General features: G+C 40.3%; 1 protein-coding gene across 1 annotated transcript; it reads left to right on the top strand.

Annotated features, from left to right (window-relative positions):
- Nucleotides 1–33,063: 33,063 nt before the first annotated feature.
- MROH2B (maestro heat like repeat family member 2B) lies at nucleotides 33,064–110,106 on the top strand. Its single transcript, XM_044932730.2, has 42 exons — nucleotides 33,064–33,721; nucleotides 34,905–34,966; nucleotides 36,962–37,072; nucleotides 38,308–38,467; nucleotides 39,557–39,655; nucleotides 43,049–43,203; nucleotides 47,154–47,294; nucleotides 47,659–47,751; nucleotides 47,840–47,909; nucleotides 49,824–49,937; nucleotides 51,084–51,157; nucleotides 53,735–53,857; nucleotides 54,575–54,688; nucleotides 56,807–56,963; nucleotides 57,110–57,150; nucleotides 57,778–57,919; nucleotides 58,466–58,509; nucleotides 62,168–62,275; nucleotides 65,542–65,658; nucleotides 70,322–70,429; nucleotides 70,982–71,134; nucleotides 76,035–76,061; nucleotides 77,603–77,722; nucleotides 77,946–78,025; nucleotides 83,077–83,212; nucleotides 83,314–83,409; nucleotides 86,582–86,671; nucleotides 87,065–87,185; nucleotides 91,529–91,626; nucleotides 94,069–94,221; nucleotides 96,646–96,803; nucleotides 97,639–97,765; nucleotides 98,251–98,438; nucleotides 100,281–100,421; nucleotides 100,942–101,056; nucleotides 101,906–102,052; nucleotides 102,570–102,752; nucleotides 106,177–106,332; nucleotides 106,664–106,798; nucleotides 107,453–107,555; nucleotides 109,455–109,520; nucleotides 109,967–110,106. The coding sequence occupies exons 1-42, from the start codon at nucleotides 33,694–33,696 to the stop codon at nucleotides 110,071–110,073; spliced, it is 4,761 nt and encodes a 1,586-aa protein (XP_044788665.2). The 5' UTR covers nucleotides 33,064–33,693; the 3' UTR covers nucleotides 110,074–110,106.
- Nucleotides 110,107–120,252: the final 10,146 nt, after the last annotated feature.

The raw sequence follows: 120,252 nt of genomic DNA on the forward strand, positions 1-120,252 counted from the left end.
GGGCATCTTCCTGACCCAGGGATCTCCAGCCTTGGCAGGTGGATTCTTTGCCACTGAGCCACCTGGGAAGACCATGCAAGCCACTGCTGCTGCTGCTACTGCTAAGTCCCTTCAGTCGTGTCCGACTCTGTGCGACCCCATAAACGGCAGCCCATCAGGCTCCCCCGTCCCTGGGATTCTCCAGGCAAGAACACTGGAGTGGGTTGCCATTTCCTTCTCCAATGCATGAAAGTGAAAAGTGAAAGTGAAGTCACTCAGTCGTGCCCGACTCTTAGTGACCCCACGGACTGCAGCCCACCAGGATCCTCCGTCCATGGGGTTTTCCAGGCAAGAGTACTGGAGTGGGATGCCATCGCCTTCTCCATGCAAGCCCCTAAAAAGGCTTAAAATTAGATTGAGGTGATGGCTGCACAACTCTGTGCACTAAAAAACTAAAAACTGAAAACACTAAATTCCACTGTACATTTAACATGGGTGAATTTTATAGCTTAAAAAAGCTGTTAAATAAAAACCTGTCAAAATCAGAGTTGAAGTGTCATACCATCAGTTCAGTTCAGTTCAGTCACTCAGTTGTGTCCGACTCTTTGCGACCCCATGAATCACAGCACGCCGGGCCTCCCTGTCCATCACCAACTCCTAGAGTTCACCCAAACTCACATCCATTGAGTCAGTGATGCCATCCAGCCATCTCACCCTCTGTCATCCCCTTCTCCTTCTGCTCCCAATCCCTCCCAGCATCAAGGTCTTTTCCAAAGAGTCAACTCTTCGCATGAGGTGGCCAAAGTATTGGAGTTTCAGCTTCAGCATCAGTCCTTCTAATGAACACCCAGGACTGATCTCCTTTAGAATGTACTGGTTGGATCTCCTTGAAGTCCAAGGGACTCACAAGAGTCTTCTCCAGCACCTCAGTTCATACCATATCTCTCCACTAAGGAGATGCAAGTCCACAAGACTCATTGGAAAAGTCCCAAAGGACCAAGTCCTAAGGACAAGGGTGACCTAGGGGTAAACCACAGTCCAACCTCAATCAAGCTCAGCAATGAGTGAATTAAAGCCATCAGTTCTGCCCTCTATCTCCTTAACAAAGAAAAGAGAGAAATTTCCCTGATGAGTAATAATATCAACTGGAACCTCTAAGTTTTTTAAAATACATATACTGTTTGATACTTAACTAAAAATTACTAGACAGGATCATATAAGGGTTATACAAGGAATAACCAAGAGGAAAAATAGACAGTAAATACAGACTCTCATGTGACCCAGATATTGAAGTAAGGACATGGGCACTTAAATAAGTATGATTATTATATTCAAGAAAATATTTTTAAAATAGACAAATAAGGCCAATGTAACTGGACCATACAAGAGAATGAAATATAAGATTTAAGATATAAGCAGGGGCTGCTCATGCAGGCCCTTTTAGGCTATGGTGGAAAGTCTTAATTCTATTCTGAGTTATAGTTTTAAGTAAGAGAGTGAAATAACTCAATTTGCATTTAAAAAACAAGAATCAAGGAAATCAACTAAGAAGCCATAACTCTAACCCAGCTGAGAGATGATGGAGCTTGGACTGGTATTGTTGTATAAGCTATGAAGAGAAGGAAATAGATTCAAGTTATATTTTGGAGGTAGACGCTACAGGACTTGCTGGTGGTTTGAATGTAATTGGCCAGAGAAAGAAAGATAGTAAAGATCTCTCAGGTTTCTGACTTGAGCAAGATAGGGTAGAATGATAGTAGAATAGGTTAGGGAGCTGAGGGAAGTTGGGAGGCTTTCCTGAGAGTACTAACTCAGTAGCAAAAGAAGGACTAGAATCCAAGTATCCTGATTTTATTCCAGTACTTTCTACCACACTAAGCTAACTTTTCTCTAGGAATTATTTTCAGTAGTATGATGTCTGTCTGTTTTACACAGACGGAGAAAAAACATTTTGTGTTAAGAAATCCAGTTTCCAGGTAGTCAAATATCAGTTTTGAGGCTTTAAACATGGGTGACAAATGCCAATGCTTTCAGGGGCAGGGCATAAGATGGGTAAAGATCAGGGTTTTTGCTAATAGAGAATGGGGTGTGGGATCTTTTGATGAACCTGCAGCATATACACCATCTACTGTCATTCAAATACAATTTTTAAAATATTTTAATTACTCTCCTGCCAATTAAAACATATTTATAAGCAGTTTACTAACTCCTACAAATTAGATGCAAATATGTTTGGAAACACCTTTACTTTTGAACATGAGCAAAAAGATAGAAGAACTCAGTGCAAGGACTCTACTCTCATATAGCCACTTATTGGAAATGGCAATACGCTCCTAGATGCCTGAATGTTTTTATGTAAAATAGAAGTCTAAAGTTTATTCCATAAACAAATAACTAAAAGAATAAACCAATCATGATAATGTATTGTGATCCAGCAATCATGATGCTTCTAATCTTTTACAACAAAAATTCAAATAAATTAACTGGATTATCTTGCCTGATGCACTTATTGTCCCCTTGAGATATGATGCCAGGAAACTTCAACCTCATCACCTAGGAACAGAAAACAGAAAGAGGAGAAAAGCATGTTTATTAAATAGAAGCTGCCAGGGATGTATTAACATATGGGAATTCAATAAAAAAGCAGTGGGGAAAAATTGTGACATAGAAAACCCTAGTTTATGTCTATTTCAAGAAATTTCTTAAAGTTTTAAGAAAATGTTTGATTTTTATGTTTCAATTTAGAAGGCATTCAGCTGAAATGTTTCTTGCCAGTTTTGTAATTTCTAAAGTCATTAATATAGAACCACATTTGGCAGAATATCAGGGGAGTGTGTTTTTTGACAAAATGCCTGAATGTCTTTTACATGCTTATTTTTTGAAAATGTATTCAATGAAAGGACAAAAATTCAATTCATTATATAATACACAAAGCAAAATAATTCAATACCAATGAACTATCTTGAAGATGTAAGACCCGCAGGATTGTCACTATCAAGTTAATATTTTAGAATTTTTATTTCACTTTGCATCTGTTTTTTCATAACATGTTATCTTTTAGGGGAGAGAGGATCTCTCAAGATATCTGTTGTGACTTGATTAATTTATTTCCTTCCACTCCTTAATAAAATTGGGCTATTTGATCTATTTCTTCTGCTATTTTTCTATAAACAAAATAGTTTATATTTTAAATAGCTTTAATATAACTATATAAACATAGCTATTTCCCTTCATTGGCTTCCAAAAATGTATGAATGCACATCAAAAGTAGTGTTGTGCATGTAGAAAATCAAATGCTGTCTTTAGAACAGTTTGTTTTTTTTAAAAAAAGTAGGCTTTTAGGTGATGACAATCTTAATGTGAGCCTACACTGCAATAATTGCTAGCATTATTTCTATTACTGCCGTTGATAGTAACAACAATACTTTATTCTAGTCAATTTGATGAATAATTGTAAGATTATTCATCAAATAAGCAACTTTAATGTAAATATATAACAATGATAAAATATCTGCATATGTTTTAAAACATACATATGTATTTGTGCTTAAAACAGTATTAAACAGATATTCATGAACCAGAAAGAGAATTACATTGAATTAAGACCCAAGACCTATTGAATTTCAGAGTGATACCAGACCAAACATCTACATTAATTTCTAGGTAGCTCGTTAGAAACTATATTGTAACATTGGTTTTTGTTTGTTTATTTAGTTGCTAAGTCATGTATGACTCTTTTGTGACCCCATGGACTGTGGCAGGCCAGGCTCCTCTGTCCATGGGATTTTCCAGGCAAGAATATGGCAGTGGGTTGCCATTTCCTTCTCTAAGGGATCTTCGCAATCCAGAAATCAAACCCATATCTCCTGCATTGACAGGCGAATTCTTTTCCACTGAGCCAACAAGGAAGCTCACATAATGTCACATATGTTTTAGACAACCAGGGTCAGTTTTGTGACATAAATTCAGAGATGGGGCTTCTTGTCTGAACAAAGTCTTTTTTTTTTTTAAGCCCATTCTATATGGAGAAAGTAGTAGCATTTGAGACCACAAACTTGGGTCAAACTATCCTGTTGGCTTACAAAATGTGTTTTTGATATTCTCCCAGCATAATAGACCCTTGATAAAATACCAAAATGAAGTCTGGTTTCACAATGAGAAACCAACATATTGGTTAACTTAAAAATACTAACACAGAGGTATGTATGTGGCAAGGGAAAAAGAAAACACATACAAGGGCACACACACATACATCCTACACAAAATAAACTTGCAAATAAAAATTTTGAAAGCACCTAAGAATAATAAACATCATTAAGCTCAAAAAAACAGAAAAAATTATTCTAAAATAATGGCATATATTAAAACAGTCTTCCAAGGACTTTAAAATCTCCATAAAGAGGAGTGGAGTGATGAGGAGAATAATATTAATACTAAAATCAACAACAAAATAATAGCAGTTAAAATGAATTGAGTACTTCTGCCACTATTCTCAAGTGGACTGATTCATTTACTATAACAAATCAATGAGTAAAATAAAGGAGAAAAATGCAAATTTTTACCTGACTCCTATTCAACAAAATCAGTGCTTAACTTCTCAATCTCTTAACTTGGGAATCAGCAAACACCTCAAGAGAAAACAAATGGTGCCAAATGCTGAACATTTATCAGTGAGCTTCTACTTTCTCCCCTGAATCTTGCTCTCATCTCTAGAATGCAAAATCAATCATTATGAAACAAAACCAAGAAGATAGGAATCAAGAGTAACTAGAGCAAGAGGAAAACAAATCACAAAAATGAAAAATACAATCACTGTAATAGGAAAAGACAAAATAAGGATCTAACTGATGAGATAACTAGTGAATTGGAGGATTATTCATTTGTGCTCAGTCATGTCTGACTCCTTGAGACCCCATGGACTACAGCCCTCCAGGCTCCTCTGTCTATGGAATTTTCCAGGCAAGAATACTGCCTACTCCAAGGGATCTTCCTGACCCAGGGATCAAACCCACATCTCTTGTACATCCTGCATTGGCAGGTGGATTTTTCACCAGTTCACCACCTCGAAAGTCCAAATTGGAGAATAGTGGATAAGAATTTACCTGGAACCAGGGCAGCAATGGAGACACAGACATAATAGAGAACAGACTTATGGACCTGGGGTAGGGGGGGTGGTGGGGAAAGGAGAGGGTGGGATGTATGGAGAGACTGAGATGGAAACTTACATTACCTTACATAAAATAGATAGTCAATGGGAATTTGCTGTATGACTCAGGGAACTCAAACTGGGGCTCTGTAATAGACTAGAGTGGGATGGGCAGGGAGACGGGAGGGAGGTTCAAGAAGGAGGGGACATATACATACCTATGGCTGATTCATATTGATGTTTGGCAGAAAGAAACACAATTCTGTAAAACAATTATCCTTCAATTTAAAAATAAATAAATTTAAAATTAAAAAAGAATTTACCTGGAAGAAAATGTAGAGCATAAGCAAAAATAAAAATGTAGAAGATAAGAGAGAATAGATAAGAAGTTCCAACATATACCTGACCATTGTTCCACAATTTAAGACCAGAGATTTTTAAATTAAAAGACTAATGATTTTCCCAAATTAAAGGAAGTCAGAAATTATCAGAAAGAAAACTCTTGGTGCACAACAGAACAAATCATATCAAGCCTACACCGATGCGTTTGATTACATTAAGAGTGACATTTCCATAGCACTTCACTGAGTGTCTCACATAGGGGTTCGGCTTCTAACGATAGCAATGAGGACATCTGGGAAATCTAGATAACTTGTTAGCAAAATTTATGTGAAAGCATCCGAGAGCTACCACGAAGATGAGAATCTGTGGTAGCAAGATCTAGGCAGAGGGAAGAGGCACAGAAACTAGCTCTTTCATTGAGATAACTGCCAACTCTGAAAATGACAGCTGAGGATTGAGAAACTGAGCAGAACTATAGAGCAATCTGTGGTGTTACTGCAGTTGAGTTCAAGGATCACACAAAAAGACGGGAGCTACTAAATATGCCAGGCTTTTGATTGAGCCTATGAAGAGCTACACTCTAAGAATAATGCTGTATTAGACCACATGTAGGTTAAACTGCTGAAAACTAAAGACAGGAAAAAATCTTTAATATCATTATAAAATGAAAAAAAAAAAAAAACTTCAAAAGAATAGAAACTAACCTTTCAGCTTACTTCTAAACAGAAATAATGGAAGCCAAAGATAATAGAATTGTAAAGGGATGGAAAGAAAACATCTATTAATATACAATAAAAATACCTTTTGAAAATGAAAATGATGTAAATATATTTTCTAAGAAACACAGAGAATTTATCACTAGCAGACCTACACCAAAACAAATGACAAAAGCTGTTCTTTAGATAGAAGAAAAATGAGGGGAAAAGGATAATATGTGGGTAAGTGAATAGAGAGTGTACATAATCAGGATATGTGAGGACTGAACAAAAATGAAGAGAAAAATAAATGGAAACAACATTACATAATTGGAGAAAAGAATAAATAAGGTTTAAATGTTCTAAGATCCTTGCATTGTCTAGAAAGTGATGTGTGTGTGCTTAGTCACTCAGTTGTGTCCAAGTCTTTGGGTCGTGTCCAACTCTTTGGGACCCCAAGGGCTGTAGTCTACCAGGCTTCTCTCTCCATGGGGATTCTCCAGGCAAGAATACTGGAGTGGGTTTCCATGCCCTCCTCCAGGGAACCTTCCCAACCCAGGGATCGAACCTAGGTCTCCCACATTGCAGGAGGATTCTTTACCAGCTGAGCCACCAGGGAAGCCCAAGAATACTGGAGTGGGTAGCATATTCCTTCTCCAGGGGATCTTCCCGAGCCAGGAATCTAACCAGAGTCTCCTGCATTGCAGATGGATTCTTGATCAGCTGAACTACAGGGAAGCCCAAGTAATTGGAGTAAGGATAAATAAGGTTTAATGTTCTAAAGTCCTTGCATTGTCTAGAAAGTGGTAAATGTATTAATTTATATTATACTTTAATAACTTAAGGATACAGATTGTAATCTCTAAACCCACTTTAATAACTTAAGGATACAGATTGTAATCTCTAAACCCACTTTAATAACTTAAGGATACAGATTGTAATCTCTAAACCCACTTTAATAACTTAAGGATACAGATTGTAATCTAGAGATTTGTATCCTTAAGTTATTAAAGTATAACATAAATTAATACATTTACCACTTTCTAGACAATGCAAGGACTTTAGAACATTTAAACAAGATAATAGGAGAAGGCAATGGCAACCCACTCCTGTACTCTTGCCTGGAAAATTCCATGGACGGAGGAGCCTGGTAGGCTGCAGTCCATGGGATCTCTAAGAGTCGGACACGACTGAGCGACTTCACTTTCACTTTTCACTTTCATGCATTGGAGAAGGAAATGGCAACCCACTCCAGTATTCTTGCCTGGAGAATCCCAGGGACGGGGGAGCCTGGTGGGCTGCCATCTATGGGGTCACACAGAGTCGGACACGACTGAAGCGACTTAGGAGCAGCAACAAGGTAATAAGTGATTACAAGTATAATTATGATTATATAAGTATAATATGACTAAAATGTTATGATTTAAAATATAATTTGAAAGAAGTCAAAAGGAGCAAAATAAAATTTTATTTTGTAAATATTACTGTGATGAGCATCTTAGGAGATTACAACTAGGTCACATAAGAATGAACACTGTTGAAGCCCTTGGTATAAGCTGCCTAACCTTGGTGATGCTATTTAAATACAATACGACTTGAAAAGAAACCTGTAAAACATAGGAATCTGGAAAACAAAAAATCTTGAAAATGCAAGACTCCCTAATGAAGGTTTTCATGACATAGGTACAGCACAAATACAGCACTTTAACATTTAAAAAGAATTTTATTATATATTGTTTTATTTGATACTGAAAACAATCCTATAGAAGTGCTATGACTGATATCGCCATTGGTAATGTGTCCCAAACCCATCAGTTAATAATCTATATGAAAGTGAAAGTCGCTCAGTCGTGTCCAGTGCTTTGTGACCCCATGGACTGTACAGTCCATGAACTCTCCAGGCCAGAATACTGGAGTGGATAGCCATTCCCTTCTCCAGGGGATCTTCCCAACCCAGGGATCGATCTCAGGTCTCCCACATTGCAGGCAGACTTTACCAACTGAGCCACCAGGGACACCTTAGAATACTGGAGTGGGTAGCCTATCCCTTCTCCAGCAAATTTTCCTGATCCAGGAATCAAACCAGGGTCTCCTGCATTGTAGGCGGATTCTACACCAGCTGAGCTGCCAGGGAAGTATAATAATCTATATAGCTGAGACCAAAACAGGTCTTGTAAATGCATATGCACTCTCCTTATTCCACAGTATTCAACTTGATATAATACTGTATATTATATCAATACTAACCTTTTAAAATGAGTATTGCTGAAGTTTTACTCTCATCCTTGTGCTTAAGTTTTATATTACAAAAAAAACACAAAAGAACCAGTTCTGGTTTTAACCAGGTAATGGCCATATTATCCTTAAAGTCAGATGGTTTCTCTTCCATATGCATAAATAAGTTCCAAGTGCTGATGAGTTTAGACAAAATGTCATGGGTAATTTTCATCTCTAATATAATAAAAGTGATTGTATTACTCCTACTCAGCACTGGAATAAAAATTGCAGTGCTCCAGGAAAGGAAAATATGATAACATATTTAATGATTCTGGTGGAGAGAATATATGTCCCCAGAGATTTTTTTTTTACTTTGAGCAGAACTTTTACAAGGGCTCATCCTTCCTTTCTGCCTCAACTATACAGACTGGCATCCTTTCACAGCCAAAGCCTATATTCTTTGCACTGAAAACCTTCTTTCCACATATATTTTTGTTTGTTTGTTTCTTTGAAGGGAATTTGATACAGCTCATGACAATTCTGCCATGACAAAAAATTTGTTTCCACCCAGTTCTGTAAGGTCAATTTGGTTTCAAACATACTACCTCATATATTCCCAGCATGCAAAATCTCTGTGTTATTTTAAACTCCAATCTGCTGCAGACTCAGAGAATGCTGTGGTATGCCTGCAATTCATGTTTATTTTTAGAGTTATATGACTTTCTTTAGAAATTACAAATCTGTCTTAAACCCAGTTTAGACTTATGTTCTGACAAAAGAATGTTCTTGCCAGGAGAGTTTCAATGAGTATGCTTTGAAAAATAATCAAAGGAATTATTCCTGGGGAGATATGATGATGGTGGAATATGTTCATTGGTATCCCTCTTATAGGGTTTTTTTTTTAATTTTATTTTATTTTTAAACTTTACATAATTGTATTAGTTTTGCCAAATATCAAAATGAATCTGCCACAGGTATACCATTGGTATCCCTCTTATAGGGTTAAAAGCATCCTTCTAGGTAATTGACTCATACTACCAAAGAATGTCAGGTGAGGGTTTCATTAAAGATAGAGATTATGAGTCTTAAAATAAAAAAAAAAAAAAACATGTCTCCATAAAGGAAGATGAAGAGGTATTTGAAAGAAAGCATGTTTGAGGAGGAACTAGCACTTATAAGTGCTTACCAGGTCCCAAGCACTTTCTGCACCATAACAAATAAGTATTATTAGCAGCTCCATTTTAGAGTTAACAAAACTGAGCAAATCAAGAGCAGAGCCAAGATGTGAATCCAAATCTGTCTAAATTCCAAAAGCATTGCTTTCTCCAGCTTTTTGTACTATTGTGCACATGTTGAATGAGAGTGTGATCTTGCTCATAGTGGTAGTCTGCCTTAATGCTCCCAAATTTTCACCACTTCCTGTACAACCACCCTTTGCCCTGTGGCTCTCAGCTTTTGACTACTTCCTGCATTTTGTCTGCTCTGGGTCTTTGTTGCTTTGCCTGGGCTTTCTCTACTTGTGGCCAGCAGGGGCTACTCTCTAGTCGAGGTGCGTGGGCTTCTCATTGCAATGGCTTCTCTTGTTGTGGAGCACAGGCTCTAGGCACACAAGCTTCAGAAGTGACAGTGTATGGGCTTAGTTGTTCCATTGCACATGGGATATTCCAGGACCAGGGATCTAACTCTCATCCCCTGAATTGGCAGGCAGATTTTTTTTTTTTTTTTTACCACTGGACCATCAGGGAGGTCCCTGACAGATAACTTTATAGGGCCTGGTAGCTCAAATGGTAAAAAAATCTGCCTTCAGTGTAGGAAACCTGGGTTCAATCCCTGGGTCAGGAATATCCCCTGGAGAAGGGGGAAACCCACTCCAGTATTCTTGCCTGGGAAAACCCACAGACAGAGAAATCTGGCGGGTTATAGTCCGTGGGGTCACAAAGAGTCGGACGTGACAGAGTAACTAAGAGACTCACTATAGGTGGAGTCAATGCTTAGTTGCTCAGTCATGTCTGACTCTTTGCAACCCTTTGGACTGTAGCCCTCCAGGCTCCTCTGTCTATGGGGATTCTCCAGGCAAGAACACTGGAGTGGGTTGCCATTTTCTCCTCCAGGGGATCTACCTGAACCCAAGGATCAAACCTGAGTCTTCTGTGTCTCATGCATTGCAGGCAGATTCTTTACCTACTGAACCATAGGTGGAGAGTAAACTTCAGTCAGGGCTCAGCCATGTGACTTGCTTTGTTCCATGGGATATTAATAGACATAATGCAAGCAGGCACTTTAAAGCATTTGCATGGTTGGGTTTGCCCTCTTTTACCTCTGCCAACACCATGAGAAAGACTGGTTCAGAAGGAAGATGAGAAAAACATGAACCAAATATACCCAGCCTGGACCAGCTGAACCCAGCAAACTGCAGACGCGTGAGTGAATGTAGCCAAGATCAGCAGAACCATCCAGTCATACCCCTGCCTAACTCAACCACCCACAGCCAGCCTATAGACCTGTAAAAATAAATTCTATTGCTTTAAAGCATTGAATTTTGGGGTGATTTGTTACATAGCAGTTTTGTGGCTATAGCTGAATAATCTACCCCCCAAACCCTGTCCCCACATGACACACAAATTGGATTGTATTTTTCTGTTTAATCCTTCAGGTTGCAAAACCTACAAAAGATTGAATATTGCTTGTATTCATAGTGAAGGAAAACCTTTCCATCAAACAATTAATCCTAGAAATGTTCCTTAAGAGTTCTTTAAATATTAAAATGCTAGCCACATTACACAGTTAGGCAACTATGAAACAATAAGGCTCAAGATCAGCAGCTTTTGACTTCCCAGAATGTAATTAACATTCTAGGGGGGGAAGGCATGTTTCTAAGAGACACCAGCCAGCTATGACTCTGAAAGCAGGAAGTATGTAAAAATTGCAACCTGTAAAATTCACTCTTTAAAATAACTGATAGGGAAAGTTAATTAGTTTTTATTATTTATTCCTACAGTTTCATGGGGTCTTTCTTGCCCCAAAGAATTTACTGAATTCTCCTTTATGTTAGAGAAAAATAACTATGTAAAGATAAACAGATCAGTTATATCTCTGCTTTTTGCTTAGTATTACCCTTCTACTAACACCCAGAGCATGCTTCTATTTCACACATTCTATAGTGTCTGCAGACCACTTATTAGAACAAGACTTTTTTTGTTATATAGTGAAATTTAGCCATGCTTTGGGACTCTGATCCAATTTTTGCTCTTTAATAAAGAGTTCCATAGACTGTTCTCTCTTTTTAGCCTAATGACTTGCCATCAGCCAAAAATAATCCCTGTCCCAGAGTTCTCCCCTGGCGATTTATTTTAAAGTAGTTTTATGATACTTTCCAGTTGGATTTTGAGGCATTTTTTCTGTGTGTGCATTTTGCCCCATCTGCACTATGACGGGCCATAATTTGAATTGCCTCCAAACACCAGAAGGGTAATGATGAGTAAAGCGAACTGACAAATGGCAATCGTGGGTGGTGGAGTTCCTGGCTAACTGAAAGAGCACATCCTTTCTGAAGGGAAAAAGCTCTACTCAGATCCACCACGTTTTTGCCAATAAAAGAATATAGGCTCAGATGTGACAAAGCTACTAATCTTTAAGATTTGAGAATACAGATTTTTATGTGAGATTGTCCAACTTTATGCACAAGTTTAAATGATTTTAAATGTTGCTGTGATAGAGATTTCCTTGTTGTTCTGAATTACACACCCACTGCCTTGACGTGTGTGACATTCCTGGCCCCTCTGAGGAAGGGCTTGGCCATGTGACTTGCTCCAATGAGTGATCCTCGTACTCCACGTCTAACCAGAGCTGTAAACTCAGTGCCACGGTAGCCACTGATCCTAAAATGGAAGAGATCCCTCACATGCAGTCTAAGGCAGAACCACCCCAGCCGACCTGTGGACTCAGGAGTGATGGATATGGATGTTTGTTGTTGGATGCCCTGACATTTCTGGGTTGTTATTTCACCCAACATTATTGTACTTGAAATAGGACTAAAACATTTGGCCATAATTTTTTTTTTTTTAAATTAAAGCACAAAACAATCTGGTAGCTAAGTTTGGCTCACAGGCCCACAGGTTTCAACCTTCATTACTGGTGGTTTTTTGAAGGGCATTTATAGTGAGAGTATTTCCATTTTGACTCCTTCTCCATCACCGGAAATCTAATATTGTTCATATAGAGTTATACCCGTGGTAGATTCATGTTGATGTATGGCAAAACCAATACAATATTGTAAAGTAATTAACCTCCAATTAAAATAAATAAATTTATATTTTTTTAAAAAGCAGAAAAAAAGTTTTTTTATTTAATAGTAATCTCCCTGGGGACTGTAGCTCTCCCTGGGGACACAGACACTGGTAGCAGATGTATTTGGGAGACACTAGTGTGCCAGGGAGCCATCATGTGAACCTCTGTCCAGGTCATTAGTGGCAAGACCTGGCCCCACCTAACAGCCAGTAGGGCCAGTGCTGGGACATTTCAGGCCAAGAAACTTATTGGTTGTGTTGGCTGTGTCCCTCCCAAAGCAAAGAAACTGCTCGCAGACTTCCTGAGCCCACAGCTGCTTCTAGACACACCTCTACCCATGGCCCTGCCCACCAGAGGCTCACCACCCAATTCTATCAGCCAGTGGGCAGGCACCAGCCTCTCCCTCCAGGAAGCCCGCCCTAACCTTTAGACAAGCCTCACTCATGAAGGGGCAGATACCAGGTGCATGAAAATCACAGTCCCACTGCCTGTGCATCCAGCCCACCCACCACAGGCCAGATTTGTTCAGACCAGCCCTGCCCACATTTTGACAAGTTTTTTTTTTTTTTTTAATTGGAAGATAATTGCCTTACAATGCTGTGTTGGTTTCTTCCCTACAACAAAATTAATCAGCCATAAGTGAAAGTGAAGTCGCTCAGTCGTGTCCGACTCTTTGCCACCCGTAGACTGTAGCCCACCAAGCTCTTCTGTCCATGGGATTCTCCAAGCAAGAATACTGGAGTGGGTTGCCATTTTCTTCTACACATATATTCCCTCCCTCTTGAGCTTCCCTTCTACACCCCACCCCCACCCCACGCCTCTAGGTCATCTCAGAGCACAAGGCTGAGTTTGACAAGTTTTTAAACACTGATTCTGCTCTGGTCCGTGCATGTGAATTTATAAGTAAATCTGTCTCTTTAACAACAAGCAATCAAACTTCTTTAACAAAGACTGCTTTTTCCTCTTACTTCCATGAGTGAACATTGAAGACAGACAAAATTAAAGCAAGACCATAATTTTAGGCTGCCTGAAATGGCCAGAGGATTTAATCTAGTCTTTTGCTTGTTTACCATAGGACTGATATTTGTAAACTTCATTTTGAAATGAGAGTTGGTGAGTTTCACTAATTATATGCAGGCAGATGAGCTGTATTTATTCATTAAGTGGCTATTTATTGAAGGGTTCCTCTTCACTTTCTGCCATTAGAGTGGCAGAAACTAAACTAAAGAGCCTCTTGATGAGGGTTAAAGAGGAGAGTGAAAAAGGTGGCTTGAAATTCAACATTGAAAAAACAAATCACGGCATATGATCCCGTCACTCCTTGGCAAGCAGAAGAGGGGAAAGTGGAAACACTGGCAGGCTTTCTCTTCTTGGGCTCCAAAATCACTGTGGAAGGTTACTGCAGCCATGAAATTAAAAGAGGCTTGCTCCTCAGAAGGAAAGCTATGACAAAACTAGACAGCATACTAAAAAGCAGAGATATCATTTTGCTGACAAAGGTCCGTATAATTGAAGCTATGGTTTTCCAGTCGTCATGTACAAATGTGAGTTGGACCATAAAGAAGGCTGAGTTCTGAAGAATTGATGCTTTTGAAATGTGGTGCTGGAAAAGACTCTTAAGAGTCCCTTGGATGGCAAGGAGATCAAGTCAGTCAATCCTAAAGGAAATCAACCCTGAATACTCATTGGAAGAACTGATGCTGAAGCTGAAGCTCAAATACTTTAGCCACCTGATGCGAAGAGCTCACTCATTGGGAAAGACCCTGATGCTGGGAAAGACTGAAGATAAAAGGAGAAGGGGGAGGTAGAGGATGACATGGTTAGATAGCATCATTGACTCAATGGCCATGAATTTGAGCAAACTCCGGGAGATAGTGGAGGACAGAGAGGCTGGTGTGCTGCAGTCCATTAGGTCACAAAGAGTTGGACATGACTCAGCAACTGAACAGCAACAACATTTGTTGAAGGACAACCATGGCAAGATACTTTGCTCAGCACAGAGGATACAAATGGATCCCAAAGCACACATGATCCTTGTCTTCATGGAGATGAGACAGACATGAATCACACAAGCATGATGACATTGGAAGATTGGGATTGATGCATATATACTATTGATGACATGTATAAATTAATTGTATAGCACAGGGAACCCAACTTAATGCACCATGGTGACCTGAATGGAAAGGAAGTCCAAAAGAGAGGGGATATATGTATGAAGGGTTCATTTTGCTGTATAGTAATAATAGAAGCTGAAAAATACTGTAAAGCAACTATACTCCAATAAAAACTAATTTAAAATAAAACAATTCTAAAAAAAGAAAAGAAGTATGATGACAAGTGGATGTAAGTGCAACTAAAGTTGATACAGAACTCAGGGCAGTGTGTAGGCAAAGGGAATATGAAGATAAGCCCTCATTTCAGTTCAGTCACTCAGTCGTATCTGACTCTTTGTGACCCAATGGACTGCAGCATGCCAGGGTTCCCTGTCCATCACCAACTCCCGGAGCTCACTCAAACTCATGTCCATCGAGTCGGTGATGCCATCAAACCATCTCATCCTCTGTTATCCCCTTCTCCTCCTGCCTTCAGTCTTTCCCAGCATCAGGGTCTTTTCCAAAGAGTCAGTTATTCGTATCAGGTGGCCAAAGTATTGGAGTTTCAGCTTCAGCAGCAGTTCTTCCAATGAACATTTAGGAATGATTTCCTTTAGGATTGACTGCTTGGCTGTCCTTTCAGTCCACAGGACTCTCAAGAGTCTTTTCCAACACCAGAGTTCAAAAGCATTAATTCTTCGGCACTCAGTTTTCCTCATAGTCCAACTCTCACATCCATACATGACCACTGGAAAAAACCATAGCCTTGACTAGAAGGGCATTGTACAGGAGGCAGTGATGTTTGAGGGCACAAACAAAACCTTGTGTGCACCAAGACCCAGGAGAAAGGAGCAGTGACCCCTTAAGAGACTGGCCCAGACTTGCTAGTGAGTGTCCAGGAGTCTCTGGCAGAAGCATGGGTCAGCAGTGGCTGCTGCAGGGTCAGGGGTACTGACTGCAGCACTGTATGCACAGGATCTTCTGAAAAGTGAAGTGAAGTCACTCAGTTGTGCCCAACTCTTTGCGACCCCATAGACTGTAGCCTACCAGGCTCCTCTGTCCGTGGGATTTTCCAAGCAAGAGCACTGGAGTGGATTGCCATTTCCTTCTCCAGGGGATCTTCCCAACCCAGGGCTCAAACCCAGGTCTCCCGCGTTGTAGACAGACGCTTTACCGTCTGAGCCACCAGGGTCACCATTATCTTCATTACCTCCACCATAGTTTGGTCTCAGGTCAAACAACAGGGAGGGAACACAGTCCCTCCCATCAATAGAAAATTGGATTAAAGATTTACTGAGCATGGCCCTGCCCATCAGAAAAAGACCCAGTTTGCCCTTCAGTCTTCCCTGGTGGCTCAGATGGCAAAGCGTCTGCCTACAGTGCAGGAGACCTGGGTTCGATCCCTGGATCAGGAAGATTCTCTGGAGAAGGAAATGGCAACCTACTCCAGTACTCTTGCCTGGAAAATCCCATGGATGGAGGAGCATAGTAGGCTACAGTCCATGGGGTTGCAAAGAGTCGGACACAACTGAGTGACTTCACTTCACTTCCTCTTCAGTCAGTTTCTCCCATCAGGAAGCTTCCATAAACCTCTTATCCTTATCCATCAGAGGACAGACAGAATGAAAACCACAATCACAAAAAACTAATCAAACTGATCACATGGACCACAGCCTTGTCTAACTCAATGAAACTATGAGCCATGCCATGTAGGGCCACCCAAGACAGGCGGGTCATGGTGGAGAGTTCTGATAAAACGTGGTCCACTGGAGAAGGCAATGGCATGCCACTTCAGTATTCTTGCCTTGAGAACCCCATGAACAGTATGAAAACACAAAAAGATAGGACACTGAAAGATGAACTCCCCAGGTCAGTAGGTGCCAAATATGCTACTAGAGAAAAGTGGAGAAATAAACTCCAGAAAGAATGAAGAGATGGAACCAAAGCAAAAACAACATCCAGTTGTGGATGTGACTGGTGATGGAAGTAAAGTCTGATGCTGTAAAGAACAGTATTGCATAGGAACCTGGAATATTAGGTCCATGAATCAAGGCAAATTGGAAGTGGTCAAACAGGCGATGGCAAGAGTGAACACTGACATTTTAGAAATTGGTGAACTAAAATGGACTGGAATAGGTGAATTTAACTCAGATGGCTATTATATCTACTACTGCGGACAAGAATCCCTTAGAAGAAATGGAGTAGCCATCATAGGCAACAAAAGAGTCTGAAATGCAGTACTTGGATGCAATCTCAAAAATGACAGAATGATCTCTGTTCGTTTCTAAGGCAAACCATTCAATTCACGGTAATCCAAGACTATGCTCCAACCAGTAACACTGAAGAAGCTGAAGTTGAACAGTTCTGTGAAGACTTACAAGACCTCTTAGAACTAACACCCAAAAAAGATGTCCTTTTCATTATAGGGGACTGGAATGCAAAAGTAGGAAGTCAGGAAACACCTGGAGTAACAGGCAAATTTGGCCTTGGAGTATAGAATGAAGCCAAGAGAACGCACTGGTCACAGCAAACACCCTCTTCCAATAGCACAAGAGAAGACTCTACACAAGGACATCACCAGATGGTCAACACCGAAATCAGATTGCTTATATTCTTTGCAGCCAAAGGTGGAGAAGCTCTATACAGTCAGCCAAAACAAGACCGGGAGCTGACTGTGGCTCAGATCATGAACTCCTTATTGCAAAATTATGACTTAAATTGAAGAAAGTAGGGAAAACCACTACACTATTCAGGTACAACCTAAATCAAACCCCTTGCGATTATACAGTGGAAGTGACAAATAGATTCAAGGGATTAGATCTGATAGACAGAGTGCCTGAAAAGCTATGGATGGAGGTTTGTGACATTGTATGGAAGACAAGTCCTGCTGGCTGCTGGCTGCTGCTGCTAAGTCACATCAGTCGGGTCCAACCTGTGCGACCCCATAGACAGCAGCCCACCAGGCTCCCCTCTCCCTGGGATTCTCCAGGCAAGAATACTGGAATGGGTTGCCATTTCCTGATCCAATGCATGAAAGTGAAAAGTGAAAGTGAAGTCACTCAGTCGTGTCCGACTCTTCACAACCCCATGGACTGTAGCCTATCAGGCTACTCCGTCCATGGGATTTTCCAGGCAAGAGTACTGGAGTGGGGTGCAATTGCCTTCTCCAAGATAAGTCCTAAGAGAACACAAAAAGCCTTTTCTTAACACTCAAACACCAACACTAGCTCTCCTTATTTATCTTTTGTTTTGAGGGAAAATCTAAGGGATTTGTGAAGAATATGCCACCCAGAAATGTAGTATATTGGCTTCTTGGTACCACAGTTATGCCTTTTATGCATGCTGTATTGATAGAGCAATTAATTTTTACTCCAGTCTAGTTTTCTACGAAGAAAACTGAGTAGTCAGTATGAATAATAGGAAACAGCTTTGAGATATGTTTGTCCCAAGCCATATTCTCTGCTTCTCTCATGAAAATCTTGTTGAGCTGCCAAAATGATAATAGACCTCATTAAAAGCATCCCACCAGTCAGCACTCAGCAGAAATTGAGGAGGAGGATGCTGGGAAATTACCATTGCTGTGCCAAGATGCTGGGTGTAAATTAAAAGGAGTAGGTTTTTCCTGTCAGGAGCATCAGGTCCAAAATAAAGTAGCATTTCTGGATTACACATTATCCAAGATATTTTACAGAACTGTGGTTTCTACTTTAGGTTTCCATTCTGCACACATTTGTGTCCTATTTTATTATTTATCTCTAATGACTATATTTCTACAAAATCCCACTCAGTCCCCTGCCTCCTTGGCTAGTTGTCCTTTTTTCTATGCTGCTGCCTCCTCCACAACACCCAGATGCTCCCAAGAGGATGCTCACTCAACTCTCAGCTCTGCTTGTAAGCCCCTAGAAGTGCCCTGATCCTGTTCTACTCCTCAGTGTTCAGCAAAATAACAAAATTTTTAAACACCCAGAAAGTTGATTTTCCAGCTCATGCTGAGCACCTGCTGGCTTTAGTACAGAACCTATTTGCAGGGCAGGAATAGAAGTGCAGATGTAGAGAGTGGACAGGTAGACACAGTGGGCAAGGTGGAATGAATTGAGGGATTACGCTTGACAGATATACACCACCATGTGCAAAATAGATAGCTTGTGTGAAGCTGCTGTATGGCACAGGGAACTTAGCTGGGTGCTCTGTGATGACCTAGATGGGTGAGATCGTGGGGGGCATGGGAGGGAAGTCCAAGAGGGAGGGGATATATGTACACATATAGCTGATTCACTTCACAGTACAGTAGAAACTAACACAACGTTGTAAAGCAATTATACTTCAATTAAAGAAAAAGAAATTAGGAAAGAAAATTATTCATGAAGTCAGGAGATGTGAACAAGTTGCCATGTCAGTGGAAGCCTTGGTATTCTCAACAGTAATATATAGTTTAAAATAGCAGTGATTCTGTACCCTGTGGAGTTTCAATGAGATGAAGTTTGTGAAAGCATTTTAAAGATGACAACACACACTATATAAGCCAAAGGCATGAGAATCAAGGTATTCCCTGAACACACTGGGTGTGGGATGTTTTAAAGACAATTAAAATCGGGCTGTGTTCATAACTTCACTCCTCCTTCAAATCTCAGAAAAATCCAATTTATAATGATACCTGGAATTCAAACAGTTGCCATTTTCAGGGGTCTCCAGAAATCCCCTAAAATACCCAGATGTACCCAGTACTGATAACAGTTGAAACTTGAGAACAGATGCAGAAAGGGGGTTATCAAATTATTTCATTCTGATCTTGCTAGGTGGATGAAATATCTTAGAGAATGGGATAAAACTTGAGTAAACTTGGGCTGAATTCAGGTGTGAACTACTTATGTGCTTGAGTAAGACACAAGGAGTATAGACATTGGAATCGGCTCCAAAAGGGAAATGTGAAGGCAAGTACTATAGAGAAACTTCCTCTACTTAACCACTTGACTCAATTCTAGATCAGAAGGACAAGATTTGACTTTGAAACTTAATTATCTTTCTTTCAAAGTCCCTTTCATTACAACCTCTGTCAACTTTGGTCTCCTCATTTGTGAAATAAGAATAGCAATACCTAGTACTTTTTTGGGAAGATTAGATATTAAAATAATTAAATGCACCAAGACATCATATTTAGAATCTAGTATGTGCTCAATAACTTTCTTGAACGATGTTTTGATGTTTTTATGTTTAAGGGTGCAGAAGGAAGAATGGGCATAAAGGGAAAAAGAAAAAGTGATACGAGAACTAGGCTCAGAGAGAGTCACTTTCATAGATATGGAAAGTCATAAATAAATGTACAATCTCTATAAAACAGTAGCAAAAACATTATGAGTGCCTAAAAGAGCATAGTTTTATTTCAATTGGACAATTAGCAAAAATTCTCACAACCATATTGTCAAGAGAGAGAACTCTAAAATGGAGACATACAGGAAGAAAAATTTGAAGAATTATTTAGCACAAATCCTCAAATAGCTAGTTCATCATTGTCAATATACCCAGAATAATCTCCAGCCTCAAATTTCAATTCCTGCTAGATTTTCCTTGTTCCATCTGCCCCATTCTAGAAAGTGACTCTCCAAATTCTCCCGTTAGGCAGCCTAGAACCTGTCCCCTTTCCCAAGCCAATCTTCACAGCAGAATATACACCAGCTTCTTGTTATGACCTCACATGACAGAAAAAGTGCTAGGGAGCTCTCTTGGGGTCTCTTTTATAAGGGCACTAATGCCATTCACAAGGGCTCCACCTTTATGACCTAATTACCTTCCAGAGGTTCCACTACTTATTATTATCACATTGAGGGTTAGAATTTCAACATGCAATTTTTAAAATTTATTTTATTAAAGTATAGTTGATTTACAATGTTGTGTTAATTTCTGCTATACAGCCAAATTGATTCATATACACACACACACACACACACACACACATATTATTCTTTTTCATACTCTTTTCCATTATGGTTCATAACAGAATATTGAATACAGTTCTTTGTACTATATAGTAAGATCCTTTGTTTATCCATCCTATTTATACTAGTTAATAGTTTGCATCTTAATCCCAAACTCCCAATCCATCCTCCTTTCCCTTGACAACCACAAGTCTGTTCTCTGTGAGTCTGTTTGTTTCATAAATTAGTTCATTTGGGTCATGTTTTATATTCCACATATAAGTGATATCATATGGTATTTGTCTTTCTCTGACTTATTTCACTTACTATGATAATCTCTAGGTCCATCTCCAACATATGAATTTTGAGGGACCACAAATAATCAGTCCACAACATTGACTCTCCTGTCCCTCAAGGTCTTCTTTAAAGCCAATTATACCCAAATCTCAAGAACTAGGAGTAAATCTTGGGCACCTGGGTAGCAGTCCTCAAATTTCAGTGTTAGCCCTGCTTTCTTCCCCATGAAGCCAAACCTGTATGATCCTAAGCGTTTTCCATTAGTTGTTGTTCTGCTTTGCTCCTCTAGTAGCTGCGTTTTGCCTGTTGGGCTGGGGTTGTGGAGGCCTCCAGGTTCCTACTGTGCTCCTCCCTAGGACAGTCCTTGGCCCTCACAAACTCACTTCTCCTACCTACTAACAAGGATCTCTCTCCTCATGTCATCTGTAGCTATGATTTATTCTCTATTTGTCTGCCACCTGAAATCCCAGGATCCAGAAGTCTGCTCATCTTCGTGAATAAGTATAAGCATATTTTCTTACTTTTCTAAGAATACTTATCCTTCATCTCAATAAACATGTCTCTGGTGCCTTAATATTCTCTCCCTACTGGCTTGCCAGTGTTATCAGTTTCTAATTATTTCTATGGGTGAGATCATCCAATTTATAGGCTCTAAAATATTTTTGAAATGTTTATTTTTAATGTATTCATTCAACAAATACTTTCTGAGAACTTTCCTAGCACTATTCTAGGAACTAGAAACAGATAAATGAATAAACAAGTAAATTTCCCTGCCCTCACTTAAGGTAAGATATATTTAATTTTAAAATTTTCTAAAAACTAGGAGGTATATTCAGTAAGTTAGACAAAATTATCAAAGTAAATTTTATGATAAATCAAAATAAATAAAACTATACTTAGAAAAGTAATACATTTGGTGATAGGCTTTTAAAACTCCTTTGTTTAAATATAAGTTGGGAAGATCTGGTATGCTGGCAGTTCAAGTGAAAAAGGTCTGTGAGTTAATCACAGCACAGAAGCCCAACGACTACCAACAAACCAAAGCAAAAAAAACACTGAAGTAAGAGAAGTTCAATGTCTACATCTGAATGAAATATTGGGATCCATTATAAACAATGAAGAGGGGCTTTTAAACACTAGAAAGTAATCAGAAGGAAATGAGAAAGATGGTAAGAGACATGGAAACCATGTTATCGGGGGTGGGGAGTAGGGAGAACAATTAAAGAGATCCTTTAGAGACGTTTTCCTGGAAAACAGGAAATCTGCAAGGGATAGCAAGGTTCTGGAAACCTTTCCAAATATTTGAAGTGCTATCATATGGAAGTGAGAACAGAATTTTCCAACTGCAAAGGACAGATCTGAAGCAAACATAAGCTTTCAAAACCAAAGAAACTCATCAGCTGGGCTTTCCAATAACTCTAAGTTGTGTCAAAGCAATGTAGTCTAGCTATGTGGAAGCAGTAAAGTCTCTGTCCCTGAAAGGTTTCCAGCAGAGGTCAAGATGCCACCTGCTAGGAACTGAGGAGGAGGGAAGGAGTTCTGCAGTCAGACATATGTGAGCCTGTATGACCATTTAACATCCTCTCCAATTTTAAAGTCCTCTCATCAATACTTGCTACTCTACCATATACCAAAGGAAGGAGAGATATTCCCAGGCACTAGAAAATACTCAAAGAAACCTGATAATCGTCCTGCAGTGGAGAAAGCTATATCTAACAACAGAGCAGTCAGCACAAATTGAGGCAAATTTGTGAGGATTTCTAGTTCAGTCACTTAAATAAAAACTGTCTAAATTTAGATGTGCATATGGTATTCATTTAATAAATTTTAAAAGTGACATTTCTTGACAAGCAAAGGAAATATTTAAGTGCCAACTTCAGAACTATGAATCTGTCTGAATACTATAATTTATGAATGAGATACTTTGCCAATTTTTAATGCAAATTTAAAAAATTTAAAAAATTTTAATGCAAAGGTATATACATACATATACAGGCACAAACATGTAGACACACACATACATGCTTTTAGAAGTATTCCTTCTTATGTTGTATGCTTTATTTTTATAAAGCAAATGCTTATAGCTTTAACTGTACTGTGTTACTGTTTTTAAGATTATTTTCTCTTCTTTTCCTTTTTTTTTTCAGCTACACCAGTGTTTTGTAAATTGGGAAAAAGAATTATTTTGTCATAGCCCACATGTTGTTAAGTAACAGTGAGCAGTAGTAGATTTTGCTTCACGTTGCCCTTAAAACCATAAACAATATTGTTTATGTATTAAAAATATATATTTTTATCATTCAGATGAAGAAAACATATTTATCATATATTTTTGGTTTCTAGCCATTTTTCTGGCTCATGGCTTCCAAAACGTTTGGAATTTCTTAAGTACTGAGAGTAATAAAGAAGTTTTTGTTATCAGTGAGGTGGCTTTCGGAAAGCATCAAAGGATGGGGCAAGTTGCCAATGGAGCCAACTTAAAAGGATTGAAACTTTCAGTCCATGACCTCTGCAGAAGGGAGAGGAGTTGGAGATGGAATTCACTCACCATTGGTCAACAATTTACTCAATTAAGCCCATGCAATGAAGCCTCCATAAAAACCCAACAAGAGAGTGTTCAGAGAGTTTCTGGTTTTGTGCACACTGGAAGATGAGGGCAGAAGTTCCGTGCGCTTCCCCCATACCACTTCCAATGCATCTCTTCCATCTGGCTGTTCCTGAGTTGTAGCTTTTTCTAATGAATTGGTGATCCAGTAAGTAAAACATTTCACTGAGTTCTATGAGCCACTGTAGTAAATCAGTGGAACCTGAAGAAGGGTTCACGGGAATCTCCAATCTATAGCTGGTGGGTCAGAGTGTGCATGCTCAGTCATTTCTAACACTTTGTGACCTCATGGACTGTAGCCAGCCAGGCTCCTCTGTCCATGGAATTTTCCAGGCAAGAATACTAGAGTGGGTTGCCATTTCCTCCTCCAAAGGTTCTTCCTGACCCAGGAATCAAACCCGTGTCTCCTGCACTGGTAGGCAGATTCTTTACCACTAGCACCTCCTGGAGTGGGTCAGCATGGGCGGTAATCTGGGCTGGTGACTGGTATGTAGAAGTCTTGGGACTAAGCCCTTTGCCTATGGAATCTGATACCATCTTTGAGTAGGTAGTGTTACAGATGGGTTGAACTCTTGAAAAGAAACCAGCCAAAGTGGAAAACTTCATAACTCATGGGACCCAGATAGGACTCAGTAGGCATCACTTCAGTAGTGAGACCAAATTAGATCTTTATTAAGGTTGCCTGGTCTCCACACCTTATAAAACTTAAAAGTAAGCTTGAAAAGGATCAAATTGTTTATAGGTGACTTGACTCTGTCACAGAACAAAGCTCAAAAATATTCAGTACACAACAAGAAAAAAAAATAATGTCTACCATCTAATGGGAAAAAAACATTCAAATACGCAGGAAAATATGACCAATAAGAGAAATAACCATAATCAATAAAGAGAAACAGAAATCACATTCTTTAGGATGTAAACAACAAGGAAAGTGATTTGTATATTTGCTTTTATAGAATTAATATACCATCAGGAAGCAATGAGGATTTAAGGAATATTATTTAACAAAATATAAATGAGAAATGCTTAAGAAGTAACCACAATTGGGTAAGGATTACATTCATAAGTATGATTATTTCATTAAATGTCCTGGAAAAGCATGTGTTTTTTTGAAATCAGAAACCATACTCTTAAAACCTCAATAAGCATAATGCTGCTGGATTGATGTGGTCTGACTAGTCTGTTCTTTGGTAACATTACAAATTTGACAAGAACCAGAACAACACAAAATAACAGGAAATGATAACTTAAAGAAAATTTAATCTTCTCACCTAACCATTTTACAGAAGATGTAAGTGAGCCTTGGGTAGATCAAGTAACTTTATTGCTAAACATCTCTATTATTTATTAACGAATATGTCTATTTTCTACTTTAGCCAGCACAAAATGCTGTCATGAGCTCCAGGTTCCTCTTCTGGAATGTGTGTGCTCATCTCTGTGCCCTAGAGAAGCAGAAGAAGACTGACACATTAGCACAAGGACCAGCCATGAAAGTTATGTTTTGTTTCTAAATCCTGGGTCTAGAATAGAGTCTTGTGATCTGCCTTCTTTCTGGCAAAAATCCCTATTCTGTAACCAGAAATTTCATTATTTGAAATTTTACCTAATAGCTGTTGATTAAAATGTTTTGACGGAGAAGGCAATGGCACCCCAGTCCAGTACTCTTGCCTGGAAAATCCCATGGACAGAGGAGCCTGGTAGGCTGCAGTCCATGGGGTCGCACAGAGTCAGACACGACTGACGCGACTTAGCAGCAGCAGCAAAATGTTTTGAATAGTTTTATTTATTGTTGTTTTTACAAAATTCATTGAACATTTGTAGAATTACAAAAGTTTCTAAAATGAAGCTATCCACATTTTCCCCCCTAAGAGGTTAATTTATTTAATTAATTTATTTGTTTTAACTGAAAGATAATTACTTTACTATATTATGATGGTTTTTGCCATACATCAACATGAATTGGCCACAGGTATACATGTGTCCCCCTCATCCTGAACCCCCCTCCCACCTTTCTCCCCACCCTATCCCTCTGGGTGGTCTCAGAGCACAGGTGTTGCGTGCCCTCCATTCATTGAACTTGCACTGGTCATCTATTCTGCATATGGTAATGTACATGTTTCAATGCTATTCTCTCAAATCATCCCATCATCGCCTTCTCCCATTGAGTCCAAAAGTCTGTTCTTTACATCCGAGTCTCCTTTGCTGCCCTGCATGTAAGATCATCATTACCCTCTTTATAAATTGCATATATATGCGTTGCTGCTGCTGCTGCTAAGTCTCTTCAGTCGTGTCTGACTCTGTGCAACCCCATAGATGGCAGCCCACCAGGCAGGCTCCTCTGTCCCTGGGATTCTCCAGGCAAGAATACTGGAGTGGGTTGCCATTTCCTTCTCCAATGCATGCATGCATGCTAAGTCACTTCAGTCGTGTCTGACTCTGTGTGACCCTATGGACAGCAGCCCACCAGACTCCTCTGTCCATGGGATTCTCTAGGCAAGAATACAGGAGTGGGTTGCCATTTCTTTCTCCAATATATATGTGTTAATATACAGTAATTGTCTCTCTCTTTCTGACTTACTTCACTCTGTATAATGGGCTCCAGGTTCATCCACCTCACTAGAACTGACTCAAATGCCTTCCTTTTTGTAGCTGAGTGATATTCCGATGTGTATATGTACAACTTTCTTACCCATTCATCTGCTGATGAACATCTAGGTTGCTTCTATGTCCTAGTTACTGTAAATAGTGCTGCAATGAACACTGGGGTACATGTGTCTCTTTCAATTCTGGTTTCCTCAGGGTATGCCAAGCAGAGGGATTGCTGGGTCATACTGCAGTTTTTTAAGGAGTCTTCACACCGTTCTCCTTAGTGGCTGTACCAGTTTGCATTCCTACCAACAGTGTAAGAAGGTTCCCTTTTCTCCACACCTTCTCCAGCATTTGTTGTTTGTAGACTTGTTGACAATGGCCATTCTGGCCAGAGTGAGATGATACCTCATTGTGGTTTTGATTTGCGTTTCTCTAATAAGGAAGAAAAGTTATGACCAACCTAGATAGCATATTGAAAAGCAGAGACATTACTTTGCCAACAAAGGTCCATCTAGTCAAGGCTATGGTTTTTCCAGTGGTCATGTATGGATGTGAGAGTTGGACTATGAAGAAAACTGAGCCCCGAAGAATTGATGCTTTTGAAGTGTGGTGTTGGAGAAGACTCTTGAGAGTCCCTTGGACTGCAAGGAGATCCAACCAGTCCATTCTAAAGGAGATCATCCCTGGGATTTCTTTGGAAGGAATGATGATAAAGCTGAAACTCCAGTACTGTGGCCACCTCATGCAAAGAGTTGACTCACTGGAAAAGACTCTGATGCTGGGAGGGATTGGGGGCAGGAGGAGAAGGGGACGACAGAGGATGAGATGGCTGGATGGCATCACTGACTCGATGGACGTGAGTCTGAGTGAACTCCAGGAGTTGGTGATGGACAGGGAGGCCTGGCGTGCTGCGATTCATGGGGTCACAAAGAGTCGGACACGACTGAGTGACTAAACTGAACTGAACTGAATAAGGAGTGGAGTTAAATATCTTTTTGTGGGTTTATTAACCATCTGTATGTCTTTGGAGAAATGTCTGTTTAGGTCTTTTGACTACTTTTTGATTGGGTTGTTCATTTTTCTGCTATGATATCCACATTTTTATGGCATATCTACAAAGCATTGGAACTATCAAAATCATGAATTAGAAACATGTTTTTAATCTTACAAAAAGTAGGATTCAGTTCAGTTCAGATGACTAGATGGACCTTTGTTGGCAAAGTAGTGTCTCTAGTTTTGAATATGCTATCTAGGTTGGTCATAGCTTTTCTTCCAAGGAGAGTCTTTTAATTTCATGGCCGCAGTCACCATCTGCAGTGATTTTGGAGTCCAAGAAAATGAAGTCCCTCACTGTTTCCATTGTTTCCGCATCTATTTGCCATGAAGTGATGGGACCAGATGCCATGATCTTAGTTTTTTGAATGTTGAGTTTTAAGCCAGCTTTTTCACTCTCCTCTTTCACTTCCATCAAGAGGCTCTTTAGTTCCTCTTTACTTTCTGCCATAAGTAAGATTACTTATTACAAAAAATAACAGAATCCCATTTGTTTCTTCAGAATCAAAGTAAAGGATTTTCTAAATACAAGATAATCACCCATAGGCAATGGAATTGTCTCTTTTTGATGATACTTTTAATTTATTTTTCTCTAAAGTAAAAAACAGTCAATTACAAAAATTAATACAGCAGAACTTAATTTGAGGACAAAGGTCCATCTAGTCGAAGCTATGGTTTTTCCAATGGTCATGTATGGATGTGAAACTTGGACTATAAAGAAGGCTGAGTGCCAAAGAATTGATGCTTTCCAACTCTGGTGTTGGAGAAGACTCTTGAGAGGCCCTTGGACAGCAAGGAGATCAAACCAGTAAATCCTAAAGAAAATCAGTCCTGCATATTCATTGAAGGGACTGGTGCTGAAGCTGAAACTCCAATACTTTGGCCACCTGATGCAAAGAACTGACTCATTGGAAAAGACCCTGATGCTGGGAAAGATTGAAGGCAGGAGGAGAAGGGGACAACAGAGAATGATATGGTTGGACTCAATGGACATGAGTTTGAGCAAGCTCCAGGAGTTGGTGGCAGGCAGGGAAGCCTGGTGTGCTACAGTCCATGGGGTCTCAAAGAGTCAGACATGACTGAGTGACTGAACTGAACTTAATTAGAAATATTTGTTGGTGATATAAGAGCACAATGAATGAAACAATTGAAAAGAATATCACAGTATATTTTTAGAACTATTTTTCTATCCCTTAAAAATGTACTGATGATTCTTTCTTCTAAGATTTATATACTTGGGCAGTTACAGAACCCAAGTAATCCATTCTGAAACACTGAGGTAATGCAAGAATCTTACTTTGAATTATCTAGCAACTGTTAAAGGTGAATTCCTCAACCAGAAAGATAATGTTGTATTTCTCACTAATGCAACCTGCAGAAGACTCTTGAGAGTCCCTTGGACTGCAAAGAGATCAAATCCATCAATCCTAAAGGAAATCAACCATGAATCTTCACTGGAAGGTCTGAGACTGAGGCTGAAGCTCCAATACTTTGGCCACCTGACACGAAGATCCAACTCATTAGAAAAGACCCCAAAGCTGGGAAAGATTGAAGGCAAAAGGAGAAGGGGGCAGCCAAGGATGAGGTGGTTAGGTAGCATCACTAACTCAATGGACATGAATCTGAGGAAACTCTGAGAGACAGTGGAGAACTGAGGAGCCTGGTGTATTGTAGTCCATGGGGTTGCAAAGATGTGTACATGACTTAGAGAATAAACAAACAACAAACAGCAAAAAAATGCAACCAGAGGGTCCAAGAAGCCACTGACAGTTAAAATTTAGTCCTTCTAAAATCTCTTATGGGCAAACAGGCTCCAGAAAGCAGAAAGCAAACTCTTGTGATGCCAGACCACAAGAGGGGTACAAAGGGCTCCTGTCGTGTCTGTCACTACTCCAAATTACAAAACAGACTGTATTCTTCTCCTGACATCTGTTAGTAATAAAACTATAATAGAAATGCCTACTATGAGAAAGTGAAATTTTCTCTGCCGTGTCTGACTCTTTGCAACCCCATGGACTATACAGTCCATCGAATTCTCCCAGGCCAGAACACTGGAGTGGGTAGCCCTTCCCTTCTCCAGGGGATCTTCCCAACCCAGGGATCAAACCCAGGCCTCCAGCGTTGCAGGCCGATTCTTTACCAGCTGAGCACCAGGGAAGCCCAAGGGGAAAGAATTTGCTAGAAAATTACTTACTCATCTGCAGGAGTTTAAATCACCTGTCACTTGAGAGTGAAGCCATTTTATAAATCCATCTGCAAGTTCCCTTGACAAGACTAAACTCTTAAGCTTCTTCTGAATTTCTGAGAGATAACTTTAAAACCATAGTCTCAATTTTTAAATGCTGCATGCTTAATAACATACAGAAGAGTAACTGCTGTTTATACATGTTTCACATTAGCAATTCATAACTAATGTCTCCTGAGGGTTATTAATCAAGAATCACTAATTGAAGTCAGTCATTTGCAAGAACATGTTCACGTGCCTTCCCTTGTCCATAGCAATGGCTGCCTTGTATTCAATCCCTAGATGCTCCTCCGACTTCCTCTCTCTACAGCAGTGGTCCCCAACTTCCGGGATCTAATGCCTAATGATCTGAGGTGGAGCTGATATAATAACAATAGAAATAAAGTGCGCAATAAATGTAATGTGTTTGAATCATCCTGAAAGCATCTTCCTGACCCAGTCCATGGAAAAATTGTCTTTCAAGAAATCGGTCCCTCGTGCCAAAAAGATTGGGGACCACTGCCCAACATCGCTGCTGCCATCAGGGCAAGGAAGAAGGAAGGTTCCGTGCTGGGTTTATGTGGGGGAGAGGGTGAGACTTCCCTGTCCACAAAAGGGCAGTCTAAACAATTCATTTATACATTTGTTGTTCAGTCGCTCAGTCGTGTCCGACTTTTTGTGACCCCATCGACTGCAGCACTCCAGGCTTCCCTGTACTTCACCATCTCCTGGAGTTTGCTCAAACTCATGTCCATTGAGTCGGTGATGCCATCCAACCATCTTATCCTCTGTCGTTTCCTTATACATTTAGTGTTTGGAAATGCAAAACAACACTGTGCGTGGTTTTGGTTTCACTGAGAAAGTAAAAACAAAGTTGCTTCATACAGGGAAAGATTTTCAGATTAACTAACCAGATCCTTTCATCTTTGCTACTAAAAAACTCAAATTCAGTCCAGAGAGATTGATTTTTCCCTGAGTAAAACAACTAATTTGTAGTAGGATTTGGACATACTCCAAGTTCCTAAACTCCAAGTCTCATACTATTTCTTCATTTCACTTTTGTTTCCTATGTGAATTCCGCTCTGAAGAAAGAAAGAATTTTGAATGTATATTTTATCATAGTATCATGTCTGAATACTTTACATTTGCATTGAAAAGAGTAGCAGTCTAAATCTTGTTACATAAATAAAAAATCAAGAAATGCTATTACTTATGTTTACTATTCATGTTGATGACAAAATAGAGTAGTTAGAAGGCCTGTGGGCTTCTACTTAGAAGAAAGAGGAATTGTGTGCCTCTGTGCGTTATTCAGAGGACTCGTCTGCACTGTCACATAGACTGTCTCAAGCACTACCGCGGGCTCTGGACAGAGCTCACAACCCATCTGGGCTCTTTGCTTATGCCTTTAGTGTAACTGTCGCTGCACTGGGTCACTTGTCAGTCAGCTGTGTCAATGCGATGGCTTCGCCCCTCTGATTGCAAGTTCCTTGAGGTTACAGCATAGCCTCTCCTCATGATACGTTCAAGCACCTCCATCATGGAGCTTCTTGCCCAACAAGGAGACAGTAAATGTGTGTTGAATTGAACCACAGTGAACTATACTGGACATCATTCTTTAGTTGTTATTGCTTCCTACAAGAAGAAAAAGCAAAGAAAGAGGAAGAGAAGCAAGAGACAGAAGAGACACCAGAGAGGAGGAAAGGAGCAAAAAGAGGACAAGAGGGAGAGGAGAGAGGAGGAGAGAGAAGGAAAGAAGGAAGGGAAAATTAAAAAGGGGAAATAAAAAGAGGAAAATGGAAACTAAGGCATATTTAATTTGTCTGTGAAATTACCAACTCATATTTCTTGCCCTTCTGGGTGCTAGAGTACAAGAGATTAGGCTTATATCATGAAACTAACAAAAATTCAGAGCCTAAATTTCATTTTTGATATCTTTTATAAGATTCAATATTTCATTTAAAGAACAAAAGGATTTGTGTTAAGGTTTAAGGAATTGTGCTCTATAATGAAACCATTAAAACCACAAAAATGTAAAATTTGATTTTCATAAAATTTTAATTTCTATAATATTTTTATATTATTTTCACATATCTATTCTCACATAGCCTTATATTTTTCCTTTACTGCCTTATTAATATCCTTGTCCAATAACACTGTATTTGGGAACATAGTGCTCCCATAGTACACATAGGGTTGAGTGGTATCATTTGACAAGTCACACTGAAAGGGGATGGTTACACCATACCCAGAGAGACACCCTAGTTCTTTAGCAAGGTGAACATCAACTCCCCTGCAATCAAACATCTAGAAACAATACATCATTAATTAGCACATGCCATCCCATTAGCTTTGAGAATTAGGGTTTAGGATGCTACTAGGGCTTCAGAGAAATCAAACCCATATTGTGCTAGCTTAGCACAAAAAGTAGGAAATAATAGGATAATGACTTTTTTTAATATATCTGCAACACTACTTCATGAAAAGAGAGATCTATGAGTAAATTGCTCTATTTGAAAGAACATTTAACAAAAAGTTGTTTTGATTGCCCTGATAAATAAATTACAAAGTCGGTATAAATCAATCATCTCCTAACTTCCCTAATCTCTGTGAAATCAATAAAATCTTTATGTACACACACTCAAAAAAATCATTTGCCACCATTCATGAAAAGAATAAGAAATTGATTGTAACAATCAGCTGAATCACTGTCTTAGTATTGATTCTATTTCACAGTGTTCTTTAAGATTCTAAAAGCACATCATTTCTAACATTTTCGTTTTGCTATAAGACATTAAGAGATTCCAGTTTCCTCTCAACACCTCATCACCTCTCTGAGCCACTAATTCTTAGCCTATCCTCCAATGGGTGAGTGAGTCATTGTTCTGAAGATGAGCAGCTGCTATTCTCACCAAAACACAATGAAAAGCCTCCAAGTAAGTGCTAAATTTTCAATTATCCACTAATGGATGATTGCACAAAGATCTTGGCAAGTGCTTCTCAGACTTTAGTGGACCTAAGAATCAGTCAGGGTACTCATTAAAAATACAAATTCCAAGCCCCTTTGTAATTTAGCAGGTATGAGGTGTCCCTGAGGATGAACATTTTTAAATAAGGACAACAGGTGATTCCTGATATAACACACTTATGGACCACACTTTGAGAAACAGTGATGCTGACTTGGGAAGCTGAAAATGCTTCTAATCACCAGCCTACTGAAGACCTCTGTAACAGATCCAGAGTGAAAATACCTATAAGAAGGACAATGAGTCCAAAGGTTTAGGCCAAAGCATCCAGCCTTGGAATCTGAAATATCCTTAATGAGGGGAAGATAGCTGGAGAAGCAGCAGAATTTGAGACTTGTCCTGGGCCCCTCTCCTCAGCCCCTTTCACACCCAGACCTACAGACTGCTGGTACCCCACTCCCACTTCCTCTGACATCTACCACCTTAACATACAATCTGGACATACACTGAAAGTTGTGAATAGATTTAAGTTTGGCGGTGCGTGGAGAACAGAAGTACTAGTAAAGTTGAAAGTATTATAGCCAAGAGATCTGGATAAAGAATGACTTGAAAATAAGAAGAGAGAATGAAGTCAGAGGAAAAAAGCCTGAGCCTGGAGTGAGGGCAGTATCCAGATCAAGTCAGTGACAGAGGGGATGGGGAGGGAGGCTGAGAAGGTCTGGGCTCTTCTGCTGTCAGTTGGACATTCCATTCAACTGCCCGTGGTGGGCATTCCAGTCCACTGACCATGCCTAGTTTGTATGACTGACTTTCACCAGGTAGAACAATCAACAAGGTCACCATAAAATTTTGACCAACACCAGGCCAGTAAAGTGACCACTGAAAACAATTTCCAAATTTGTGATCAATGGACCCACGTTTAAGGAGAAGAACTCCTTTGGTCTACCAAAATGGTTTGAGTTTCAGTCTCTAATTTCTTCCTTCTCAGATACTCTGGTCTCCACCAAAAGGACACTATTTGGTGAGATGAAGCCATTTTGTTGGTCAGCAGTAGCTCAGAAGCAAGACAATGTCCCAGTGGTAGAATACAGCATCATTTTCCTCAGCAGCAGCCCGTCGCTGGAAGTTTCCAGAGCATTGTGCCAATCGAGTGGTGGAGGGACTTTCATTTAGAGACCCTTATGTGAGCCTTATGTGAGAAAATTGCAAACCTGTTTCTTGGACTTGTTAGCCTTACTGTTTCTGATACTTAGGTGCTGTCTCTTAGAGAGCCTGAAACAGCCAAGACATGGCTGAGGACATGGAGGAATCTGCAGGTAAGCATCACTGGACCCTGAGGAGTTAGATATTTTGTGTCTGTGTGACCATATACGTATGGTGGGGAATAGTGAGCATGATTTAGGGAGATCTGTACACCTGAAAGGTTTTATGAAAAATTATATTAAAGTAAGATTGTTTCTCTCCACTCTCCTTTTATTCCAAAATAATAAAAATCACCAGATTATAAATTATAATTATAAAGGACCAATGATGGACTGGGAGCCTAAGAGATGATTGTGTTTTACCTCTTTAAAAATGTATAGTCTATTTGAAGAGAAAGTGGCTACAACACAAAGGCAGTTTCTTGTTTAATCTTCAGTGCTGGCAGAGTCCTTTGCAAATATTCTGCTTTGCCAAAAACGACTGTATGAAAGGGTGATGTTGTTTGATTTGGAGGCTTATGGAAAATCATTACATCCAAAAAGATCCCTCCTACCAACTTGCCGTGTGGTGTGAAATTTCTCAGTTCCCTTGACTCAAATATGTCTTTTCAGTTTTCCAGCGTGCTTTATTCAAATAATGCCTGGAATGTGCAAGTCAAAAATATTTGGATCATTTTCAGAAAAGAACAAGGTTGCATGAGCATGATACCAAAAGAGCTGGCAGGCCCAGAAGGGAAGTCAGAGAAAAAGAGGATGTGAATAAATAGGATAGAGGGGAGCACGGAGGAAGGAGGTAGAAAATAACCAGCTCTATTACACTCCTGCCTTCCCCTACTCAAGTCAGGCATAAGGGGCTCAGTTCATGGAATCTGAGAGCTGAGCCTTGCTGAAGAGGATATAGAGTGATACCTACATGACTGGAGGGATTAATTGGGACATAGCATCTTGTGTCTTCCCCTATGTGTTTAATTTAGGTTTTTAAGAAAAAATACAAAGCATCTTCTATTGTCAAGTATATGAAATATACATGACACTGTTCCTGCCATCAAAGATCTGGCAGTCAAGAGGGAAGAGGAGAAAAGTAGGAGGAAGGGAGAGAGGGAGAGAGAAAAGAAAGAGAGAGAAAAGGAAAGAAAAAGAGAGGAGAGAGACAGAGAAGAGAAAGAGAAAGAGAGAGATGTGAACACTGAAAAGTAATTAACAGGAGGGCATTTCAGCATGTGTTTTTTTTTTTTTTAATGTTTACAATGTTGTATTGGTTTTTGCCATATTTAATTCTTTTCCCATCCATTTTTAGAGATTTTGGGAGATATTAACCTCACTCTTGGTATGCTGAACAAGGAAGATAATATTAGCAAGGTAAGGAAAACAGAGAAAAATCTCTTCCCCATTCACTTTTTCTAGTCCAGTTATTGCAACATTTCATCGGCATCCTTCTTTGCTTCAACTTCTTCTTTTCTTTCTGGCTTCTTAAGTGGTATTCAGTTTTTCAGAAAATGCACTTTTCATGGAAGGCATTTTAATGTTTCCACCATGACACTTGGCATTTGAGGATTCAGAGTATCCGGTTGTAGAAGCTAGCAAAAGAATGTCCCCTTCCATAACCTTATGCAGATAGATGTGGAAAGAGGGGGATGTCAGAGTCACAACCACATGGGTTAGAGCCTACTCCTGTGTACTCTGAGGGTTAGCAGACATTTTTTGGTGCAGACCAAATGTTTTATGAATGTTTTGGACAGGACCAAATGACCTGCAAGGAATTTGAGGGCTCCTATGAGAAAATTCCCAAAGATCAAACCAGTCAATCCTAAAGGAAATCAACCCTGAGTATTCACTGGAAGGAATGAGGCTGAAGCTGAGGCGCCAGCACTTTGGCCACCTGCTGGGAAGAACTGACTCACGGGAAAAAATCCTGATGTTGGGAAAGATTGAAGGCAGGAGAAGGGGGTGACAAAGAATGACCGGTGTGTCCATCATGGACTCAATGGACATGAGTTTGAGCAAACTCCGGGAGACACTGAAGGACAGGTGTGCTGCAGTCCATGGGGTCGCAGAGAGAAGGACAGCGCTTAGCGAACAACAGTGAACGACCCATCTGTATGCTATTCCACAAATAGAGATGAATTTCTCTGAGATTTGAAGGTTTCTCTGGCTTCAATAACCTTTCATAAAATAACAGTGCTATCTTTCATAGAACACTTATCTAGGGCACTTGATTCTTTCCAAACAATAATGCATTGTATTATGCTCACTCCTCACAACTTTGTGATATAGGTATTGTTATTTCCATTTGACAGCTAAGAAAAGTGAGGCCCAGAGAAATAACCTGCTTGAGAACAGTAGACAAGCCCATTTGACTCCAAAATAATGCTCCTAATCATTATTCAGTGTAACCTCCCTGTGAAGGGCAGTGCCTACACCTTTATCTCTTAATCCAGTGGTTCTCAACCCTGACTCCATATTAGAATCCTGTAGGCAAAGTGAGTTATCTCACACCTTAAACACAGGCATAGTACCTCAAGATAACATGCCTGAGGCTCTTGGAGATTTCAGACCAGTCTCTCATCTGCCAAAGGCCTTGTGGCCATCTAAGAGATTGAGAAGAGCCCTTACACACAACATCTGCTCAAGCCACATAGTTCCCAGAGGCTGCAGCTCTGTGGAAAGGAGTTCACAACTTCTCCTCCACAAAGGCATAGATGAAGTAAGGGCTTACAAATCCCCTTTAGGAACAAGTTGCATAACTTTTCAGCCTCTTTGGGAATCACATCATATTCCTTAATGCTATAGGTGCTCTTTGGTAGTAAAAGCAACAATAAGGGTGATGGCATTTCCATTGCCCTGAGGGCCCTACAACAGAGAATTTCAAGAGACTTTAGTATGTCAAGTAGCGCATCCCTGCCTTCAGCTAGATATTGCCTTAGAAATATGATCATATTAAAACAGGTTTTAGAATGAACTTTGCTTTACCTATAAGCCTTTGATTCCTAAAGATGCATGTGTGCTCAGTTATGTTCACTTCTTTGCTACACCATGGACTGTAGCCTGCCAGGCTCCTCTGCCCTTGGAATTTTCCAAGCAAGAATACTGGAATGGGTTGCCATTTCCTACTCCGGGGAATTTTCAGGACCCAGGGACCAAACCCACGTCTCTTGGGTCTCCCGCATTGGCAGGCAGATTCTTTACCACTGTGCCATCTGGGAAGCCTATATTATGTTAAGGAAGCCTCAATTAGGATATATAAAATCTCATAGGGATACATTGCTTAGTTTAATGGTTTTATTCATCTGGACATATTCTGACTCTTTTAGTTTTGCAACTCAAATTTCTGTGTATAACTTTGTATGTTCACAGGAAGACATTTATGGTCATCTCACTTCCGTTATTCAGAATACCGACATCTTGGATGATGCAATTGTCCAAAGGTTGATTTATTATGCTTCTAAGGACATGAGAGATGACAATGTAAGTTTGATCCTTAATGATACATCAGTGTCAGGGCCAGCAACAGGTCTTTATGTGACGCAACTGCACCCATGTAGACATCCATAAACTTTTTTTACATCACTACAAGGACCATAGATCACTTATATTTGTTTTTCATGGAAACTTGGATATTATTTACCACATCACAGATGAGGAAACCAAGGTAGAGCTTCAAAAAGTTTTAGAATATCCCATTCACTTTTAGGTAAGGAAATTGGTGCTTAGCGAGATTGTTTGCAAAGTAACACAGCTATCAGTCAACAGAATGAATAAACTAGAACCCAAATTTCTTGGTTCCCATGTGAATTCCTATCTCTTCATATGCCTAATTGTCCATGTATACTAGGCATTGTGTCTGAAAAATTATTTGTAGAAGTAGTTTGAGTCTTACATTATTTCCTTCCAAAAAGGATTTTCACTTGTTTACCTGCCAAGGCACAAGAAATCTAATTTCAAGGCTTGGGATTTTTCTGGGCAACTTCCGTGACTCAAGGTTGGACTATAGTCTATGGAGAGCCAATTTAACCTTCCATATGAACGCAGCTCTTAAAACATAGGATGACCAGGGTCTCACTATTGGTTGGCCCTGAATTCTGACTATTGTCCCAAAAAGCTGCAAAGCAGTCCCAAAGGCAAAGTTCATATCTCTGGATTTCCAGTCTTGTCCAGATTTCAATTCAGTAATTCATTCCACCTTATATTGTGATTGTCTTTGATGTTTCTACGAGTATATTTTTTAAAATCTTGCCCAGCACTTTTTATTTTCCTCAGCAGGAAAGTGGATCAAATTGACTTCATTCACCATTACCAAAAGCAAAGGCCCCTCCAAATATCTCCAACATTAAGGATAATTAGATCAGGACAATACTAAAACTCAAAGCTCTGGACTCCCAGCCCATTTTTCTTTCTCCATTCCCTTCAGTAATTCATATCACTTAAACATAAATCTTAAGTTCATGGTACCTGATTAATTAGCTAGAAAATATGCATTGCCTCAAGCTTACAAGAACTCTATGAAAACCTGGCTTTGAGGTGCTTTTGAATCACCTCCGCTTCCCAGCTGCTGACATCTACCCTAGAGTCTTCCACACAGGGTTTGTAACAGCCTATTCTCCCTTGATTGAAAAGGTAGAGAACTTATAAATATTATGTCAACTATTTCCCCTCTGCTGATTCATGCTGGTTGTCATTGTTATCTTCCTTTTTTTCTTCAGATCCTCAGAGAAATCAGAATGCTAGCTGGGGAGGTATTGGTGTCTCTTGCTGCACATGACTTCAACTCTGTAATGTATGAAGTACAAAGTAACTTCAGGATTCTGGAGCTACCAAACGAGTTCGTTGTGCTTGCCCTGGCTGAACTGGCAACCAGCTATGGTACAGAGGGAATAGCCTCCACATTTTCCCTGGGAAACCATCATTTTAATTGTCTAAACCCAAATGGGAGCAAACAGCAGAGGGGGAGTGTCTCTCCTACTTCCTTCTGTACTAAAGAAATACTGACCCATCTGGGCTGCTGTTTGCAAGCTTGGATGGGCCTGCCCTCCAGCCATGGGTCCACGCTGCTCTAAATTTGGCTGGACTCTTTCTCCCATCCTCACCTTTCCTTTCATTTGGCTTTATGTTTGCAAAAGCACATTTTCCACAAGCCATATTCTGCAAACCACTCAATTCTTACATGAAGTAAGGGTTTCCTAGGATGCTTTTTTCTTTATTTAACATATTTGTTGAGCACCTATCACCTGTGCTAGGCTCTGGGGATACAGGCAAGTTCTGGTGGGAGGGATGAACATTAACAAAATAATTATCCAAAGTAATTGCCAAGAAGCAACAGGTACAGACAACTAATAGAAAGCACCTTATTTTAAGGTGCTCTAACTACAGTAAGTCTGCCAGATGTGACTGAGTTCCATTCCAAGAGCGTGTTTGTAAGTCCAGTTTGTTCATTCAGTCCAACAAAGTTAGCCTAGCATGGTCGGCTATATAGTACTGCACTGTAATAGGTTTATAATAATTTTCACACAAATAATACATTAAAAATGAACACAAAATATGAAGAAAATATTTTAATCCTACTGTACAGTACCTTGAAAAGTACAGTGATCCCAAGCTACATCACCACAGCTTTTGTGCTTGCTTCCAGACATGATGGGCTTGGAATAAAAACGCTGTACTTCTGTATTGTCTACAGTACTGGATGGTAAAGAACATGTTTACTTGCACATGACATTGTATACCAGACACGTGAACTAACGTATGAGACTGGACAGGCAATTGCACATTCTCATCTTTGAAAGTTTGCAACTTGAAGATTCATATGAAGGAAACTTACTGTACAGGCTGGCATTGGGGGGTGGGCATGGGGCAGAATGGCTTCCCACCACACCTCATCGGCTTTGAAATGCGTGTTAACTGATGATGGTTTGGGGAGCTGTGACAGAACTTCCTCTTGTGCCCTTCCTGCAGTGTCCCAGAGTATTCCCTTCATGATGATGACCCTGCTCACCATGCAAACCATGCTCAGGCTGACCGAGGAGGAGAGGATGAAAAGTGCTTTCTGCATTGGTGGGTATTCCTGTGGTTTCCCCTTTGTTAAGACCAGACTATAAGTGGAGCAAATGTCTTATTTTTCCTTTTACTCTTGTCCTTTCTAGTAGTAGTATCTACTATTTACTGAGGGCCTTCCACATGGAAGGCCATCTGCCCAGAGTTACCCCTATCAATCCTCACTGCAATTCTACAAAGTACTATTAGCCCATTTTACAGATGAGAAACTGAGGGTCAAGGGAGTTAAGCAATTTTCTCTCAAAGTCATGACAGTCAATGTGATGGAGATGTGGCATTCAGATCTATATGACCACACAGTCCATATTCTTTCCACTGTCCTACGTAATCAGTTTCTACTAGTTCCTTTTTCAACTGGACCACACTTTCTCTAGTGATTATGAGATCTTACTAGCTCTTCAGTTCAGTTCAGTTCAGTTCAGTCACTCAGTCGTGTCTGACTCTTTGCAACCCCATGAATCACAGCACGCCAGGCCTCCCTGTCCATCACCATCTCCCGGAGTTCACTCAAACTCACGTCCATTGAGTCGGTGATGCCATCCAGCCATCTCTTCCTCTGTCGTCCCCTTTTCCTCCTGCCACCAATCCCTCCCAGCATCAGAGGCTTTTCCAATGAGTCAACTATTCGCATGAGGTGGCCAAAGTACTGGAGTTTCAGCTTTAGCATCATTCCTTCCAAAGAAATCCCAGGGCTGATCTCCTTTAGAATGGACTGGTTGGATCTCCTTGCAGTCCAAGGGACTCTCAAGAGTCTTCTCCAACATCACAGTTCAAAAGCACCAATTCTTCAGCGTTCAAGCTTTCTTCACAGTCCGACTCTCACATCCATACATGACCATCCATACATGACCAAGGCTACGGAAAAACCATAGCCTCGACTAAACGGACCTTTGTTGGCAAAGTAATGTCTCTGCTTTTCAATATGTTATCTAGGTTGGTCATAACTTTTCTTGCAAGGAGTAAACGTCTTTTAATTTCATGGCTTCAGTCACCATCTGCAGTGATTTTGGAGCCCAAAAAGATGGGCTAAATTTTGGTATCTCTTTGTAATGCAATATTGTGAAAATGATAAGTAAATAATCTAATAAAAGCACAAGCAATCATAAAATCAAGGAAAATGGGTATACAAACTATGGTCACAAGTCCCTTCTACCCCAAAACTGAAAGACATCTATAGTAATCAACAGTCTGCAGAGAATGGCATGCCCTCCAGTTCCTGGAAAAGGCATTCTCTGAACAATAAGAGGCTTCTTGGATGAGTCTGAAGACCTGAACTCTCTCCTCTGATGAGTCACTGAGGCATCAGGTGATTCTGTCCTTCTCTCAACCTCAATTTCACCTCTTAAAACAACAAATGAAGTGACTGCTGAGATTCCTTCCACCACTGACATCTCAGTGACTATTATTTTATAGTATTTTAAGGTCCATGCTGTCAGAAATGTCTTCTTTACTTATCATCCAAGTCTTCTCTGTTCTATTTTGCCTGTTTCTTCTTGTCTGTCCTCAGTGAAGGTAAGATTTGTACCTGATAAATATTGAGAATTTACTATCTACCTGGGTACTGCCTTGGGTATTTTTAGATTATTCTTTCATTTAACCCTCACAGTTAGTACATTGAGCAGATAACAATTTCAGTTCATTTTACAGATGAGAAATTGAGGCTTAGAAAGGTTAAACAGCTTGCCTGCAATCACATAGTCAATACTTGACAGAGACAAGATGTGAAGTATGACAGTCTTAGTTAAGGACTCAAACTACTATACTAGATTAGCAGTTTTCAATATTTTTTTATTTTCCCCACTTATCATCACAGTTAACATTGTGTTCCAGCAAAACAACATTTTGTGCCTCTATGTGCATTTCTACCTCCAGTATTAATAACCAAGAAGGTAAAAGAAAATAAAATCAGAAATCACAATGCAATGAATAAGGGAATTCTTATCTGTGTATTATAAAGTTATCTAAGTGCTCTTTGGTCCTAAAACAACCTTTGTCTGACTGCCAGTTAAGGTTAAATGTCTATAGTATAAAGAAAATATATACAATTTAATAGCCATCTATCTAGCTGTGCAATCAATCAGCAAAGAAACAGATGTTGTGTTTGTTGTTTCAGAATACAAACAAATAAGGTATGTATATATCACACGCACAAAATAGATTTGAGAAAATGTAACATCACTTTTGACTTTCATGCATTGGAGAAGGAAATGGCAACCCACTCCAGTGCTCTTGCCTGGAGAATCCCAGGGACGGGGGAGCCTGATGGGCTGCCGTCTATGGGGTCGCACAGAGTCAGACACGACTAAAGCGACTTAGCAGCAGCAGCAGCAGCAACAACATGAGATTACATGAGAGAGTCTGGAGGGGGAGGAATAAACCAATAAATGACCAGTTCTAAAGCTAAGGTACTCGGCGTCTTTTCCATAGTATTGTGTGACATATCCTTGAGAGAGTAAACTATAATTTTTTGCTATCTAACACAAGGGATAGCATGAGGAGCTGAAGGAAAAAACAATTATGTAATGAAATGAAATGTAAAAAAATATATACGATATTTTGCAGGCTCAAGATTTTTAAGTTTTATTAAAGTAAAATGTACATGGAGAAAAACATAATTACCGTAAGTATACAAAGTGCTGAGTTGTCACAAAGTCAGCCATCCATTTGACCTCCACTCAGGTTAAAACTCTGGATATTACTAGCTCCTTAGAGGCCCCCTTCATCTTTTTTCCCAATCATCACCCTCCCCAAGAGTAACCACAATTGTGGATTCTAACACCACAGGTTAACTTTGCCTGTTTGTGAGATTCATGCATGTTGTTTTGGGTCCATGGAGTCCATTTTCACCTCTGTTTACAGTTACACGTCTATATGATAGTTTTTCCATCCTTCCTGTTGACAAATAATTTGGATTGTTTTTTGTTTGAACCTGTTACCAAAAAGTGAATAGAAACATTCTTGTACAAGTTTTTAGTGCCTATATGTATGCATATCTAAGGGCTGTATACCTCAGAGCAGAATTTCTGAGTCCAAGATAAAGCATGTTCAAGTTTGGTTGATAATGTCAAACCTTTCTCTAAAGGGTTTGCAGCAGTTCATACTCTCACTAGCAAAATGTCAAAATACCAGCTGTACCTTAGTCTTGTCAATACTTGACAATGACTGTCTGAATTAATAGCAATTCCGGATGGTATGTTGCAGTATCTCATTATGGTTTTAATTTACATTTCACTAAAGTGGCTGGAGCACTTTTATATAAATTCATTTGGTACTGTCATAGATTTTATAGAAATTAATACACATTTGTTAATTATCAGTACACTCTTCTCAGATTATATTATGGCCCATCCCCTCTTGATATTTTTCTCAGTCTGTGGTTGTTTTTAAATGCAGCCCTAGAGAAGTTCAGCAGAGCCATTTACAAGTATGTCAACCACTGGAGAGATTTCCCCTATCCCAGATTGGATGCCAACCGCCTCTCTGACAAGATCTTCATGCTGTTCCGGTATATCATGGACAAGTGGGCCCCCACGACCTCGCCCACGCAAGTGAGTGGGGCTCAGTATGACTCCAGCTAGCTCTCCTTGCATCCCGATTGAACTTCCTCTTCTCTTTTTAACATGATAATTCATCTTAGTTCTTTTGGAAAGTGATGGGTTGTATTTTATCTGGTTTATTAAGTCTTTTGGTTTTCCTGTTTCAAATCACTATTTACTCGTTTATTTCAACTAGTATTTGTTGAGTCCCCATGACATGTCAGATATCATTCCACATACTGGAGATACAGCAGAGATTAAACAGACCCAAATCTCCACTCTCATGGAACTGACATGCCTATGTGTGGAGAGAACAATAAATAACTAAAATGAGCAAAATATATGGAATGTTAGCTATATCACAACCCATATTTGGACTGAGTCACTGATTAGGAAAAACACCAGTCCACAGAAATTTGCTGTGTCTATGACTATCACAATGAATTAAAATGACATCTAAAGAATGAGACTGACCATTTCATAATAATGTAATGCCTTATAAAGAATAGATTACAAAGTTCATTCATATATATAATCCCATGCTGCTGCTGCTGCTGCTGCTGCTGCTGCTGCATCGCTTCAGTCGTGTCCAACTCTGTGTGACCCCATAGACGGCTGCCCACCAGGCTTCCCCATCCTTGGGATTCTCCAGGCAAGAACACTGGAGTGGGTTGCCATTTCCTTCTCCAATGCATGAAAGTGAAAAGTGAAAGTGAAGTCGCTCAGTCGTGTCCGACTCTTAGTGACCCCATGGACTGCATCCCATCCTAATCTTGCTTAATTGCTATAATTTTTTAAGTAAGCTAACTTATATTTTATTTCTTTATTGCTATATTATAAAAAATTTAACATTTAGCTACCTTCTCTAGTTTCTTTTTTATATTTTGAGCTATTATTTTTTTTAACATGCTGGGATGGTGAAATCATTAGCGAACATGAAATTTTTAAAATACTCTGTAGAGGTCTTTTATGGAAGCCACTTGAAAAGCAAAATGCAATTCAAATTTGCTCACTACAAGAGTTAGGCAAGTAATAAGAAGGTGCACAAAGTAATAAGAGATCACAGGGAGAGAAACACTTAACACCCGATGAATGCTAGAAAGGCCATGACACTAGAACTGAGCTTGCAGCTTAGAAGTCATTTACTGCTGGGGAGATGCAGTCACTAAAGAGGGGAAACTCACTGAAACATAGGTTGGAGATGGGATAACGTGGCACTTGAGTGAGTTAAGTGGGAGGAGGGGAAGTAGGGTGAGGAAAGTGAATATAAAGAGGCAGAAACAAAAGAAACCCAAATGGTGATCTTGGCCAACAGAATAAAGAGCCTTGAATTCTACACAGGATGTTTTTTAAGAAATAAGAAAACTTGGAAGGACTTAAGAAGAATGAGATCTTAGAAACTAAGGAGTGATTTTCAAAAAGCAAAGGCAGATCTACAGAGGCCATTGTTATGGTGCTCAAATAAGGAAAATCTTGAAACATGTCCTCTGCATGGAAATGTGGTAGAACCACCTCTCAGCTGACATACAGTCTTAAGTGAAATCAATGGTTATTGTTATTAGCCACTAAGCTTTTTAAAATTTATTAATTTTTTAATTGGAGTGTAATTGCTTTACAATGTTGTGTTAGCTTCTGCTGTATAATAACGTGAATCAGATATGTGTATGCATATATCCCCTCCCTCTTGAACCTCTCTCCCACCCCATCCCACCCATGTAGGTCATCCCAGAGCACTGAGCTGAGCTCCCTGTGCTATACAGCAGCTTCTCAAAAGCTATCTGTTTTATGCAAGGCTGTGTCTATATGTCTGTGCTCATCTCTCAATCCATCCAATTCTCTCCTTCCCCCGTTGTGCCCACAAGTCTGTTCTCTACATCTGCATCTCAATTCCTGTCCTGCAAATAGGTCCATTGGCACCATTTTTCTAGATTCCAAGTATATGTGTTAATATACAACATTATTGCATTGTATATTACAATATACAATATGCAAAGAGTTTTCCTCTTTCTGACTTACTTCACTCTGCATGACAGACTGTAGGTTCATCCACATCACTACAAATGACACAATTTTATTCCTTTCTGTGACTGCCACTAACTTTTGAGATGGTTTGCTCTATAGGAAAAAATAGCTAATTGATAAAAATTATATAATATTAGGTAGAGAAAGCAGAATATAGAACTATAAAGAATGATGTCAGTTTTTAAGAAATTAAAATACATAGAGAAAAAGAAAGGAAAAGGTCAAGTAAAGAAAAAACGTACCAAGCAGTGCCTATCCATGAGTACTCTGGGTACTATGTTTTCTGCTTCATCCTAATTTTTGTGATTTTTAAATTTTTATCATCAATATATATTGCATTTATATTTTGTGTGGGTTCACTTTTCATGTCATGTGGAAGCCAGACAGAGTATTGTGGACTGAGAAATTAATGGAAGGTAGGGGGTGGAGATAGCAAAGGCAGACCACTCCTTCAATGAACTTTGATATGCAAGCAAGAAAAGAGAAAGAGAATTGGGTGAGAATAACAGTGGGGTTGAAGTGATATGGAATCAAAGAATATTTCATGTCAGGGAGATTTTTAATTTGTTAGTATATTCTCATTAGTTGTATAGCACAGGGAACTCTACTTAATTCACTGTGGTGACTTGAATGGGAAGGAAGTCCAAAAGAAAGGAGATATACATATGGTTGATCCATCTTCCTGTACAGCAGGAACTAACACAATATTGTAGAGCAACTATACCCCAATAAAAGATCATTTAAAAAGAAAAAATCCATGTTGTTTGTAAAATAAACTTATAAGTAAATGTTCTAGATTATTGACATTTTAAACACCATGATGTTTAATAATATTATTCAGAATAATAATAATAATATTCAGAGGAATACTGAAGAAAATTAAACATTTTTCATGAAAAAAATTTTAATTAAAAAAAAATTTAGTCTGTGGGAACTTGAATAGAATTTGTATCCTACTATTGTGTGAAAATTATTTAAACCTTAATTATGTTGATTGGCTCATGGTGCTTTTCCGATCTACTATATCCTTCTACTTTTCTGTATATTCTATTAGTTTTTGAGAGTTTGATATTGAAACTCCAATTAAAAATCTTAATATGCTTACTTAAAAAAATAATTGTAATATATAGTGGAACTACATGTAACATTCTTCTGTATTTTCCAAGTCTCCTGCAACTGTGCTATTATCATGCTTTCATGATTTAAAAAATAAAGAAAGAGAAAAAGTTTTTAATAAATCTGTTAATGTAGTAAAATAAACTGACCATTAGAATGAGATTAAAGAAATAGAAGAGAGGGGCAAACATTGAAATGAGCATAGATATGGATATGGATGTAGATACAAATATAAATATAACTCTTCATACAATGAATACAGTGATCTTAGCTTCAATATTTTTTGTAAAAACCTTGTTTGGTTGAAAGCAGTGAGAAAAGGTTTTTGGAGGTATCTAAAACTCTTCCTGGTATACTGAGAAATGTACAAAAACATAGTGAAATATTTTATTATGTACTTATGTAAAGTATCAGTTCAGTTCAGTTCAGTTCAGTCGCTCAGTGGTGTCCAGCTCCTTGCAACCCCATGAATCGCAGCATGCCAGGCCTCCCTGTCCATCACCAACTCCCAGAGTTCACCCAAACTCATGTCCATCAAGTTGGTGATGCCGTCCAGCCATCTCATCCTCTGTCGCCCCCTTCTCCTCCTGCCCTCAATCCCTCTCAGCATCAGAGTCTTTTCCAATGAGTAGTTATTATATATCTTATATTATTAATATATAATTATATATTATACTTTACATAAATATACTATACTTCTAAATAATATGTATAATATACATAATATACACAAATATAATATAATATACATAAGTATAGTATACTTATGTAAAGCATAATTAAGTATTATACTTTTTCTAAGTATCTGTTTGCTGCCTCTGCAGATTTTGGCCATCATTAAGGCTCACGGCCCCACAGTAAGCTTGCTGCTCCATCGGGAAGACCTCTGTGAATACGCCCTGGGCCAGGTCCCGTGGCTCCTTAACCAGTACAAAGACAAAGAGATTGACTTTCATGTCACTCAGGTGAGAGCCACATCAGAGAAACTGATTCCCACGGTTGTCCAAAGATCATCCTGAAGGATGTTCATTCTCAGGAGGGGTTAAGGAACTCAGACATGTTTTGGGGCAGCTGAATTACATACCTCCCAGGAAATATGAGGTAGAGAAGCAGTAGGCCTCTAAGGTGGCAGACACTCTGGAAAGGAATTCCTGTTCAAGCTGCAGGAGCACTGAACAAGGTAAGGCAGCCAGAATCACTAAAGAAAACGGGTAACCACTGGAAGGATAGGGGTATGTTCTCCTCACAACCATGATCATTTGCCTTCCACATTCTGGGCTGCCGCTCCGCAGGCAGGCTCCAGCTAACCTTGGAGAGCTTTTATTCCAGAGTCTAAGACAGATACTGACCGCAGCAGTCCTTTACGACGTCAGCCTTCCGAAGGCCTTGAGGAAGGCCATCTTCATCAGTTTACTCCGCCAGGTAAGAAGACCATGCTGTCGAGTCTGTTCCGTTGTCACCAGTTTTCTGTTTCACATCTAGCCCCTTAATGTTTTTTCTTCTCATTCAGGTGTGCAGAGTTCCAGAGCCTCCAGAAAAAGAAAACGAAATCGAAGCTTCAAACTGTTTCCTCATTCTAGGTAAGACTCAGCATCCAGTGGGCTTTTAATTAAAATGTCTCAGAGGGGTGATGACAACAAGGATGAAGTGTGAGCAAACTGCACATTCGTCACTTTCACACATACACACAAAACGTTCCTTTGACTCACGCTATTCTGTTTTTTCATACCCTACCTGTTCTGAGGAGTGCCGTTAGGTGGGGTGACCAATTATCCCGATCTGCCCAGGACTGAAGGATTTCCGGGAAATTAGAACTTTCAGTTTTAAAACCAGAAAAGTCCCAGACATATTTTGGATATAAACTTTTTACTGGATATGTGGTTGGCAATTACTTTTCCCATTTCATAGATTGCCTTTCCATTTTGTTAATGGTTTCCTTTTCTGAGCAGAAGCTTTTTGGTTTGATGGAATCCCACTTGTTTATTTTTGCTTATGTTATCTCTGCTTTTAGAATCAAATGCAAAAAATCATTGCCGAGACCAGTGTCAAGAAGCTTAGTCTCTATATTTTCTTCTAGAAGTTTTACAGTTTCAGGTCTTATGTTCAAGTTTTAAATTTATTTTGATTTAATTTGTGTGCATTTGTATTTTTTGAGGTAACAATCAGATTTCTTTCTTTTCCCAGCACCATTCACTGAAGAGACTAATCTTTCTGCATTGTAGATATTCCCGGGTCTTTTGTTGAAAATTAATTGACCATATATGCTTGGGTTTATTTCCAAGCAAACCAGTGTGAGTTGGTAACCCTAAGGCTAGGAAATACATTTTTTTCTTGGTATTTGTGATTATTAGAAACTCTATCAAACTAATGTTACCCTTTTTTTCTTCCCTGTCACCTTTTGATGTTTATCCCTTATCATTTTCTCCAGCCTTCACTCTCTTTTTGCTGTCACATCACAATCCTGCCCATCACTATGTTAGAATCTACAGCCTGACACAAGTTGCAGAGGAAACACCAAGGTCCCGGGGTCAGGATACAAAACTAGGTTCTAATATAGTTTCTCAGGGCAAGGGCCGAGGACACCCTATACCTCCCACACCTGCACCCTCTCCAAAATGTGTCATCTCCACTACCTCACTGCATACCTTTCTAGCATGGTCTGCTGCTGCTGCTGCTGCTAAGTCGCTTCAGTCGTGTCCGACTCTGTGCGACCCCACAGACGGCAGCCCACCAGGCTCCGCCGTCCCTGGATTCTCCAGGCAAGAACACTGGAGTGGGTTGCCATTGCCTTCTCCATTGTGTGAAAGTGAAAAGTGAAAGTGAAGTCGCTCAGTCGTGTCCGACTCGTAGCGACCCCATGGACTGCAGCCTACCAGGCTCCTCCATCCATGGGATTTTCTAGGCAAGAGTACTGGAGTGGCTTGCCATTGCCTTCGCCGTCTAGCATGGTCTAGTTCTCTCCTAATCAGCCCCTCTGTTTTTGTACTTTCCATTTCTCTATGTGCCAGCCTAATTAACTACTTTGCTTTATCATTTCTAGCCCAAACCCGTCCACTCTATCCAGACCTTTCTTCAGTTTTCCCTGCTTCCTCCCTACCCCCACCAGCTGCACAGCTGGTGAAGCATGGCTTTGATCTCTGCCTCCATGTTCACAAGGCTTCCTTCTGTGTCTCTGTCTGTGTCTTCTATCCATCTCTTATAAAGACGCCAGCTATATTGAATTAATACAACTTCATCTTAACTTGTTTTCTCTACAAAGAACCTAATTTCCAAATAAGGTTACATTCACAGGTATGAACAGAAGTGGGCCTAGCTCTCTTAGGGACCAAACTGTTAAATTCTGTATACTAAAGAAGTATGGGCCTAATAAAATCTGATTACCAACCAAAGGGTGACTTTGACAATTCTCATAGAATGATCGTCTTCCCATTCACAAGAATTTTACCTAAGGTGAAAATGAGTTCTTTTGACTCCAGTATTTCTTAAACCCACAGCCCATTCAAACCCTGCAGATCTGATGGATTTTTTTGATGAACAAATGAGAAATAATAATGAAGCCATTCGAATGGGAATCTTGACTTTGTTAAGATCGGCTATCAATGCTGAGGGTAAGAATAGGGATGACACCAGAGTTGTTTCTTTTGTATTAAGAAGCAGATTGAAATCTGTGCATCGTCTCTGATTCAATACTGTGTCTTTGGGAAGTTTACAGAACATCATATTCAAGTAAAGCTAGGTTTTCTTAGTTGTCTATAATCAATCTACTACTTTTTTTTTTTTAATAATAGCACCCATCTTAGGATAATATGTGATTTTTTTTATTTTTTTATTTTATTTTTAAGCTTTACATAATTGTATTAGTTTTGCCAAATATCAAAATGAATCCGCCACAGGTATACATGTGTTCCCCATCCTGAACCCTGCTCCCTCCTCCCTCCCCATACCATCCCTCTGGGTCGTCCCAGAGCACCAGCCCCAAGCATCCAGTATCGTGCATCGAACCTGGACTGGCAACTCGTTTCAATAGGCATTTCCAGTTACCTCTGTTCTTTCATGACATTTATGGATGCAGTCAGTAAAGGAATAGAATATTTGAGAATTGAATCTGGAATTGAAAGGAGGTATTGGTTAAGTGGCCCAATAAACTGAGGGTGGGTGTAAGAATGCACAGTGTTCTAAAAATTTGTACTTTTAGAAAAGAGAATTTAATAAATTTTCATTTTTTCATTAATTCCAAAAACTGTTTATTTTTGCAATTTCAGAATGCATCTTATAATTGATAGCATCTTTAATTATCATTAGCCACTATAGTTTTTCACTCTTGGTGCAATATAAACTAATGATGCCTCATAAAATTGATACCTTAGGTTCAATAAAATATGATCTTTCATTTTTGTACAACAAAATAATAGTTTATTTTAAAAAATTCAGTTTGCCCTGTGGTTTACTGAAGAATTGGCAGAAGAAACCTGAGGTGGTCTCCAAAATTTAAGGCTAATCCATTAAGTGTGATGTATTCACTGCACTTAAGAATCTTAAACAAGGTTAAACAAAGTGTAACAGAGAACCAAAAAAGCAGTCAACATCTATAAAGAGTTGAAAAAGGAGAAGGTAGGAAGGAAGGGAACAACATAAAATGTTAAGGACAAGAGACTTTGAAATTATGTGCCATAACTCTAATCGGTTTCAACAATTCCAGAACGTACTGTACCCCTACTGAAGCAGGCCTCTCAATTTCTCTCTGTGTCTTTCAGAGCCTGAGCTGAGGGATCATATCACTTCAATTGAAAAAGCAGTCAAAGTCGTCATGGGTGACCTCAGTATTAAAGTAAGAGAATTAATGGGGACTTTTATTTGGATAATGATAGCTTTAGGAGTAAATGAAATGGTTTTGACTCTTTAAGGATGTGCTTATGAGACTGATTTATAAAGAGCTCAGTGAGCAATTCTACTTTTAAAAGAACTCCATCTTTCCCTAATAAGATAAACTCTATCAAAGTAAAGTTCTGAAGCACATTCAGTTCAAGGGCTTCTTAGTAGGAAAAGAAAAAAAAAAAAAATTTTGGCCTAGAGCATGATTCTGCTATGCTAGTTAAATAGTTTACAAATTAATTGTTAATTATAAAGATGATACTTCTCCTTCCAAAAATAATAACCCTGAACCCTATTTTGAGCAGAGATATCCTATTTTCCAGTCAGGGAGCATCTATAGAAAGTCTTACATGCACAATAGATTTCTCAGTATCTCATGATTATCTGATTAAAGTATTCCATGTTGGAAAAGACATAGAACTTTTATGGGAGAAATTTTTAAAATTAGCAATTATAGTATTATTTTGTATGAAAATCATATTTTATTTGGATCAAAGCCCTAAGCAGAAGCCAATGAAGAGGAGAAAATTCCCCCAAGAGGGTTTGGTCCCCAATAACTATGGTTAAGATAATCAAAACTATGCAATAAATAATAATGGAGTGATTATATATAAAAACCTGACCCAGTAATTGAGCAAGCCAATTGAAGCATTGCTAGGATTTAGGGTAGAATAAAAGGGGACAGAAATGTCCAGGAAAGCGCTCACTCCTTGGGCAAATATAGAGAGAAGGTTTACCTCTTTCTCCTCAGTTAGGGAGATTACAGAGTCCGTGTGTGCAACTTTGTGACCCTGCTTCCCTGTGAAAAATTGTTTTCTTCCTACCCTCCATTAAAAGACCCATTCACTAAGGAATTAGATCTGAGGTTTCTATCCTCCAGGGAAACAATCCCATAAATGAATTGAAGCCAAATTATTAAAAAGTTTGTGACACAGGTTCATAACCATTTATTCAAATCCATAGAGCAAGACATATTTCAGAATTTACAATTTTTCAAATTTGAAAAAAGCATTACCATGATAGTAGTCCACAATCAAACCTATTAAGATTTATTCAAGAAAATGTATGCATATTCACACTACATAGAATGGGTAGAGATGTTGGATGACATCACCAACTCAATGGACATGAGTTTGAGCAAGCTCCAGGAGATGGTGAAGGACAGGGAAGCCTGGCATGCTAGAGTCCTTAGGCTCACAAAGAGTCGGACATGACTGAGCGACTGAATAACAACAAATAGCTTTAAAACAGTTCAGTTTGAGTTTCTCCACCAAGTTGGAACCAAATTTAAGAAACAAAATTCCAGTTTTCAGTGTCATTTAGAGTTTGAGTTTGTGGATAAGGAATTGTGGAACTTTATTTCAATGTGCCATCTTTCACTGAGGATTTTTTAAGTGAGGCAGTGTTTTAGACTTTTCATAGGCTAAAACAGAAAAGGAAAAGGCTTTATTTGGGGTGGGGGTGGGGCTCCAAAATCACTGCAGATGGTGATTGCAGCCATGAAATTAAAAGATGCTTGCTCCTTGGAAGAAAAGCTATGACCAACCTAGACAGCATATTAAAAAGAAGAGACATTACTTTGCTGACAAAGGTCCATCTAGTCAAAGCTATGGTTTTTCCAGCAGTCATGTATGAAAGTTGAACTATAAAGAAGTCCGAGCGTCAAAGAACTGATGCTTTTCAACTGTGGTGTTGGAGAAGACTTTTGAGAGTGACTTGGACTGCAAGATCAAACCCATCAATCCTAGAGGAAATCAATCCTGAATATTTATTGGAAGAACTGATGTTGAAGCTGAAACTCCAGTACTTTGCCCACTTGATGTGAAGAACTGACTCCTTGGAAAAGACTGTGATGCTGGGAAAGATTGAAGGCCGGAGGAGAAGGGGATGACAGAGAATGAGATGGTTGGATGACATCCCCGACTCAGTGGTCATGAGTTTGAGTAAGCTCTGGGAGTTGGTGATAGACAGGGAAGCCTGGCGTGCTGCAGTCCATGGAGTTGCAAAGAGTCAGACACAACTGAGTGACTGAACTGAACTGAACTGAGTGTTTTAGCCAGGATATGTTGTGGGAGCTAGAAAAAAAGAGTTTGGTTAAAGAGAGCTTTTCTAGTGACATTTAAATCATAACCTTATAGATTACTTCCTGCTCCAACAGGGCGTAATTGTTGTTGTTGTTTAGTTCGTCAGTCATGTCCAACTCTTTTGCAACCCCAGGAACTGTAGCCCACCAGGTTCTTCCATCTATGGGATTTCCCAGTCAAGAATACTGGAATGGGTTGCCACTTCCTTCTCCAGGGGATCTTCCTGACCCAAGGATCAAACCTGGGGTCTGCTGGTTGGCAAGCAGATTCTTTACCATTGAGCCACCTGGGAAGCCCCATCTATTACAGTAATATCATTCAATTTATAGGGTTTTTTTTTTTTTTAAGATTCCCACTGAACGATCCATAAAGGTTACAGAATAGGAGTATCTAAATTTCCATTCTGCCCAAAGAAATTAAATATTGTGAATGCATTTTCCCTACTCTAGGTGAGGAACTCCACCCTCCTCCTCATCCAAACCATGTGTGAAAAATGCTACATTGAAGCCCGGGAAGGCTGGCCACTGATTGACTACATCTTCACCCAGTTTTCAATGTCCAACAAGAATCTGGTACGAAGAGGGCACCATCTTGAGTGCTGCTCTGCAACAAGTACAGTTGACTCAACGGGACTTTTTAAAAATACCTGCAGTTCAATTTAGTAACTGACATCATATTTAAGCTTTATCACTTTTATTAATAAGTTTTTCAGCATCTAGTGTTCTCAGTTCCCTTCCACTGCTACCATTTCTAACTTATCACAAATGCAAGGTAGGTTAACTCACAGTTTTCCCTAGAGAGGAGGCAACCTGGCCTCCAAGGCTGGGGGCTGGTTTGGAGAGAGGCAGAGAAAGTGAATTGTCTCTAGAAAACAGGAAACATCCACACTTGTTACACTGGTTCCTTTGGATGAAGAGCCTGAAAAACACATGTCTAAGACCTCAGTGATCTTACAACCTGCAAGTGAAATTGCAGTCCACTCCATAGGAAGTAGTGGAAATTTTTGTCCCAGAGAAAAATGGGGAAAGGCCTGAGTGAGAAAGGGGGTAGCTGAAGTTCACAATGTTTGTTTTTCTATGAAAAAAGCCAGAGGCATTTTTGTCTCCCCATTCTTCCAAAGAGCAGTTAAAAGCAGGGGTTAGATACTGGAGATCAAGGTCACTGGGTTCCTCAAGCCCTTTAAGCTGAGTGACTTTATCCTCCACCCCAGAGACTAAGAACACACCCAAGGTCAGAGGAGACCAACAACAGGGATTATTAACAAGCCACCTGCTTCATCTTTCTTAAAGGAGAAACCAATAAAACCTAACTCCCAGGAGACTGAAAAGGGAGAGACATCTATCCGAGAAATAAGCCTGGAGGTCTTAAAAACCCTGGACCCATTGGTCATTGGAATGCCTCAGGTAAGGAGTCTTCTGTCACCCCCTCATAGTTCCTTTGATCACCTTTCTAAAGCTCTGTCCATTTAGGAGTAAAGAAGTTGGTACTCCATCTGTCATAAGCTTTTTGACGCTCTGGCCAGAGAAATTATGTGAGAATATTCAAGGCCAGCATATAATGGTTTCTCAAAAACAGGTGTTAAATTAGCTACATACTCTTTTATATCTGGAGGCAAATGGCAGTTTATAAGCATCTTAATATATTGTTTCTCTTCTTCCCAAGTAGTAATGCAGTGAATGCTAAACTTACCCCCACTTACCTGGGAAGGTGTTAAAAGCACACATTCTCAGACCTCACTTGAGGTCTAATAACCTGAACCTCAGGAACTTTGGGATCTGCATTTTGCTTAAGAAAAACAACCTGGGAAAGGATTTAATGGCCAGAAATACATGGCACAGCCAGAAGACAATCTACAGACCAATTTAAGTGAATCGGAGGCTTTATCTAGGATGGTATTTTAAGGTGTGATTGTAGATTACCTGCAATATTTATTTAAAATGCAGATTTCCAGGTCACATGCCAGACCTAAATGAGTCAGCATATCTGGGCATGGGGCCCATGAATCAGCATGCAAATAAGTTCCAACATTTCTGATGCATATTAAAGTCTGGGGAATTTCTGATCTAGTAGTAAATGATGAAAAAGTAGTCTAGAGCCAGAATCATAAAGGATCTGAAATGCTAAATTCCTACCTTGTCCTTGATGAGCCACTGGAAATTTTAAGCAAGGGCCAAACATTTGAACTGTGGTGTTGGAGAAGACTCTTGAGAGTCCCCTGGACTGCAAGGAGATCCAACCAGTCCATTCTGAAGGAGATCAGCCCTGGGATTTCTTTGGAAGGAATGATGCTAAAGCTGAAACTCCAGTACTTTGGCCACCTCATGCGAAGAGTTGACTCATTGGAAAAGACTCTGATGCTGGGAGGGATTAGGGGCAAGAGGAGAAGGGGACAACAGAGGATGAGATGGCTGGATGGCATTACTGACTCGATGGATGTGAGTCTGAGTGAACTCCAGGAGTTGGTGATGGACAGGGAGGCCTGGCGTGCTGCGATTCAAGGGGTTGCAAGGAGTCGGACACGACTGAGCGACTGAACTGAACTGAAACATTTGATAACTATAGGGAGGCGGTGAATTGACATGAGTAGTCTAAGCACAGAGACTATATATAAGTTGAGATGAGATTCATAGGACTAGATATGGATCATAAAAGTAGGAAGGGAAATACGCAAGGGCATGAAAAATCTTATAATGAAAAATAGGCCTAGGCTTGGTGATTCAATGGGGTTTCCCAGGCGGCACTAGTGGTAAAGAACCCACCTGCCAATCCAAGAGATATAAGAGACTTGAATTCTATCCCTGGGTCAGGAAGGTCCCTTGGAGGAAGGCATGGCAACCCACTCCAGTATTCTTGCCAGGAGAATCCTATGGACAGAGGAGCCTGGCAGGCTACAGTCCATGGGGTCAAAAACAGTCAGACATGACTGAAGCAACTCAGCATGTTGGTGATTGAATACAGATGGCAAGACAAAAGGCAGAGTCCAAGTTGATACCTAGGTTTCCATTAGGACATGAGCCATATTCAAGATTTCCAAGGGATGTGAAACACACAGACTACAGAAGTTAGCACCTGGGGCATTTGCTATCCATTCGCTATCCATTCGCAGTCCATTCGCAGTCCATTCGCTATCCATTCCCAATCAGTCTCACTTTGGAGAGTTCCACTCCAGTCTTGGACTTTGGAGAAATATATGGGGCATTTTTGGTTGTCATATTGACAAGGGGCTTACTGGCACTTGGTGAGCGGAGCCTGGCGCTTCCTGCAATGACCCACAGTGAAGACTTGTCCTGTCCCAGATTCCAGCAGCAACCCCATGGAGAAACACTCATGGCCAGTAGCGCCTGAAAATGAATGTGCTCAGCAGAGACGGATTTCATGATTCATTTTGATTTGACCCAAAGAGCAAAATAATAACAAGCGAGAGGAAGTTTTCTAAACTAGAGGGAAACACGCAGTGAGGACCAGGGAGGAACAATGGAAAAGAACAAGCAGCACTTGCGTCTTGCCTTTGTTTTCCACAGGTGCTATGGCCCAGAATCCTGACTTTCGTGGTACCTGCGGAATATACGGGAACGCTGAAATACCTGTTTAATATCATCAGGATTCTGTTTATGGCAGAGGAAAGAAAGAAGAATAATGCCAAAGAGTCAACAGCACTTGTCATCTCTACAGGAGCTGGTTTGTACATTCTAAAACAAAGCAAAACATTTCTCTTATGAGAGACTCATTTCCTGAAGGGCTACCAGGCTTTGCTCGTACACCCAACCCCAGTCTGAATTTTTCTAGTCCCCATAACAGTAATGAAAATTGCTTTCTCTTTCTAGTGAAACTTCCTTCACCACAACAGCTACTAGCCAGACTTCTGGTGAGTGAGTTATGAAAAACCAAGGCGGGATCAATGTAAACCAATGCAGATATTTCCAGTTCCAAATAAATGATAGTAAAAGCAACAAAGATACTCCAAACCAAAAGAAACACTAAAACGGCATAATAAATGTTCTGCTATATTAATGACAGTCATGAAAATTTATTCCTGGCAAGATCATCTAACTCTGAAATGTTTCTTAAAACTTCATTTATGATTTTTTAATAAGTGTAAACTGAATCTGATCCATAAGAACAATTCAAGCAAATTGCATATCTGTTGTTTAGATTTCTCTCTCTCTCCTTTTGGCCATGTATGTGTCATTTACTCCAGTTGTATCTCCACGTGCCCTTATTTAATTCACAGATAGATCTGTTAGTACATTTCATTTATTTTCAGTTGATGCCTTCCATATACTTTTTCACTTTATCTGTAGAAAAAAATTGGACAGATGGATGTCTAAGTATTAGCTTTGCTCTAGAATAAGTAAGAAGAGTCTGTGATGGTCTGTTAAAAGATTAACTAATGAAGGATTCTAGGGAATCCAGAACAATGACTAAAAGGAAAATGTTGGTGAGCCCTTTAAATACCCCTGAGTTGATCAGTAATTTTTCTTCCATCCTCCAGGTAATATCTATTCTCGCTAGTGTGGGGAAATTGCGTGGGGCTGGTGCTATAGGACTTTTGAAGATATTGCCTGAGATAATTCACCCAAATTTAGTAGAGCTGTGGAAAACACGCATACCTGAACTCCTACAGCCCTTGGAAGGTACAAGTGCATGGGATCAGGTCTTATTCAAGGAGGCAAGAGCACGAAGAACAAGGCACCCCTTCTGTGTCTTAAGCCATGAGTGTTCATGCTAGACAATAAGGACATTGAACCTGATACGCAAGGTGGACAGCTCTGTTTTTCTTAGACTCCTCAGGTTCCATTTCTCTACCAAATACTTATACTGTAAGAAGGCCAGGTGGGTTACATACTTAGCAAGAACTTTTACTTGTGATCTGGCCTTTTTCTTGTATTTAGAGAAGTCTTCTTTTGGTAGTATTCTAAAATGTTACTATTCATCTATGCTAGAATATTAAAATACTATCATTCAGTAAGTACTGTTGAAATTGGCAAAAAGCCTGGATTTTTACCATGAACTAGCAATTTAAGATTGCTAACATAGTAATTTTAATCTGAAATAACCATCCTGTGTAGGGAGAAAACTGAAAATGGAACACTAGCATCCAGTGGGAACCTGGCAAGGGAGAAGTACATCTTGAATTTTTTTTTTTTTTTTGCCCTTATTGCATCCATTTCTGTTTCTAGGAAAGAACAGTAGTATCGTGCTGTGGGAGACCATGCTGCTTCAGGTAAAGATGGCTCCCAGACCAACTGTTGATGATGGGGTGATGAAACCACCTAAAATTACTCACCTTGACCAGAAAGAATTAAATTCCCAAGGGCAGGAAACAGCATTTCTTTTCTTGAGAAAATTGTTAGACTATTAGATGTGATCGTGTCAACATTGTACTCTTTAAATTACCATAATTTGAACAACTATCTTTAGTCTTCAATTTGGTTCAGAATCTAGGACAGTTTTGAAGATTTCACATACTAATATTTTTCTCCCTCTTTCTTAAATCTTCTCTAATTTTCAAGTTTTCTCCTCTCCTTCCAATTGCATTCTTTCATCATTCATATAGAGAAGCAGAAATTAACATAATTTCCACTTCTTTGCTCCTAAATACAACTCCATTTCCTCCTATATCTGCTTCTCATTATCTTTTTCTTGATGTCTAAACACCAAAAGACCACATTGCACCCCTTCTCCAGAAAAGAATCTTACTCTCATCCATAACTTTTTGGGCTTTGACAGCCAACAGTGCCATAATGTCAAATCCCCAAAACTGTAAGATAGGACTTGCAGATAGGACTTGGACATTAGCATTACAAACAGCACATTGGTTTTAGGAGTCCACAGAAGATCAAGGAGCCCACAGCCAGGAAGCTTTTAATCCAACAGAGTTTCAGTGCATAAACTACCTATATAGAAATTAACTATGGCTTCCTTATTTTTTTATTGAATGTATTGATTTACTGCTGTACAGCAAAGTTATTCTGTTATACATACCTATATATATACATATACATTCTTTATCAATATTCTTTTCCATTATGGTTAATCATAGGATATTGAATATAGTTCTCTGTGCTACAGTAGGACCTTGTTGTTTATCCATTCTATATATAAAAACTTACATTTGCTAATCCCAACCTCCCACTCCATCCTTTCCCTCTCCCCGTCCCCCTTGGCAACCACTGGTCTGGTCTCCATGTCCAGGAGACTGTTTCTATTTCATAAATAGGTTCACTTGTGTCATAGTTTAGATTTCACATATAAGTGATACCATATGATATTTGTCTTTTTCTGATTTACTTAGTATGATAATCTCTACTTGCATCCATCTTGCTGTAAATGGCATTATTTTGTTCTTTTTTATGGCTGAGTAGTATTTCATTGTATATATGTCCCACGTCTTCACTATCCATTCATGTATTTATGGACACTTAGATTGTGTCTGTGTCTTGGCTATTGTGAATAGTGCTGCTATGAACATAGAGCTGCATGTATCTTTTGGCATTATAGTTTTGTTCAGGAGCAGGCTTGCTATATCATATAGCAATTCTATTTTTTATTTTCTGAGGACCCTCCATACTGTTTTCCACAGGGGCCATACCAACTTACATTCTCATCAAGAATGTAAGACGTTTCCCTTTACTCCACACCCTCCCTAGCATTTGTTATTTGTAGACTTTTTAAAGATGACCATTCTAATCATACTAATCTAATGAGGTAGTACCTCATTGTAGTTTGTTTTCATTTGGGGGCAGTTTTGAGGGGGTGTATTTATTACTATGTATTACAGAAGAGGTGTATTTTTAAAAGTAAGCTAAGGGTATTTATAATTATTTTTAAATTTATATTTTAAAAAGTACCTGTCAAATAACTTTTTAGGATTTTGATTATAAAATTTGCTAGATTTTTTTAGTATTTTGGTTTTATTGGAGTAAAGCTGATTGACAATATTGTCTTTGTTTCAGGCATACAGCAAAATGACTCAATTATACATATATATATATTCATTCATTTTTAGATTATTTTTTCATATAAGTTATCACAGAATATTGGGAAGAGTTCCCTGTGTTATACTGTAGGTCCTTGTTATGCTAAGTCGCTTCAGTAGTGTCCAACTCTTTGTGACCCTATGGACTATAGCCTGCCAGGCTTTTCTGTCCATGGGATTTTTTAGGCAAGAATACTGGAGTGGGTTGCCATGCCCTCCTCCAGGGGGTCTTCCCAGCCCAGGAATCAAACCCACATATCTTACATCTCCTGCATTGGTGAGCGGGTCCTTTACCATTAGCACTACTAGGAAGCCCCCGTGTTGGCTATCTATCTTATATAGTAGACATGTTTGTGTTCATCCCAAGCTCCTGATTTATCCCTCCCCTTCCCATGTTTCCCTTTGGTAACCATAAGTTTGTTTTTGATATCTATGTTTATTTCTGTTTTATAAATAAATTCATTTGCATCTTTTTTAAAAAAAGTATATCTTACATGAGTGATATCATATGATATTTATCTTTCTCTGACTTACTTAGTATGATAATCTCTAGATCCATCATGTTGCTACAAATGGCATTATTTCATTCCTTTTTATGGCTGTGTAATATTCCACAGTATATATGTACCATAGCTTTTTTATCCATTTCTCTGTTTATGGACATTTAGAGTTGATTTGTGTTCCTCTAATAATTAGCAATGCTGAGCATCTTTTCATGTGAACTTTAATTTCTATAAAATGTCATATTTCAGTGATTGCTCCACAGCACCTCTACCCCTAAAACCCCACTTCTAGAATCAGAATCTCCAAGAGGGGGTACCTGACAGCTTACAGGTCTTGATGACGCTCACAAATGAGTCTTATCCAATATGAGGTTTGAAAGCAACAGCTCTATTCTTCCTGTTCCTTAAGTCTAGAATCTATCTTCCTCCTATATTCATGCTTCTTCTATCTCTCCCTCCCTCCCTCTATCAAAATTTCTACCTTGTTTCCCCACTTACCATTTTAAAATAACTGTTCTTATTAGGAAGGAAAGTTCTTGAAGCCTTGAGAACATTACTTTCCATTCCTCCAATCTTGAGTATACTTCTTGGCTTCTTTTCCAAAACTGTCTACATTTGCTTTCTTCCCTTATAATGCCAAGGTTGTACAATTTTTACTTTTCAAAAGATCCACTGAATGAATTCTTATTAAGAAAACACATTCACAAACTTTTTCAATGGTTTTGACACTGTGTTCTTTCTAAGATTAAGATAGAGAAAACGTAGGATAAATCATAGATTTTAGAAATTGCAATGGATTTTGTCCTCCAAAAAGACAAAAACACCTCTTCTTATGTGGTTCAATGAAGAAAGACATGGGTTCAGATGACTGATTGTGGCCCTGGCTCAAAATAATTGGTGAAATGAGGAATATTTCATTACTCCAGTTGAAGTTGGCAACTTGTGCATGTATATCTAATTGGTTCTTCAAGGCCTTTAATTCACTATTCCAAAAATGTCCCTTTTTCTTAGTATATAATAAAACAAACTAACTTTGACAAATGGAGTTTTTCCAAATCTACTGAAACCTTGAAAAATGTTAACTTCAATTTAAGTTTCAGATTGGATGAGTTTCTATTGTAAGTCTTTTGGCAATTTTTATTTAAAAGGAAAACAGAAGGCACTTACATGGAGTTAATTTCCACTTCCTGTGGATCTGATTCTTACTGGAAATTCAGAACAATACAGAGTATGTCTTCTAAAATAAGAAGAAAAGTTTCAAAGTAATCAAGTTTTTATGGGAAAAGGAATAATCCCATATAGTTTACATTTTATACTTCTAGAATATATTGTAACAGAAAAATAGCAAGAAAACACATTAAACAGTCACATTCATATCTGATTTTCTCCTCCTACAACAGTTGCTCAAAGAATCGTTATGGAAGATCAGTGATGTAGCCTGGACCATTCAACTGAGTCGGGATTTCAACCAGCAAATGGACAGTTACAGCAACACCTCTGTTGAGAAGGTTGGTTTTTCAGCTCAGAGACCGTACCTTCTAATTTATGACCAAAAATTGTGGTGCAAGTTCCAGCTTGTCTGCACTGCAATGCAAAGAAGGAAGAAGTGGTTAGAAAAACCCTCCCTTCTGTTTACCTTTATTTGACCCAAAGTTACAGGGCCACAGCCTATCTACAAGGAAAACTGCTGAGTATAGTGCCTTTAAGATAAATACTTGCCTGACCAAAATTTGGAGGTTCTGTTCTAGAGAAGAAAAAAAAAAAGAAATTACTGGAGAACAAATAGCAGCCTCTTAACCATAGCACTGGTTTAATGCCAGTTTATGTCTTGGTTTCCATTCTACTGGGCCACTCTTGTGAGGCTGGCTGCAGGAAATAATCTCTTTTTTTTTTTTAATTGAAAAACAAAACAAAACAAAACCAAACACTCAAATTTACATATTTACAAATTTTCATTCCTCTCTCTACACATGACCTCTACCAAACCCTCCACACTGTAACCGTCCATTCCAAATGGAGTTTGAATTCAGCTTCCACTACTTAACTACTAATGCAGCTTTTGGTAAAATTTTTAACCTTTTCAGAGCCTCAGTATGCTCACCAATAAGATGGAAATTTTTATCTCTCTCTGAGGATTGTATTGTTATAAGGGTTCGATGAGATAAAGTATATAAAGACCCTAGTGAAGTGTCTGGCACGTGGCATGTGTTCAATAAAAAGTAGATTGTGGTTATCACTGTGGTTATATCATTCTGAAATTTATTCCCCCCTGGAAAGACATTTCCTCAGTCATTAAGTGTTCCCCGTATTCAGTGCTTCTTCCCACAGATCCTTTATTATCAACCTACAACTCTGTTACATCATTTTCAAACCCTAAATTTTTTCCTGGGAAAAACCATTTCCTAAATCATTGTGTTCCCAGGATTAAGTGTCTCTTTCCACAAGTTCTTTATTAGCAACCTGCAACTCTTCTATGTAATTTTCAAAATTCCCCTCATTGATTGACTCTTTAATTTGGTACAGAGTACTGATTCTCCAAATTGGCCTACCCAGCCTACAGACACACCCATCAGGAAGATTTGGTGAGCAATGCCTCATCTTATACATAAACCAGCCTTCTGCGTCTTATGTAATAACATTCATCCAATGGCTCCCAAACCCACAAGATTAGTTCAAGATAATGGTGGTGTGAGTAGACAAAACAATTCAAACAACAAGCTGCCTCAGTGGCTCTCAACTGTTATGCCTAACACCAGAAAACTAGGAGTGTACCAAGTAGCTTTAAAAGCATGACAAGCTATCCTTAGTGGCTTAAAATAACGGGCATCTAAAAAGCTTTGGATTTTGCAGGTTGACAATTTGGGTTGGACTCAACTGGGAAATCTTCTGATCTCAACTAGCCTCACTGGCATGTACTGGGGATTGGCTGGTCTGGGATGATCTTGTCTAGGACAACTTGTTTCTGCTCCTTGCAGTCCCTCATCCTGCAGCAGGCTATCAGGGGCTTGCTATCATGGTGGTGGCAATGATGTGTGCAAGATCCTTGAGGTCTAAGCTCAAGGGGGGCATACTATCACTTCTACCACATTCCAGTGACAAAAGCAAGTTGCAAGGCAAGCCCAGATCCAAAGAATGGAGAAATAGACTTGTCTTGATAGGAATCGCAAACTTCCATAGCAGGAAACATGGGCAGAAGTGAGATAGAAAGATTATGGCTATTTTACAATCAACCACAATTTCCCCCCAATTCGGGCTTTCTGATTTCTGGGATTCCTAACCAAGTCCCCAGGTGTGAATGCACTATTCATTGAATCTGACAAAATTCAGCAGATAAGCAAAAGGTCAGCAGTACTGGGAGGCACTGAAGCTATATTATAATATAATATATTTTCCTCCTTCCTCAAATCAATATTCCTGCAGCACAAGATTTTCCCAACTCTTTCCTGCCCTTCTCCCAAGATGAAGCTAAATAGACTCTAGCAGCTTTGGCCCTACTTAGGGGATCTCTTGCCTAGACAACTGAGAATGGAGTGGATGCTCCTCATCAGAGTCTTACTCTGATCAAGTCTACTCTTACTCTGTTTTATAGCCTTATGGCCCCCTCCCATCCCAAATCAGATTAAACTGTACAATTTCTCCTGAATGTACTAATTTGTCTTTATCTGTTATGCCTAGATTTTCCATTCCTCCTGTGCCATAGATCCTTTCTTATCACTAATGACCACGCAAGAGCTACAGTCCTTTGAGCTCTGCAGAGTTTTTGGAGTGGACTTCCAACTGGCCACTTTTCTCTCCTTTCTGTAACAAGATGGACATTCTAAATTAAAAGATGCCAGTCTGGTATTAAATTGCTTTGTATACCTGCATGTTCATACACCTATTTACAGCCAGGCATGTGCTGTGATTTTCAAACACAAGCTATTTCAGGGCTGTCCCTTGCCCCTAGTCAATAACTCTACATGGCCTCCAATGAAAGATGACAGGAAGCAGTGCCTGTTCTACTTGCCTTTTCTCCATCCCGACACTACAGAAGTGCCCAGCGTATGGCTGGCATAATGGATCCAACACTCTCACCGCCTCTGGAGGGGGTGGAAGCCACAGAATGATTCCTGACATGCTCTGTCATCAGCGTTCCTCCACTGGGTGCTTTCCTTCCCCAATTTACTCAGTGTTCATTACCGAAGACACATGTGTACGTGAAAGTTCTTATGTGACTTTTCTGCTTCGTTCCTAACACCAGTCTGGCAGCACTTCCAGAGAGAGATAATGGTAGAGAAGCCAAGGTATTACTTTCAAAACTACTATTAAATCTCTTAAACTATAAACCAAGTCAATATACTGTGAAGTTTGAAAATATCAGATGACATTGTCTTCAAAATAACCCTATTTTCCTTGAGCATGTTTATTCAATAAGAACTTATTAACACTTATTTGTACATAGATAATCAGTGAAAACCTCTGCTACCAAGAACTGAAATTCTGAGCATAGAGACAATAAGAAAATTAAAAATCACAGTAGGTAATAAAAGTTATTATTAGGATGGCAGGGCACACAGCATAGAGGAAGGCAGGAGAGCACAGGCAGAGGACAAAGCCTGTGGGCAGGAAACATTTTGAAGAAGAGACAATACGTGAAACTGCTTGATAAGCAAGCAGTCCTAAGTCAACTCAATGTCTTTTTTTTTTTTTTGAATAACTGTTTTTACTCTTTCTACTTTTTATCAGTCTTGCTTTCCAACTTTTAACATTCTGTTGCTTGTCCTTTGTTTTCCAGAAATTTCTTTGGAAAGCCTTGGGAACCACCTTAGCATCCTGCCAAGATGTGGACTTTGTCAGCTCACAGATTAAGGAATTTCTGGCTGCTTCCCACCACCTGGGGGACCAACGACAGGTGGGACCTCTTTCTCTCAATTTCCTCTCATGACAATGATAATGAATTCCCTCTGGAAAACCACTGGCAGTTCTTACATTAATATCTTACTTATCCAGAATTATCAACGCATACATTCAAAATAGTCCAACAGAATTTTTCAGAAAAATGAGGCTTCCCTATTTTTTATTATTATTAGAGTCTAACTGCTTTACAATATGTTATTTTCTGCTGTACTACACCATGAATCAACTATATGTATACATATATACCCTCCCTCTTGAGGCTCCCTCTCACCCACCGTTCTTCCCGGGCTGAGCTCCCTGTGTTTGTTTCACAGCAGCTTCCTACTAACTATGTATTTTACACATGGTAGTATATTCTTTACATCTGCGTTTTCTATTTCTGTTCTGCAAATAGGTTCCTCTGTACCATTTTTCTAGATTCCAAATATATGCAATATTTGTTTTTCTCTTTCTGACTTACTTTACTCTGTAAACAGACTCTAGGTCCATCCACGTCACTACAAATGACCCAATTTCATTGCTTTTTATGGCTGAGTAATATCCCATCATATAGATGTACCACATCTTCTTTATCCATTCATCTGTTGATGGACATTTAGGTTGAGGCTTCCCTATTTAAAAATCAGTGCTTCACATATGGACACCTTATCTTTGACAAAGGAGGCAAGAATATACAATGGATTAAAGACAATCTCTTTAACAAGTGGTGCTGGGAAATCTGGTCAACCCCTTGTAAAAGAATGAAACTAGAACACTTTCTAACACCATACACAAAAATAAACTCAAAATGGATTAAAGATCTAAACGTAAGACCAGAAACTATAAAACTCCTAGAGGAGAACATAGGCAAAACACTCTCTGACATACATCACAGCAGGATCCTCTATGACCCACCTCCCAGAATATTGGAAATAAAAACAAAAATAAACAAATGGGACCTAATTAACCTTAAAAGCTTCTGCACATCAAAGGAAACTATTAGCAAGGTGAAAAGACAGCCTTCAGAATGGGAGAAGATAATAGCAAATGAAGCAACTGACAAACAACTAATCTCGAGAATATACAAGCAACTCCTACAGCTCAACTCCAGAAAAATAAATGACCCAATCAAAAAATGGGCCAAAGAACTAAATAGACATTTCTCCAAAGAAGACATACAGATGGCTAACAAACACATGAAAAGATGCTCAACATCACTCATTATCAGAGAAATGCAAATCAAAACCACTATGAGGTACCATTTCACACCAGTCAGAATGGCTGCGATCCAAATGTCTACAAGTAATAAATGCTGGAGAGGGTGTGGAGAAAAGGGAACCCTCTTACACTGTTGGTGGGAATGCAAACTAGTACAGCCACTATGGAGAACAGTGTGGAGATTCCTTAAAAAACTGGAAATAGAACTGCCTTATGATCCAGCAATCCCACTGCTGGGCATACACACTGAGGAAACCAGAAGGGAAAGAGACACGTGTACCCCAATGTTCATCGCAGCACTGTTTATAATAGCCAGGACATGGAAGCAACCTAGATGTCCATCAGCAGATGAATGGATAAGAAAGCAGTGGTACATATACACAATGGAGTATTACTCAGCCATTAAAAAGAATACATTTGAATCAGTTCTAATAAGGTGGATGAAACTGGAGCCTATTATACAGAGTGAAGTAAGCCAGAAAGAAAAACACCAATACAGTATATTAACGCATATATATGGAATTTAGAAAGATGGTAACAATAACCCTGTGTACAAGACAGCAAAAGAGACACTGAAGTATAGATCAGTCTTATGGACTCTGTGAGAGAGGGAGAGGGTGGGAAGATTTGGGAGAATGGCATTGAAACATGTAAAATATCATGCATGAAACGAGTTGCCAGTCCAGGTTCGATGCACGATACTGGATGCTTGGGGCTGGTGCACTGGGACGACCCAGAGGGATGGAATGGGGAGGGAGGAGGGAGGAGGGTTCAGGATGGGGAGCACATGTATACCTGTGGTGGATTCATTTTGATATTTGGCAAAACTAATACAATTATGTAAAATTTAAAAATAAAATAAAATTTAAAAAAAAAGAAAAGAAAAAAATCAGTGCTTCATTATCTAATCAGATTTGTGAAAATAGTGAAAAATGAATTTCAGTCACTCCTACTCAACAAGAGTATTTTAAAAATATTTTGACCTTGGCTTTGTAACATAAGGGCATGATTGTAAGTACCAAAATCATTAAATGTGTAAGCTGAAAGTAAGGGTATGTATCATTGGTTTTCTTCCTAGAGAAAATATAGCCTGGAGAGCTTTTGCAAAGAGCTTTTGCCTATTCCCTACCCTAGCCTAAGCTGGAGAACATATGTGAAGAAAAAGATGATGTCTGTTTAAGAAAAGAAACCACCCAGGAATAAAGACCAGCTAGTAAAAAATAAATTATCATAAGTCTGTCTTTTTATATACCTGTCTCAGAAATTCTCAGGTGTTTAGGGTCCTTTCCCCATTGTAAATAGCTGGAAAACATTATACTTACTGAACTTTTAAAACTGATTTTATATTGTCATTAATTCTTTTTTCCATCTCAGATATTCAGCCTTCAGTTATTTCTCATTGACATTATTCCTAGCACCATTATTTCCATTCTAGTTGTCCTTTTAGTTCTGCTCTGGGCTAGAAAAGAATTAAGTTTATTTTAGATCCAAGCATACCATATGGCCATCATTCAAAGTCTGAGGAATTCACAAGCCTTGGAAGGAAGATGAACTTTGTGACATCCACTTAAGCTTCTCAAATTCCTCTTTTACTTAACTTTGCTTCAAGTTCTTGAGTGTATCCTGCATACTCAAATCACTTAGCAAATGGCCTCTGGGTTGGTGAGGAGTTAACACATAACTCTCTAAGTCTCACTGATCAGCTGGCCTTCCTTCTCCTAAGAGTGACTCTCTCACTCAGGTGACACCTAGGCTCTGATTCTGGTGTCAGACCAGCTGGATTCAAATCCTGCCTCCACAACACATTGCCTGCATCCCTCAAGTTCCTCCAAATAAAATAAAGGAAAATAGACTCCTCAAAGTTCTTTTTCATAGAAAATGCTTAGTAAGGAGTTTCAGGAGAGAAGATCTGAAATTACAACTGTGAGGAACTGGAGAGAGAAAATAGATTAAAGAAAACAAATAAGATATGTGTGCAGATTTGAGGGCCCCTTGGGGAGTTGAAATCATCTTCTACTCTCGCAATTTTTTCAGGGGTGTCATTTTTTTTCCCGGTAGCATCCAACAAATGGGGTATACAGATAGGTGATAGACAAGTATGAGAGTCAGATTTATCCAGGGCCTGGGGTTTTCCAGACTCACGTGACAGAAAGACAGTGGGACATAGGTCAGAGCTGGAAAGTTGGAGAGGGAGTTAAGAAGTTAGGAAGATGTGTCGGGAGAGGAGAAACACAGAGCACTGTGGGGTGAGAGGACCCAGAGATGGAAAGACACAGAAGTTTACATCTTAGGATGTAAAGGAACCTAAGGAACCAAGGCACCATGACCAAGGAACACAGAGACACCAGGCCACCAGCCTTTAAAGATTTCTTCCAAGCATCTCCTGGTGGTAGAGAGTGTAAGACCCGATATCTAAGAACAGTGCTGGTTGAGAGCTTGATGACAGAAGTCTAGTCCCTGGATTTCCATGCTGGCTCTAGCAGGGTTATGCAACCAAATGAAACAAATCAGGACTCATGAACAAACTGGCATGAAGGTACAGTGGTGAAGTGAGCCTGAAGCAAGTGAGGTGGAAAGAATGTGGGCAAGGGGGAAATACGAGCACAGAGTGTGAAACAGGAGCTTTCAACATTTTAACCACTTAAGGGTGAAGTTAACCTTGGGCTTCCCTGGTGGCTCAGACAGTAAAACATCTGCCTGCAATGCAGGAGAGCTGGGTCCAATCTCTGGGTCAGGAAGATGCCCTGGAGAATGGAATGGAAGCCCACTCCAGTATTCTTGCCTGGGGAATCACATGGACAAAGGAACCTGAAGGGCTATAGTCCATGAGGTCACAAAGAGTTAGACAGGACTAAGCAACTAACACTTTCACTTTTCAAGGTAAAGTTTCAGAAGGAGAGTGATCCTGTAGAAATGATAGTCAACTCCAGCTCAAGAAAACCTCCACTTGCTTCCCACTGGTCTAAGATTAAAAATCCAAAGTATTGAGTGTGGCCTAAAAGACCTTACTCAGACCAACCCCCACTTTCTCTCTGACCTCTTTTACTTCTTTGTTCCATCTGCCCTCCTTGGTGGACCTCAGGACCTTAGCACATACTCTCTCTGTTTGGAACTCTCATTTCCAGGAAGTTCATTGGCTCACTCTCTTGCTTATTTTGGGGCTCTTCTCCATGTCACCCTTTTATTGACAACTTGTCTGGCTACTCTATTTGTATTGCCAACTCCCCGAACTTATAGAAGCTACCCTTTTTTCTTCTTTTCTTACAGCACTTATCACCATTTGACATACTATATATTTATAGGCTTACTGGATTTGTGTATTCACTTTATGTCACTTCCTTGTGACTTCCCCTGGTTTTACACTCAAGAAGATGAGGAGTTTGGTGTGTTCTGTTGACTCCTATACCTCCAGCACCTAGAGTTCCTGATGCATCAAAATGCCCTGTCTTTTCTGATTTTAGGGAATAACATCTATCTTAGGATACTGTGCTGAGAAACACTTTGAAGTTGTCTTAAAAGTTCTTAAAACATTCCAAGACCGGGAAAAGTTTTTCATGAATCGATGTAAGGTAAAAAGAATATCCTTCTCCTCCAAAGCCCTTGGTCATTGCAAAGGCAAGTGACACTGACTCCATCAGTGGACATCCTTTCTCCATATCATACTTGCTCCCATCCTCAGTCTTAATTCCAGGTTGGAACCATCTGAGCCCAAGCCCTGTAGAATGACCAGCTAGATAACAAGTCTCCTCCACTTCCTGTCACTCATACTGACCTGGGAGGACCTGAGGAGCTCTGTGGGTGTCTAGTTTTATCCCTCTTCTGCCTCCTCAGGCCTCATGGACAGTTTCCGTTGTATACACTGCTTCCCCTAAAGAAGAGGAATGAATGAGTAAAATGAATGCAAGCCCTCTCTCAAGTACCTCTATTAAAGCCTGGTAGATCCACCACACCATTCTGGGTGTTGAAATTTATATCAGCAAGCACATCAGCTTCAGACTCATTTTAATAATCCCAGTCCCATTTATTAACTCCCATAGTGGCCCATAGGATTAGGAAAAATCATGAGAGGAAAAGAAACTCCTTCAGCCGTATTTTTCATGTCTCTCTTTTCTCCTCTTCAGGGTATTTTCTCTGGGAAAAAGAGCCTGAGCAAAACTGACGTCATGGTAATCTATGGAGCCGTGGCCCTCCATGCACCCAAGAGTCAACTTCTAACCAGGCTTGATGAGGACATTGTATCCCAAGTCCTATTTCTCTATGGCCAGTGCTCTCGGGTAATAGCCAACACAGGGCTACTTCAATTTCCAAGACTGGGGTTCCCAAACATTACAGGGGCTCAGCTCTTCAAAATCTTCATCCTCAAAGGATACAGACCAAAGGGAAGATAGGATCTGGTACATTTGGAAGATGAGAACATATTGTTGTTGCTCAATCACTCAGTCATGTCCCACTCTTTGCTACCCCATGAACTGTAGCAGACAAGGCTTCCCTGTCCTTCACCATCTCCCAGAATTTGCTCAAACTCATATGCACTGAGTCAATGATGTCATCCAACCATCTCATCCTCTGTTGTCCCCTTCTCCTCTTGCCCTCAGTCTTTCCCAGCATCAGGGTCTTCTCCAATGAGTCGGGTTTTCTCAGCAGGTGACCAAACTATTGGGCCTTCAGCTTCAGCACCAGTCCTTCCAATGAACATTCAGGACTGATTTCCTTTATGATTGACTGGTGTGATATCCTGCAGTCCAAGGGACTCTCAAGAGTCTTCTCCAGCACCACTGTTACAAAGCAGCAGTTCTTCAGCTCTCAGCTTTCTTTATGGTCCAACTCTCACATCTATACATGACTATTAGAAAAACCATAGCTTTGACTATATGGACCTTTGTCTGCAAAGTGAGAACATATGGGAAGAGAAAATTTGATTATGAAATGGAGTTGAGTGATTTGTTTCTTTTGTAAGATCTTGGGCAGAGTTCCAAATAATAACAAGGAGAGATAAGAAAGCCTTCCTAAGTGATCAATGCAAAGAAATAGAGGAAAACAGTAGAAAGGGAAAGACTAGAGATGTCTTCAAGAAAATTAGAGATACCAAGGGAATATTTCATGCAAAGATGGTCTCAATAAAGGACAGAAATGGTATGAACTAACAGAAGCTGAAGATATTAAGAAGAGGTGGCAAGAATACACAGAAGAACTATACAAAAAAAGATCCTCATGACCCAGATAACCAGGATGGTGTTATCACTCACTTAGAGCCAGACATCCTGGAATGAAAAGTCAAGTGGGCCTTAGGAAACATCACTATGAACAAAGCTAGTGGAGGTGATGGAATTCCAGTTGAGCTATTTCAAATCCTAAAAGATGACGCTGTGACAGTGCTGCACTCAATACGCCAGCAAATTTGGAAAACTCGGCAAGTGGCCACAGGACTGGAAAAGGTCAGTTTTCATTCCTATCCCAAAGAGAGGCAATGCCAAAGAATGCTCAAACTACCACACAATTGCACTCATCTCACATGCTAGCAAAGTAATGCTCAAAATTCTCCAAGCCAGGCTTCAACAGTACGTGAACCAAGAACTTCCAGATGTTCAAGCTGGATTCAAAAAAGGCAGAGGAACCAGAGATCAAATTGCCAACATCTGTTGGATCATAGAGAAAGCAAGACAATTCCAGAGGAACATCTACTTTTGCTTTATTGACTATCCCAAAGCCTTTGATTGTGTGGATCACAACAAACTGTGGAAAGTTCTTCAAGACATGGGAATACCAGACTCCCGGGAGCCGGCGAGAGACATTCCACTCGTGACAAAGGTCATGAGGAAGGAGGCTCCGCATACGCAAAGGCGGGATCGAGCCTCGGGAGTACCCCCCAAAACCAGAGTCTGCCTACTTTATTGCTTTGTGCTCTCACCTCTGACTTTACTGGGGGCTGTCCCCCACCACCATCTCACTCTCTCTGTCAAAGAGCTAACTTACAGCCCCAATTAATAAAGTTCCTGGGCAACTAGGAGTGTTTAAATCCAAACCCCTCAGATGGCTCTCTAACTCGCCTGACAAGTTTACCCGGACACCTACAGCTATGCATACGATTGTTTACAGTCTCCCGACCTTGAGAGGCACGGGAAGCCTAAGATATTCAAATAGCTTAGAGCCTCTCAGAGAGTTAGAAACTGTCAGAATAAAACTAGTAAAAGAGTTCATTGATGAGCCAATGCTTGTTGCCAAGTTTCCACATCCCCTGAATTGTATCCTTGAATGTGTATTAATTAATATAGTTGGTATGTAGAAAAAATAAGTAGTGGCCTTGGTGTTAGTAACTTTAGACCCTTAAGGTAATAAATTCTTTCCTTTGTAAACCCATTACACATCCGCCCTATAGGAATGTAATTTTATCTTCGAAAGATGGCGCCAAACCTTAAAATAATTACTCTTAGAGAAAATAAGTCTTTGTTGATAAGTCCTTGTCAAGAGTCATAAAATGTTAATAGGCCTTCTGGCCAGAAGATGATGTAAATCACCTAAACCATTTGTATACAATAAATTTGCAGGAAAGAAACCCTGGTTTTTGATAAGCATCAAAGACTGCTGACTTTGCATCCCCTATTATCCTCTATGTGTAACTTAGGGTATAAAAGCTCCTGTTGAAAATAAAGCTATGGGCCTTGCTCACCAACGCTTGGTCTCCCCATGTCATTCTTCCCTTTAACTTCCAGCTGAGTGTCCATCTGGAGCGCGGATATCCTCTGCGACCATTTATTTGCCTGGGCTTCTAAGAGCCACTCGAGAAGGTGTCTAAAGTGGGGCACCTTCCGCTATTCGAGAGGGCGCCTGCGGCCTCCGTGGTCAGAGCTAACCTGGTGTCACGTAATATTGATTTTCCGTGTAAACCAAGCCACTCAGCTTCTTTTCTCCACTGAATTTTCCTACTGAGCTATCCTCTTTTTATTACTCTTTATATCTCTAATTAACATTTGAATAGTCACCTAGGCCGTCTCTCCTTCGAATACCCTGGATCAGCCGGGGCTGGACCTCGGCACCAGACCACCTGACGTGCCTCATGAGAAATCTGTTTGCAGGTCAACAAGAAACCATTAGAACTGGACATGGAACAACATAATGGTTCCAAATTTGAAAAGGAGTAAATCAAGGCTGTACATTGTCACCCTGCTTATTTAACTTATATACAGAGTACATCATCTGAAATGCCTGGCTGGATGAAGCACAAGCTGGAATCAAGATTCCCAGGAAAATATCAATAACCTCAGATACGCAGATGACATCACCCTTATGGCAGAAAGTGAAGAGGAACTAAAAAGCCTCTTGATGAAAGTGAAAGAGGAGAATGAAAAAGCTGGCTTAAAACTCAACATTCAAGATCATGGCATCTGGTCCCATCACTTCATGGCAACTAGATGGGAAAACAATGGAAACAGTGAGACTTTCTTTTCTTGTGCTCCAAAATCACTGCAGATGGTGACTGTAGCCATGAAATTAAAAGACATTTGCTCCTTGGAAGAAAAGCTATGACCAACCTAGACAGCATATTAAAAAGCAGAGACATTACTTTGCCAACAAAGGTACATCTAGTCAAAGCTATGGTTTTTCCAGTACTCATGTATGGATGTGAGAGTTGGACTGTGAAGAAAGCTGAGCACCAAAGAATTGATGCTTTTGAACTATGGTGTTGGAGAAGACTCTTGAGAGTCCTTTGGACTGCAGGATATCAAACCAGTCAGTCATAAAGGAAATCAGTCCTGAATGTTCATTAGAAGGACTGATTCTGAAACTGAAGCTCCAATGCTTTGGTCACCTGATGCAAAGAGCCAACTCATTGGCCAGGACCCTGTTGTTGGGAAAGATGAAGGCAAAAGGAGGAGGCAGCAGAGGATGAGATGGTTAGATAGCATCATGGACTCAATGGACAAGAATTTGAGCCAACTCCAGGAGATGGTGTAGGACAGGAAGGCTGGCATGCTGTAGTCCATGGGGTCGCAAAGAGTTGGACATGATTTAGTGACTGAACAACAACAATGAATCAGTCTTCAGGGATGGATCACTGAATCTGTCATTTTAGACAGATTCAAAATGTGATTCTGATGCTACACACCCAAAATTTGATAAATAATGATGAGAACTGAAAACATAGTTTAAGAAGGTATTTTATATTATATTACTATTAAGTCCATCACTGAGGAAAGTTATGGTAAAAATAAAATAGAAAGGAGATAAAGATGCTTTAGATAAGGATCACTACACTTTAAGGTAAGTCAACTCTGCTAAAATGCAAATTTTGATCAAGAGAATACAGGAAAAACCGCAGGAATTATGGGGGAAATGGGATGAGTGGTACAATATTCAACAACCCCATCAATGATACAGTTTAAAAAAAAAACAAGAATTTAATTTTCAAAAGTAATTTTAAAAACAGGAAGTAGATAATTATTACTAAAAAATGATGGAAATTTTCCTTAAAAAAACTCTGAAGTCTACTGTGCAATTTATGAGCTATTATGAAATGGTGGTGAGAAGGAGGGCTATCTGATATCCAACAGACAGCTGTAATACCAGATTTGGGTGAGAGCAGCTCATCACACACAGTAAACAGAGGCAGCTGATGACGTCTGTGGTGTATGTGCAAGTCTTCCTCAGGCTCAGTTCATCTGGTTCACCTTTATGCCCTCATATACAAAACTGCACATAAGCAAACTCAAAATTCAGAATACACTAAAAATATCCCCTCATACATCAATTTCATTGTAACAAATTTGCATTTTCAACACAGGCATTGTCAGAGAACTGACTATATCTCAGTTCCAAAATCAGCTGCTCCATTAACTTTCATTTTATAAGTTTTCATTGCTCTTTCTTCCAAGAGCTTTTGTGCCCTTTTTCTTACCAAGGTCTGATAGAGCCTTTTTAAAATGAGAAGCCTGAAATCCAAAGGCTTGAGATCTTTGTGCTACCTTTTGTAGCTTAGTCATGATTCATCCAGGGCAAAGAATCCACCAATACACAGGTGTCCCTTTGAAATTGAGGGAGGGAGGTAGCCCCCACCACTTGGAAAGGCTGAACATCCTGCTTCACTGTTGTCCTTCAGGTTGATGCGTGGTTCTTTGGTTGGGGGAAGGAACTCTGACTGCTGCTGTAGTATCTGCCTTTCCTTCTGATTTTTTTCAGGTTCTGGGCATGTCTGTGGCAAACAAGGTAGGTGATATATTTGATATACCTGAATACCTGTGTTTGAGTATAAATATATCTGAATACAAATTATGCTCCCTGAAAGTACAATAAGCATAAATGTTCTCTTGATTTGATTCCACAGGAAAGAATTCCAAATTTTAACTAATTAATCCAATTCTGAAGTCAGGATTCCCAAGCCTAATTTAAGACAGAACAAGAATTCTATTTGGTTCTAGGTGGTTTGGAAGTTGACTGTAAACCAGAACAGTGTTCTTAGAACTGTGAGTTGTGACCCACCAGTAGATCAGGAAATTAATTTATCTAATAAATCACAACCAGTAATTTTTTTGTAATAAAATAAAAGAGGAATAAAAGATAATTTTTGAGAGTTTGATATTGAAACTCCAACTAAAAATCATAATTTTTCTACTTAAAAAATAATTGTAATATATGGTAAAACTGTATGTAACTGTGTTCTGTATTTTCCAAGTCTCCTATAAATGTGTTATCATACTTTCATAATTTAAAAAATAAAAAGAAAGAAAAATGATTATATATAGCATTAAGTATCACAAAACTTTTATTTCAGTTATGTATTATATATATATTATATATATAATATATATTATATTGACCTACGGTTGAAATATGTGCCCAGACAGCAGTGACACTGTGCTTCTTTTGCCATTTTCACCTTAGTCTCAGATCCAAGTTGCAGGGAGGTTGAGAAACCATGGTTTTATATATATCAGATCAGATCAGATCAAATCAGTCGCTCAGTCATGTCCAACTCTTTGCGACGCCATGAATCGCAGCACTATATATGTATACATAATACATCATGTATTATATACATGTTCAGTTCAGCCACTCAGTCATGTCCAACTCTTTGCAACCCCATGGACTGCAGCACGCCAGGCTTCCCTGTCTATCACCAACTCCCGGAGCTTACTCAAACTCAGGTCCATCGCATTGGTGAAGCCATCCAACCATCTCATCCTCTGTCATTCTCTTCTCCTCCCGCCTTCAATCTTTCCCAGCACCAGGGTCTTTTCCATTGAGTCAGTTTTTCGCATCAGGTGCCAAAGTATTGGAGCTTCAGCTTCCGCATCAGTCCTTCCAATGAACATTCAGAACTGATTTCCTTTAGGATTGACTGGTTGGATCTCCTTGCAGTCCAAGGGTCTTCTCCAACACCACATTATACATGCATGATATATATATATACTATATATATATATATATACATATACTATATATATATATATATATATATAGTTCATATAAGTATCAGGTAGATTTGTAAACTGTTCCCTATTTTGATTCTGATTAAAAATGTTTGAAAACCACTGTTCTAGAGAATCCTCAGTCCATGGCAGAGGCCGGGGTTGAGAAACCATTTTCTCAACCTCCCTGCAACTTGGATCTGAGAGTAAGGTGAAAATGGCAAAAGAAGCACAGTGCCACTGCTGTCTGGGCACATATTTCAACCGTAGGTCAAACATTTGTAGAACCAGGTGCAGTGCCTAAGACTCTGGCTTGCACTGTGAGTCATTTTCCTTTAGGACATGGATCTGCAGATGAGTTTTACCAGAAGTATCACAGAGATTGGTATTGCTGTCCAGGATGCTGAGGATGAGACGTTCAAGTTCTCCTACAAGGAGGTGCTGCTGGGTTACATGCTGGTGAGTGTGCAAAGGACATGGGCAAGATCCTGAGAAGTTAATTACCAAGAGAGCAAGTTGTCTTTTTTTTTTAAGTGGGTAAAACTCACCAGTCCCTAGGAACAGAATTTTGCCATGGTTCTGCCTGAAGGCACCCAACAGTCCAATAAGGCTTCCACCTCAATGCATCTAGAAACTCCCCTAGTCCTCCCTGAGATGGTTCACCGCCTTGTCTGTGTTGCAGGACTTCATCAGGGATGAGCCTCTGGATTCCTTGGCCAGCCCTATTCGGTGGAAAGCCTTAATTGCCATCAGATACCTCAGGTAGAGAATTTTTTGTTTCTTCTCATTGAAAAAAAAAATTTCCTCCCCCATGTACTCATTCTGATCAACTGACATTGATAAGTGCAGACTCTAGTGCACCATCACAAAAAGGACACAGTTCATCAGTGCGTGCATGTTACCTAAGTTGCTTCAGTCATGTCTGACTCTGTGTGACCCTATGGACTATAGGCCCCTGAGTTCCTCTGTCCATGGGATTCTCCAGGTAGGAATACTGGAGTGGGTTGCCATGCCCTCCTTCAAGGTATCTTCCCAACCCAGGGATCAAACCCATGTCTCTTACGTCTCCTGCATTGGCAGGTGGGTTCTTTTACCACTAGTGCCACCTGGGAAGCCCAATTCATCAATAGGTTATTTCAAATGGGAGCTTTTTCTTTTTCCAAAGTGACAGAATTGACTGAAAGCCTGATCATTTGATGACTTACAGGGACTAGCAAGCTGCATATAAAAGTCAGATTTATTGATATATGAGGACTGAAATTTCTGTGCAAAAATAATTTCTCTTGGCCTATAGGCAAATTTTAATCTTCCCATTAAAAACTTATGAAAGCCTTAATCACACCCAGGTTTGGTTAGCAGCACTAGGCCTGAAGAAAATGATAATTTTAAGCACATTTTAAAAATAATCTTTTCCCCTGCAGTAAAAGAAATAGAAATTCACTGTTAAAACTTGGAAACTGCAGAAAGTCTTTAAAATAGTAAAAATCACACCTAACTCTACCCTATTATCAAAATTTTGGTATATTTTCTTCAATTCTTTATTCCTAATTGTCCATGTTGATTACAGAGCTGAGATTCTGCTCTGCATATAATTTTTATCCTGTTTTTTCCCCTCATCTTACATATTCCCATGTTATTATCAATTCTTCACAAACATAATTCATTTTTAATTAAATGTTTTATTATGGTAAAATATACATGTTTATCATCTTAGCCATCTTTAAGTGTACAGTTGAGTAGTGTTAAGCACTTTTACATGATTGTGTAACCAATCTCCAGAAATGGAAGCACTATACCCATTAATCAACGCTTCATTTCCTCCTTCCATCAGCCCTGGCAACTACCACTCTATATTCTGTCTCTGTGAATTTTATGCTTTAGGTAGCTCATGTCACTAGCATCATCTAGTATTTGTCTTTTGATGCCTGACCTACTTTCCTTAGAATAATGTCCTCAAGGTCCATCCATGTTGTAGGGTGTATCAGAATTTCATTCCTGTTGAAGGCAGAGCAATATTCTGTTTGATGTGTATAGTATACTTGGTTAATCCATTCATCTATTGGACACTCATCTGTTGGGGGGTTTTCACATTTTGGCTACTGTAAATAATGCTGCTATGAACATAGGTACATAGACATTTTTTCCAGACCCTGCTTTTATTTATTTTGGGCATATGCTCATGAGTCAGCCTGTTGGATCAGATGGCAAGCTTGTTTTCAATCTTTTGAGGAACCACCATACTGATCTTTATAGAAGGGCACTGTTTTATGTCCACCAATAGTACACAAGTGTCCTAAGTTTCCCATATCCTTGCCGTCACTTTCTGATTTTTCTTTGTTTGTTTTTACAATAGCCATCCTAATGAGTGTAAGATGGTGTCCCACTGTAGCACTGAGTTGCCTTTCCCTAATGATTAATGACTTTGAGCATCTTTTTATAGGCTTATTGCCTGTTTGCATATCTTCTTGAGAAAAATATTCGATCCTTTGTCCATTTTTCTCAGTTCTTTCTCTTTTTTTTGTTGAGTTGTAGTTCTTTATATTTTTATACTTTTCATATTCTTTCTACTCTAGATAAGGTTATTAACCCCTTATCACATATAAGATTTACAAATATTTTCTCTCATTCCATAGGTTGTCTTTTTACTCTATCCTTTGTGTCCTTCATGAACAGAAATTTTTAATTTTGACGTAGGCCCATTTGTCCATTTGTACTTTCACTGTTTGTACTTTTAGTGTCATATCCAAGTAATCAGGGCCAAATACAATATTATTCCCCTCTGAACAGTCTTGGCACTTGTTGAAAATCATTTCACCATATGCACGAGAGTTTATTTCTGGGCTGTCTATTGTATTCCACTGGTTTGTGTGTCTGTTTGTTTATGCCAGTACTATACTGTTTTGATTACAGTGGTTTTGTAATAAGTTTTGAAACCAAAAAGTATGAGATCCCCAACTTTGTTATTTTTCAAAATAGCTTTGGGTATTTGAGGTCCCTTGAGATTCCATGTGAATTTTAGGATGGATTTTTCTATTTCTGCAAAAAGTATCATTGGGATTCTGATAGGGATTGCATTAAATCTGCAGACTGCTTTAGAGGGACATCTTAGCAATCATAAGGATTGCAATTTAAATATGAAACACCTTTCCCTTCCGTTGTGTCTTCTTAACTTCCTTCAGCATCATTTTGTGGTTTTTTGGTGTACAAGCCTTTCACTTTCTTGGTTAAGTTTATTTCTAAGTATTTTATTCTTTTCATGCTATTATAAATGGAATTGCTAACTTCTTTTTTGATGGTTCATTGTTTTAAGTGTATAAAAATGGAAGTGATTTTTGTGTGCTGATTTTGTATTCTGCAACTTTGAAGAATTTGTTTATTAGTTATAATATTTTTGTAGAAGTTTTAGGATTCTCTATATATAAGATCATGTCATCTGCAAACAGAGATAATTTTACTTTACCTTTCCAATCTGGATGGCTTTTATTTATTTTTCTTATCTATTGCTCTGGCTGGGACTTGCAGTATTATGTTAAATAAGAGTAGCATCTTTGTCTTGTTCCTGATCTTAGAGGGTAAGTTTTCAGTCTTTCACCATTGAGCATGATGTTAGCTTATACGGTTTTCATATATGGCCTTTATTATGTTGAGGTAACAAATATTTTAATCACTGCCTGATATCTTGATGCATAGATATGCCTCATATTATTACCTTCAATTATTAATCAACCTCCTATTGCTACATTTAACTATTTCTTGTTTTAAAACCTGTAAGTAATACTTTGATGAACATCCTCATGCCAAAAAAAAATGTTCTTTGAACATCTAATTATAAAAGCTGACAATTTGGTTCAATAAATATTATTGAGTTGCATCTATGTATCAGACATTGAGCTAGGTTCTAGAAGGACAATGTTGAACAAAATATGACCTTTCTCTGAAGGAGTTTTAGCCAAAAAAGAGAAATGAATTCAAAACACATCCACATAATTTTTCTAAAATTCAGTAAGAAGCAAAATAAGGGAAAAGCACAAGTTCCCATATTTATAAAGATAAGAGACGTTTCAAGAAAGTGCAAAGAAATCTTGAAGATGAATTAAGAATTAACCAGGTTCCAGAACAGCATTGTTGAATAGAAATAATACAGGTCACATTTATTGTTTAAAATTTTCTAGTAGCCACTATTAAATATGTAAAAAAGAAACATTAAATTAATTTTAATAATTATTTTAATCTAATATATTCAATATACTACTTCAACATGTATTTAAAATAAAGAATTAATAAGATGACTTACATGATTTTCATACTACATCTTCAAAATCCGGTGTGTTTTACAATTACAGTGTATTTTAAATCAAACTAGCAACAACTCAAGAGTTCAATAGCCACATGTAGCTAACAGCTTCCCTCATATGGACAGGACATTTGTAGAACTTGAAGACTAATGACAGAAAGCAAATCAGTGGTTACCTTGGGCCAAGGTGGAGGAATAGATGAACTGCAAAGATGCATCAGGAAAAATTGGGGGCTGATAGCAATGTTCTATATTGCTTATAGTGGTAGTTTCATGAGTGTGGAATTTATTTGATTGCACACTTTAAATGGATGCAGCTTGTTGTGCATAAATTATGCCTCAATAAGTTGATATTTTTAAATAGCCAGCCAGACAATAAGGATGAGAAGATTGCACACTATATATCAACACATTTAACACTCAATAAAGCTGTCGCAGCTTTATTGACTTTTACTCCTCTGTGAAAGTGAAAGTGAAAATCTATCAATCATGTCAGACTCTTTGCAGTCCCATGGACTATAGACCATGGAATTCTCCAGGCTGGAATACTGGAGTGGGTAGCCTTTCCCTTCTCCAGGGGATCTTCCCAAACCAGGGATCAAACCCAGGTCTTAAGCAGATTCTTTACCAGCTGAGCTACAAGGGAAGCCCTGTAAGAGAACCAATTTCACCCTTCTCTGACAGTGTCATCATTTTTTATTTTTTTGCTAATTTTGTTGCAGATAAGTGGTGGTGTATTGTCTTAACTTACATTTATTTAATAGCAAATGGAGGTTTTCATATTTATTGAATACTTACATTTTCCTAAGCTATTTCCAGGTTTCTTTATATCCTCATGTCTATACTATATGTCAGATAGTGAGAAAGGAAAAGGAAGGTTCCAGTGTCATTTACTCATGCGTTTATAGGTGGTGTTTAGTCACTAAGTTGTGTTCCATTCTTGCAACTTCATGGGGAGTAGCCCACCAGACTCCTCTGTCCATGGGATTTCCCATGCAAGAATAGTGGAGTGGGTTGCTCTTTCCTTCTCCAGGAGATCTTCCCCATGCAGGGATCAACCCTTTGTCTCTGGCATTGCAGGCAGATTCTTTCCAGACTGAGCCATCAGGGACTACATATGACATGAAAGGACATGAAATTGACATGAAATTGATAAAACTCACTGCTCCAAACTTAGAATCTCTCTTCTCTCTCTCTATCACTCACACACACACATATACACACATAACTTGAGTGCTGAAGAAAACAAATAGATAAATGTTGGATTATATAATAAAGGATTAAGTAATGCCAAGCAAGTGATGGTTTGTTTATCACTATAATAAATTAGACTTACAGTCCGGTTTTATGTCCCCAGTCTCTCTCTACTCCTGTTACTATCTCCCTCAACATTGCATTCCCATCAGAAATGCATCTGACCCCTTTAAGCCCCTTCAGATCCTCACTTCTCTGGAACTCAACTGAGATATGTGTTGTTTGGCGATATAATATCCACTCCTCCACGTGGTTCTCATTTCAGTAAATTGAAACCTCAACTCTCACTGAATGACCATCTTAATATTCTTGAGGAGAATATTCAGAGGCTGCTGCCCCTTCCACCCTTGGAAAAACTCAGAAATGAGGGTGAGACGGACAAAGACAAGGAGCACATCCAAGTATGTGGGGGCGAGGCCGGAGGAGGGTGAAGAGCCGGGTAGAATGAATGAACTTGAATGAATGTGTGCTCTCGGCTTCACTGTCACTCACTTCATTTCAGTTTCTCTACGAACGATCCATGGATGCTCTCGGAAAGCTGCTGAGGACCATGATGTGGGATAACATGAAAGCAGAGGACTGCCAAGAAATGTTCAATGTGAGTAGGTCCCATGGACCCTAACCTGTGCTCCAGGTCACCCTCCAAACTCCGCCTCCTCCCGGGAACTCATCTAGCCTGACCCACATAGCCCCCCACCAACACCACAGAGCCAGCCCACTTACACAGTGTTTGTGGAGAGGCCAGCACCCTATTCCAGAAGAGGCAGAGTGAGAGCAAGAGAACGAGAATGGATAAATATGAAAGAATATGCAACTGGAGATCAGTGGAGAAATAACTTCAGAAAGAATGAAGGGATGGAGCCAAAGCAAAAACAACACCCACTTCTGGATGTGACTGTTGATAGAAGCAAGGTCCAATGCTGTAAAGAGCAATATTGCATAGGAACCTGGAATGTTAGGTCCATGAATCAAGGCAAATTGGAAGTGGTCAAACAGAAGATGGCAAGAGTGAACATCAATGTTCTAGGAATCAGAGAACTAAAATGGACTGGAATGGGTGAATTTAACTCAGATGACCATTATATCTACTACTGTGGACAGGAATCCCTTATAAGAAATGCAGTAGCCATCATAGTCAACAAAAGAGTCCAAAATGCAGTACTTTGATGCAATATCAAAAAGGACAGAATGATCTCTGTTCATTTCCAAGGCAAACCATTCAATATCACGGTAATCCAAGTTTATGCCCTGACAAGTAACACTGAAGAAGCTGAAGTTGAATGGTTCTATGAAGACTACAAGATCTTTTAGAACTAACACCCAAAAAAGATGTCCTTTTCATTATAACAGACTGGAATGCAAAAGTAGGAAGTCAAGAAACACCTGGAGTAACAGGAAAATTTGGCCTTGGAGTACAGAATGAAACAGGGCAAAGGCTAATAGAGTTTTGCCAAGAGAATGCATTGGTTATAGCAAACACCCTCTTCCAACAACACAAGAGAAGATCCTACACATGGACATCACCAGATGGCCAACACCGAAATCAGATTGATTATATTCTTTGCAGCCAAAGATGGAGAAGCTCAATACAGTCAGCAAAAACAAGACCGAGAACTGACTGTGGCTCAGATCATGAACTCCTTATTGCCAAATTCAGACTTAAATTGAAGAAAGTAGGGAAAACCACTAAACCATTCAGGTATAACCTAAATAAACTCCTTTACGATTATACAGTGGAAGTGAGAAATAGATTTAATGGACTAGATCTGATAGACAGAGTGCCTGAAGAACTATGGACAGAGGTTCATGACATAGTACAGAAGACAGGGATCAAGAACATCCCCAAGAAAAAGAAATGAAAAAAAGAAAAATGGCTGTCTGGGGAGGCCTTACAAATAGCTGTGAAAAGAAGAGAAGCGAAAAACAAAGGAGAAAAGGAAAGATATACCCATTTGAATGCAGAGTTCCAAAGAACAGCAAGGAGAGATAAGAAAGCCTTCTTAAGTGATCAGTGCTAAGAAATAGAGGAAAACATAGAATGGGAAAGACTAGAGATCTCTTCAAGAAAATTAGAGATATCAAGGGAACATTTCATACAAAGATGAGCTCAATAAAGGACAGAAATGGTATGGACCTAACAGAAGCAGAAGATATTAAGAAGATGTGGCAAGAATACACAGAAGAACTGTACAAAAAGATCTTCATGACCCAGATCATCACAATGGTGTGATCACTCATCTAGAAACAGACATCCTGGAATGTGAAGTCAAGTGGGCCTTAGGAAGCATCACTACAAACAAAGCTAGTGGAGGTGATGGAATCCTAGTTGAGCTACTTCACATCCTAAAAGATGATGCTATGAAAGTGCTGCACTCAATGTGTCAGCAAATTTGGAAAACTCAGCAGTGGCCACAGGACTGGAAAAAGTCAGTTTTCATTCCAATCCCAAAGAAAGGAAATGCAAAAGAATGCTCAAACTACTGCACAAATGCACTCATCTCACACGCTAGGTAAAGTAATGCTCAAAATTCTCCAAGCCAGGCTTCAGCAATACGTGAACTTCCAGATGTTCAAGCTGGTTTTAGAAAAGGCAGAGGAACCAGAGATCAAATTGCCAACATTGCCGGATCATCGAAAAAGCAAAAGAGTTCCAGAAAAACATCTATTCCTGCTTTATTGACTATGCCAAAGCCTTTTACTGTGTGGATCACAAGAAACTGTGGAAAATTCTCAAAGAGATGGGAATACCAGACCAGCCTCTGACCTGCCTCTTGAGAAACCTGTATGCAGATCAGGAAGCAACAGTTAGAACTGGACGTGGAACAACAGACTGGTTCCAAATAGGAAAAGGAGGACGTCAAGGCTGTATATTGTCACCCTGCTTATTTAACTTCCTCTACTGGGCTGGAGGAAGCACAAGCTGGAATCAAGATTGCCGGGAGAAATATCAATAACCTCAGATATGCAGATGACACCACCCTTATGGCAGAAAGTGAAGAGGGACTAAAGAGCCTCTTGATGAAAGTGAAAGAGGAGAGTGAAAAAGTTGGCTTAAAGCTCAACATTCAGAAAACGAAGATCATGGCATCCGGTCCCATCACTTCATGGGAAATAGATGGGGAAACAGTGGAAACAGTGGCAGACTTTATTTTGGGGGGCTCCAAAGTCACTGCAGATGGTGACAGCAGCCATGAAATTAAAAGACACTTGCTCCTTGGGAGAAAAGTTATGACCAACCTAGACTGCATATTCAAAAGCAGAGACATTACTTTGCCAACAAAGGTCCATTTAGTCAAGGCTATGGTTTTTCCAGTGGTCATGTATGGATGTGAGAGTTGGACTGTGAAGAAAGCTGAGCACTGAAGAATTGATCCTTTTGAACTGTGGTGTTGGAGAAGACTCTTGAGAGTCCCTTGGACTCCGAGGAGATCAAACCAGTCCGTCTTAAAGGAGATCAGTTCTGAGTGTTCATTGGAAGGACTGATGTTGAAGCTGAAACTCCAATACTTTGGCTGCCTGAAGCTGACTCATTTGAAGAGACCCTGATGCTGGGAAAGATTGAGAGCAGGAGGAAAAATGAAGGACACAGGATGAGATGGTTGGATGGCATCACTGACTAAATGGACATGAGTTTAGGTAGGCTCCGGGAGTTGGTGATGGACAGGGAGGCCTGGCTTGCTGCAGTTCATGGGGTCGCAAAGAGTCAGACACAACTGAGAGACTGAACTGAACTGAACTGAAGGAAAGCACTTTTACTCTTTGACCAACAGCTTCTCCGAATGTGGCTTGTCTCACAAAAAGACTGGGAAAGAGAAAGAGCCTTCCAGATCACCGCAAAAGTTCTGACAAATGATGTCGAGGTGAGTAAGCCCCTAGAATGGGTGGATGTCATTGCCTGCTAACAGCAAGGACTTCGGAGGCCGCTGGAATCCAAAACTCCTGTGTGAAGGATCTCCAGTCCAGGCGGAGTTTTTTCAGAGAGCCGCCCTGAGGTCTGCCCCATCCCACAGCACTGTGAGTACAAGCAGGAGCTGGCTGAGGGGTTGCGGGGGGCGGGGGGAGGGGGAGATTGGGAGGCAGGGAGTGAAGCGATTCATTTGTCTTTGCTTGCCTGTCCGCTTGGAAAGTCCGAGATTCCATTTTATTCTAAGGACCTGCATGGAGGAAACAAGGACTTAATATCCAGTGTTGGGACTATCCTAAAACATCATCAAGCCACCCCCATCACCTTGGGATCCTCCTTTATCCTGCAGGCACCAGAGAATTTTAAGATTGGCTCACTCCTTGGCCTCCTGGCTCCTCACTCCTGTGACACCCTGCCCTCCATTCGCCAGGCGGCTGCTAGTTCGGCTATTGGTCTGTTCTCTATAAAAGGTGAGGGAAGGATGAGAAACCCACAGATGCAGAGAAGATACCTGTTTTCATTTTTCTCTTTGTATATCTCTGTCTCTCTCCTTCCTCTCTCTCTCTTTCTTCTCCCCTAGTTCAGTCATTTCTGAGTTATGTCACACAATTTCTCTCTCTCTCTTTGATCCTTTTTCCTCAGTGGCTCTGCTTTTTGGGTTTTTTGAAATAAAGATAATAGCACCAAAGCATCATAAAGATCTATTAAAGCAGGTGAAATGTTTTGAGAGTGTCTGATTTAAATCACACACCAATTGGGCATATTAGCAAAGCTTTTTCTACCACACAGTTTTCTTTCAGAGGAAATCATACTATTATCCTGGTGCTAAGTGAATTTCAGAGTTCTCTAAGAGAGATAACTTTGTAGAGATTTTCGTAGCTTGCATAGCAGGACCTCTGCCTGCTCTGCCGGAATGTGTATATACCTATCAATGTCAGGAAACAGAAGGAATTTCAAAACCTCAGTATCAGGCTGAAACCAACACTCAGGGCTTCCTGATTAAATCCAGGTTGAATCAGCAAGTGTTTTGCCAAGGTGGGACCTGCCTTGTGTACAGTTCCCTCCAGACCGGATACAGCCAGAATCCCCCAGCCAGCTTGACTGCCACTCATACCTACCCTAGACTCTTCATTCTTTTAGATGTAGAATTAAGAGTCTAGATTTCCGGGAGAAATATTAATAACCTCAGATATGCAGATGACACTACCCTGATAGCAGAGAGCGAAGAGGAACTAAGCCTCTTGAAGAAGGTGAAAGAGGTGGTTTAGCCACTAAGTTGTGTCTGACTCTTTGAACCCATGGACTGTAGCCTGCCAGGCTCCTCTGTCCAAGGAAGTCTCCAGGCAAGAATACTGGAGTGGGTAGCCTATCCCTTCTCCAGGGCATCTTCCCAACCCAGGAATTGAACCCGGGTGTCCTGCACTGCAGGCAGATTCTTCACTAACGAGCTACAAAGGAAGCCCCTAGGGAAGTATTTGAGTGCCTTTTTGTGTGTCAGACACTGTTCTGATGCTGGGACACAGAGACATAACAATTCTAAATTTACATGCTAAAAGTGTGTGAAAGACAGGTGGAATTTGGTTGAGGGCAGATGATAGAGTCAGTCAATAGGGAAAAACTATTCAGCAGAACCTGAATAGATCTGACAGTCCCTTGGGATTTGGGAAGAGAATTCATGAAGGGTGTATGATTTTATCAAAGCCAGAAAAAAAATGAATTAAAGGGGTGAGAATTAAAGGACCATTCTAATAAGACAAGAAATGTACCACAAAAGGACCTCATAGGAAGAAAGGAATTCTATTATTCTTCTGCCTGGTCTTTCTTTGTTGTTGTTCATGTCCAACTCTTTGCGACCCCATGGCCTACAGCATGCCAGGCTTCCCTGTCTTTCATCATTTCCTGGAGCTTGCTCAAACTCTATTGAGTTGGTGATATCATCCAACCATCTTGTCCTCTGTCATCCCCTTCTCCTCCTGCCTTCAATCTTTCCCAGCATCAGGGTCTTTTCCATTGAGTCAGTTCTTTGCATCAGGTGGCCAAATTATTGGAGCTTCAGCTTCAGCATCCGTCCTTCCAGTGAATATTCAGGACTGGTTTCCTTTAGGATTGACTGGCTTCATCTCTTTGCAGTCCAAGGGATTCTCAAGAGTCTTCTCTAACACCACAGTTCAAAAGCATCACTTTTTCAATGATCAGTCTTCTTTATGGTCCAACTCTCATATCCATACATGACTACTGGAAAAACCATGGTTTTCACTATATGGACCATTGTTGGCCAAGTAATGTCTATTTTTTAATATGCTATCTAGATTTTTCACAGCTTTTCTTCCAAGGAGCAAGTGTCTTTTACTATCATGGCTGCAGTCACCATCTGCAGTGATTTTGGAGCCCAAGAAAATAAAGTCTCTGACTGTTTCTATTGTTTCTCCATCTATTTGCCATGAAGTAAGGGGACCAGATGTCATGATCTTCATTTTTTGAATATTGAGTTTTAAGCCAGCTTTTTCGTTCTCCTCTTTCACTTTCATCAAGAGGCTCTTTAGTTCCTCTTTGCTTTCTGCCATAAGGATAATGTCATCTGCATATCTGATGTTATTCATATTTCTCCCAGCAATCTTGATTCCAGCTTGTGCTTCATCCAGCCCAGGATTTCCCATGATGTACTCTGCATATAAGTTAAATAAGCAGGGTAACAATATACAGCCTTGATGTATCGCTTTCCCAATTTTGAACTAGTCTGTTCCATGTCCAGTTCTAACTGTTGCTTCTTGACCTGCATACAGGCTTCTCAGGAGGCAAGTTGAGTGGTCTGGTATTCCCATCTCTTTAAGAATTTTCCACAGTTTGTGGTGATCCATACAGTCAAAGGCTTTGGCATAGTCAGTGAAGCACTAGATGTTTTTCTGGAATTCTCTTGCTTTTTCTGTGATCCAACAGATGCTGGCAATTTGTCTCTGATTCCTCTGTTTTTTTCTAAATCCAGCTTGAACATCTGGAACTTCTCGATTCGTGTACTGTTGAAGCCTAGCTTGGAGAATTTTGAGCATTACTTTGCTAGCATGTGAGATGAATGCAATTGTGTGGTAGTTTGAACATTCTTTGGCATTGCTTTTCTTTGAGATTGGAATGAAAACTGACCATTTCCAGTCCTGTGGCCACTGCTGAGTGTTCCAAATTTGCTGGCACATTGAGTGCAGCACTTTCACAGCATCATCTTTTGGAATTTGAAATAGGTCAACTGGGATTCTGTCATCTCTACTAGCTTTGTTCGTAATGATGCTTCCTAAGGCCCACTTGACTTCACACTCCAAGATGTCTGGCTCTAAGTGAGTGATCACACCATCGTGATTATTCAGTCATGAAGATCTTTTGTATAGTTCTTCTGTGTATTCTTGCCACCTCTTGTAATATCTTCTGCTTCTATTAGGTCCATGCCATTTCTGTCCTTTATTGAGCCCATCTTTGCATGAAATGTTCCCTTGGTATCTCTAATTTCCTTAAAGAGATCTTTAGTCTTCCCCATCCTATTGTTTTCTATTTCTCTGCATTGTTCACTTAAGAAGACTTTCTTATCTCTCCTTGCTATTCTTTGGAACTCTGAATTCAGATAGTTATATCTTTCCTTTTCTCCTTTTTTTGCTTCTCTTCTTTTCTCAACTATTTTAAGGCCTCCCAGATAACCATTTAGCCTTTTTGCATTTCTTTTTCTTGGAGGTGGTTTTAATCACTGTCTCCTGTACAATGTTAGGAACCTCTGTCCATAGTTCTCCAGGTGATCAGATCTATATTTCTCCCTTTAGGTCCCTTTATTTTCCTGAAACATGCCAAGTTCCAGTTCTTAAATGCTCTTTGTTAGCAGGAAATCCCATACTTCATTTTTCATTAACTCTTTTTCCTGTTTGATCAAATAAACATGGTAGAGAGAGAGAGAAAGAATATGATCATTAAATTAAATATGTACTGGATACAAGTAACTAGTGTTTTACTGAATTAAATGCCCACTTAATATTTGTGGATGTTGTTCAGTCCATTGTTAATGCAGATAATAGATCAGAGGTTGAGAAATTTACCAGTTGTTTGGACAATTGAAAGCAGTGAAGCTGGACTTTGAGCCCAGGTCCTTTGCCCAGGAGGCTAAGCTACCTCCCAGAGAGTGATTCAGGTGTGAGTTTCCACCAATTACTAACTCCTGACAACAAACAGAAAATCATTACCATTGAGGTCTGCATTTACAAGTCAATATCGGAGAAGGCAATGGCAACCCACTCCAATACTCTTGCCTGGAAAATCCCATGGACGGAGGAGCCTGGTAGGCTGCAGTCCATGGGGTCGGTAAGAGTCAGACACGACTTCACATTCACTATCAACAATCACACAATTTCAATGATTACAATGGTTACCTTACCATTCCCCTCAACAGACGTTCACTGCAGGATAGAACTCCAATGGAGCCAGCAGTACAGCAGAGTAGTAAGAGCCTGGGCAGTGGTGTCGACCAGGGTCAAGTTCCAACCTTCCATTCTCACCCCCTGCATGACCTGGCCAAATGACTTTACATCTCTCTGTGTCAGTTTTCTCAACTGCAAATAACCTCAGATGATCTCTAGGAGTAATAAATGAGATCAGAGTATTTAGCATGCTTTTAGCATGCTGAAACTCCTCAATCAGTGTTTGCTCTTATGCTCATCAGAGAGGCTTTCGTGCGTTTGTGAAAGGCATCCAGCAGCTGAATTAGTGTCACGTTAAAATATAGACAGCCTCTTCAACCCCTATCAGCTCTTTGAACTCCCATGTCACCCTTTATTGATTGTAGGTGTTCACCTGGAAGTGGAAAGACTACAGGATTTGCAGGAAGGGCTGCAATGTGATGATGTGCAGGTCCAGATCAAGATTTCCTCCAAAATAGCAAAGGTAATAGATATGGAGGACTGATCAAGGGACATAAGGATGATTCTGGGTTGATTTTCAAATGAGCCAGCTGTGTACGCACCTCTACCAAAGAGGGCAAACAGTCTAGCCATTCTAGCAAAATAAAAGACTTTGTCCACTCATTAAATCTGGGTCCATGTATATAAGCAACCCCTGCTAATCTCATTTCAAACTCTGGGAAACCTAGGGAACCACGCAGTCCTCTCCAGGTGAAGGAGGCAGTAGGGTAAAATGAGAGAAACAGGGCATTGGAGTCCATCAGATGTATTCTGTGTGCACCCCTTGAAGTGCATGCACTATGTGATCCATTTCCTCATCTTAAAAAAATGCATAACCTCCGTCTCAGAGCTGCTATGAGAATTGGTCAATCAATTCATTCATTTATTCAGTCACTTATTCATTCACCTCATGTGCCCTGTGCTTCTACCACGTGCCAGACTATTTTCCAGGGTCTTAGGATAGAAATGCCTGCCCTCACTGAGTTCACGTCCTAGTGGATGGAGCAGCCAAATAAATATGATGTCAGGTAGTGATAAGTGAGAAACACAAAGTCAAGGAGGGGAATAAAGAGTAAGGTGGGTGCAGATCCCCTGGGATCACAACTCTGAAAGAGAGAACCACAAAGATATCTGGAAAGAACATTCCAGGCAAAGGGGGTAACAGTATGTGCAAAGGCCCTGAGGTGGAGAAAGAAGTGGGTCCTGAGATCCAAGAGATAGCCCAGAGCAGATTGAAGTGCCTTCCAGGCCTTAATAAGAGCCTTGGTTTCACTCTAATAAAAATCAAAAACCAGCAGAGGGATTTGAACAGAAGAGTCAAAACCACTACATACAATGTGGCAGGTGTGAAATGTACAACTTGTGTGAGACAGCATTATTCCTAATGCAGACATTGTGGATTTATATGTATACTATGGTAATTACCCACTGAGGGCGGTAAACAACAAAATTGGTCATCATGACAATAACAGAGAGAAGGGAACTTTCTTGAGAACAAAGCATTTTTCCTAACTTGAAAAATCTCCTTATGGGCAAGCAGTGATTCTATGAGGAAGAATGTGATACAACTTTATTTCTGAAGGGTCACCTGGCTGCCATGATGAAACTAGACTATAGGCTGGCAAGAGTGAAACTAGTGAGGTCAGTTTGGAGGAAACTGTAAGAATCCATGTGCGAGCTCAGGTGGCTTGGACTAAGGAGGCGACAGCAGGGACAAGAAAGTGATGAGTATACAGGAGAGAAACTCATGGGGGCACAGGGAGGGAAAACAGGTCCAATGCCTAAGACAGTGTCTGATGCGCAATAAGTGTCAAAAACATGAGTTCCCTTCCTTCCTTTATTCCTAAGCCAGTATCATCCCAATATGAGAAAGAAAAAAACACGTAACTGTTGAGCTTGGACCCAGGCAGACATTTGGTGCTCCAAAGAACAGACACATGAGTCTAGGCCTTGATCTTGGAGCCATGGTAACTCAGAATCCAGCTAGGACAGGCAGCTACTCATGAAAAAGAATTCATGTCCTCTCAAAGATTGTTCTACCACACATCACTGGGCCATTTAATACAGAGGGAATTCAGTTGTGAATAGGAATGTTTTCATACCCACAAACTCAAAACCATGACCTTCTTGTTTGGTTAAAGCCCCAGATAATGCTTCTGGAATTTATTCAGACTGCTAACTTTTCATTTACCCTGCTTGCCTTTTCATTCGCACATACACAGAGACATATACAATCAAACATTCTATATAATTATTGTCAAGAGACCAAAATTACAAAGTCTTATTTTCTTGACCTTTTTATTGACTACTCAATATTGAAACACACAAAAGCAAAAGACAGGGTTCATCTTAATTCACCCTCCATTTGAATACTGTGAGGCACAGGCTATTTAGCCAGGCACTTAGTACATGTGATAGATTTCCTGAATCCTCAAGCCTAGCTCCTAGCTACTCTTTGGCAGACACAATACATTTCTATGATAGATGAAATGTATATGAAAGTACTTGACAACATTTAAATTGCATTTATGCATTATTTTTCCATTATGGGGCATGTTGTAAATTCAGGTTTGGAGGGGAAATTGCCTTGGCAGACCTAAAATTTAATAAATATGAAATGATTTCTAGAAAGCAACTTCAAGGAAAGTTTTACTTAGACTGAAAGGCCATGTCTATGTCCTATTTTAGTATTTTCTCTAGTTTCTATGGCCTCAGTCATACGCTAACTCTTTGGAAAGCCCAGTGGTTTCTAATATCGTAAAACAAAGGACAGCATGTTTTGGGTGTCCAGATAGGAAGTGAGGGGCTTGGTTACGTGAGTCTTTCTGGGTCCAGATATGAAGTGAGGGGTTGGTGACATGAGTCTTTCTGGGTCCAGATATGAAGGAGGGATTGGTGACATGAGTCTTTCTGGGTCCTTTCTCAGATTGTCAGTAAACTCATCCCCAGTGAAGAAATGCTCGTGTTCCTGGAGGAAACCCTGGATGGTCTGGAGAGCCTCAACCCCCCATGTACAAAGGCCTGTGGCATCTGGATGATCACTGCCTTGAAGGAGCAGGGAGCTACTCTGGAAGACCAGGTGAACTGACAGCCAGTCTGACAACTGAGCACGATTCTAGCACTTCTGAAATGCCAGTACCAGAAGCAGGTCATCACTCCTCAGTTGGTCCTCTGATGAGTCACAGGCAAGAGTATACACAGCCTCAGGAGGCCTCAACAGAGACCCAAGTTGTGTATGAGCAACCAGGCTCAGGCGGAGGGCCCGTCTCGCCTGACTCAATTGCCTCTCTAGTCTGTGATGATGAGCACTTTCTAAGCTGCCTCTGTCTCTGGCCAGAGGAAGAATATCTGAACCAGAAGCATGTGGGGTGTGCAAAACTGGGTTGTAAGATCTACAAGCATAAGAGCGATCTCGTGAACCTTTGAGATGGCCAGGTGCATTTTCTAACTCCACTGCCACCCTGTGAGCTGCTCTTTAACATCCTTTAGGTATTTTCTGATAAAGAAGGCTATCCTTGAGGAACTGACTGAAAGAAAAGTCCTCAATCCTTTCTCCCAACTACAGAATTAAGCAGAGAGATTGGATTTAAATTCAGAAAGTCTGGTTAAGAGCTCCAAATGGATATGCTTTCTTCTCTCTCTCCTAAAGTCAGAATCAAAATATTAGCAATTCAGAGATCAATGATGAGGAAAAGAATTTTTAACCCAGAAAGACTTCCTTCCCAAGAGTAACAGGAGGAAGAAGTCATGGACCCCAGAGCCCAGAGTTAATCATCCTAAATTAAAGAATTCTCCAAAGCATGACTTTTACAAATGACCTCTGTTCTAATTACTGTCCAACTGTTCGTTTGTTTTCAAAAACATTTATTGAGTATATACTGTGGCAGGCCCTAGGCCAATCATGGAAGAATGAAAGGTTAATAAATTTAGAATATCCATGTGTTTGTGTGTTAAACATAAAAGGGGAAGTTGTTCACATGCTAGGTAAAGGCTAGGGACCTAAATGTTTTCCAAGAATCACTAGTATGGGACTGTGTGATAATCAGGCTTGCAGGATATTTATGATAAAGGAATTAAAATTCTATGAAAAATGTTATATTTAACCTAAAAATGTCTATCCAAAATAAGAAAGAGAAATATCTACTGGACGCAAGTTGCTTTCGCATAGAGACATGTTCTAATCCATGTCAAAAATCCAAATGCATGATATAATTCCCTGTTGCACACAGACTAACATCCAAACTCAGAAATGTGGCCCTCAATGCCCTTTAGGATTCAGCTTTGTCTTGTCTATCAAGTTATCCTCCTCTTTTTTCTCACCTTCATTCTTTCTGTGCTCCAAACTGAACCATTCTCCTATTCCATAAAGCTTTTCTACATCTGCTTCTACCAGGCTTTCGTGTAGTTTTTATATAGATTTTAGAAGGCAATGGCACCCCACTCCATTACTCGTGCCTGGAAAATCCCATGGACGGAGGAGCCTGGAAGGCTGCAGTCCATGGAGTCGCTGAGGGTTGAACAAGACTGAGCGACTTCACTTTCACTTTTCACTCTCATGCTTTGGAGAAGGAAATGGCAACCCACTCCAGTGTTCTTGCCTGGAGAATCCCAGGGACGGGGGAGCCTGGTGGGCTGCCGTCTATGGGGTCGCACAGAGTCGGACACAACTGAAGTGATTTAGCAGTAGCAGTACTGCAGTACTTTTTAAAGCCATTAGGTTCACAGCAAAACTGAGCAGAAGTTACAGAGTTTCAGTACACCTCCTATCTCCACACTTCCAACATCCCTCACCTCAGGTTACGTTTGCTACAATCGATGAACCTACATTGACCCATCCTATAATCACCCAAAGTCCACAGTTCACATTAGAGCTTTTAGTTTTGGTGTTGACAGGTGTATAATGACATGTATCCAATAGTGGAGGATAGATTAGTTTCACTGCTCTCTGAACCCTCTGTGTTCTATTTGCATTTTTACCTGTCTTGTTCCTTCTGATGAGGATTCCTTTCCTCGCCATCTCCACCTTGCCTTTTGGAATTGGTATATATCCTTTGAGACCCAGACCAGATGTCCCTCCACGGTGACCTCAGTTACTTCTGGATTCCCCTATCCATCCCGTGAATCTCTTGTACACCATTTGTCATACACAATTTTGTGCACAAGCCTTTGGGTGTACAGCTGAAGTCCTTTATGAGATGACTCATTCCATTTGAGAAACAGCTACATCTTATGCAACCCTGGTAAATTCCCCACAATGCCTAACTCAGCACCTGGCATAATGCTGCCTTTACTAAATGTTTGCTAAACTGATTGAAGAATAAATGCCTAATCTATCAATAATTGTCCTGAGCAAGAGATAGGCCATGTATAGAATCAATCACCTCCTTAACATTATTTCTATTTCATCAATCACCATCCACAACTTGCTGACCGTACATGACCTAAGCCAACCATGTCAAGGAAAAATGATGATTCAGTGATTGAATTGGCTTTTTCTTTTTAGCTGTTGGAGATCTTGGGCATAATTTACCATCACATGCCGGTCCTCAGACAAAAGGAGGAAAGTTTTCAGTTTATGCTAGAAGCCATCTCTCAGATAGCCAGCTTTCATATGGACGCAGTTGTTGCCAACCTTTTACAGAAGCCTCTGCCATTTGACAGGTAGATTCAAACTAAGGTGGTCCATTTTCCCAGGGAAGACCCCTCTGTAAGGCACTGGGGAAGAATCTCTGGTTTGAGAGAAAGATAGCAAGCAAAAGTTGAAAACATCTCACCTGACTAATTTCAGAAACGGTGCTTGAATCACAGGTAATGGTTTTCCAAGTATTTTTCAAATATATGTCCTCATTGGATGATGCGAATTTTAGGTATATATATATGTATATATGTGTGTGTATGTGTGTATATATATATATATTTAAAATAAGAGTAAGTGAGTTTTAGAAAGTGATTCAGAGAAGGTAATGGCACCCCATTCCAGTACTCTTGCCTGGAAAATCCCATGGACGGAGGAGCCTAGTGGGCTGCAGTCCATGGGGTCGCTAGGAGTCGGACACGACTGAGAGACTTCACTTTCACTTTTCACTTTCGTGCATTGGAGAAGGAAATGGCAACCCACTCCAGTGTTCTTGCCTGGAGAATCCCAGGACCGGGGGAGCCTGGTGGGCTGCCATCTCTGGGGTCGCACAGAGTCGGACACGACTGAAGCGACTTAGCAGCAGCAGCAGCAGAAAGTGATTATTTCCCCCCTTTCTGGTTGCTGAGAATGAATCTATATGAGAGGTTTCTGTCTTGATGGATGTTAACAAACCTCAGCAACCCAAGGCCCAAATGCTAGATTGTTAAATAAAGTATGCTTATTATCCCCAGGCAGGTTGGCATGTCCACTTGTCCCTGTGATTGTGATTAGTCATAATGTGGTTTTAGAGTGGATCCAATGGAAAAGCTCATCTGCCAAGGAGTTGAGCCTCATCAGCTTCCTGCCTTCCTTCCCTAGAGACACAAAGACACTGTGGAAATCTCTGGCTGAGAACCCAGCCTCCAGTGGCAAACTCTTGCGAGCCTTAGTCGACAAACTGAAGAACGAGTTAGAAGATGACCTAGCCAGGATAGAGGCAATATCTGTGAGTTGGACAACCCGTCACACATCTGAGCTTGTTCCCACCTGGCAGTGGGTGGTGCAGCATTAATCACACTTCTTCCCCTCTTAGACTCTGGTTTTAAATCGACTCCAGTTTATACTGGACAATCATGGCAGTGGTATGGCAATGACTTTGCGGCTGATCATATTTAGAAGCCAATTTCTCACCAGCCCAAGGAAAATCTGTGCCTCTGTGTTTCCAAATTATCCTTTAAGACATCTAATTGTTGTCAAAAGACCCTAAGCCTAACCTGACGGTGCCAACTAGACTTTGGAGTCACCCCACATGGGAGCCCTGAGAGAAAAACACAGTCTGAGTTGAGAAGTTTCCAGAAAAACAAACCCTCCATTTTCTCCCCTTTCTGTGTGCTTTTACCACAAGTGTAGTCCGCCTGGGAAGCAATCCTGTGGAGGGAAAACAGCCTGGAAGGTCAGCCCCACCTGACATGAGACCCTTCCTCCCCGCAGGTGGCCTGTTCCGTGTATGAAGTGGTGTCGACGGGCACCCCTGTCGCGAGCCTGTACCCGGAGCTGTTCGCGCTTCTCCTGAAGCTGGTCAGCTGCATGCTCGGTCAGAAGATGCCCACCTCCGCCCTCAGCCGCCGCCGGCGGGTGATGCCGCAGGGGGAGCGGCAGCAGATAGCTGACCCCTGCAGGTAAACGGCCAGTCAGAAGGGCCTTCTGGAGACATCCTGACCCAAGACTCCAGAAAAGGGCCTGGCATGGCCTCAACTACCCATTTAGAAACAAGGGCCCTCCATCCCTGAGCCTCATAGCCCTTCTTCCCGGAACTGGTACCCAGGCACTGTTGTCCAGAACAGTCTTATAAGCAGCAACATCCTCTTCTCTAGAGTGCCCCATCCACTTCCTTTGTCTTCTTTCCTTGAAACCTTTCAAGGAAAGTTGGAATTCTGTAATAGTCAAGGCAGGTGGCACTAGTGGTAAAGAATCTGTCTCCCAACAAAGGAGACTGCCAATGCAAGAGATGCAGGTTCAATCCCTAGGTCGGGAAGATCCCCTGGAGAAGGAAATGGAACCCACTCCAGTATTTTTGCTTGGAAAATACTATGGACTGAGGGTCCTGGGGGACCCCAGTCCATGGGATCACAAAGAGTCCAACACGAGTATACACATATACACCGTACAAGGAAAGAAGAAAAATAAAAATAAATATCATATTTCCTCAAATCTAAGACTTCACCAATTGAAAGAACCAATATTATTTCATGAACCATTGAAAAAGTTTTTAAAAAAGTCCCAATTAAGTCATAAATTAGTGCTTTCTTAAACTATTAAATCCATATTTTATATTGCTCCATAGAGCCCTTTGAGGATTATTAAGTATAGATTTTTATCCTGTAACACATTGCTTTGCTTCCCTGTTCTCTTGCCTAACTTTTTGTTCCAAAGTCAAATCAACCTATTAAAAGGCATTTTAAAGAGCAATTAGACTCAGTGAGCGTGCATGTGGGGTGGGGTGGGGGGTTGGGTCTGCTTGCTTGCCCGTGCAGGCCCATGCACTCAGTCACACAGTCCCATCTGACTCTCTGTGACCCCATGGACTGTGTAGCCCACCAGGTTCCTCTGTACATGGAATTCTCTAGGCAAGAATACTACAGTAGGTTGCCATTCCCTTCTCTAGGGGATCTTCACAACTCAGGGACTGAATATGGGTCTCCTGCATTGCAGGCAGGTTCTTTACCATCTGAGCCACCAAGGAAGCAGTTAGGCTCAGCACATGTACATACATACACGTAACTTAACTAAAATACCTACAGCTCTAAGCATGCATGTGTGCATGCTAAGTCACATCAGTCGTGTCCCTCTCTTTGCAATCCTATGGACTGTAGCCTGCCCGGCTCTTCTGTCTATGGGATCCTCCAGGCAAGGTTACTGGAGTGGGTGGCCAGGTCCTCCTCCAGTGACAGCTCAAAGAGCCACACTTAAATCTGTTTGTGTACACGAATTGTAGACACAATCAATAGAGACTGCATCACAACTACTGTTTGGCCAACAACTGGAATGCACTATCAATTGGGAGATGCATCCTGGTTTCCAAGGTGCTGTGTTTGAACCACTAAAATACAGTATTTCACACTTTCTATCTTCAGGGCTTGATTTCCTCAGAAGAGGTTAAGATTTGGGGGAATTATTGACTGACTTCAGGACATGTCAATATCCCCTTTGGCCCCAAAACCAAAGTGTGAGATCAAGGCTGCCTGTGTTTTCCTTGCACAGCCTCCATTCATCCAGAAGTAAGGGAGCATTATGGGGAACATTTTTTTTAAACAAACAAAATGTGCTATATTTATTCTGTAGAATGTAGTGATTATAAGTAACCAGATTCATACATGTCAATATAAAGCCCCAAGATATAATATGTGAAAATACGGAATACAGACAACTTGATGGTATTTATTATGGATTATGGACTTGGGGGATTCACAATTCCCTGCATGGTGATGACTTACTTTTGTGATGCCAACTGTCTCTTTCAGGCTCTCGACTACAACTCTGAAGTGTGTGCAGGCCCAGGCCATGAGAGAAGGGCTGACCAAAGAATCTGACGAGGGAGACAACGTGTGGACCCTCCTCAGCAGCCCCAATACCCACCACATAGGAGTCTGTGCACTGGCCAGGTAATGTTCAGATACTCCAAAACTAGATACCAAAGAAAAAACTGAAAATAAAGTGAAAATGCAGTGCAGGCAACTTCACTGAAAGCCATTGAGTCACCAAGGACTTAGAGTCAAGGAGAAAAAAGAAAAAAACAGAGGAAAGAGCAAAGGGGGTTGGGAAGACATGGTAGGATCAGCTCCAAACTCAGCAATTCCTCAAAAAATAGCGATACAAATTAACAGTTTTAGGCAAACTACACTTTAGAGTTTAAGTAAACTCCCGGAGTTGGTGATGGAGAGGAAGGCCTGGCGGGCTGCAGTCCATGCGGTCGCAACGAGCTGGACACGACTGAGTGACTGAACTGAACACTTTAGTCAGGCACTTAGATAGGGTGCTATAAAGTTTAAGGCTTGGTGCTCTTTCCTTGTTAACATCCCTTTTTAAAATTATTGATTTTCCTGATAGAGAAATAGACTAAAGTGTCTTCCATTGTTTAGAAAGAAAAAAGTCTCCGCTACAATGAGAGCCTTGGTTTTCTAGGAGCATGGCCATGTGGCAACATGGAATCATACTGGACATCACAGAACAACTCCTCCCATCCCTCACCTCCTCCTCGGAGAACTACCGGGTAACGGGCACAGCTTTCTTCTCTGAGGCAAGCCATCCCAGGAGGCTCGTTGGGTCCCATGGGGTATCTCTCTCAGGAGTTCAATGGGAACCAGAGCCACGGAAGAGGGACCTTCACCAGAAGCTTTGGGAGTGGAGAGGCCCAATGACTGCCAGAGATACAGTACCTGAGAAGAGAGAGAGAGAGGAAAAAGAACCCAGCCTCATCCTCTTCCTCCCCTCTGGTCTGTAGACATCAATTTCCAAAGCAGAGAAGGATAGAGACTTAACCTGCAAAGGACAAAACAAAATATAACCAACAAATAGATCAATACTACAGTCCTTCCACACCCTGGGATAAAGGCTGGCCCAGCCAGTCCAGAGAAATAACATCATCAGTTACTCCTGTTTTCCATGCTCTATTTTCCCATTTAGATTAGAATTATCTTCTTAACTGGGCTTCCCTGGTAGCTCAGCTGGTAAAGAATCTGCCTGCAATTCAGGAGACCCCAGTTCGATTTGTGGATTAGGAAGATGCCCTGGAGGAGGGCATTGCAACCCACTCTAGTATTCTTGCCCGGAGAATCTCTATGGACAGAGGAGCCTGGCGGGTTTTATTCCATGAGGTCGCAAAGAGTCAGACACAACTGAGCAACTAAGCACGTGCACATATATTCTTAACTAGGTGTTTTGGTTCTCATCAGCTCATAACCTTGACCTGTGGGTTGCTTACTGCTAGAGCTTAGTTCCTGCCAGATTTGCATATTCACCCAAGGCTTCTTCCTCTGCTCCACAAGCAGCTGGGGCCCTACCCTTTCATCATAGCTGTGATGCCTTCAGAACTCTCCTGAAGGGAGGCCCTTCCCTCAACTAAAGGGGAGAAGTGTGTCATTTTCAGCTCATGAAGGAGCCAGTCCTTTGGAAGCACGGGAAACTACGGGATGTGCTTGTCCTGATGGATCAGAGTGCTTGGGACTCCAACCCCATCCTGAGGCAAATGGCCATCCGGGGTCTTGGTAATACAGCTTCTGGAGCCCCTCACAAGGTAAAAGGGGTTGGGGGAGGGACAAAAAGTAGTTCATCTAAATAGAGTTAGGGGCTTCTCAAGTGGCTCAGTGGTTAAAAGAAAAAAAAGAATCCATCTGCCAATGCAAGAGACACAGGAGACAGGTTCCATCCATGGGTTGGGAAGATCCCCTGGAGAAGGAAATGGCAACCCACACCATTATTCTTGCCTGGAAAATCCCATGGAGAAGAAGGAGCCTGGTGGGCTACAGTCCATGGGGTTGCAAGGAACTGGACCCAACTGAGCATGCATGGACACAAGTAGAGTTTTAAAATAATTATTTAGTAACCCACACCCCATGGTTACACATGGGGTAACCATGTGTGTTAATTTCAGAAATTAAGTGAAAATCCAAATAAATTGCTGAAGTAGTGGCTCTTGTGTTGAAGAATCCGTGACCCTAACAGAATGTCAGTCCTCTTGTCTGGGGTCTCCTACCCTATTCCAGATACACATAGAACAGTTTTTGAGATTAAGAGACCTTATTTCAAAATAGGTGAAGAAGCACAAGCAGATAATATTAGAATCTGTCATCAGAGGCCTCTATCACCTGGCCCGCACTGAGGTCGTCTGTGAAAGCTTGAAGGCTCTAAAAAAGATCCTGGATCTGCTCACAGACAGAGACGTGAGCTTCTACTTCAAAGAAATAGTGCTGCAAACAAGAACCTTCTTTGAAGATGTAAGTGAACCTGTTCAGGAATGTTCCCTCCCCAGAAGTGAGTGAACAGAAAGAGGTTCAGGCGGTGCTTGCAGCAGACCAGTTTGGTGTCCATCTGCCGTACCCACTTATACTCCCTTTCGTAGCTTTCCTCTCTTGTCCATCTTGCTTCCTGGGCTCACCTCCCATGTAAATCCCTTACACTTAAATCCTTACCTCAACGTTTGCTGTTGGGGGAACACAGATAATGACAGTACTCATTACAGGGCTAGATGTCGATGCCGCCAACACTATCTTTTCCACGTGCACGATTTCAAAGACTTAAAATGCTTGCGTAGTTCATTTCACCCAGGAGTCATTAAACTGCCCCATGGCTCATGGGCCAAATTCGACCCAGAACATCTTTTTGCAAATGTAGTGCTAATGGAACACAGCCGTGCTCATTGGTTACATATTATCTATGGCAGCCTTTACACTTCATCTGCAGAGCTGATTAGTTGTTACAGAAACCATGTGTCCTGCAGAGTCTAAATTATTCAGCGTTTGGTCTTTTAAGGAAAAATTTTGTCAACCCCTGATGTGGTTTACAGCCCTCATTTCAGAAAAGATTAGTCAATGATCCTAGGCAAAGGATGGTCATTTTTCTTTATACCTTCTGGGAAACTAGATTTTATTATTTCTTCTTGGTTTATTCACTGTCATTAATATAAAAATCTATTTCACATCTAACATAAACCTATTTTTTATCATCTAAACCTGTCTGCTCCTGTTGTGTGATTGGAGGAGATGGAAACTCTTGGCTGGCTCCTCAAGTGCATCCTTCTTAAACATTAAGGCTTTATTAAATTACCTGTTCACCTGATAGTCTCCAGAATGAAAAGTCTTTATTTCCTTCATTATTCACCATAAACCTAATTTTTTAGCTCCTTATATTTTACAAGCCAGTGACTGGGTTGTATCTCTAAATGAAGCCTGAGAAGTATTGAATAGAATCTGAAGAAAAATCACCTCTCAAGTCCAATTTTTTCCTATTTATTCACTCCAGTTTTTTTTTTAATCTTACCCTTTCTTCCTGACTCTTCAGAGGTTTATTAACCACCCCGACCTCCAGATTTCAGTTTGTAATACATGCCCTCAGTCCATAGTCCACCAGTTTTGTGTGTTTCCATTTCTTTTGTGTGAGTCTAAACCTGACCTTTGAAAGCAGCTTTCTGCTGGTATTAGTGTTACTTTCTCCAATGTATTAGTGTTACTTTTCATTCTCATTTTGTACTCAAAAAATACTTCATGGGCTTTCATTCAACTCAGTATCTTCTTTAAAATAACAAAGATGTTCTTTTCTTCACTACACAGATTTGAAACAATCTTTAACAAAGAGCTGAAGTCAGCCCGAGAGAGACCCACCTGTTAGGTTTCCTGGACTGTTGTTGATTCAGTGATAGTAACACTCTTGGATCTGAGCCTTCAATAATCACAAGTCTGTCTACAAGTTTTATGGTCAAAAGAATGTTTCTCAGTTTTACTGCAAAAGAAAAAAATCTAAAGTCTTTCTGGTTGTTAGGTTAGAACTTTTTCCTTTCTAGTAGGTATCAACCTCATCAAATTTGCATAAAATTTGACAAAAATTGAGTCTTAATAACGACATGTTCTTTACAGTCCTGTAATGCTCTTTTGGGGGCTTCCCAGGTGGTGCTAGTGGTAAAGAATCTGCCTGCCAATGTAGTAGACTTAAGAGATGCAGGTTCGATCCCTGGGCTGGGAAAATCCCCTGGAGGACGGCATGGCAACCCACTCCAGTATTGTCGACTGGAGAATCCCATAGACAGAAAAGCCTGGTGGGCTACTGTCCATAAGATGGTGAAGAGTTGGACACAACTAAATGCACGCAATTCTCTCTTTCTGCAAATAAATTATGATACTTTGCCCCTATATTTTTCTATAGGTAAAACATACAATTCTGTAATCTCCAAATTCTCTCTTTCTTTTCTTCACTATTCAAATACTTTCTTGAAAATCCAGAAATATGGTGACACTTTGAAAAAATTGTAGAAAATACAGCTGCTGTCCCATGCTCCAGGCCCTGCTCACTATTTCCCATACCAGCACCCAACGCTCACATCACTCTCTATAACAGGAAATTAAACTTTAATACTTCTCCCAGCACCCAAGACACTTCTAGGCTTCTCTTTTCTGCTTTCTCATCCTCCCAATTGGTTAATTCCTCCTCGACCTATCTTTAGGTCTTTGATTTTTAAAAATTCAAATTGTTTCTTTTTTTTTTTAAGAAAATAACTCTCTAGCTTTTGGATACTTTGTCATTGGGTTGCTTCTCTTTCTAAAAGGAGATCTTTTTAAAATATACCTTGACCTTACTTCTAGTACATTTAAAGAACATGTCTACTTCCATTTCCATTCTACAAGGTCACATCTCATGTATTTAACTTTTCTAGCCTTTTCCCAACAAGCCATCTTTATTTTTTTATGGTAGATCTTTATCAGCGTCCTTTTTCATAACGTTGTTGTTTATATGCCCACTTCTCACACACATTTTATTTTGCCATCAAAGTTAATTCTTCTGTCTTCTTCCCCTCGTGTCCATGGGAATGCTTTTTTATTGGTTCTTGTTTGTTGCTAATCTAAATAATACTGTTACCTGGAATGACCTTTCCCCTCATCCCTCTGCCTTCCTATAGGCATTTTAGACTAGTTTTCTGGATACCCAACTCCCTCAAGAAAAAGAAAGAAAAAAGAAAACCTCAAGAAAATTCATCAGAGTTTGTTAGAACTCTAAACCATATCAACAAAGTGTCTGAGATAATAGAAGGCCATCTTTCTCCGCCACCTGTTGAGGTCGCATAAATCTTTTGCCTTTTAAAAAGCATTGCCAACCATCCTGGACAGTAAGCAAGGGAGCTCCATAACTTCATATATAAAACAGTGAGGCTAAGCACTTTCTTGTTTATCCTCTCTCTCTCTCTCTCTCTGAGACCCAAAGCTCAAATTTCTGAGCTTTCTGTAATCCCTTTGGAAAGTGTATGGGATCTTGGAGAAGCGTCCTAGACCTTGAGCAGTTTAGATCAGAGGCCCCATAACTCCAGGCTAATGATGCAATCAGACTAATATGTATAAAATACAGAATAAACAAGAACCCTCCCTGGCCTTCTCCCACCAGCATTCCCTGTTTATTATTCCTGTGGTCATATTTCCTCATTAGTTCCTCAAAGTCAGAAACCAAGTCTCCAGCTCTAAACTCGGGTTGCGTGGGTGGAGAGATACTGGGAAAGGAAGGGCATTCTTGAAACACACAGGGGCTGTGACAAGCGAGCTCCAGCGCCTGGACTCCAGCCTCCTTTACTGAATGGGAAGGGGCATAGTGGGCTGGGGGGTTTCCAGCTGGGAATGGCCGTGTCGGGGACTCACCCAAGACATGCATCTGTCATCACAGGAGCAGGATGATGTGAGGCTGACTGCCATCCTCTTATTTGAGAATCTGGCATCCCTAACAGGAAGAAGGTGGAAGATTTTTTTTGCTGAAGAAATAAAAAAGAGCATGATTTCATTCCTTCTCCACCTCTGGGACCCCAATCCCAAGATTGGAACTGTAAGTGGCCCTTGCAGAGACAGCTGCACCTCTTCCTCTGCCCGTAGCCAAGAGGTGCCAGGAAGCCTGGTCTGGCTGAACCAGAAGCCATATCTGAAGACACCAGTCTCAAATGAACCTGAAAACCAGTTATCCCATCCTGGGTTCTTTTTTGGCCACCACTTCCTGAGTTTGCACTTCCATCTTTGAAACTGGGAAGGTGGTAGCACTGACTGTCCAGCCCTTGCATTAGTCTTTACTGCTCTTTTCCCAACATACCAATAAGCCTGCCTTCCCTTCTGGAAGCGGAACTAGCATTATGCACTGTGACACAGAAAACTCTGTTTTCCAGGCTTGCCGTGATGTCCTGATCATCTGCATTCCTTTTCTGGGCCTCCAGGAACTCTATGGGGTATTAGACCATCTCCTGGATGGTCAGGATCTACCAAGGGCCAGGGATTTCTACAGGCAGTTCTGCATGAAGCTGGTGAGTGTGCGATAGCTGCTGCTTCCAAAAATTCAGGCCAAGAGGCAAATCCCAGAAGGCAAAGCACATAGCAAAGAATCCCAGCTAGAGCCAGAACCATCTGGGAAGAACAGTGATACTGGATATCCTGCCACATCACCCTCTACTCTGTCCCCAAGTTCCAGCTGGAATCTGCTCTTGATTCCTGAAACATCTGTTGATTAGTCCTATAAGCTCCAGTGCCACCCTGATTAAATTTAGAATGAAATAGCCGTAAGACACCTTCCAATAGAACAACTAACGGCTGTATGCATGCTCACTGGTCTTTTGATGTCTGTTCGTGGAGCCTATAGGATGCTGAATTTCTTAAAGGGTCACTTCTTTTTTTTTTTTTTTTAATTTATTGAAGTATAGTTGATTTACAGGGTTGTGTTAATTTCCGCTCAACAGCCAAATAACTCAGTTATACATACTTATTCTTTTTCATGTTCTTTTCCATTCTGGTTTATCACAGGATATTGACTATAGTTCCCTGTGCTATACAGTAGGACCTTGATGTTTATCCGTTCTGTATATACTCATTTGCATCTGCTAATCCCAAACTCCCAGTCCTTCCCTTGCCCACCCATCCCTCCCACTTTCAGTTGCCCTCTTTGTAACACAAATCTCTTCCAGTCGAAGAGAAACCAAGAAATCCTATGGATCCTCCACACACACTCATTCACGTTCTTCAGCAGCAGCTGGGAGACCATCAGGAGTGCAGCCATCAAACTCACAGGTGAGGCCGCGTCCACTCTCTCCACTCTCAGGTCCGCTCCTTGCCATCCTGTTTTGCTTTGCCTGGAAGCTACCTGAGCATGAATGCTGGTATGATTGTGTGCTGTTGCTTCAGTCATATCTGACTCTTTGCAACCCTGTGGTCTGTAGCCTGCCAGGCTCCTCTGCCCATAGGCTTCTCCAGGCAAGAATACTGGAGTGGGTTGCCACGCCCTCCTCCAGGGGATCTTCCCCACAGGGAAGACAGGGATCAAACTCATGTCTCTTAGGTCTCCTGCATTGGCAGGTGGGTTCTTTACCACAAGTGCCACCTGGGAAGACCACTATGATTGGTATGACCAAAAAAAAAATAATAATAATAAGCCAGAAAATTCATTTTATGTGTTACAACATCTTCCCTCAAAAGAACCTGTTTTCTTTGCAAACTTACAGTAGCAGCTTCTGAATTCCCAACACTCATTCTCTTTCCATCAGACCATACTCCCTATTTGGGTCCTTCCTGCTTCTTCTGGTTCCAAGTCACTGTTCCCTCTTTTCCCCAGGTCTTTGATCCAAGCCTGCAGCCCCTGCCAAATTGTTTTCCTTTGTATCACCCATTAGCATAAACCATAGTCAGCCTTCTAAACTCAGTTCAAGCTGAGAGCTTTAGCAGCAACGTGATAACTAGTGAAAAGTGTATGGGGGCTTGGGGGCCAGCGGACCTCGGCTCTGTTTGGTGATTCTGGACAATTCACTTAATTTCACTCTTTGTTGTGAAATTTCACTCTGTGTCGCCTCTTTGTTTGATCTATAAAATAGTAAAGTAAGTGAATCACTGAGGATTAAGTCTTATCATGAAACCCATTCCATCTAATCAGGCCTACAATGAATAGGCCCACTGGGTTGGCCACCTTAAAGAAAGAAAGAAAGTGAAGTCGCTCAGTCGTATCTGACTCTTTGAGACTCCATGGACTGTAGCCTGCTGGACTCCTCCATCCATGGCATTTTCCAGGCAAGAATACTGGAGTGGGTTGCTATTTCCTTCTCCAGGGGATATTCCCGACCCAGGGATCGAACCTGCGTCTCTCACACTGCAGGCAGACTCTTTACTGTCTGAGCCACCAGAGAAGCCAGGACCCTAAGGATCCCTTATTGGATCCTATAGAGGATCCCCTTTTTGTTGTTGTTCAGTCATTAAAATGTGTCCAACTCTTTGTGAGCCCATGAACTGCAGCATGACAGACTTCCCTGTCCTTCACTATCTCCTGCAGTTTGCTCAAACTCATGTGCATTGAGTTGGTGATGCCACCCAACCATCTCATCCTCTGTCACCCCCTTCTCCTCCTGCCCTCAGTCTTTCCCAGCATCAGGGTCTTTTCCAATGAGTCAGCTGTTCACATCAGGTGGCCAAAGTATTGGAGCTTCAGCTTCAGCATCAGTCCTTCCAATGAATATTCAGGGTTGTTTTCCTTTAGGATTGACTGGTTTGATCTCCTTGCCATCCAAGAGACTTTCAAGAGTCTTCTTCAGCTCCACATTTCAATAGCATCAATTCTTCGGTGCTCAGCTTTCTTTATGGTCCAACTCTCACATTCGTACATGACTACTGGAAAAACCATAGCCCCCTAACTACGTTGTAAATTTTTGGAAGACAGGGGCCATATATGTTTAAAACCCTGACAACTCGCGCCACTCCCTTGGAGGAGATAGTGAGTTTTCCCTGTAACATGGTGGGCAAGCAACCGCTTCCAGTCACAGCACTCAAGACTCCATACACATCATCCTGGAGGTGCAAGGGGAGCCTAGCTTGTTCATTCACTATTCAGACCACTTAATTTCTGACCAGGTGCAGAGTCTGCCCTGACTTTTTGTGGCAAATTCCTCTATAGCAAATAGTAACTTTTCTTCCTGTTTATTTTAGATGCCATTGTTCTCAATTTGACCTACCAATATGTGGAGCTAGTAGACAGAGAACAGCTGACCACACGTGAGTACCAACCCTAGTTTCTGTCCAGAGCCCTGTTATATTCTTAGAGAAAGAGAAACTAAAGCCACTCCAAGTTCCACATCAGCTGTAAAATCATAGTGTACCCCATCATCAGTGGTCTCTGATGCTCCCCATATACTGGACTTTCTCCAGAGTGTAAGGTGACCCCCAGCTCCATCCCATTGCAGGCACCAATCCCAGCAGACTTCAAGTTTTCGATTGTTTGTAAACCTACTGGTCCCAAGGTCAGAGTCTTTTCTTACCTTATTTCAATGTAAAAATAGTTTCTAAATTTGTGTATCCAAATCCTAACCATTAGGGCAAAATGTGAGCCCAGAGACCTGAGACCCATGTAGCTCTGATCCTTAGTGGAGGCTTCCCTGCACTGCAAAGCTTGGGCTTTGGCTTTCTTCCCTCAGTGGACATTGCTCTTCTTCCCATTTCAGGGCTCCAAGCACTTCGACAGGACCCCTGTATCAGTGTCCAGAGAGCAGCTGAAGCTGCCACGCAGACCCTCCTGAGAAGGTGTAAAGAGATAAGTGTCCATCTGTAAACCATCAGGAAATAAACTGCTAGGCTTTTTCTATAACTGACTCCTGTCTTCATCTTCACAACTCACAAACTTGTAATATCTTGAGGAAAGAGGTGGTGCCCAGGGTGGGGATCTTGAGGTAGTGGTATATCCCTTACCCTCCAGACTCCCTGGTGGCTTCTGTTGGCAAAAACCACACTCACCAGTTCACATTAGGAACAACCTGTCATGTGAGTGGTGACAGCCACATGGCCTTTGCACAGGACGGCCTTCAGTGGAAACTTACATCCCAACAGATACCAAAAAAATGAAAGAACGTCAAACAATTCTGCTGCCACTGAGAAGAGGACTACTGCTACTTTCCGCTCATAGCCCCTTTTCATATCTTTGCCAGTTTTGACTTGCTACTCAGGCTATTTTCTTTCTAAGAAACAGTCTTATGACAAACTTTAACCTGTCTGCTCTTCCTATGTAATTTATGTGTCGAGATTGTGCCCCAGGGACTTTTCTACAAAAGACCCTTCCTGACATTGTATTAAATCTCACTATCTCCTTTCCATGTTTATCCTAGAGCATTCCTCTCTTTGAATTGTGTGCATGCAAGTACATATGTGTTACCATGCTTCATGGCATCTGGATCGTAACTCTTCACTCTTTTTCACAAAGCACACCTGAAAAGCTATGTACAGGAAGTCACGTTCAGACAAAGAAACTTCTGACACAGAGTCCAGGACTCATTTAATACCACCACTATCACAGTCATTCATTAGCAGCCTTATTTTTTGCTATTATTTTTGTCTTGTGAACATTTGAATTTAAAACACTGAGCTCAAGTATGATCTGGCCCTTTGTTCAGATTTCTGAAATAAAGTTAAACTGATAGCTTTAAGGGTGCAATGTATTTAACACTGTACATTAACAATTTGAGAAAATCTAGGGGGTATCCTAACTACATACCTTTTATATTTAGTAGCACAAGTATAGGGACAAGCCATGCAGTTGGAGGAAAAACCTGTTAGGGACTGACAGAGAGGTCATTGGTTGCTAGCAGAATCTCCTCTTGACTCCAGACTTGAGAAAAACTAGGAGTCTGTCAGTATACAAAAACCACTGATCTCAGGACAAACAGTTACAGGATATTAAGGAACTGGCTCTTGCCAATTTGGATTGTGGGGCCCAGTCCGAAGTAAGCAGGGTTGCCTGGAGACTGAAAGTCTTGCAGTCCAAGTCTACAATCTATAGATTAGCACAGCAGTCTAGAAACAGAACGTCAGTGCCTTCTTCAAAAATCCTCAGTTTTCCAACAAGTCCTAGGATTCTTTTCACAAACAACAGCAACACTTACTAAATTGACGTGTCTCCTTATAAATTCCTATTCTAAGCCCTTCATCCTCAAGTTCTTGAGAAAATATCTTTCATTTCCACCAAACATTTTAGGAACCAAAGGAGTCTTTTAGGTCAGAGATTTTAGACCAGAGTCTTATTTATTCATGCATTGAACAAATATTTATTGAGTGCCTATAAATGTATAAGGCACTGTTGTAGCCACTGGGGCTACAACTATGAGGAAAAAAAGTACAAAAAGTCTACCCTCATGAAATTTATACTCAATGACATCTGTGTATAATTTCCAGAGGATGGATCCAGCCTCCAGGATGGCTCCAAATGATTCTTGTCTCCTGGTGTTCCTGTAACCCTCTTCCCACAGTGAATAGAAATGTCCTGTGCAATCAATACAAAGGTTCAGAAAGTTACAGTGTGTGACTTTCAAGGCAAGGTCATAAATGGTACTGCCCTCTCTTGAATCACCCACTGTGGAGGAAGCCAGCTGCCAACATAAGGATGCTCAAGCCGCCCAAAAAGAGATCCATGTGGCCAAGAACTGATTCCTTCTACAAACAACCAGAACTAACTTGCTAGGTTCGTTAAGGAGCCATCTTGGAAATGAATCCATGAGCCCCGGGCAAAGCCTTCAGATGATTGAAGTCAAGTTGACACATTGACTGGATTATGAGATAAAATACAGAATGCCCAATGAAATTTGAATTTCAGGCGAGCAATGAGTATTTTTTCAGTGAAAGCGTGCTCTGATTATTGCATGGGACACACTTCTACTAAAGAATTATTTATTGTTTTTCTAAAATTCCAAATTAACTGAACATCTCGTATTTTTATTTGCTAAATCTGGTCACTCCAGTACAATCTAACCAGAGTCCTGGGTCAGAATCACTAAGCTAAACCACTCCTGGATTCCTGAACCACAAAACTGTATGAGATAATAAATCCATGTTGTTTTAAGCCACTAAGCTTTAAGGTAATTTGCTATGCACTAATGGGTAACTAACACAGAGAGGCTGTGATCCCACCTAAGTCATATGCAAGTTTCTGTGTATAATTGCATAGGTGTATTTTGGGGTAATGGCTTTGATTAAATTCTTACTGGAGTCGGAACTATTCCAAAGCATTAACACACATGAAACAAAGCAAGAAGGCAAGAGACATGGTTTAGTTGACCTCTTTGGCAGGTTAGTTTATGTCAAATGACAGTTCCAATAGAACTTTCTGCAATGATGGAAATGCTCTATATCTGCACTGGCCAATATGGTAGCCACTAGCCTTAGTGGCCACAAGCCACTAGCCACTAGTCTATCAGAAAATTAAGTTTTTAATTTTAAGTAACCATATGTACCTAATAGCTACAGTATCCCACAAGACAATTTCAGAATATTGGGCAAAGAGTTGTAACAGAATGTGGGCTGAGCCACCCAGAACTACAAGACATTCTCAACAAGTACAAATTCACTCACACAAGATCTTATCTGATACTTCTTCACATATCCATCACCACTATTACTCTTCACCCACCCTGGCAACCAGCAAAGAGCATCCCTTATCATTGATTGGTGGAAATTAGGTAGAATGGCCACATGAAACACATACCACAGCTGAACCTTTGTCTAAACCCTAATCTTAGAGGGGTTCACCCTGATACCAATTTCCAAGACTCTTTTTATCACATTCCAGCTTCACCCTTTACTAGCTGTGTGACTTGGAAAAATCATTTTACCTGCTTGTACTTCAATTTCCACATCTGTAAACTGGGATCATGGACATTGTAAACTGGGAATGAGGACCACAGCCTTGTCTAACTCAATGAAACTATGAGCCATGTGGGGTAGGGCCACCCAAGATGGACAGGTCATGGTGGAGAGTTCTGACAAAATATGGCCCACTAGAGAAGGGAATGAATTGCAAACAACTTCAGTATTCTTGCCTTGAGAACCCCAGGAACAGTATGAAAACACAAAAAGATAGGACTCTGAAAGATGAACTCCCCAGGTCAGTAGGTTCCCAATATGTTACTGGAGATCAGTGGAGAAATAACTCCAGAAAGAATGAAGGGATGGAGCCAAAGCAAAAACAACATCCAGTTGTGGATGTGACTGGTGATGGAAGTAAAGTCCAATGCTGCAAAGAACAATATTGCATAGGAACCTGGAATGTTAGGTCCATGAATCAAGGCAAATTGGAAGTGGTCAAACAGGAGATGGCAAGAGTGAACATCGACATTTTAGGAATGAATCAGTGAACTAAAATGGACTAGAACAGGTGAACTTAACTCAGATGACCATTGTATCTACTACTGTGGGCAAAAGAATCCCTTAGAAGTAATAGAGTAGCCATCATAGTCAACAAAAGAGTCCAAATGCAGTACTTAGATGCAATCTCAAAAATGACAGAATGATCTCTGTTTTCAAGGCAAACTGTTCAATATCACGGTAATCCAAGTCTATCCCTGACCAGTAATGCTGAAGAAGCTGAAGTTGAATGGTGCTATGAAGACCTATAAGACCCTCTAGAACTAACACCCAAAAAGGATGTCCTTGTCATTATAGGGGACTGGAATGCAAAAGTAGGAAGTCAAGAGATACCTGGAGTAACAGGCAAATTTGGTCTTGGGGTATAACATGAAGCAGGGCAAAGGCTAACAGAGTTTTGTCAAGAGAATGCACTGGTCATAGCAAACACCCTCTTCCAACAACACAAGAGAAGACTCTACCATGGACATCACCAGAAGGTCAATACTGAAATCAGATCGCTTATATTCTTTGCAGCCAAAGATGGAGAAGCTCTATACAGTCAGCAAAAACAAGACCAGGAGCTGACTGTGGCTCAGATCATTGCCAAATTCAGACTTAAATTGAAGAAAGTAGGGGAAACCACTAGACCATTCAGGTATGACCTAAATCAAATCCCTTATGATTATACAGTGGAAGTGACAAACAGATTCAAGGGACTAGATCTGATAGACAGAGTGCCTGAAGAGCTATGGATGGAGGTTTCTGACATTGTACAGGAAGCAGGGATCAAGACCATCCCCAAGGAAAAGAAATGCAAAAAGGCAAAATGGTTGGCTGAGGAGGCCTTACAAATAGCTGTGAATATAAGAGAAGCAAAAGGCAAAGGAGAAAAGGAAAGATATATCCATTTGAATGCAAAGTTCCAAAGAATAGCAAGGAGAGATAATAAAGCCTTCCTCAGCAATCAATGCAAAGAAATAGAGTAAAACAATAGAATGGGAAAGACTAGAGATCTCTTCAAGAAAATTAGAGATACCGAGGGAACATTTCATGCAAAGATGGGCACAATAAAGGACAGAAATGGTCTGGACCTAACAGAAGCAGAAGATATTAAGAAGAGGTGGCAAGAATACACAGAAGAACTGTACAAAAAAGATCCTCATGACCTAGATAATCACAATGGTGTGATCACTCACCTAGAGCCAGACATCCTGGAATGCGAAGTCAGGTGGGCCTTAAGAGACATTACTACGAGCAAAGTTAGTGGAGGTGATGGAATTCCAGTTGAGCTATTTCAAATCTTAAAAGATGATGCTGTAAAAGTGCTGCACTCAACATGCCAGCAAATTTGGAAAACTCAGCAGTGGCCACAGGACTGGAAAAGGTCAGTTTTCATTCCAATCCCAAAGAAAGGCAATACCAAAGATTGCTTGAACTACTGCATGATTATCTCACACGCTGGCAAAGTAATGCTCAAAATTCTCCAGGCCAGGCTTCCACAGTACGTGAACCATGAACTTCACATACTGTTGAAATTTTCTAAATCCAAGCTGGATTTAGAAAAGGCAAAGGAACCAGAGATCAAATTGCTGACATTTGTTGGATCATAGAAAAACCAAGAGAGTTCCAGAAAAGCATCTATTTCTGCTTTATTAACTATGCCAAAGCTTTTGACTGTGTGGATCACACACGACAAATTCTGGAAAATTCTTAAAGAGATGGGAATACCCAACCACCTGACCTGCCTTTTGAGAAATCTGTGTGCAGGTCAGGGAGCAACAGTTAGAAATGGACATGGAACAACAGACTGGTTCCAAATAGGGAAAGGAGTACATCAAGGCTGTATACTGTCACCCTGCTTATTTAACTTATATGCAGAGTACATCATGAGAAATGCTGGGCTGGATGAAGCACAAGCTGGATTCAAGATTGCTGGGAGAAATATCAGTAACCCCATATATGCAGATGACACCACCCTTATGGCAGAAAGCAAAGAAGAACTAAAGAGCCTCTTAATGACAATGAAAGAAGAGAGTGAAAAATTTAACTTAAAACTCAACATTCAGAAAACTAACATCATGACATCTAGTGCCATCACTTCATGGAAAATAGATGGACCAACAATAGAAGCAGTGACAGATTTTATTTGGGGGGCTCCAAAATCACTGCAGATGGTGACTGCAGCCATGAAATTAAAAAAATCTTGCTCCTTGGAAGAAGAGGTATGACCAACCTAGACAGAATTTTAAAAAGCAAAGACTGCCAACAAAGGTCCATCTAGTCAAAGATATGTTTTTTCCAGTAGTCACATATGGATGTGAGAGTTGGACTATAAAGAAAGCTGACCACCGAAGAACTGATGCTTTTGAACTGTGGTGTTGGAGAAGACTCTTGAGAGTCCTTTGGACTGTAAGGAAATCCAACCAGTCCATCCCAAAGGAAATCAGTCCTGAATATTCATTGGAAGGACTGATGTTGAAGCTGAAACTCCAATACTTCAGCCACCTGATGTGAAGAACTGACTTCTTTGAAAGGACCCTGATGCTGGGAAAGATTGAAGGTGGGAGGAGAAGGGGAGGACAGAGGATGAGACTGTTGCATCGTATCACCAACTCAATGGATGTGAGTTAAAGTAAACTCCAGGAGTTGGTGATGGACAGGGAGGCCTGGCATACTGTAGTCCATGGGGTCACAAAAATTGGACATGACTGAACGACTGAACTGAACTGAAACTGGGATCATACTTATCTACCTCAAGGTGCTATTGTGAAGATTAGTGTACATGTAAAGAATGTAGAAATCTGGCACAGAATCATTATTAACTGAATGTCAACTATACAATATAAATATTAACGAGTAACAAATTTATTATTAGAATCACAAATCTTAACATAAATTCCATGATTGACAATATAAAGCCAACTGATTATCCCACCCCAAGTGGCACATTCCTAGCTCAGTGAATGTTGCTGCTCTTCTTGGAAGGATGGAGACAGCATCACCCCTCTAGTCAGAGGATCCAGTTCAGCTGTTCTGGCGGCCTCTTACAGACTGTAATTTCCCACTGAAGGCTTCTTGCTTGCTCTCATAACGTACAGAATAAGTCACGGTTAGGTTGTGTGACAGGAGAAATTTAGATCTATTTTCTCACCTCAACAAGTATTTCCATTAATCCCTCCCAAACACTACCATCCACTCAGAGTTGCCCACCCCCACACCCCTGGATCCCTCTCTTTTGGTTAATCCTCCGCTGGCCTCTGTGGTTCACCTCTATGGTTGAGACACAGGCATGTTACTCAGTGGGGAGAGGCTTCTTGAAGATCTCGGGGAAATAGAGTTATAGAGAAAACATAGATTCAAGCACTCTTGAAGAAATTACAGATTTGTTTTCCAGTTTTACTCCTGCTGTTTGCCTCACCATTATTTGCACATGTAATCATGTTTCAACCTGTGTTTACTTTAGGATAGAGATTCGGTGATGCTCACAGACTGCTTAATGCGCCAGCACTACTCTGAAGCCCTCTGAATGACATTATTTTGCAATTTAGCACTCTGCCCTTTAACCCAACAGTGAAAGCCAGTGTTCTGCTGGTAAATCAGAGACGTTTAGCTTGGCTGACTTTGCTAAGAAGGCAGTTTTACCAGAAAACAGGAAAACAAAAAACCGCAAATGGGAAGGAGGAGACACGCTTCCAGAGAAAGAAGCCAGGGGGATTGCTTAAATGAGATTTTCCCCATACCACCGCAGTTTTAAAACATAAAATCCAAGACCAGGTACTTATTCTGGAGTCCTTAAGAGACTCCAACAAGGTTATAGCAAACATCTTCTAACACCGTTATGTTCTCAGTTGACTTAGTCCCCAACCCCATAATTATCCTTCAGATTATCTATGTATAAAACTAGAAAACGCATGTCAGTCAGACATGTTAGCAACCTGTAAGCTAATCAGAATGTTTCATCTACATCCTGACATAGAGAAACTCCCTGGCAAAAAATTTTCTACAGCTATAGTCTGAGAATTATCATTCTTCAGAATTTCTCTTTCTTTTTAATTTACTTTAAGTATCCCTAAAACCAGGACAGAATAAAACATGGGAAGAGTCAGGAGCAACGTGAGGGAAGGACAGTGGGGCTCATCATAAAAATACGTGTGTTTGTGCGCATGTAGAAACCCCTAAGACATGACCTGAGAAATGGCATTTGCTTCTTCCCTCTGCTTTACCAAACTTTGTTTGTCCAACAAAACAGTATTACTTGTTTGTATTCCTTCTGGACACACTGTCCTGGATTTTATTTATAGAATTAGGTGCTTATCCTGAAAGAAAGATAAATTTGGAGAACACAGTTTTCTAAATATATGTGACTCATAGTTTCTTTTTCAATTTGAGAGCCACAGAAAAACACAAGATAAGAAATCCTTCCCTCTACCTTACCTACCACTTCCTCCTCATATTCTGAAGTAACTTTTGAGGATTAAATTGACCAATGCCTCAATTGGCACGGCAGTCAAAAAGAAATTCTATCTTAAAATGGGAAACGTGGAGAATTGCTTATTCGTCTGCAGGACAGGTTCACCAGGACTTTTTAAATTTTTCTGAGAAAGATGGGGGAGTTGAAATTTATCTTTACTTTCATTCCAGTGGAATTATAATTATCTCACATCTAACCCTCAGTGACTCTGCTTTGAGTAGAGATGGTGAGAATGTGCCAGGCCTGTGGATGGGGGTAGACAGGTCTATTGGGTCATTTTGCAATCTGTACCATTTCATAGAGTGTGGAATGGAGCCCCATGACTGTATCAAAAAGGTGCTACTACGAGATAAAGACAGCTAAATAGCAAAAGGCCAAATATTGGAGGACAAATTGAGTTATACTGTATTTGGAAGAAACCAAGTTATCAAAAGAAGTTCTTGATCAAGGTAATGAAATAAAAAACTAGTATTTTAGCATGCAATTAACAAAGTAGATAAGCTGGTGAGTTAGACATAGGTGACAGCCTTTTGGACAAAGGACTATTATTTTTTAAAAAGACAGAGACTTCCCTGGCCATCCAGTGATTAAGACTTCAGCTTCTAATGCAGGGGGTGCAAGTTCGATCCCTACTCAGGAAGCTAGGATCCCATATGCCGTGCAGCCAAAAGACCAAAACAATATTGTAACAAACTCAATAAAGACTTTAAAAATGGTCCACATAAAAAAAAAAAAAAACTTTAAAAAATAAAGAAGAAAGAAATGACAGGGTCCATTACTAGTAAGGAGATTGAATCAGTAATCAAAATTCTTCCAACAGACAAAAGTCTAGGACTAGGCAGCTTCACCAGTGAATGCTACCAAACATTAAAAGGAAAATCAATATCAATCCTTCTCAAAAAAAAATCTTATCCAAAAAATAGAAGAGGAAGGAACACTTCCAAATTCATTTTTTAAGGCCTGCATTACTCCGATACCAAAACCAGACAAGCGTACCATAAGACAAGAAAATTACACACCAATATCCCTGATTAATATAGATGCAAAAGTCCTCAGTAAAATGTTAGCAAGTTAAGTTCAACAGAGTGTTAAAAGGATCATACACCACAATATGCTCAAGTGGGATTTATGGCATAACAATTCATAGGAATATAGATCACCTTTCTCTTTTACAAAATATCACATCACACAATTGCATTGCTGATTGGATCTAGTGAGCAAGAAATAGCAACTACCCTAGAGTTATTGGTAAGACCTTAATTTGTTCGAGGTTGGGAAATAAATCTACCTAAACTGAGATCATCTCCCTCAGCGACATGTCTAGGGGTCCAGTGGTATGGGACCATGTGGAGATATCCTATCTATGGTGAAGAGTAAATTATTGCATCCTGCTGCTCCTACAACCAAGAAAGGCACAACGCCTCGTGGGCCTCTCACTTCACAGCAAAAGAAGTGCTACAACAGGCTTTGGTATTTTGGAGCAAAGCCCTGCCATCCTCTGCAAATTCCTCTTCTTTCAAGAAACAAATTACTCTTCTTTGCCTGTTACTAGGCCTTAATAGAGATGGAACGCTTAGTCGTGGGTCACCAGGTTACTGTGTGAGCTGAGCTGCACCTTGTGAACTGGGTGTTATCTGACCACCAAGCCAGAAAGTTGATGAGCACCGCAGCACCCCATCATCAAATAGGAGTGATGTGTATGTGATTGGGACTGAGCAGGCTGAAGAACATAAGTAAATTATGTGACGATGTGACCCAAATGCCCATAATCCCTCCTCCTGCTATCCTGCCCTCTTTCTCCCCTGTGTGCCCATGACCCCTTGGTGCACGATGAGTGCCGTGATCAGCTGACAGAGGAAGGGACAACTCAGATCTGGTCTACAGATGGGTCTGTGATGGCTGCAACACCACAGCCCTTCCTCTAAAAGCAGCAGGAAGGGAAACCCTCCTGGTGGACAGAACTTTGAGCAGGGCATCTGGTTTTTCACTTTGCTTGGAAGGAGCAATGGCCAGGTGTGCATTATACTCAGATTCTTAGGCTGTGTCCCATGATTTTCTAGATGGTCAGGAACATGGAAAGACATGACTGGAAAGTTGGTGCCAAGGAAATTTAGGGAACAGGAACATGGATAAACCTCTCTGAATTTT

Source organism: Bubalus bubalis, chromosome 19 (genome assembly GCF_019923935.1).
Source record: "Bubalus bubalis isolate 160015118507 breed Murrah chromosome 19, NDDB_SH_1, whole genome shotgun sequence".
Lineage (NCBI taxonomy): Eukaryota > Metazoa > Chordata > Mammalia > Artiodactyla > Bovidae > Bubalus > Bubalus bubalis.

Bases quoted from the DNA above. Each gene is read 5' to 3' on its own strand.
- MROH2B (XM_044932730.2), top strand. From the start codon at position 33,694: ATGGCTGAGGACATGGAGGAATCTGCAG. The intron at 58,510-62,167 runs GTAAAGATGGCT...CTCCTACAACAG, and splicing joins GGGAGACCATGCTGCTTCAG to TTGCTCAAAGAATCGTTATG. The intron at 96,804-97,638 runs GTAGATTCAAAC...TTCCTTCCCTAG, and splicing joins AAGCCTCTGCCATTTGACAG to AGACACAAAGACACTGTGGA.